Source organism: Anopheles funestus, chromosome 2RL (genome assembly GCF_943734845.2).
Source record: "Anopheles funestus chromosome 2RL, idAnoFuneDA-416_04, whole genome shotgun sequence".
NCBI lineage: Eukaryota > Metazoa > Arthropoda > Insecta > Diptera > Culicidae > Anopheles > Anopheles funestus.
Genome location: NC_064598.1, coordinates 20,837,241 through 20,970,742, shown reverse-complemented (window position 1 = coordinate 20,970,742; position 133,502 = coordinate 20,837,241). Strand labels below are relative to the sequence as shown.

At 41.3% G+C, this 133,502-nt stretch overlaps 6 protein-coding genes across 21 annotated transcripts; 4 read left to right on the top strand and 2 right to left on the bottom strand.

Moving 5' to 3' along the window:
• Positions 1-40,353: 40,353 nt before the first annotated feature.
• LOC125763111 (alpha-tocopherol transfer protein-like) lies at positions 40,354-46,353 on the top strand. Its single transcript, XM_049425944.1, has 8 exons — positions 40,354-40,808; positions 44,905-45,015; positions 45,091-45,250; positions 45,319-45,400; positions 45,467-45,646; positions 45,728-45,838; positions 45,907-46,040; positions 46,111-46,353. The coding sequence occupies exons 2-8, from the start codon at positions 44,925-44,927 to the stop codon at positions 46,208-46,210; spliced, it is 858 nt and encodes a 285-aa protein (XP_049281901.1). The 5' UTR covers positions 40,354-40,808; positions 44,905-44,924; the 3' UTR covers positions 46,211-46,353.
• A 156-nt stretch (positions 46,354-46,509) lies between these two features.
• On the top strand, positions 46,510-55,101 carry LOC125763030 (endoribonuclease Dcr-1). Its single transcript, XM_049425751.1, has 9 exons — positions 46,510-47,465; positions 47,527-48,997; positions 49,070-49,381; positions 49,455-49,694; positions 49,788-51,192; positions 51,264-52,624; positions 52,696-53,895; positions 53,969-54,075; positions 54,141-55,101. The coding sequence occupies exons 1-9, from the start codon at positions 46,789-46,791 to the stop codon at positions 54,313-54,315; spliced, it is 6,948 nt and encodes a 2,315-aa protein (XP_049281708.1). The 5' UTR covers positions 46,510-46,788; the 3' UTR covers positions 54,316-55,101.
• Positions 55,102-55,460: 359 nt separating this feature from the next.
• On the top strand, positions 55,461-58,386 carry LOC125763110 (leucine-rich melanocyte differentiation-associated protein-like). Its single transcript, XM_049425943.1, has 4 exons — positions 55,461-57,174; positions 57,248-57,478; positions 57,785-57,924; positions 57,999-58,386. The coding sequence occupies exons 1-4, from the start codon at positions 57,037-57,039 to the stop codon at positions 58,363-58,365; spliced, it is 876 nt and encodes a 291-aa protein (XP_049281900.1). The 5' UTR covers positions 55,461-57,036; the 3' UTR covers positions 58,366-58,386.
• Positions 58,360-60,717, bottom strand: LOC125763067 (replication protein A 70 kDa DNA-binding subunit). The gene is made up of 3 exons (XM_049425848.1): positions 60,507-60,717; positions 58,917-60,422; positions 58,360-58,829 (listed from the first exon to the last, which is right to left on the bottom strand). Exons 1-3 carry the CDS (start codon positions 60,540-60,542, stop codon positions 58,521-58,523), a joined length of 1,851 nt encoding a protein of 616 aa, XP_049281805.1. The 5' UTR covers positions 60,543-60,717; the 3' UTR covers positions 58,360-58,520.
• A 368-nt stretch (positions 60,718-61,085) lies between these two features.
• LOC125763114 (phosphoglycerate mutase 2-like) lies at positions 61,086-62,349 on the top strand. Its single transcript, XM_049425950.1, has 2 exons — positions 61,086-61,304; positions 61,389-62,349. The coding sequence occupies exons 1-2, from the start codon at positions 61,202-61,204 to the stop codon at positions 62,051-62,053; spliced, it is 768 nt and encodes a 255-aa protein (XP_049281907.1). The 5' UTR covers positions 61,086-61,201; the 3' UTR covers positions 62,054-62,349.
• A 122-nt stretch (positions 62,350-62,471) lies between these two features.
• On the bottom strand, positions 62,472-118,359 carry LOC125763070 (heterogeneous nuclear ribonucleoprotein R). 16 transcript variants are annotated; one of them, XM_049425856.1, is made up of 15 exons: positions 118,149-118,359; positions 115,483-116,137; positions 114,672-114,926; positions 94,891-95,012; positions 94,604-94,797; positions 94,389-94,516; positions 94,056-94,297; positions 87,531-87,666; positions 83,701-83,834; positions 83,487-83,615; positions 83,265-83,405; positions 83,061-83,167; positions 82,822-82,964; positions 76,532-76,733; positions 71,942-72,080 (listed from the first exon to the last, which is right to left on the bottom strand). In XM_049425856.1, exons 4-15 carry the CDS (start codon positions 95,008-95,010, stop codon positions 72,071-72,073), a joined length of 1,686 nt encoding a protein of 561 aa, XP_049281813.1. In that variant the 5' UTR covers positions 95,011-95,012; positions 114,672-114,926; positions 115,483-116,137; positions 118,149-118,359; the 3' UTR covers positions 71,942-72,070. The 16 variants fall into 16 exon arrangements, with proteins under 16 accessions (XP_049281812.1, XP_049281813.1, XP_049281815.1 ...); XM_049425858.1 differs by having other exon boundaries at positions 115,547-116,137; XM_049425860.1 differs by having other exon boundaries at positions 115,948-116,137.
• Between the last annotated feature and the right edge of the window lie 15,143 nt (positions 118,360-133,502).

Here is a 133,502-nt window from a genome sequence, read left to right as displayed (position 1 = left end):
AAACGGAATGTCCCGTAGGTGTCTGTACGGTATGGTTGAAGGGTGAACGGGATGGAACAATTGATTGCCAACCGATGTAATTACTACCACTTGATGTTGGTGCTGGAGTTCTGGTCGAGTCAGGGCTAGTGATCCAGAAATGGTTAGTGTTGTACATGTCTGGCTACCCAAGTGGATGGTCTTGGAGTCTTGGAACAACATTAAGGGAAAGATTTATATCCTTCATGTTAATGTTTGTTATAAAGAATTGCAAAAAGTTTAATGGTTGTTGATCCAAGATATTCATTATTTTGAAAATCAAAACCAGACAGGAAAATAAAAAAAATAATTTTATTAATGCATAAATCTCGTTTTTTCTTTTCAGTCCTCCTATTCTTTTTTTATTTTGAAACCAATAAAAAATCTACCCGCATGTAATGTTTGGAACGTTTAAGGAAGTTATTTAAAAAAAACCGTTTGTTCATTACATTCCTGTCGAGTATTCTGCTGCCCATGAAATTCCAAAACAATATTAAACTGAAATTTGTTTTGCTTCAATAACTCATCCACAAATTAAGCAATTAACCGACAGGGATGCGAACACATTAACCGACACAAGGGAGGACCATACTCACCCGCTGTGTCGAACCGATCTCAGCAACGCTTCAATCTATTGTCCTGCCTAAGGCCCAGACCCGATAAACTGAGTGGGCTCGTTATCGTTATCAATATAAATTTTCATAAAAGCCTATGTTGAGCGCTTAGATTGCATACGTACGTTCAACCAGAGCGCAAGTGCTTCCATTTCTCCTTTGAACTTGAACGCACACCCATAAATTTCACAGGCCGGTACAGACTTTCGCTACGGCGCTTTCCACGTCCCAGTACTATTGCCTGTGGCATCTCAAAGCCGTTGCGGCTTCTTCCACGTCCACGTTTATGTGGTTTACAAACGCCAACCAGAACGTTCCCTCTCCCCCCAAAACGAGAAACACAAGTATTTAACACAATTTTCATCTAATTTATGATTAATTAGAAGGTATAGACTTCACATTAAATCAGGATCGCTAGTCGTGGCCATGTTTTACCGCAGCCTGCCTTCGGCGTTGTGCAAGTCTGGGAAATGTTTCACATTATCTTTATTACTCAAACACGCACACAGACAGAAATAGGGCAAAGCTTGAACAAGCTGCGTAATGCTGAAGCAAAATCGTCTTAAACTTAAAATACATTGTTTACCTCGCGCCGTAATCCGACTGAGCCGTCCGATTTTATGCTTCCCGGAAAATGGGCGCATGAATATTCGCCGTCTGACGAAAAAATAATTATATTACAATTTCGAATGGTCATCCAATTCTCATTCGTACTGTCGGTTCTGGTTTGGTGTCCGCATCCCCCAAAAAAAAATAAAAATGCTGCCCTGTTTGTCGTTTTCTGATTATGTAATTTGCTTCCCTCTTTCATACACCTTCATTATCAGTACTCAAAACACTCGTGGCATTCCCCGTTTCCCCCCACCGTACCCACACGGCCAGTGCAATTTTGTGGACAATTTTGCCATACCACCGGTAAAACGATTATGAAATGCTGAAAAACGGTAAAAATTCAGCGGTTGATAAAAATAGACTTACGCAAAAGGGCCTTTCACGGCCGTTACGTACACACCGGTCCGAGTTTTGGCTCTCCGCTTCGGAAAGGATACTATGAATTTCTCGCTTCTCTATTCTTTGCTGTCCAAAAAAGAAAAAAGAAAACTTTTTCTTCCATGTTCTTCCGTACCATTCACGGGGTGGGCTTTACCGAAACGGTTAGGTTTCGGTTAGGAGAATAATTTCTGTAATTTATTCATCCCCTGCTATCGATGCTTTCTCTATCCGACAAAAGTCAATCCGGTGGCCAGCGGCGTACGATGAAAGTGACAGGATGCTGAGTTCAAGGATACACTCTCAACGGGCAACCGGAAGTTCCTTTTTTATTTGTCTTTTGTGAGGTGGGGGTTTTTTTGTTGTTGGTTGCTGTTGTTTTGTTTTGGTTTTTCTTCTTCTACTGCTCCGTCCACCAGCTAAGGTACCCGTGGGGAGGGAGTGTAAAAAAAACATTAATGCAAAACCCAGCCAAAGATTGTGGTGTGGAAGGTAGTAAGGAAAGGCCTCCACCAACCCTGAAGGCACTGCCTTAAAATATTTCTATTTACTTCCGATGGGAACGAAAGGTGTACATTATTAATGTCCCGAATGTGATGAACGGGCTCGTGGGGTACGAGAGACCAGGCCTCGTACCGGCCGTGGTGCTTGCTACAGCAGCCGGTGGTTTCTTCTGCCGAAAGCCCCGGGTTTCCAGTGCCCCGGTCACCGGCCGCATATTTTCGCTAGATTCTGATGCTAAAATATTTAAAACATCATATGGGTTACGGTCGATTCTTCGCCGGGTGCTTTCAGTACGCCAAATGGAAGCCAGGGAGGGTGAGTGGGGCCCAGTGAGTGGAGTGTTTCTGTGTTGTGTTGAAATCTAGACATCACTTTACGAAACAGATTTTGTCGGCAGGATTTGGCGTAAACAAAATGTAAATTTAAGTACTAAATGTGATCTTAAGCGCACCGACGGTTTTGCACATCGGTATACTAATGAATATTTGCTAAACTCCTGACAGGCGTATACAATACGCACACAAGCACACGTGACTGTCTCCCATCTAGGTCATCTTGCAGCATTTTACCATTCCGCTTGGCAGACCCGAAAAAGCAAACGCAAAGGTGACGGAAATTAAAGCGAATGCTTAGAGAATAATTTGCCAACAATTAACTTAAGTAATATATCTTTTTCGGGCTAGTTTCATCACCCCCTGCACCCGCCGAAAAACTTCGGGTGGTAATGAAGTTTCGTTCCATTACGACCACATCCCCAATCTCCATATCAACACGGTGTGCGAGCAAGTTTTGACCGCTGCTAACGAACGAATGGACGGTACAAGGTTTTTCGAACCAGTTGGTCCAATTTTTGGTACGCAGTGAGCAATTTATTCAAATTTATTCCATAATTAAAGCGAGAGAGATGACTTCGTTCGGACTGTTTTGTGGGATTCGTGCTGACCGTTTCTGGGCGCGTGGGATGCGATCGCGAATCTCCGATCCGGTGATGGAATTGTACCGGTGTACGCAAGCAACGCTTTTTTGGGGCAACGCAAAATTATTCAAATGCTGCACAGCAATCGATGTAACTTGTTGAGCAACTTAAAATCCGGATAATCTTTTCATCGGCATGCACCTGGGAGACGCCGCCGTGCAAAGAGATGGCAAGAAACAAGGATTTTGTGCGAGGTTTAGTAAATGGTAAGCAAGGAATTAATGAGTCCGGAATTAAGCGATAACTGTAATGCATGTACGAGGTGATAACTGAGTTGGAGATTGATTGTCAGATTACTGTTGTTTGGTTTATTATGTCTATTTGGTGGAAGGGGATTTCCTCTCTAAGGTTTAGCTTACTGATGTTGGAAGCTCGTGTTTGATGATCTTGACATGGTACAAGAGTCCTATGAACTACCCACGGCTCCTGTGCCATTGAGTTTTTCTTTCTTTTTACTGGACGCTTCTTAAATTTGTCCATTTCTCTGTTCTTCTTCAGCCTACATAGACCTTTGATCGTTAAAGGATGGGTCGTCCAGTGCTCCTCGTATGGCGTACAAATACCGGTTAGGACTTGCTAATCTGATTCCCCGTAGAATAGTTTGGTCGTCGTAAAGACCCCAACATACATACTTTTTGTACGTTGAATCCATAATGTGCAAGAATTTAATGTAGAATCAGGTTAAAGTACTTCAAATCCAAGAATACAGTGGTTGTACTATACATCCCGAACATATCCTTTGGCCTGAACGATTTTTTTTATAAACTTCAGCTCTTACTTCCTTATTCGGTCTTGGTCTGTTGCAGATGTCCTCTAAACTGCACACGGTCAAGCGTCATCGTCATCCATTTCATTTTCTCGGCCTTTCCGTCAATGTGGACGACCTAAAAGAACTTTACGGAAATGAGTCGTACGGTGTCATTTTAACGACATGATCAACCCACCGAAGCCTGGAGAGTCTAATTGGCTTTTAGATAGTGAATTCGTCCTACAACTCATGGATCTCTATAGTTCTTCAACATTATTGAAGAGCATTTTCCTACCGGCTGCGTCTTTGAGCAGTTTTTGAGAAAAGCTCATATACCTATCTATTTTTTGTTTTACTTCTTACGTCATACACATTGCCATACAATTTATTTGAGATTTTGCATTGCACCAAATTGTAAAGGTTATAACTTTGTTTCTAGTCATCATTCATGTTGCTTTCATGTAAAATATTTAATAATGAATTTAATCAATGTCATTTATTTATTGATAATATTTTCAGTATGGCGGCATCTGTCGTATTGTTTGCCTCGATTCAGTTGAATTTACTACTATGCGTACGAACATTTTTCTACATGTATTTCGCCTTATCGCGGGCTTGCTCGGATTTAATCAATTGGTATTCAGTTATACAAAAAAAAAATAGTTTCTATTTGTTTTACTTTTTCAAATATATTGTGCTTTTTCATATCAATAACCGCCTACCAGTGTAAACCATACATTTTGAATGGGATTTTGCATTTTACCGAAGTGTAAATATTAAATTTTAGTTTTTCTGCTCATTGAAATCATGCGAAAATTTCAGTCATCATGGTTTCGAAGAAAAAAAACTATTTCTAAAAACTTCTAGTTTTGTACCAAATAGCATAAAACAAATTTGTTTAGGCATTTTATGAATTTCAAGCCCGTACGATTTACAAAGCTGAAATAATTTCGGAATGAACGTATAAAACATATCCATGTGGGCGTGTGTTGACAACTAGGTTAAAACCATTTTTGAAGTTTAAAAAATCTGGATTATTTGTGCCGTAGTTTTAGTTTAAAAAATGTAATTTAGATGAACAGTTTGCTTTCAGTTCTGGGAAATAGTTTGACACACTCCAATTAGTTCTTCCATGAATTTGCAACATAATTCCGTAGAATTAAGGAGAAAATTCACTAGAGATTCTGTAGTTGGTTAATGAGCACATCGCTGTTCATATTTAGAAACAGATCGCCTTAGGCATGGCATGCGGTTACATGCGCTATACATTTTTCATTTGAGTCACAACATCACATCGTCAAATATTTAGTGAAACGGAGTATAAAAATCTATTCCTAAATATAGTTATTTTACAGAATTCATAATACCTTTTATATTGTTCTTAGTCCGCAAAATTTCATTCAATTTCATTATTGGCTAGATAGCACATAGCACAAAGCTCGATGAAAAAAAACCACCCCACATGCTCATTTAAACCACGATCACGTTTCATAATGTTGCGGCCGATTGCAATAATTGTAATCGACCTGCACGAGATAGACATCTAAAATACATTTTTATATTTATACCAAGCGACGTACATGTACCAATTTCGATCACAAGCTGTGCATATTAATTGCTTCAATAAATATTGTACACGTGAGCGAGCTACTCGTTTATCAATCGGCAACATGCTGTACGTGTTTTACCATGCGCTATGAGGGTGTTTTATTTCCGTAGGATTATAAAGCATTTATTTAATTTAAATTTTTTTGTCATCAAGAAGAAAACAATTACAAACTGTATCTTGTGCGTTCTTAAAACTTTACCCCATTTTGAAGCAACTAAAACAAAACTCGGGTTTTTCGGTGGAAGCAACCGGAACGAGCTACCGACTATCATACCACGTGCACCTTTGTTACGCTACGGTGCATTTCAAAAGGCGGTATTATTCAATGAAACACATTTCCCTCTCAACGTCGGGCAGGTTTAGGTTCGCATGAAAACCGAATTTTCCACAAACGTGTGACGGACAAACAGCGTAAGGGCAGCGATAAGTTTGCTTTGATCTTTCGACCCCTTTTTTTGTTTGGAGGAAGAAACTAATTGAAGAACAACACACGGGCACAGTATCAGTACCGACGATTGCTGAAGGAGTGGTTTTGTTGTTTTGCGCACAAGTGAGTGTTATGGAAAGTGTAATAATTAATCATATAAAAGAAACAAATCAAATAGTTTTAAATTGCTTTTAAACATAAGGAGTAGTTCAGGTGTAATTTTGCAACAATAAAAAAAACAAATTGTTATTTTTAAGATTCTAAACTGCTGAAAACGAAATCTCAATAATACCTTTTAATAAACGTTCTTCAAATTGATATGCATATTTTTTTGTTTAAAGTTTCATAAGGCTTATGTTATTTTATAACCGGGGGCGGCCCGGTGGTGCATGTGATAAACGGCGCCAGTCCACACGGCCGGACCGGGTTCAAATCCCATCCGGACCGTCCCCCCGTAGCAAGGACTGACTATCCGGCTACGTGGTAAAAATAAGTCTAGTAAGCCAGAAATGGCCGGCGTGACCTTGTAAGGTCGTTAAAAGCCAAGAAGAAGAAGATGTTATTTTATTAAAGTTGTAATGATGAATTTATATTACTAATTTTAAAGCAACCTTAAGATAAAACCTTTGATCAGTTGCGTCGGTCCTCTATGCGAGGAGCCAAAATAAGAAAAAATCTTTGTGTTAAAATTGATGTTAGACGAGACAAGTTCTCATCTTCTAATTGCAGCTTATCGGAGACTGTAACGTCCAAATGAGTTTGCAGGAGTTTTTATAAATTATTTCACTTGCCTTAATTTTCTTAATCAAATCCTTTTTCCTAATGACAGAACTTCACATCAAAACACCATCCTGTAATCAACTGTTCTGCTGGCAGGTATTTGTAAAGTTTACTTAAAGTTAAATTATAACACTTCAATCCTTTTTTTTTGGCAACGAAATTAACGGTATTAATTTAATTAAAGTGATCATCGTTCTGATACCGGCAAACACGATCATCTCCCACTGTTGAAGGTCTTGGTCGCGCGATGTCCTCGGGCACTTTTATTTATCCTACCGCTGCTTGTAAACAGTGTTAGTTTGCAGCAACGAACCGTAAAGATCTCGTTTGGGTGCTAAATTAAACGATTCACTGTAAAGGTAACGTACCTGTCTGCATGATACCCTTTTCCCGTCTACGGCTTCATCCCCCCTACCCGATGGACACGCGAGCAAGCTTCGCTCACAACAAACGGCAGTTGTGGAAAAAGAAAGACCAACAAAAAAAAGCAGAAAGCTGCTTGAAACTTTTTCCAACCCGGCGGCCAGCAGCGGACGGATAACAAGAGGCGGAATGGTGCCAGGGCCGGATGTTTCTTTTGAAATTAAACCATGCAACCGAGGGCCGCGAACGGCAACGATTGAGAGATGAGTTTTATACGGCGATTTCGTCGCGCGAATGAAGGAGAAACTTTTCCTAATTTAATTGACGCGAAAACTCAAAACAAGATAATCCTTGCGCACACGGCTAACGCACGGGCGGTGGGAAACCGGGATGGGGGAAAACTTTAGCCAGCTTCTTTAATTAAAGTGTGGTGTCAATGGTCGCTGGTTGGCGGTAGTACGATGGTGTTGCCTTTTTTCCATTATTTATTTGCCAGTGCAGTTTCCCACTGCATATCGTACACCATTTTGGTGCTAGTGGATGAGCCCGGTTTACCGGTCAAGCCACGGCAAGGTACGGCAAGGTGAGTTCTGTTCCATCTGCTTACCTATCGAAAGCTTGCCAGCGCTGCGCTCGAGTACTTTACCGTGCGAAGCGAAAAGCAAACGGATAATACTAGCTGCTGGATGGGAAAGTTTTCAGCAACAACGCTCCATCAAACTAGCCCAACGTGCGCGATGGTCGTGCACAAAATAATTCATCGAATGCATTGGTTCAGAAAATCAGAATCCATGTAAGGGTTTGGTTCCTGTTTTTTCCACAGAGCATCAGCTCTATCGATAGAGTAAGATACGGTCACTGTTTCCTCTTTCCCCTTCACACGATCGCAATTTGATGCAATCTAATTTTAAGATTTGTGCAAAAGTTTTTACGCCCTCCCTTTTTTGCCTAACACTCAATTTAGCTAGCATTGCGTGTGATCTGAAACGAAAATGAGCATCACCCGTTTTGTTGTACGTGGTTTCGGAAAGCCGGCTTGGTGCCTTCTCGCGCTGGTTGGCGAACATTGAAAAGAAACCGCAACACTACACCAAAACTACCACTAGTCACGTACGGCCATACTTCCGTGGCAGGGAAACCATGTTTGAAACACTTCTGCCTAGGCGAGAACATTTCGCCGAACGCAAATGTGTGCGAATAGACGGTAGCTAGAGCAACAGAAAGCTTACAGCTGATCGCGACAATCTCCTTGCCGATGCTGATGTAGAATATAACATTTTTTTCAACAAACTTATTTTTACCCCTTCTTGGGGTTTTGATCACACGTTTACATCCTTGTGCTAGTATGGAAAGTGCTAAATTTTACACCATCGGAACGGTACTGACAGGGCAATCGTAATGCATCACGCTGGGGCCGTGATCAGCATAACGCTTTATGCTGTTTCCCCACTTTCGTATGTTTTCGTGGAAAATTTGGACTAAATCTAGCATTTAAATTGCACCCGATAACGATTTGTCTACAAGCGTGAACAAACGGGGTGAACATGATTGAAGAGGGAACTTTTAGCTGTTTTTTCCCCGTACCGTAGGATATAATGTTCAAATAAAAAAAGTAAATGTAATAAAATTAATCAATTGCTATATGCCGGCAAACTTTGAAACGTGACAAAAGGAAGGAATATTTCGTATGCAGCAGCTATTGAAGTTGAGTTTTAATAGAAAATAGAAATAGAGAAATTATTATATCTTTTTTTGATAGTAATATACTAATACTGATCGATTACTTTGCAGTAGAAAAATAATTAAAATATTTAAAATTAATATAAAATATCTTTTTAAACTAATCGAGATAAGACGAAAATGTAGGAAAAGAAAACAGTCAGTTAGAAGAGAAAAATAAATTTAGAGTGTACAGCATACATCAATCAAAGACATACAAAACTATCCTGGATGCCTCTCATTTCTAATTTAAATTTTATTTTCCGTCTCATATTTTATCAGTCCTTCGCTTGACATGAATCTGACTGGCATCTTGCAAACATCTTGAATTAGGACGACTCTTAAGCTGTGATATTGTATTTACTGTGATCTGCAAATAAATGTCTGTCTGTTTATATGACCAAAATAGCTATAAAAAGCCGTATTTACTAACAAACATTTTTATATGAAAAATATTACAAGAAATTATACACAATGAACAAATGTTTGGTTTTCTAATTTTGTTTCGTTTTTTTGTCTTTAGAATTGTTTGATGAAATAGACTAGAAATCATGCATCATCTTGAAATGGGCATTATCCCTCGACAATAGTATCCTTTGCTTGACTTTGTTCCTTCCTAAAGAGAAAAAACAGCTTTCCGCACTGTTTTATAAGTCTGATCAGTTCCAGACCTGCTTGCTTACCATTCTCGCATGATACTATTTTATGGTAAATCTCATTAAATATTACACTGCTTCCGTATCATGACGACCTCTACCAGCGAGAGAGAGCAGCCTTCCGGTAAAGCAAAACCCATTACTAATCCGACTTTGTTTAGTGCCCGTTTGTTGTACCTCCAAATCACTCACCATTGTTTGCCACCTTAGGCCACCATCGCTCGGAGAAGCTTTTGAAGTGATTACAAACTTCATCTAAAATGGTACACCAAGAAACAGGCAGAAGAAAGCAAGCTTCCGTACCTACCATCGTCACATGAAACGTGCCGTGCCTTTGATGATAAATTCGAGAACTTTACCAAACAAACAAATGTTAGTGTTCGCTTGGTGAGAGAGACAAAAGCTTCACACTCGCTTAATCTCGAGTGCAGTGCGCCCGGTAACACAAAGGTTGACCGTTTTCAAACAATTATCTGATCGCAACTAATCTCCTGTATCAACACCATGCAAAAACTTCCAGTGCGTCCAAGGACCACCACCGAAAAACCGTGTTATTTTGCAACCGTCCATTCGTCCTTTTTTTGTTTTGTTTTGTGTAGATTATCAAAGTTTTGCCTGTTGTTTGCTTGTAACGAAGCATTCTCTAGTGGGCGAATAGTTGGAATTTGATCGTGCTAAAACTAGCACGGAAATGTAAATAAAATCATTACCAACGGTTCAATGAATTGCACTTGCAGCCCGGCTCGGGAGAGTTCCCTCCGAGGTAGTTGTTCTTTCTTATTTACAGAAAGCTAAAGAGAGAATTCATACCATTGCAAAGTTGCTGTGGATACACTTTGAAACTTTACAAAACCACACAAACGCGCACACAGATTAGCGTGAAAACTGTATGTGTGCTGCCTAGCAAATTCTGCAACTCTTCGTCTGACTCCAAAGTCTACGGCCAGATGTCTCAAACGTCTCGAATTGAAACATCAACCTTCTAGCCCAAGTTTGCAGGGATGCAATTGTTAGGCAGGTGCCATCATACCTAACGCCATGTTAACGTGTGTCGAACAACTTCGGAGCCGCACTGACATCGTTTCCCCCATCGTCCCCATGCAGCCGGAAGCCAAACTGCCAATGTGTGAATATCTTCGTGTAGCAATAGTTTGAGCGCCTTTAACCGGGAAGTTCAGTCAATAAATTTTGCGTTCAAAGTTTAGCCTGTTTGGTACGGAGGGGTGCGAAGAGGGAAACACTGTTAGTTGGAATGGTGGCGTACATAATTTTTCGATCTGACGTCATGTAATCGTTGCACATTGCCTGTAGGTGCTGCGGCACTAGCGCTGGTGCATCGATTTGATAATTTTCTTCCCGTTGACGATCTGTCGAACAGATAGGATAAGCTGCATAATGATGCATACATTAAACTTGATGTTTTCGAGCGTAAAATATTGTTAGTGGTTCGAGGTTTGGTGAGAACTATTTTACTGTAGTCCATACTTTGAGAACGTTTGATTAACAGAAGATATAATTCATACAATTCTATGATACGGATTATGTTAATTTTACTTGTCGCAGTTGTTCTATCCCATGGAATATTACCTTGGCGGTTAGGTTTAAGATACAGTGAAACATATTCATAATGAACACTCCTATTAACAAGACTTTCGCATAATGAGAGCATCTAAATACTAGAGCAAAAATCTCCATTCAACGTTCAAGATCTCATATAAAGGGTTTGAGAGTATTTTTTTATTTTTTAGATAGGTAAATGATAATTTTTTTTAATACAAATTGTAAATCGCGTGAAAGATTAAAATGTATTGAAAATCATTATTTTTTTCATCATCATCATTTTAAATCTAATCTTCTTTTCAAGCTCAAAACATATAGTTCCATATTTTATCAGCATGAAACTATTGTATGTACACATCAATAAATTGCTCTGGATTAATGGAATAAAAATTATCCCTACGTGCATCGGTGTTTTATATGATTGGCAGCAGGGCAAAGCTGGAGCATAAATTCTCACCACCTTCAGCATCGTGCACATTTCTGCATGCGGCAAACCCTTTATTCTTTTGCTGTGTTAATTCATGCGCTCGCATTCATAACGCTTGCATTACGCCTGCATAGTTCCCATATATGTATATGCACGGATGCGTGAAAGAAAATGGGGGGAGAGAATTGAAAGCATCCTCCGTCGTCGGTTTTTGTATCGTTTGCCAGCATCAGCTAGGACGTGTGCCCGTCCTACCTCCTATTAGCTAATTCCTTTGTTCTGATACCTTGGTTATTGAAACTTATCATCACGAGCAGGTACGATGTGTGAATGTGTGTGGGAAGATCGAGAATGGGGAAAAAACTTCCATTACCCCCTTTTTTGCCACATACAGCGAGCTCACAAATCCCACGATTGGCACTGGTGGAGAGAAGGGCAAGGTAACCGAAAGCCCGGGGACGGATAGTTTTCGAAACATAATTCCGATGATACATGCCGGGCCGAGCAAATGGCATAACCCTGGGCCCAATGCAACCCGATGCGATGTGTCACTGTACGGTGTGCGGCATGTTCGGTTTGTGTCGTTATTATTTTCCTACGACATTTTGCAGATCGTACAGGAAGGGTTTTGCTTTTGTATTTTTTTTTTTGTTCATTTGTTTTTATGAGCTGCACGGTACAATAGCCACACATTAATGTGTGTTATTCGGTGTTTTCAAACGATAAATAGGGGGGGGGGGGGGGGGGCTGTTGATGGGGGAAGGGGGGAGGGTTTGGTTTGGTGTGTTGACAACGATGCCAGATGATGTTGACATTTTTACCGAACAAAAATTCAGTTTTAAATATTTAAATCGACTGAACCGAATCATGTTTTCGGGGGTGGGGATGAAAAATTAAATTTAAAACAGCAATTCGAAGCTAATAAATCAATCACAAATGGTGCTATATTGTACACTACACTTAATTGAATAAACAGCATATGGATATAATTTAAGACCTTGTTTATGAAGTAATTGTGTTTTAATTTTTAATCATCGAATTTATTTTTAATACATGGATCGTTAAATGTATACTTTGATACATAAAATCATAAAAAAGAACTTTTTCCGTTTTAAATATTGTCTTAAGAAAAACTAAACGAAATTTTATATGCAAAATATTGTTTTTAAAATATTTGTTTTCACCTAACTATTCAAAAAGTGCATCATACCAATATTACCTGCACCAGTACGATTCAAATCTGGTAAAGTTAGACACAGGGAAAGTCACTCCCGAACCCAAACGATACAGAACCAATTCGGCACCTGGCACCGATAGACCTTAGTATTGATTGCTTGAAGGGATACTTAATTTGCGCATTACCCATACATGATGAGGCGAATTTTCACTTGTTTCACGTTGCCACTTTTACCGTCCCGTATTGTTGCAAAACACATTGTTGCACGGATAAATTTGTCCGTGCGGTTCTTCGATTGAATAATTGCACGGCTAGGCAGTTTGTTTAACCTGACCCGAACCCGAAAGTGCAACGGTTCAAAGTTTCCATTCCACACTCAAATTGACTGGCTTTAGATCCGATCACGGAAAAATATGCAACTCAAAAGCACACACTGATGCAGCAACGGTGAACAAAACGGCGATACTATAAGCTATCAACAAATGCAACGTCCACACTTTCAACCGTCCTGTGCCCTCCTGGTACGGTGAGAAATGGATTATCGCACCCGCACACTAACCCACTTATGCAGCGCTTTCATCTGTGTGCGCAACTTCAGATTTGCTGAGCGCCCGGACACACACATATGTGTGCATGGTCGACAAGAAGCCATACTTCATCATTTATGGAAACCAGAACGAGAAACCCGGCCTCAGTCAAACAAGGTACCGAAATGGGAAACGGACCCATCCGGGACAAACTTCAGATCGAGAGTCGTTTTACGCCGGAACCGCTCTAGACAATCCTGGCCCCCGGATGCTACCGACCGAGTACGTATTGAATCTGGGCGGTAAATGCAATTTGCATAGGGGTGGATGCTTCGCTATTATCGTGCATACTTCATATACGGGATGTGCTGTGTTGTGTGGAACTCTTTGAGGTTCCGGGGTTAAGTTTATCATATCGTGTCTCGTGCAATTTGTGGCGTAACGTACGTGTTTCGCGTACAAATACAGCAAGCGATAATGTTGTACCACATTGTGCTGGATCATTTTTAGCTAGCTTGTAATTGTGTGGGTGCGTTTGCTTTTATTTTACTAAATTTAAAACTAAAAAATATAACTATTTATTGGCTTGGTTATCTTTGGTTAAGTTCATATTTTATATAAAATGTTAGACATGTTATAACGGCCAATTTGAAATTATTTAGAAATATTTTCAATTTTAATTAAATTACAATATAAATTAAAATGTACAGTAAAAAATCTATTTCTTTCAAATTGTTTTGTCTTCTCATTGGTCATATTTTATCACATATTTTTGATAGTGATAAATTCCAAACAAAATTATACTTCTTCTTCTCCTTCCTCTTGATACCAACATAAAGATGCTAATAAAAATACTAATATTTTATATCAATATCCAAACATGATGTTGAATAGAAACTTCTTTCATTTTTTCAGTTGTTTTTATTGGAAAAACCTCTTGCAATTAAATAGGTTACAAATTTTTAATTTTAAAAAGTATCATTTTATTTTTTCATATTTTTTTATTTGCTTTTTATTTTATTTTTTGCTCGGTTAGAACGGCCTAGCCTTATCAAGACTTACTTTACCACGTAGCAGGATGGTCAGTCCATGCTGCGGGGGGACGGTCCGGATGGGATTTGAACCCAGTCCTGCCGTGTGGACGGGCGCCGTTTATCACATGCACCACCTTTTTGCTTTTTATTTGTTTTTTTTTTAAATTTTTGGTTACTCGTTTCTATTTTTTAAGCTTAAAAATTTAAATAAATTTCTCATTATTTCGGTTGAAAATTAAATAATATTTTTTAAAAGTTTGTTCAAATGTAAGATTCTGACTAGTGGACAAGAACGAAACAAACAAGACCGAAAACATAGGCAATAAGTACTCTGTTGTTTAGCTTGACAAATAACAAATGACAACCATGACTTAACGATAAACCGCACATAGCATATCTACTGCTTCAAAAGGCTAGATGATTAGAAAACCACAACAAAACGTGCCGCTTAAGGATATCGAATTACATCCGATCCTCTAAGCAATCATGAAGGATTACCAACCATCGGATGACATTACAAAGCAAGGCTGCAAACATACTTGAAGCATTTCTAACCCGTGCCAGAAATAATCGGCATGAATTTGTAATGGATACGAAAAGCAACCATCATTCCATTCGTGTCCATCCTGTGTATCTGCTCGTTCAACGGTTTTGGGACTGCATCGAGACAAAGGAACTGAGTAGTTTGCAATGGCCCACTAACACTGTTCAATGGCCCACTTGGAGGAAAGTTCATTACCACTCAACGACACCTCGAGCGAGTGTTTGCGGGTGCACGAGCGCGGGTGGTACAGGGAGCTTGCCTATTTGGGTGGAAAATGGAAAACTGGAGAAAACATCTCGCTATCAGCACAACAGCAACAGCGCGATTCGTTGTTCGAGAGTGTATTAGTAGCTCGACAGAAGGGAAGCCTGTTGTTCCAAATCGGTTTCCCCAGCCGGAAAAGCATCGTCTGCCGTGTCTGCCAATAATGCTACGGTGCTACGTTTCGCATCGTTCCGTCCACATCGCTAACCGACGCTTTTGCTCTGATGCACCGCCACGTTGCAACATCGCCATTCTGACGTTCTGGGAATGCAACACCAGCTGTCTGAGCAGGCAAATTGAAATAGTTTTACAAACAAGATCCGAACCCCTTTTTCTTCCCACCTTCCCACCAGTACCGCTTCAAGATGAACGTACATAGGTCCAAAGAAGAAAGGAAAATGGTCCCAGTTTTCTCTGCGGAAGGGAAGGATCTTATGCGATGGAAATGCACTCAGGAACATCTTAGGAGTAGCGAAACATACGATTGCTTTCACTATCACACCTAGAAATCGATCTACCGGATACGACCTTTCTCATACAGGTAGCCGCCCGTTAATGTCCTTACTACCCTCATCGTCTAGGGAAGCCGATACGTAAACCACGTATCACAGATGTCGTCGTGGATAGTTTTGAATAATAAGACGCTTAATGGTGCGCTATTGTTATGCTGTTAGGTAGCGTATCGTCAACAATCGTACGGGCGCTGTGGTTGTGTTCAGAGCACTGAAGTAATTGGAAACTAACGGCTTACTGTCGTGGTAAGAGTTTAGTGGTTAGGTAGAAGACTGTCACCGTTCAATTTATTCCACCGCAACACCGTTGGACGTTGATAAAGCAAGCTATTATTGAGTATTCACCAAAACTTACATTAGAAATTGATTGAAACTTAAGTCACGAGACAGAGGCAATAATTTATCGTTATTTTAAGTAACGTTACTAAAACCAAGTCTCTTAATGGTATTTGCAGAAGTGTGAAACGCACACAAACCGCATTGAGGAGTTCTTCTTCTAATATTTTTTTTTATTCTTGAAGAACGACCAAGGCGTATTCCCTATAACTATTAAAGAGTCACTGAGACGAACCATTACCCTGATAGAATTCAAAAATCGCTTTAAGATAAGCCATATCTAAACCTCACAGCAGATCGCGAATCAGAGTTCTCAGAGTTTCTCCCTATACCTCAAACTGCTTCCAATAAGAGAGCTCGTGCAGGCGGCTATTCCACGCAGAACAATAGACACCCCAGCTACATACCTTGGAGCGAACGTGTCCTATAAGATCGCCAGAGATACCAGAGACCCAAGACTTCAAAAATATTTGAGGAGTCCTCTTGAGGAGTCTTTGAGGAGCTCAAGCAACATGCTTTGCCAAATGTTTTAATATTTTACATCCTAATCGAATTATAGCAATTATTTTATAGCAAATTATGTTATACAATTTTCAAATAATAATGCGGAAAGATAAACAAAAATTCTAAACTTTCTGCCCAGAAAAAATGTTGTTTAAAATAGAATAGGACCATTAATAAAAATGTTTCTTGCAGCATCAACACTTTTAGTAATAAAGCTATATTATATGAGCTACACAGCTTTATTGCTATCTCAACTCGCTCTTTAGACTCAAAGGATTACTGATTGAAGGATTTCCTAGGGTTCCATCCATTCACATTTCCACACAAAAATACCGTCAAGTATGTGTGTGTGTGTTAATTACAGACCAAATCAATGGCTAGCTTACCCGCACAGGAAGCACACAAAGGAAATAATCACGTTCTATTTTTAGCAGATCAGTTTTCATTAACACACCTTACATCACCCATTTCACTAAGCTTCGCTTTCACAGCACGCCAGTAACCATGATCATCTAATTAAGTGCCCTCTGTGCGAACAATAATGGGAACCAGTGTGCGATGGTAGCTTTACAGGGCCGGCTTCACGTTGCTCTTTGAACGAGATAGATGTACCATTTTACCGATTTAATACCCTTTAGCACGGTTTAAATCCTTCACAATTTTTAAACGGGGAAATGAGAGAAAGAGAAGGAAAGAGAGAGAAAGGACTGCGATAGATAGATAGCTCAGGATACATGTGGGAAATATTGTTTTACAACGCTGCATACCATCGAGCAGGATAATCCGCCCGACATGCAAGTCAACTCCCCAGGTTCTCGTTTTGCATCCACATTAAGCACTATCGTTTTAATTGTGTCGTGCTGTGAGGGTAATCATCACTATCAGTGCAATGAAGGGGTTTTTGTTTTTGTTTTGTGTCATGAAAAGAAATCTATACCTAATGGGATGCACTGACGCCTTTTTGTACATGTTTTCGCACGATACGAAACTAACGTGGGAACACATGATACAATAGCAAATGCGTAGGAGTTAACACTTACACCACTCAACATGGTTTATCTTCACGAGTGAATAAAACAAGTTTCCATGCTGGTGGAACGACATGCAACCTGTTCAATATTTCACCAACAAAACCTACCGCAAATCCGCTAAAGTAAACAACAATCCGGAATGAATTCCAATTCCATGTGCCGGATTTAATTTGCACTGCAAAGCGCTCATCTATTTGCGACCTAATAAAGCTAAGGCAGGGAGAGAGAGAGAAAAAAACAGCAACTTGTTGCCAACGCCTGCCAGCTACCAGCAGAACAAAGCACTTTCAAACATTGCGCTTGTTTGTCCGCACAGGACCTATATACATTCCATCATAGATAAAAGTACCGCAACATTCGGTCAACTCTGCAGAATCACATCCTGCAGAATCCCTCCCCTGGATTTTAGTGTTTCGCGATAGCATCTCTCCGATCAATACGGCATTTGTTTGCGTAGCAGGGGTACATTAAATTATTGCGAATGAATGAAAGGACGCCGGTTTTTGCATTTATCTAATTTATCGATCGACCGGACAACCGGTCGTAACAACGGATTCATCCCTTCATCCCTTTCCGTTACGGCGTTACGGTAACGGTCGCTAATATCGGGAAGCTACGATATCGGGCAGTTGCTTCCGAAACAGTCAATCCATTTTCTCTCGAAATCAAATTCTACTGCTGGTATAGATGAATCTACCGTTCCCGGAGAGTGCTCAAAAACCCGGACGGACCATTGTAACCCTCCTCGGCCAGAGGGACGGTGGGAAGAGTTACGAGACGATGTTCGGGTACAATCAATGCAAATGATTGCCATCAATCTCGCTTCGAAGGCGAAATCTTCGAATTCGATATTTGAAGTTCCATGGTGCCACAAGTTCAAAACCCAGATTCTTCCGATTTGCTTCCGGTCTTCGATTGAGACCATAAATTCAACTGACACGGGCTATATATAATGCCGGTTTCGCGCATACACCAACTACAAGCGCCTAACCGTTACCGTGCGCGGAGCTTTACAACAAACAGCACTCGGAAGAACGAGGCCACTCGGATTGCTCTTCCAAACGAGTGCTAATCTCGGCCATGCGAACAAATTATGTGGAACAAAACAAAACAAAAAACGGTCAAAGGTAATGAGAAGAGATTTGAGCAAAAAAATAACAGTTGCCGTGTGCAACCCGTCACCCACGTGCTCGAGATTGAAAAACGTGGCCAGCAATGATAGTAATCTAACAGGATTACGCCGTCGGGATGAATGCAAATTGATGTACCGGTCAAGAAGGAAGAGCTTTTACATATTTTACCTCACCCATAGCGAAATGTATGGGCAGGGTAAAAGTATGGGAAGTAAAGGGAAGTACAACTTAATTGTATTATTTTTATCTGTTTTCTTCGAACAAACCGTCATGTCAGCGATCATCTTTTGCCGCATTAACGAACCGTTCTTTATCGCACGTTTTCCATCTGCTTCGAGGCAATTTGTTGTTTCAAATGCGATTAACAATTCATGGAAATAGATTTAGCCCCAGCTTCTTATCTTCTGTGTACGCTGCATTGCATTTTTTTAAAGAATATTTCTATTGAGTACAAGAATGTTTCCTATTTTTTTATACTTCCTTTTCAAAGAATTAAATATATTTAACACTAAATAACGTATTTATTGTTTAAATGGATTAAGCTTATTTCAAATTTGAAACATTAATACGAAAACACCTTATAGTTCCTTCATCAAAGGTTGGTTATCTGGCGCAGGTCCTGGCCTGCTGCAAGAGTCCTTTAAACCGCTCACAATCGAGGGCCTTTGTCTTTCAACCCATTATCCGATCGCTCTGTCTCCGTTTGGACTTGCCACGTCTCCTCTGTCCATGTGGATGACTTCACAGGACTTTACTGGCTAGGTCGTCCGCTGTCATTCGAATACGATAGTGATACAATAGTGAGTTAATCGCACGACGCATATATAGTAGTTATAGATAGTAGTAGTTATATAGTAGTTCGTCAACTTACTGATTATCCAACACCTTACTGATTATCACCATTTATTCATACTACTGTTTACCTCATGATCGTTCTATCGTTTTAAACGATAAACAAACAAACATCAAGTATATCCTCGCTTTATGCATTTCAAATCATATCAAAACTTTATGTTTAAATCCACTTATTCGCATTATAACAAAACAATTATTATCATTCAGGTGTAAAGCTGACAAGAACTCTATCGTAACAGAATTGCAAACCATAACGTACGCACGAATTGTTCTGTACAAAGAGCAATGAACAGCTTCTCTTTATGCCATCGTAGTGCAATAGTTTAGGTTCTTTCTACATCTACTGACCTCCAACCCTTTGGTACGTGAATAGCCATGCGTAGAAAATGACCAAAGGCTATAAACATCGTTTTGCATGACTGGCTTTGTAATTGCACTAGTATGTTCCAGCAATTTCCCCTGGCAATTTGGATACAGTTTTGAAATAAGTTAAATGTGCTTTTAACATTCGTTTCTACGAATGGGCAGCTGGTTGTAAATTGCCCTGCAGCCATATCATAGTCCTTTTGCAAACTTATGGTTTGTTGATAAAGAACTCCACTAGTGTGTATTAATGATGTCTCCACTGCCTTCAGTGGATTGCGATAAGCAAAATCTTCATTTGATCCCTTTCCCGATTGGTGGTCTACGTCGTGTACTCATTTTGTTTGTTTTGAATAGAAAAAAATATGTCCCCGTATGTACAATGAAGTTCGCCAATTAGCAAGCCAATTTTCAGGACGAAGGACATCTTTCCCACCTGTCCAAGATTAATCACCCGATTATCGGATATGGCTGCGGGCAGCGTAGCACTGACTTACAAACAGGTACAGGGTACCAGTTTGCATGCTGGCTTGCCGCCCATCAATTACCCACATGGAACTCTCGCCACCGCAATGAAACCACCTCCCCCCCCCCCCCCCCCATAAACCCCGGCGCTTGGTTGGATCCCTGCCAATCACGAAATGTATTCCACCCTACCCTACCCGTTCAACAACACGAACGAAAACCCTGGCTTCCCTTGCAGCCATTAGGAAAGCGACAGACGTTCAAATAAATCCTGTGTGCATCGGCTAAGATTCATACGCACGGCAAAAGCTGGCAGCAAATCCGGTGAACCAGGGCGAACCGAAGCATCCGTCTTCCGGTAACGAACGTGGGCTATCGGGTCAGCCGCATGCAGCTTGTTGAATATTTAATCAAACAGATCATTTTTCTCTGTCTCAGTGCTGGTGCTCTAAGGGGACCACAAGCATATGCGAGACGGAAGATGGGTAAGGGGGTGGGTGGCTGGTTCCCCTTCACGCTTGGTACTGGGAGAGTAATTGTAATTCAACATGCTGATGGAAAGTGGAAAGCACTTTGTGAGATATTTTCCCGACAGACAAAAGCTTCCTGGCGAAACTGGCTGTATCGAGACCAGGAGCGGTACGAAATGGATGAGCTTTGGTGAAAGACCAGACGGATGCTAACCTTAAAAGGCGTGTATATGGATGTAAATTATTATTGCGTTATTTCACTTACTTCAGAAAAGCAACACCTTTCCTAATGAGTAAAACGAGTGTCCCCGCAGGCAAAAGAACTAACAGTGCATTAGCCAATAATGCACCCAACCCATGCCTCTGAACGTGTTTTATAAGCGAAACACAACATAGCGGAAGTTGTTTCGTGCTTTGTTGTTTGTTGGTGTGCCTTTTGTTTTGCAAAATGGACAAACATATGAACGGAACAATCGGTATAGGTTGATTTTTAATTGAAAATTTGTTTTTCAAAACCTGCCCGAAAACCATACCCACCCACTGGGAATACCTTTAGCTACCGACGGGGCCCAAAAATAAAACAGGGAACATGAGTCGACCGATGGAGAAGCGAACGAACAGAAGAAAAAACGATGTTTGTCGGCTTATTACAATCTGCACCGTGTGCTACCATTGCTCAGGGGCAGATGGAACTTTTGGTCGGTTGGAATGAGAATTCTGTTAATTAATTTGGGGATTTTCATTTTGCTCCCGTAGTCCCCGGGTGCTGATCGGGCAGGCAATTGCAACTTTCGGAACTTCAAAACCCGAACACGCCATACAGCGTTATGATATCACGAATTGACCGGTTTCGCTTACACTGTACCATGATTGACCAATACAAAAAGTTATGCACAATGATCGTAACCATAAACCAAGCGATATAATATTGATGCCGCATCTTCACCTTCAACAGCAGCCCCCGAAAAAAGGCACCGTGGTCGTGGTATACATTTTTACGGTGTTGTTTATTAATTACTGCCCAGCAGGCGAGCTGATTGATACTGGTCGATTTATGTGTGATTTATGTACGCAGCTTCACAACCAATATTGCTCGCATTGTTTTCGAGCAGTTTGCGAGCTATCGCGTGAATCCTGGTGCTGCTCTCCATACTCTCTCACCACACAATTTATTCTCACGTGTTCAACAATTTGCTCATGCTCATCGTTCATTTTCCACACCATGGCATGATGATACTGGAAGGCTCTCGGCGTGCATTTTCCAAACTCTCTGTTTTCCTTTACTCAGCACATCAGCATCTCCTCCATTCGGAAACCACCACAGGGCACCAGAGTGGAATGGAGGACTTTAGCACAACAAATGGCTGGTTGGATGAGACACTGTTCGGCAACCCTTAACCGATGCTTCCCTTCAGCCCGTCCTCCATCGTTCTCTTGTGCAAACCGAGCATTATGGCGTTTTGCAGCGAAAAGGCTTTCGCGCTTTGTTTTTCTTGAGCATTCGAGCATCGGGCGATTGTTATGATAGGCGAACAGCGCGTTCCCTTTCCCGTTCACATCACATCCCAAGAAGGATCGTTCGTGGGACGATAGTTTGGGTACTGAGGGAGGTTTTTTTTTCTTCTCTCGCTTCTCTGCATATGTCTCGAATCGATTGTTGGGCGGGAAAATGGTAGCATTTTGCTTTGTATGTAAATATGTGCTGTGGTTATCGTAAAATTAAACTCAAATGCAACAACAATTAAACTATAAAGTGGTAATATTTTGGCCGTATTCGTGGTATCATTGAAATTGGTTGTAAGAAAAAAATATTCAACTATAATTAGAATCGTAATTATAACTAATAGAGTAGAATGTGCTACAAGGTTCGACATAGTCATTTGCATTGTATGGAAATATATGGAAAAGGCATTCGTGCTTTAGAGCACCAATTCATCAATTAAAAGATCTTTTTTGAAGAATGTTATCACAATAGTTAGCACTAGAGGTGCTTCGGTTAACATGAGTGTAAGAGTAAAATGATGTATTGCATAAGATTGAAGTCTCTTTCGGCATGTATTCCTACATGCCATTGTAATGGAAAAACTAGCATAATATTGAAGTCGTATAAATATTTAGCGTTAAAAGGTGTTGCGTTTTTCCCTTTCGGTGAACTGTAACTGGTGGACTCATCCAATTGTTGTGCCACATCTCATTCGTCACTCGGCAACAGGTAGGATTCGCAATCCATCATTTAGGAAAGACAAATCGTATCCCAATAGTTTTAAGGCTGATGTAACGTGGTTTGTGCAAGTATCGAAACAAACAGGGTGTCTGATGTATGTAGTATAAGGTTTTTTAAGGTACAGAAAATAAGGTGAATTATTTATTATTAAATGATGAAAGACTGCTGATAGAGCTTATAAATAAATAAATAAATAAATAAATAAATAAATAAATAAATAAATAAATAAATAAATAAATAAATAAATAAATAAATGAATAAATAAAAAATAAATAAATAAATAAATAAATAAATAAATAAATAAATAAATAAATAAATAAATAAATAAATAAATAAATAAATATATAAATAAAGCATCATCTCGCAATGCTCTATAGCACAAATTTGAAAATAAAACATTAACCACCCTGTATGGGCTGCAAAGAGACACTTTTCAACCGTAAGCAAAGGGTTTGTGTGCACAAAAAAGACCATTGGTAATTCAATATTGGAAATGCAACATTGAAAGCTAAAATTGTATACCTTTTGCACGGCGTATGGCATGAGTTTGATGAGTTCCGCCAAAACACGACTAATGAAATCTTATCAATGCTATTGAAATGGTATTTGCTTTTAAACAACGATGCGGGTCCATTACCGGGAAACCACTCACGCAAAATAAATGCATGATCCATTCTCTCGGGTAATACAATTTTCCAAATAACTCTTTGCCGGAGCACTAAACCACGTATCAGCGTAACGCTTTCCCCTATCCCTTAACATGAAATTACCAGTAGAAAAACTGCATTCTTACAAATGGTAATATATTAAGTAAAATTTCGTTTGCTACTAAATAACTTCCCCAAAACAATACACTACCTTTGCGAGTGTTTCGAAACAAACTTCCTAACATTCTTAATAGAGATTCTATCAACGTTCTCATTGTCAATTTAATTTCTCCCAATCGCTTGTCTTCATACAGCGCGCGATCGGTTTGGCAGTAATTATCTTTATGTTACGGAAAATTACCCACCGCCAAAGCGGACAGATAAGAGATTGGTATCGTTGCAATTACGTCGTTATGATAAATACCAGCGATAGGCATAGGGAGCTTCAAAACAACGCCTCGGCGCCAAAGCTTCGGTGCCTCCGGAACGAAAAATAAAACCCCAACCGTCAGATGGTTTTGGAGTTAATTGGAAAAGCTAGCAGCTTTGTGGCGGTCATAGCTTAAAGATGCTTTAAGCAACACTGACTTTGAAAGACCGTTGTACACATTAAAGGAAATGGTACGTAAAACACATAACCTTTAAACCAAGTACCCACACCAAGCCGAATGGTGGCGGGTCTTTGGTGGCGATAATCCTGGCAATTGTGGTGTCGTAATCTTTTCATCCTGCCTCGCGTACGCCATACCTGTGAAGATCAATAAAGGTAAAAAAACGGTACACTCACGGAAAACTCCTTCCTGTGTCGCCCGCTCGGTACTCACACACACGCAAGGTTGGATCCCCGCCTTACAACCATACAAAACGGGCCAACTCTCACGTGGTTAGCCTACCTGTTCACAAATGCATGATGAGGTCGTATTGCTCTGTCCTGCAAAACGTTCCACCGACACTGCATGGTGGATTTGAAAAGTTTTAAAACACTTTAGCACCATCCATCTTTCATGACGCTTCTTGTGCTAGTGATCCGCCATGCAGGATGCAGTTCTAATTTCCACGCTCCCCGAGGCCTGCCGAGTCCACGGCATGAAGCCACGTGCCAGACGAACCGTATAAGCGAAAATAAATCCAATAAAATATTCAAAATTGTTCACCATGATGAAGCTCGGGCTTTGGTTTTCCGACTCCGGTTTTTGGGGTTGGTTTTTCTTTTTTTTCTCTCCACCGGCGCAAAACCAACCAAACCCCCATGATCCTTCACCCCCCCCCATACGGCAGCCGAGGAATAAATTTCTCCGTCCAGTATAACTAACACAGGGAAAAATAAAACAAAAAACGGTCACAAACACTCACACTACATGGCAGTGCAACAGTGCGCACGGGGACCTTTGTTTCGGTGCACTCGGTTTTGAGGGGGGCGCGTGGAAATGGTTTTCCATTTTTTTTTGTTTTGGTTTTTTGTTGTTGCTAGATCCGTTGCATTTTCGTGGGGAATTCGTGTGTTTATTTGCGAATGCATTTCCCATTTCGGGGTGGTCAAGCGTGGCGTGGTGGTTGGTTTCAGTTTTTCCTGAACCTCCCGTTCCACATGCATTCCTTCCATTTCGCAAACCCCACGGGTAACCCCATCGTTGATCTCATTTTCACGCTCCGGCTACTCGCCATTGGGTGACATTTTTACTTTTATTTATTTTTGATTTTTTTCCCCCCACTTTTGTTGTCGTTGTTTTCTTCATTTGCCAGCTGGTCGGTGCCGGTGCGTCTGTACAATTCCAACTGTACGGCATTCGTACACCACCGTACCAACCGACCATGTTTGACCGAAAGGCCAAATATTGTTTTCAAATGAAAGTAACTTTCAATGCACAATGTTTTTGGAGTGTTTGTGTGTGTGTGTTTTTTTATTTGTTTGTTTGTTTCTTCTTTTGTGCCATCATTTGTCGCTCCATATTGCGTTCCGGAGAAGTTGCGTTATGTTTAATCATATTCATAACACACTGCACCGGTTTGCATTCCATGCACACAGGAGGAAGAGTAAGAGAGTAAGAGAGAGAGAGAGAGAGAGAGAGAGAGAGAGAGAGACCAGCTTGGGGACAAAAAAGAGAGCCGTTAAACAAAGCAGATAGGTAAATATAAAATAAAATAAAAATAAACAAATACCTATTTGCATCAAAAAGGTATGGTATGAAAGGTTAGTTGCAACCGCCTGCGATGGGATGAGTTTGTTGCAGCAAATACTTTGAGAGAAAAAAAAAGCGCTTTTCATCCTCACCACCAACCGATATTTGCCGTGTGCCGGGTTTTTACGATCCGTCCAACATTCGATTGTTTCGATGCAGCTGGAGCGCTTCATTAAAATGATGCCACCGGAGCACTAAATGTGGCACTCGCCTATCACTGTCCGCCGGATCGATCGAGTGTGATTGAAGATACGGTTCGTAATTGAATCGCAGTGAATCAATCTTGATTGCAGCAACATATTGATCTGCTTCATTCTGGTGAAACTTTTTTGCCGTGATGCGTTTTTATTTTCTGCTGGATAGTTAAATTATCACCTTCCAAAACGGCACGAGTGAGGCTTTGAAAAATGAAATCTGAAAAGGTATTGTTTGTTGAAAATTTAGTACAAAAATTTACAGTGTAGCCATCAAGCAAATTATTATTCTGCCTTTGTGAAATAATATTCTAAGTCTGTCAAAGTATTACCTGACATTACTCTCTTGGCATTTTAATGTAAAACTTTATTTCCTTGTACAAAAATATAATTACTAAAACACAAAATCTTCAATCGATGCTATAAATAAACTTAACGCACTTTACAGCTATGGAACCTTACAAAGGTGTTTTGATAAAGTTCCCACACCCTGTGACCGCGTCACTATATGCTTAGCAATTGTCGCGTTTGCGACACCGTATCATCAATACTCAGGTAATCATAACTACGATTCCGACATAGCTTCCGAAACAGATCAAACACCTGTATGTAGTGGGCTATATTTATCTAACACGATGGCTAAACGCGTTATTTATACCGATATTATTGAAGCAAGTTAATATATATACATACATATATATAAAATTCTCGTGTCGCGGTGTTAGTGTGCAAACTCCCCTTAAACGGCTGAACCGATTTGTATGAAATTTTCGCTGACCGTTCGTTAGATATGAGAATAGGTTTACCGCTACTTTTCGTTTCACTAGGTGTCCTCTGGCCAATATTATGGGTTCTTTTCTGTTTTTCCTACGGGGGTTATCAAGTAGGCATAGCCATTTTTTCAACACGAATAATGTTGAACACTACTGAAACAAACAAGCTCTAACGAATAAATCAATCAAAGTAGGTACACATGACGATTTATTTGTGTAATTTCATTCAATAAAATGTAAAGTGAGTGATACATAAGTAAGTAAAAAGCAAGAAAAGGAATAATTTAAAAAATGTTGTGTAGTGATGGTCCTGCGCATCATGAACATGGTGCAATAAGTCCTTCGTTTTGCTGCCTACAAGAATCTCAAACGGCTCAGGAGTTGCTCGCAGTTTTAATTACGATACAGTTGCTCATGTAAACTTTTTTCTTTCAAAGGTATATTCGGCGATACATGAACTAGCCCAGAAAGCTTTTGGCGATTGTATAAAAATAGGTCACATGTCGGATCAACAATTGATGCTTCTTTTCAGCGAATGCATGCGTCGGTCATCGTGGGAAGGGTCCTGAACATGGTGCAATAAGTCCTTCGTTTTGCTGCCTACAACAATCTCAAACGGCTCAGCAGTTGCTCGCAGTTTTAATTACTACTCACAAGCTAATATCATTTTTTTCCTCAAAGGTGTATTCGGCGATACATGAACTAGCCCAGAAAGCTTTTGGCGATTGTATAAAAATAGGTCACATGTCGGATCAACAATTGATGCTTCTTTTCAGCGAATGCATGCGTCGGTCATCGTGGGAAGGGTCCTGAACATGGTGCAATAAGTCCTTCGTTTTGCTGCCTACAACAATCTCAAACGGCTCAGCAGTTGCTCGCAGTTTTAATTACTACTCACAAGCTAATATCATTTTTTTCCTCAAAGGTGTATTCGGCGATACATGAACTAGCCCAGAAAGGTTTTGGCGATTGTATAAAAATAGATCACACGTCGGATCAACAATTGCTGCTTCTTTTCAGCGAATGCATGCGCCGGTCATCGTGGGAAGGGCCCAGAGCATGGTGCAATATGTCCTTCGTTTTGATACGTACAAGAAGCCAAGTGACTCAGGAGTTGCTCGCAGTTTTTATTACTACTCACTATCTCATATTATTTTTTTTTAGTGATTTGCGGCTCGGTGGTAATTCTGGAATCGGCGCCTTACACGGAAGGACTTGGTATTAAATCCCAATCGTCAAGGAAAGCCATAAATGCCTCCAGAAGTAGCAGAAAAGAAGAAGAAGAGCCACAAAAAGTGAAGAAAATTTGCTTTGATTGGGAATATCATTTGCATTAAGACTGGCAATAATTTAAGAATTTTCAATTATTCAACGATATGCTCTAATTGCCACTCTAATAATAACAAACGAATCAAGATTGAACACTCAAAATGTTTGCTTTAATTACAAAACGCATGTTTAATGGCAAAGCTAGGTCTGCTGGGTAAGCTAGTCAATTTATAAATTTTGCTAAATTTCCCAAAAAAAAAGCTAAGGCTATAGCTATAGGAAATTTTCAAATTTTTAGAATTTTTTTACTTTTGTATTTTTTTTTTTAATTATTTTTTTATCTAAAGCATTATTTGAATGAAAAGAAACTTATTTCAACAAATTCACAATAAGATACATAAAATTATAAATGTTGACAAATTTCCCAAAAAAACCTAAGGCTATAGCCTAAGGAAATTTTCAAATCACACTTTCGAAAAACATGTTTAAGACTAAAAAGTTTGTAAGATGTTTCTACCATTGAAACAGAAAAAATGGCATGCGATTTTTAATTAAACCCTCGACATATAGATAAAGATGCATAAAGATTACCCCAAGATGCAATATGTCAACCGCATTTCCTGCTAAAGCGGTTTTAATTATTAAACGTTATCGCATTGTGTGTGGAAATGCAACAGAGTAGCAAATGTTTTGGTTTAAACGAATCTAAGTGCCGAAATTTGACCGAATTCTTCCGTTACATAACATTTTGCAAAACCGAAAAATCAAAATTGCCAAAAAACCAAGCGTACGAGGTGCCTGCTCGCTTTCTACAATGTGCCGCAAGCTTCAGATGAACCGTTCAGCTTTATTCTCATGCACAGTGATGAGTACCGGCACCAAGTAGATACGGAACGGAGATATAAATATAAGTTTCAACTGCATACCGCAAAACTCCATGCGGCACCAGGCGTCTCCATCGTGTGCGCGCCGGTGAAGATCATCGTTCTTGTCGATTCTTATGGAAGCTTTCGATTTTCTCACTCCAATAATTTCAAACACTTCTCAAACATTTCCCGTTTGTGCACCCGAAATTGCTCATTTCGCACCCATATACCCTTACGTACACACACACACACGGGCATACGTACAGCACCAAATTTGAATTCGACTCCGGGGCGAAGCAGTTCAAATGGAAAACGCAAAATGGCAAATGAATTTGTTGAATTTCCATGCATTAATTCATATTTATGGCGAAAAGTTTAATAGGATTTCCTTGGAGCCTATAGCTTGCTGTAGCGTACGTACCGCTAGCCCTACCGGTACTACCACTAAACCGAACCTAAGGTGGCGAATGAATTATGGACTGTTTTGCTCAAATTGCACGACAGACACGGCCACAATGCACCCAAAAAGTGCTTCACTGTTTTTTGGCTGCAGTGTTGAAAACTGGGTTTGTCGGTTTTAGTGTGAAGTGTGAAGTTGTAATACGGTGGGCTGCAAAGTGTTTATTTTCTCTCCTACAGCAGCTCAACTTATTAACAACGATTTATGCAAGCGTGATGAAAGAAACCAAATAGACAAAAAAAAACAAAACTATTTCATACTATAATCTGTTTTCAAAATGTAGCTTTGATGTGCAGGATGAAATATTTCTCAAACTGTAAGTATGCTTGCTTGCAACATTTTTTTTCCGCCACAGAAACGCAACAGAACGATGTAAAATAGCTCTCAACGGTAATGGTAACAAAAACACTTTGAAAAAAAAAGGGAGAAAAAATACAACAACAAAAAAATCCACTTCCCAAGTGGGCTACTGGTGGATGCACTTCCCACACTGCGAGAGGATTTGGCAAAGCTGTTGGGAATTACTCGTCCGGTTTTTTTTCTGCCCGCGTGCAGCTGCTACTTGCTTTGCGTAATAAAGCGATTATTAACAACCATCAAGCAGTCCCAGCAGTAGCCGACAACAACCGTAAATTACACCGAGCTTTAGCCCCATTCACCATTTCCACTAATTGAATCGATTCGTGATGGTGTCTGACTGTTGCTGCTGCAACCTTCAGTTTCCCGGTTTTGCATTTGTGTATGCGTCCGTGTGTGTGTATGGCGAATAGTTTTTGTGTGCGTGTAGCTGTTTGGGTTCCTGATTTTCCCTGCGGTGTAGTGAGCAGTGAAAATTTAATGTAATTAAATGAACGATCAGTTCACTGAATTATGTAAAAAGCGCTCATGATGAACTATTCAGTTGGGGGTTTTCTGCTGTTTGGTCGCTTCGGTCCCACCGGCTGACTGATAAACGATGAATGCACCGAGATATGGTTGACGTTAACTGATAAGTTAAATGACTTCTTTTTTAATTGGTGACATTAACTGTTTTGATTGAAAAAGGGACAAACGCATGTGGCCTGTTCGTACGCGATTGTTTTAATTGTTTGATTTTTTTACGTTATTTTATGCGCATTTCTATTGCACATTGAAATGTGTTTAATAAATTAAATTTCATCTTTTAATCTTTAATTTAATTTTTTTATTTCACAAAAAGAAAGTCAGTTGATTCCAGTCAGTTGGGAGTGTCAGTTGATTCCAGTGAGCAGTAGACAATTGTCAGAAGAAGCGACTGAAGATTTTTGTGAAATAGTCCTTTACGATTGATTAACGATAACTATTTACCATTGATCGCCAAACATCCCAAAACATTTTAAGGAAAGGAAAAGTATCTGTGATACTTAGAATGACCTAGTAATAATTGGTTCCAACTACGACTGTCTGAGTTAGCCGGCGACGGTCTTACACGACAGGACCGAATATCAAATCCTATTCCCGTTCAAAGAATTAAATATCCGGTTGCGAATTAGTAAAGTTAAGCAAAGCAAGAAATGGCAGACCAAGAACTCTTGACGTTGTAATGCTTCAAGGATCGAAGGAAAGCTACAAAAACAATTCCATACAAAGTTAAAAAAATAATAAAGATGAACAATATAACGATGGAATTGCGGCCTATTTTTATAGACTTCCGAGAAATAATTAAAATAAATTCCTTAAATTCTTACACGCCTCACCGTGCAAATAAAATATCTTGATAACGTCAGCTACCTGTATCTAGGTGGATTGGGAACAAAAGAAAAAGAAAAAAAAAGTCAAACTACCTTTTTAATCCTTTCCATCCACTTAACCCTTAGGTTATGCCGAAAATGAAACCGTTTCACCTTCTTCGATCGGGAAAGGATTTGTAAGATAAACAATAAAACTTTCCCTCTCAGCGAGTCACCGGAGAGCACTCAAGCGGGCACCGTTTGGAAGGGGTACCAGAACGCCCCCAAGTATATCTAGGAACGGTGGCTAAGGGTACAAATGTAAATAAAAACGTAATCTTCTATATTCTGATACACTTTTTCGGTACCGGTACGGGGCACTTGAAGCCCTTTAAGCTATGTATCGACGAAATCGAGGTTTCTTCCTGCTACCGTCCAACGGTCATCGGCATTCCGATGCGATGAAGGCCGCGAAAGCTACCTCACTTCAGATCGTCGTGCTCGAAAATTTTCCGTTCGACTATTTGCATTTCTCGAAAAAGAAAGTTTCCGCACCGCGGGAGAGTGGTGGGATAAGAAATATCGACGCCCACTTTCATTCCACTTCGAGGGAAATCAATATTCCGGTTCTGAATAGGGTTAAGGAGAAGAAGAAAAAACCAACCACCATCCCCCAAAAACAAAAAAAAACTTTCCCCAACAAAACGGTTCAGAACCGTTTAGCTTACCAACAAGCTGCTTTCCCACCACACCTTGGCACATGCTTCGGCCTGTTCTCAAGGATATCCAATGAACAAACTTATGCAGCAGCAGATTTGCTTCAAATGGACCGGTTTTATCGATGCTAATTATTGACTAATGACTTTTCCCCTTTTTCCTATGTTGACCCGTGCTTTGATGATGGCGGCTGTGGAGGAGGAGAGCTAGCGAAAGGAAGGTAGAAGCTATATCGATATCGCTCTCTTCACCACTAGCTCAATCTGTTTAGTGCTCGCGATTTTCCTATGAATAATGAATTTGGACGCGATGCTCCGGTTTTCGACACTGTGAGTGAATTCTAATTCGGTCAAATTGCCTTGATGCCTTTATACTACCATCGATAGTATACTGTTAAAAGAGCAAGCGATAGGAAGAAGGACAATCAAGAAGTGTGCTGTTCATTGAACTTTGCACCGGTAAAGGCTGTTAAGAAGTTTGAGAAGAGGCGAAACTCGTTTTGATCTTTACCTAAATCGGCTGTTTGATCATCTGGAGAATTATTTTTAGCCTTCGGTAACCATTGAAAGCCCTTCCCAACGCTAATACGTGTTGATGGAAAGGTTGTTGGTGGTTTTTCGAAAAGCCCACCAATCAGCTAGCACCTCACTCTAGGGCTAATCTTGACCCTGTTTAAGTGCACTTTGAGGTTATAAATGAAAAGTGCCCTTCCCCGGTCTGGGGAGTGTTTATTGGCAATCGGTTTTTGGTACAGTAATTAATCCACAAATGTTCATTACGGTTTTGGTTTATTGCATAGATATTGCATCGGGAATATGAAGAGCTGCAAGTAAATATTTTCTTTAATGTTGTTTTTTTTTGTTGTTTTAGGATCGGTAAGGCCATATTTTTATCACACAGCCGGATGAGACCGTTGCCGCTAACGCATAGACCACCGGGCTAACCCGAATCTTCGTGATTCTTGGAGAACTCATGAATCTTTGTAGAAGAATTCATTATTCAAAATAAGATTCCCCCAACAGAAACACAATTTAATTACTACAATTTTGGTCATATTTTGCCATATTTTGCAATTGTATCAGTGGGTTTTTATGTGAATTTTCCCATCAAAAAATTCGAAGAAACAATTGTAGATCAAATAACAACCCAACACCTACCATGTTATTCAAATGTTATAAAACAAACGAGGTGAGTTTTAGGAGAGACGAACCCATTATAGATAATTACGAAATACTCAAATAAACTCACAACTACTACAAACAAACCTTAAATACAATACACCAAATAATCGATAAATAGGTGTTCCACTATGTAGCAAAAGCGTACCTACGAGTATAAAGCGATTCCCTAATTACTGTTTGTGTGCGTGAGAAATGTGCCCGAAGCTATCCTTGAAATCGAACACTGCTCAGCGAATGACCCCCTACAAACGTAAGTCACACCAACAGCACACACACACAAACGATCGAGCAACCGATGTTAATCCGATCGATGGCGATCTCATCAAATGCTCATTATTGGCACTATCGACCGCAAGCGTTTAATTGCCTATTCTTACCCATTACTGTCCTGACAGATAATTACTATTGCCATAAATTAGCTTACCGTTTCGACCCATGTTCGTGTATGTTCACACGTAAGCTCTTCGAAACGGAACGCCACAAATGCCACGGCATACGTGCACGCATCGGAAAAGCCGAATGCTTTAATCCTCCCCCGGTGGCCAGTTTCAAGCAGAATGCCCCACACATATCATCGTATTTTCGGATGGCACATCACACGTGGCACACGTGGCTCCCGGGGCAGAATACGCGGTCTTGCGGTGTGCAAATTAGCAGTGTCTAATACACCTATACGAGGCTGGGTTCGAATTCACCCCTAGCGGGAAAGCGTCAATGTCGGTAGTATCCAATCCCTAACCACCTCCGGTACGAAAGTCGTTAATTGAAACAGTTAATTTACAAAACAGACAGACTCGACTGCATTTTAGGCTTCCGGGATCCGGTGTTTGTAATGCCACACGCCAGACACCTGTCAGACCCGGTATCCGAAAAACAAAAACAACTCCGGCACGAAAAAATCCACTAAACTCTGTGTCCGTTAATGCGTTCTTTTGTTTCACTTTTTTGCGAGGATTTTGTTGCTTTATCCAGCCAGACAGACAGCAGAATGGGGTAGAGAGAAAGAGAGAAAGAGAGAGAGAGAGATTGCGTTTTTACGACTTTAACCATCGCAAAATACGCCAAATCACAGATGCTAAATAATGTTGCCGAGCGGACACACGAAGGTGAAACATATAAATTACTCTAGCGTAATCTGTATCACTGCGCCATCGCATTTACCGGTGTGTGCCGGCGGTTTCGACTTCTTTTCACACTCCTGTCTCGAGATACGTGTACGCTTTGGCTGTGTTTTAAGAAATGTTTTACATTTCTTTTTTGTTTTCGGTTTTTGGTCCTCTTTGTACCGGAACATGCTGGAAGCAGGCGAGCTTCGGTCGGTTAAGTGTGGTCCACTGTGGTCCGAAACGAATGGATTCCTGGCTGAAGTAGGTAGCATAATTTATGGTTTGCTTCTCATCCTTGGCACGAACGTGTGCCACTCCACAGGACACTAGTTGGGCATTGTGTTGGCTTCCCGGTGGACTCGGCAGCCACGAGAGAGAGAGACAGAGGGAAAAAAAGGAAAGTACACGCGAGGAGTTGCAGGTGTGGGAAAAGTTTGTTTTTTATTTTTTTGTTTTATATAGCGAAATACTTTTCTTCTACTTTAGCGAAGAGCTCTGCACTCGGAAGCCGGAACCGGACTAGTATGCAGGTGTAAGTAGGGGCTTCCGGAATGATTTTTTTTCGCTGTTTTGTGTTTCACTGCACAGCAGTCTCGCCAATTGTGCATTACCTTTTGATGGAAATTTATTCCGTTTGTTTTACATTTCCACGCACATCACACTATGGGACGGACGTAATGAAAATACAGGAACAAAATCCATTGTTTTTTATTGTTAGGATCTATAAGTAATATAATATCAATAAGAGATATATAAAACAGATATAACCGTGTACCTTTATTTATTGTTTGTGTAGTGTTTCTCTAGTGAACAAAAATTAAAAATTATAAAAAAAAAATTTACTGAAGGCTAAACAACCCTCCGTTTTTAAAGAAGTAATTCAAATTTTAGACAATAAGTTTTCTCCAATTTGAAAACTTTCATGCCTTTCAAATGAAAAGGCAAATAAAAGTGAATCTTTAATATCTTGAGCAAGTGAGCTTTCGTCAAACTTATAAACTCCATAATTCCAACGTACATGTGGAGGCGCCCAGTACTTCAATAAATTGAGTAATATCTCAGCAAAGGACTACAGATAGTTGGTTTTGTATGTGTTTGGGTTTATAAATTAAAGTGCTTGTTGAAGTTACATTTCATTTAAAATTCAAGAGACAGAAAATGAGTCCAGGCAAGTTTTTTTTAATAAAATATTTTGAAAATTAATTACCAAATGTTGTTCTATGCATAGCTTAAAGAGAGTTTGTTTCCTTCGGGAGTCTTTTGCTCCGAAATATAGTGAACACCTTTTTTTAGTTTTTTTTCTGAGACTTTATTAATTAAATATGCTGTAAAGAATGCAAATAAAAGAGAATGGCTCTAACCTCATTCAATTCCAACTTTGATACTTGAAGCATTGAGCGAGCATTAAACGTCTTATAGATAAGTCAGAATAAATTTACCTAGTATTTACGATGCATGTAAATTAAAATAGTTGAAATCTCATCACCATTAATTAATTTTCGAAATTTATAAAGCATTTTTTTTGCACACAATTCGCTTCAGCGCATCCCATAGTGCATCAAACTTATGGTGTGTTGTATTTCCCATTCCGTTTTGTTCTCTTTTTCAATGTGTTTTCTTTTTTTTGTAGTTTACATTTAACTAGTGTTTTCAGCAAATTTTGTAGAATTAAATATTAAATGTTCAAAAGTCTTCTTCAAGCTGCTTAATGTTATTCATTCTGCCTACTTTTAAAAGTCTAAGAAAGGAAAATGAAATCCAAAAATCACAAAACACTAAGCTGTTCATTTGAAATTTGAAATTCCTATTTATACATTGCGGATCTTATCTTAGAAAATAAGAATACTCATTTTTAAAAAGACATGATTTACTACACAAAGTATAATCTCCGTTAATAACATCGCCAGCAGAGCACAGCGGTGGCAACTCAATAAGCTTAAAAAACTGTCCCGCATCAATGGGAACCTGCGGGACTGAAAACGCTCCCAATGCCAAAGTAAAACCGTCCGCTCAACCCATCCGGAGAACGTGAACGAATGATTTTGGCCCTGTGAATCACTCACCCAAACGATGGCAAGAAATGTTCTCCGTTCGCAGTCCAGTGTTCTAGTGCTCGGTGCCAAATGGCAGAGCATAAAATGGAATAAACTACTGACCACCGACCACCGACAGATGTGTTCTACTTCATTTGCAGACCGTTTCGCTTCTTGTTCCAACTATTGCAATGCTGTATCACTCCAGCAGTGCCGATCCTGCTTTTGTTCGGTGCTGTGCACTTTTAGCTTAGGAGTTTAGCACCAAACAAATTTCGCTATTACCGGAGAACTAGAAATGCGCTTCCGTACGAAGCAGGACGGGGGGCAAAATGAGCATCGAAAGTAAACTTCACCAGAGAGAGAGAGACAGGAGCGCTTTTGAACGATGCAATTTCCTTAACAGTGGCCACTATCCTGCTATGGTCTTTTGGGTTGAACCAACTTAACGATCTAGTTTGTTTGCTTTTATTGCATATCGTACGTTATTTGTGCCAATCCTGTTGCCGCTAATTTATCCTTAGTACGTAAATGTTTCCACTTCAACAGACAGATCATTGCATGCAACGTCTATTATCGGTTGTGTACATTAAATTAGTACTCGATAGTGAGCAACATTGTGAGCCTGACTAAACTATCTCCATTCATATTTTGTCAGCGCTTTTAAAAGCACAATCATTTCGATCCATCTCCACAATATCACAGCTCACGGATCGGATCACGATAGCATTACCCGGTTGTTTCCTAGGTTGGAATCTTGTCGGCAGCTTTCGCCCCACACTGTCCTAATTAAGTTTATCATGCATAACCAAATAAATGTGCATAATCAATGACTTAGAATTGTGGTTTGATTACGGTGCTTTGACTCATTTCGATCGATATCGCTTTCGCACGTACCAGAAACAATGGCCACAACTTGTTCTGTTGTGCTGCACACCTTTCCCACCCCAGGGCACTGCTTCCCCCCTCATCGGAAGAATCAACTTAAAGATCTTTAGTTCGATTGGTCGCTACCAGAAGTGGCACGGCGGTGCAATAAATCGTGCGATTGTAGAGCAAATTTAGAGCAATCGATAAACTCCATCAATCATGGTTAGGTAAATTGCTTCGATGTTTGGTATGGGCAAACACGATGCGAATTGCTTTGTTCCATGGACAAATATGAATTCCGTGGCGTTCCGGTGTTTGCACGCTGGTTTAGGCAAGGATCCTGGCGTGCGAATCATCTTGAGATAATCGAGGCCTCTTACCTACCGAGGGCGTGTAACGCTTTGCTCGCTGTCTTACTCTTTGGTGCCGGTGCATTCGAGCAACATCAATCATTTGCGCTCGGCATAACCGATAAGCATCGCGGGATACAATTGTTCCGAACCGATAAAGCGCAGGAATGTACGGGAATGGTTTTAGCTGGACGACTTACCAAGTATGTTGCATGTGGTTGAAATTGATATTGATATTGATCGATAGACTGGTTCATGTGTGTTCCTTTTTTTTTGGGAGTTGTAATTGAATACCAGATAATGCAAAACATTATAACAACAATCAACGTATCGACGTTATTGTATGATAAGATTTGCTAAAATATGTAAGGCGGTAAAACTTGGAGATTGTTTTAGCATGTATGCGCTTTAAATTTTATACGATGAAAGAAAATTAACGAGAAATAAAGATTAATTATTAAAACAATTAAAATGTTATGAAAAGATATGATTCAAACTTCAGCTCAATTTTAAAACGATATTTTTTTTACATTAGTACCTTGTGATACATGTGCCCTGACATAAAACTATTTTAAGATACAAAGCGCATAGATGGAATTGTGTAAATAAATAAATATTATCCATTTTTTTGAATACAAAATAGAATTAATAATTCTAACGAACGAAATAATGCATATAACCGTTGTTTCTGGTTTATAATAATTGAATTTTTTTTCGTTTTATGTATCTTTATCGAAATATCAATGTATCAATTAACTTATTAACTTCTTTTCCCATTTCATTGAAAACCTTGGAAACTGTACTGTTTATTGGTATTAGAAAGAATGTAAGCTAGAATTTTATTTTACTAAACATTTCCTTAAAAAGAAATTATTAACAACTGGATTTAAATATATGGCCGAAATATGTGTCCATTGTAGCACTGTGATGCTAGACCTACGGAGACCGCTGAGCGTACCACTGTGTCTGCGCACAGTAGTTCAAACGATGGTTTTGTGGACATATCGTTCACCTTGATAATGGTGGTTCACATGGTTTTTTTAATTAAATTGAAAATTTTATTATGATCACAATTTGTACCAATTGTATAATTGTTTTGTTGTTCTAAAACGTTTTATTGTTTTGAATGACGCTTAATTTATCTTTTGTCTTTGGGCATTTGTCGTGAAAAATCACATGCAAGAGGTAGAGAATTTGTATGCTAATTTACAAATAATGTTATATAAGTATGCATGGATTATTGAAATCAAATTATTGAGTTACTATTTAATTATTATATAATTATTATTAAATTTTTGTAATTTATATTTTATTATTTAAAAGTAGCAAAAAGTAATTTAAACTGAAATAGAATAACCTTCAAAGTATCAAGGCAAAGATTAAAATACTAAAACCGGTTACTTTTAACAATGAAAGTTTAACTTCAGATACCAAAACAACATTCACTTTGAATTACAGAAAAAGAAACAATCAATTTGAAACTTATTATTTGTTTCATTTTTATGTTCAAGATTCATTCTTTGAGTTTCGTTGCACATACAGCAAGAAGCTATCGAGATACGATGACACAAACGCTACGCAATGCACGTGTTGTCGATAAAATGCGCTTCCTTCACCTTGGCATACGTGAAATGACCCACAAAGGGCATTCGATTGTCTAGCTGCCTTCTTCACACGCAAGAGAAGGCTTGCGAAAAGGAAGCTTACTTAATGGTTTGCTAGATCGACCATTTCAACTCTCGTCGATCGGCACTTGCTAGCTGTTGCAGCAGCTACAGGATGCAGTTACGAATCATTTCTTGTCGGTTTTAAAGACATAAGATATTGTGTCGCCGCAAAACCTGCACACACGTTGCTGGAGGTGTTTATTTTACAATCAAAATTTGAAAGCGTAACCTGAACAACGTGAACGGGGGAAAATGTAGGCCAAACATTGCCAATCTTACAATCGATCGACATCTTTAATGAATAAATAATTTACTATAACGAGAAAGTGATTTTATCTCATTTAATTCTTCTTCCAATGATGACATAATTATTTAGAGCAAAAGGGGAAAAAAGTTTTTATTTAAAAAACAACTTTAAATTAAAAATTTAAATTTAAATTAATAAACAACAGCTTTAAAAAAAGTATAACATTAAAAAAAAACAAAAAAAAAATATTAAATAAACCCGGAAACAATCATTGTTTATTTAAATGATCCACATTTGATCTTCGAGCAAAGCTCGGAAACACTAACATCATCAAATACTACCGGTTTCAGTAATGAGATGGAATTAGTTAAATAATTGCATTCAAATTCATTGTCGATCAAACCCCTTTTCCATGCTATAAGCGAGAACGTGAGACGTGGAATGATTCACTGATTCCGATTGACGGTTTATTTCTTCTAATAAATATGTACACACTGCCGCCTTACTTCACCGTTCAAGTTCACTGGCAGTATGCAATGACACGGCCAAAAGGTGAACGTGCTGGGGGGATTTTTTTGCTTGGCAGATCCGTTACAAAACATCACATCCTATTCAACTCTAAGCACGATAAGGTATTTCCCACGTGCTTTTTTTTTGTTCCCTTTTTATTCACTTATTTTTCTACCGTATAAAATGCATTGAAAATCTTTTGTACGTAAGCTCTTGTCCTCCCTTTACATGACAACATGCCGTGTGAAACAACGCGTGTAAAGATCATGGTTCACAAATAAATTAAAACTCCTCGTAAACGTCACACGGAGAGCATCGAGCACCCTTAATCGCGCTACCGAAGGACAAGGTCGTTCGTATTGTTGGAAAGCTTCTGAAGAAAGCTCATCACTTGAAGTAAAGTACAGCCACTCGTAGCACAATGCTGTGGTTGCTTGGTGGATGTTTAAAAACCTGCCAGCCACAGTGGAGTAAACGATTCAACACAAACCTCTAGTCACACACCAGCGGGCTTTGAAGGTCACGTTTCGGCTACTTGTTTGTACCCGACGAGAAAGGAATGACTTTTACAGAGAGTGTATTTATCTTTTTACCGCAAACGTCAACTAGTTGCATAATAAAAACACATCAAATGTGACTAGTTTTCGTCCAATGTACACATGACCAACACCCACAAAAGTAGGTGATATGTTTATCTCAAACCCACCCCGGCAACGGTTGGCAACAATTCGCCCAACAGCAGCTAGGGGTGTTACACCCTTTAACCTCACTTTGCCTACAAAATGCCATCGTGCTGACCTTCCACCGTTAAACCAACCTTTGACGATGCTCGTTAATGCATTTTTTTTTCATGCAACCTCCAGTAAAAGCTTTGCTCTTATCACCGAAAACATAACACTCACGCAAGAGTAAGAGAGAGAGCGCGAGAGAGTGTGACATGGAGAGCGAAAGTAAGCGCGAAAAGCTCGCCCAACCAAAACGGATGAAGGCGGTGATCTCTTCTGGCAACAAGCGAGTAAACAGTGTCACCTGGACTAGGGTGATCACACAACCCGTTCAGACGCGATCGGCTGCAGACACGTTTTTTTACCGCGAGACGTTTGATCGCGTGCTTTCGCGTGGTTGTTTCTGGTTTGTTTAAACTATTTGTTTTTCTACGTTACGTTTGGTGTGTGATTTTTTTTATTTTATTTTTACATTTACCGTAAAAGTAGTGCAGTGTAAGTAAAGCATAATGACAAAACTGTAATGAAAATACGTGACCGAAACTAGAAAATTTAACCCAAAAATCAAAGATCTTGTCACACGATTGTGCACCTTAAAGTGGGTGGCCTGTTGTCACTATCTATGGTCAACCGGAAGTGTGGCGTGCAATTTATAATTAGAGCAAAGTGTAACGATCACTTTTGTAACAAGATCGGTTTGAGACCTCGGACGCCTTCGTTCGATCGTTCGGCAAGCTAAAGTGCATAAGGAAACAGTCCACCCGACCGTTTGGGAGTTGTTTTGATTTCATGCAATGCAAAAGCAGGAAGTGCCATTAAAACATATCTGTCCCAGGGCTGCATATAACCTGTTTTTTTTTGTTGTTTTTTGTTGCCACCCATTCGCTACGAAACATGTTGTAAGCCGTGGTGCAAATCCGTTTCGATGCATGTTCGTATTTCTTCCCTTTCGCTGAGCATGTTTTTTTTTCTCTCTGGAGCAACACCGTTGCTGCATCGTTGCATCTACGAACTGCATCCACCAAACGAAACGGATGGAGATAGTTTTGCTTTTCAACACGATGCACACAAAGCAAAAGCTTCGGCTATAGCTTGCCACCTTACAGACAATGGAAGTTTGTTTCGTCTCTAGTCAAAAGAGGCAAGAAAAATGAAGTACAAAAAAAAACACAAAAACTCCAGCTTAAAACAACCCGGGTTGGATAGATTTCTCTTAAGCCATCCGGTGTTAACCATTCGCGCTATTGGGGAGTGAAGCTAACTAGCTGACCGAACGACTTGATGCAAACATTCATAAGCGACGAACCCTTTCCCGCGTTGCCGTGCCACGGTGTACCCGGTCTTTTGCGTTTTTTTTTAATGCCTACGACTAGTCTCTACCACTTTTGTACCGCCAGATATGTGTGTGTGTGTGTGTTTGTATTATAACACTGCAAATATGTGGGAAAATAGAGAAAAATGGAAAAACGGAGGATGGTTTAGGAAAGAAAGTGTGCACAACGAACCGCTCTTGATTGTGCCGCGGTTGGCCAGTTTTTAGCGAAACACTTTTGAGCCGTAAATTTTTTTGGACATTTTTTTTATATTTTTCACACAAAACGAGAGCAAGTGTGAAATAGCGCACAATCGGTTTCCAGGTGATAATGAATTCGTTCTACAATCGTTTACTCTTCACACGGTTTGTAGATCAGCATGGGCGTTACTTCATATGCAGTGGCTACGAAAGTTTGTTTTACGTTAAACAAAAAAGAAGAAAAGAGGAAAAATCCACCTCTCAAAAGCTATCTGGTGCATCGTGGAATGGACATTTTACCATTCCCTGTAAGATATATTTCGTCGTAACGTTTTTAAAGCTTTCTTCACATGCGCGTTTGCCGTTACCTAATGTGTCGTTGGCTTATCCACACAGCGCCCAGTATTATTGTAGGTGTTGGGAAAAGGGAAACAAACTAAAAGAAGAAAAAAAAATACACAAAAATCCGCAATGTCTAACAAAAAAAAGAACAAAACTTTATATCATTTCTCGATGCGTAATCCTTAATGATCGCTAGACAGTAATGTGTCTACCCCGCACGGTACGCCTGTCTGCGAGCGTTTCATTAGCTGGAAGATGCCAAACGTCTTTATATCGTGTTAGCATTCATTTGGAACAACGGTATGAAAACATAAGCCCATTAACTATGCGCTCATCTCTTCTATTATTTTTAATTACTAAACGAGCGGCATTAAGCTGCATGTTGCATCAGCATCACTCTTACTCTCTTGCGGGAAAATAAAGCTTTTATATTTATTTTTTAGAAAAATAAATTATGTTTGCCATAGAAATTCACTCCATTGGGGTGTAAAATGCTCCCCCCCAAGTACACACTAATTAAGGGTGTCAAATTCAGGCGGTTTTAACTATCCAAAACGGTTACAGCTAACCTGTTTATGGGTGCCGAACATGATCATGTGCAAACGAAAACCGACTGGCTGTAAGCGGCAAGCTTGAGCTACAACTAAGCTGCAGTGATTAAATTTTCAAATGGCATAGCCGTGCCCGGATTGACCTCCAAGGTCGAGGTGATAGTAAGGGTTCGACTCTCGTTAGTTAGACACCACCGTCGGCGACCGAGGTTTGTATTAGCTTGCAGCGCTTAGCCGATTTGTATCAAGCGCCCTCTTAGTCGATGCCTTTCCCCATTTCGAAGCTGTCGTAATCAGCTTCGATCGTCACTGACTGATCGAATAGATTGAATTTTCTACGCGGCTCGGTTCGATTAGCCCACACAAACTTCAACATTCAGCTGTCTCGTGTGTTTCTTCTCACTTCTTTCACAAATATTGTACCATCGAACTATTTTCGTGTTTACTATATTTTTGGCATTCTTTTTTTATTTTGGTTTGTATTTTCTTCTTCGTCTCCTTCGCTCGATAACGGTTCGATCGAACCGTGACGAATGTTCGAAATGGTGAAATGCCGTTTACACAATTTATCATTTGCTTGGGTTCCGATTAGTGCTCTTTCTAGTGTGTATGTGTGTGTTTCGATATTGCGTGCCATGATTTAGATTGGGGTTTTTTTTTTTGGTTCCAATAAATCTATGAAACACTCACAGTCTTATGGGAACATTGGTTTACGAAGATCACGACAAAATAACTTTGTCGTGGGTGATCTTAAGGTAGCATTTTGAGTGGGGGTTTGAACATGGGACAGAAAAATGGGAGAAAAAAAACCTACCCATCCAGCACCAGACACGATCACCCCCTACTGATCTTATGCCAATAGACGCAAACAGTTTGCAACCCGTAAATGACTGTTTAAACGGTTCTTCTGCTTCACCCAGGTCACCATCAGAGCACGATCGTCAGCGTCATGTCAACATAGCGTGCCGAATGATCTGAAGAATATGGCAGGTTTCTTCTTCTCCCTTTTTGTGGTTTTCTCTCTTCTCTTTCTTGGCCAAAAAAAACCCCCCGGTTTTGTCGCCGTCTCAGTCAAAAGTGATTGACAATGGACAGTATTCGATACGTACACAGCAAAGGCCACCGAGTTACTAAACAGTGCTGAAGGTTAAAGATGATATTAGTTTTCTGAACCCTTTGTCATCTGTCTGGGCTTGGGAATATATTTCATTGCGTTCAGTTCCCATCCTGAAAGTTCCCATTCATCTTAAACAATATTTAAGTTTTTTTTAATGTTTAGATATCACTACAAGTTGCAAGATCTAAAAGTTACACAAATTTCTGTTGAATAAATTCAAATTTCTGTTGAATATATTCCAAGGTAAAACTAAACCATCTCACACTTCGTAGTTTACTACCAAGCAACAAAAGAACGAGATCGATTCATATCAAATATTAGCATGTTAGAGTTGACCAAACACTAAGAATCTTCCTCACCGTCAAACCCGTTTGAAATCTCTCGCCATTCCACCTTCGTCCATCTTTATACCGCTTTAGCAAGAAGTAAACACGTTAAAGAAAACGAACCCATGGAAGCCAGTACTATTTGATATAGCTTTTAATGTGTTTTAGACAGAGTTAACGAAACCGATACGCTTGTTCGCGATTATGCAGAGTCGCATTCGTATGCGAAGTTTTAAAGTCTGGCGTGATAGAATAGTTTGTTTTTTAGTTTCACTCTCCAGAACACGCTACTCGCAGTGGCCGAACTAAACCGGCCGGAGACACAATGGAGTGAAGAAAAGGAATTCATAAAAAAACCGGTACAAAATTCGCATCCGATCGAGCGCATGCAAAACAGGTCCACCGGACCATTAACCTTGGCCGCGCCAGTGATTTATCTGACAGTGAGAAGCGCCGATTTCATTGGCTCGAAGTGAATATAAGAGCGCGTGCGTTGTTGTTTTTTTTGTCTCGGTTTCACCTCATTTTGTCTGGAAAATGCCCAAATTGTGGTTTAGTACAGCAAGGTGTATTTTGCAATCGAAACCTTGGATAATATGTTTGCCATTGTTATGGAATAGTTGGTTTGTCTATTTGTTGAGGAATCCTATTCACTCGTGATCGGGATATTAAAATTTGATAACCAATTTTTACCATTTCCTAAACACGCTTACCGTAATAGGCTATTTCTCTCGAATTCCAGAGCAGCCCAAATTCTGAAGAATGGGCATCGAAAAGGAGTTTAATCTGGAAGAAGGTGCGGAACGGTTGAAGGACTGGATCGCCACCCAGCCTCATCTGCCACAAAATATACGTAAGTTACGATCGCTGCATGACGTAAAGCTGCTTATTGTTATATTTATATTTTTTTTCTTTAAAATTCCTTAAGATCCAACACTACTGCAAAGATACATCCACTCGACCCGTGGCGATCTGGAGTATGCGAAGAAGATATTCGTTCTCGGCTACACGATCCGGCAGAACAATCCGGCCATTTTCGATAACCGTGATCCTCACAGCACAAATGTGATGAGCATTTTACGATCGATGTAAGATATTTTTCTCTAAATGGGCATTTAGATGCTTGAAAAATCTAATTGATTATATTCTTTTGTAGCGATATGGTACCATTACCGTCGGTGGAAGGTTGTGAAGATAAGTTTATTTACTATCGTTTGGTAAATTGTGATCCGGATAAGGTACGCTAGAGAGTAAAAATCACGAAAGATCTTATATTTCTAACACATTCACACATTGTATTTTAGTTTGATTTTAACGATGTCATTAAGACGTTTTTCGTCATTGCCGATCTTCGCATGATCCAACCGGATGTCCCAATGAACGATGGTGGAGATGTGCCTATTTTCGACATGAACGGATTCACGCTTCGCCACATGACCAAGGTCGTACTGTCGACATTGCGCGTATACATGCGATACACTCAGGTAAATGTCGCTGAATGGCAACAAATTAAAGCAAGTATTTTAACCAAAAAAAAAATTGGAAAAAAAATCTCCCTTTCACAGGAAGCACACCCCGTGCGTCTGAAGGCCATTCATGTGATCAACTGTACGCCGTTTCTGGATCGGGTCATGTGCTTGGTGAAACCGTTCATGAAGAAACGTGTGGCCGATATGGTACGCTGAATTGTTCTGTCTTTCTTATCTTCATGAGGCACCATTTACCATTTTTTATCCATTTCCAGTTACATTTTCATCTGCCCAACTCGGAAACAATCTATGCCCATCTTCCAAAAGCTGCCCTGCCCGACGAGTACGGTGGCGAACAGTCGATTATTAAGCACAAGGAAGACTGGTTCAACAGGATTAAAATGCAGCGGTAAGTTGGTAAAAGCTTTTGCTAGAATGTTTATAATTGTTTTTGGTTTTGTTCGTTTCGCTCCCCGTAGTGATTACATTACCGATGGAAGCCGATGGAAGATTGACGAATCTCGGCGAAATAATGGCAATGATCTCAGCGGTACACTGCGAAAGTTGGAAATTGATTAACGGCAATTGCTGCACTGCGATTGTAAATTCTGTATGCTCGTGTACATTATTGTATTGTTATTCTAGAACCTTTTATATGGGGTTATATTATCAAACGGGGAATTAGGGGACAGTTATGAAATAAAAACAAGATTTTTTCCTAACATTTGTTCGTACATCTTTTTAACGATATTTTGAATTAGAAAAGAAATGGTTTCCTTAACACATTCACATTACAATATTTAATGTATTAAAATTTTTCATACATTTACATGAAACAATAGAAAATCTAACGGAAAATGTTCATAAAAGTTTAAAAGATATCCGTCATGAGCTGTCACTCTGCATGACCGTTGGGCTACCAACTGTGCCCGGCTTAATGCAACAAATCATAGCAAAACATTAGCAAAAAAATGCTACTTGTATACATCATGCCAAGTGTCGTACGTTTCGGGCATGTTTACTTTTCCTAATGTGCCGAATATTTGCATAATTCGGCATACAGCCGTACATTATGCGTACGTGAAGCTGCACACCGGATCGATTTTCACACATTCCACAGTAAGCATAGTGTAGTAGTGCAAATAAGCATCGCCACAATGTCGTTATTTCACTGGACGGATGGTAACATCCACACAACAGCTCTTACGCCACGAGATTATCAAACCGAACTGTTGGCGATGGCTCGGGAGGAAAATCTCATCGTGTGTCTGGCTCACAATTCCGCCAAAGAATTCCTTGCCGTGAAGCTTATCCAATCGATGCGGTCCGAACGGTGGGAACATCCGGAGACGACCGCACGGAAAACGGTTTATCTGACACCGCGTGTTGATCGAACGTTACTATCGTCGATGGTATCGAATCTGACCGACCTGAAAGTTGCTAATGTAGGCTTGGAGGCGTTCAGTGAAGATTTGCACGAGCTGGACACATCCGGACAGTCGGCAGTATCGACGGATGTAGCTTCGGCAGATGTGCTATTCTTCGGCAGCGACTCAACGCTGCTGGAGTACATCGAACAAGGAAAGGTTCAGACTGAAGACGTCAGCTTACTGATTGTGGAAGAATGCCATAAAAGCTATGGTCATCAGGAATTATGGGAGATATGTTCCCGACTCGTCTGCAAGATGAATCAAAGGACGAGAATATTGGGTCTCGCGGGTCCTTTACACGGTGCGGGTTGTACGCCGGAACGATTATGCTGGGAATTGCACTACCTCGAACGGTGCCTCCGAGCACGTATCGAAACGGCAAGCGACATTACGAGCGTTCTTAGGTGAGTATGTTTTACTTTTCGGCTGTTATCGATGCATATAATGTTGTTTTATTGCTTTTAGATTTAGCACTAAGCCCACCGAACTTATTCTGGAATGTGTTCCAGCACATCCGTCAAAACTTAGTCAGAATCTTCGGAAGTTAATACAAGGCCACATAACTTATCTGCAGAATCATCGGTACGATCCACTAGCGCTGTATGATCTCGATAGTAACGAAAGCGCTAGCGATAAAGTCGGTGCCGATGGGAAATCGGATCGCGATGAGGAAGAGGACGATCTGCGCCGCGAGTTGCGTTCGATTCCCGATCCAACGGTAGCACCCTTAAGCTACCTTCAGCAGTATCTTGATCTGTTGGCCGAATTCGGACCGTGGGGTGCTGATCGTGGTGCACTGGAACTGTTAACGACGATTGAGAAGGAAAAGATTCGAACACCTTACGAGCGACACTTTCTGTTGCTTCAGCTAGTGTCGACTGCGCTGGTATCGACACGGGCCATTGTTGCATCCGTTTTCGCTCAATACACTACGGAGCTGGAACGCATCAAGCGTTTCTCAACGCCAAAAGTTGGCCGTCTGCTCGAGGTACTGGCATGGTTCGGTGAGCAACGAAACCGTCCAAAGGAACGGTGCCCGCAGGCCACCCTTCACCATCAGCATGTGCATCATCAGGCAAAAATTCTGTACTGTTTCTGTCGTAATGGTGAGTGTAACGATTTGGAAAAACGCTACCACTCGTTCGAAGCACAAATTGCGCACGTTGACGAAAGGATCAAGCGGTTGGAAGATTTGCTGGGTGCCACACGCAAGCAAGCCGAACGGTTGTGCCAAAAACACAAAGCTAGCGAACTGTTGTCCACCGACGGTATTAATGGAATGCAGTCACCACGCCACGACGGACGGGTGAACAATTTCCGTAGGAAACGTTTCCCCGGCGGTATGGGAGGTGGCCATTCGCATCATAAATCGAACGATACGACCGATGCGTTGTGTGGTTTAATATTTTGCAACAACCGCTCGATGGCACGCATACTTTACGTGCTGCTGTACGAAATATCACGTTCGCAACGTGAGTTTGACTTTATCAGCCCGCAGTACACGGTCGACAAGGTGGCCAATCCGCAAACGGACGCTCAGCAGGCTGCCCTGGAGCATCGCAAGCAGGAGGAAGTGTTAAAACGCTTCCGGATGCATGAATGTAATCTGCTCATTGGTACGTCCGTGCTGGAGGAAGGCATTGAGCTGCCAAAGTGCAATCTGGTTATCCGTTGGAACAGTCCCTCGAACTATCGATCGTATGCACAGTGTAAGGGTCGTGCGAAAGCACCGGGCGCTTACCATATTTTGTTCGTTACACCAGAACAATTGGTCGCCTCGTCGGCGGAACAAGCGGAACCGGTGGACGAACCGCTTAGGAACGATTCACAAGCGAACGAATGTGAGGCAGAGAAGGATGAACCGAATCTAGAACTGATCAAACGATCTACCGATGCGATGATCGAACGGGTTGCAATTTATCGGGAAGTTGAAAAGGTTTGTCTTGGGAAGGGTTTTCTTTGTCCCTTGTCTAATGATATGATCGAATTTTGTTTCTGCCAATTACAGCTACTGCTTGCCAAATGTCGCAATGGTGAACCTGTCGAATGGGAACTGAAACATGCCGAATGCTTCAATCACTGTCTCGAGGTGTACCGTCCTGGCATCGATAATCCATCGATTGTCGGACCGCCGTGTGCCTCGCTGTGGCTGGGAAATGCCGTCCAAACGCTGAACAAATACTGTGCCAAGCTACCGAGCGATACATTCACCAAGCTAACGCCTATCTGGCGCTGTGCAACAACCGTGCGGAAAGGTAGAACGCTGTACCAGTACACGATCCGGTTGCCAATAAACTCACCCTGGAAGGAAGATATATTGGTAAGCATTTTGGCAAAATAGACAACCTTATTAATTTTATTCGTTAAACTATTTTTGTGTTTCCAATCTTAAGGGTTTACCGATGCCCACGGAAACGCTGGCCCGTCGGATGGCCGCTTATATGTCCTGCCGGATGTTGCACGCCGCTGGAGAGCTTGACCATTCTTTTCAACCTTACGGCAAGGAAGCGTTTCGTGCATTTGAATCCGATTGGGAAAACTTCGAACTTGAGGAAACGGACGCCAAGATACTGTCGGAAAATAGTGACCCACGTCCGGGGACCACGAAGAGACGGCAATACTACTATAAGAGGGTATTTAGTGTTTTATATGACCCTATTTTTCGCCATCGTATCACAAGAGTGATAATGTTTGTTTTTTTTTTAATTATCAATTTTTAATATCAGATCGCTTCAGTATTTAATGACTGCCGACCGGACGTAGGTACGGTGGCCTATCTTTACCACATACGCATGGAGCTAATCTGTCCGATACCGGAGGAGCAAAATACGCGTGGCCGTAAAATATATGCACCGGAAGAATCTCCGCAAGGATTTGGCATTTTGACAACGAAACTAATACCAAAGATAAGTTCCTTTCCAATATTTACCCGTTCCGGTGAGGTGAAAGTTTCGCTCGATCTGTGTCCGCAACGAGTGCATCTTTCGGCGCAGCAACTGGAAATGGTCAATTGCTTCGTAAAGTACACCTTCACCAAGGTGTTGCGCTTGCAAAAGAGCCTCATGCTGTACGATTCGAATGCGGTTGAGAATTGTTTCTTCATCGTACCAACCATAAGGCGATCGGGTGTGCCGAACGGTAGCGACGGCCAACCGGACAATGTAATGGTTGATTGGGAGTTTGTGGAGAAAATTGCTACCAACGTGTATCGCAGTGGGCCAACGTTTATACCGGACGAAGCGCGCCAAGGATACGCGTTCGATGTGGGCAAGTTTCGGGACGCAGTTGTAATGCCCTGGTATCGCAACCGGGACCAACCGCAATACTTCTATGTGGCGGAAATATGTAACCATCTGTCGCCGAAGAGCGCCTTCCCCGGGTCAAACTATGCCACGTTCGAGGAATATTATCACCGCAAGTATAGCATACACATTCAAAACCAACGCCAACCGCTGCTGGATGTTGACCATACGAGCGCTAGACTTAACTTCCTAACGCCGCGGTACGTGAATCGCAAGGGTGTAGCGCTACCGACCAGCTCGGAAGAAACGAAACGTGCCAAGCGTGAAAACTTGGAGCAGAAACAAATTCTTGTGCCCGAGCTGTGTACGATACATCCGTTTCCTGCTTCGCTGTGGCGTGCAGCGGTCTGTCTGCCGTGTGTACTCTATCGCATCAATGCACTGCTGCTGGCCGATGAGATACGGCGTCAGGTTGCGCGTGATCTGCGCCTAGGTTGGGAAAATGTCGATGAGCTACGGGCAGGGCACTTCCAATGGCCAATGTTAAGCTTCGGCTGGAATCTGGCTGATGTGTTGCGCAAAACAAAGGAACAGAAAATAGCACAATCGGTTGGTGCAGAAAACGAACCGCTTGCAGATTGTGCTGTTGCCGATGAAAAGGAACGGGCGAATGGAGAAGAGGCTATTGTAGAGGTCGATGAAGAAGATGGTTTAAAAAAGGAAAAAGGTACGCTCGATGGCGATGATGATGACAACGCTAGCGCGGATAAGGAAAAAGAAGGAAAGGAAACGGATGCCGACGGATCGTTACTTGAAATCGGTACATGGTCTAATGAAATGGCGGCCGGAGTAGCAACCGGTGATGATAACGATGATATGGAAGATGGAGGTAAATCTCAGCAGATCAAACATCAAACGTTTATTTCGCACTAATGTTTTCTTTCCTTTTTGTTCCAACAGTCAGAAGAGGTCCATCGTCGCCTTCATTTCTTCGGTACGATTCCGATTGTAGTAGCAATAGTAGTGCAAATTTTTACTGTTCCGATTCCGACTATTATGAAGAGGAAGATCACTATCTGTTTGACGACACGGACAGACCAATAAATGGTTTACCAGCCATCGAAGGTCCAGAAGCGGTTACGAATGCGGCAAACGAATCAAACAGCAAGGGATGTAAAAAGCTAGCCGCAAACCAGCAAGAAACAACGGTAAACCTAGGCGGACGGTTGAAGATCGAGTTCAAAACGGAAAACGATGCTGAAGCGATCGATTCCGAGTGTGATTTGCAGCGCCGCCGCACACAGCAAAGCATCATCCAACGGTTACGCCAAAACGATATGCTTTATCAAAGCTCAAAGAACGCGGTGGATGGATTCTGTTATTCGCCGAGCGATCGCTTGTGTGCCGAGGAACGTCAAACGGCGGAACAAAGCTTTGAGGAGCAGAAAAATCACACCAAAGATACGATCCGACAGCAGGGGACGCTTGTGCGATGGAACGAACAGCTGTCCGTACGTCACTGGCGTTCGAAGCTGGAGGAGGAAGAATTGGCTACTCTTAGCGCCCTAATGGACGATCTGGGTGGGTTACCGTTCCGGGAGTTCGTACCGTACGTTGAGGCGGAACAATTGTTCGAACTGTTGGTACGGAACGGAAGCAACGGTGAACGATGGCTCCGGTTGGACGATCTGTACGTTCTGAATGAACCATACTTTCCCGAGCGTTACACGGTGCTTCGTGGCGGTTCGCAGTTCGATAACTTTCTGGACGAAACCCACGAGCATTCGGATCCATCGCAAGGGAAAGTGATCGAGCTTACCATTCGCGATCCATTTCCTGCAATAGCCGCCGGACAGACGGCGTGCAACTACAAACCGAAACATTCCATGCGCAGTGGGGCAACGGGAAACAGCGGTACCGACAGCAGCCCGTGCGTTCTTAGCGATGGCGAAAGGTTCAGTTTCGACTATCAGCCAGATTTGAATCAACATCCCGGGCCGAGTCCGGCGATCATTTTGCAAGCGTTAACCATGTCGAACGCGAACGATGGTATCAATCTGGAACGGCTCGAAACGATTGGTGATTCCTTTCTAAAGTACGCCATCACGACCTATCTGTACTGTCGGTACGACAACGTGCACGAGGGCAAGCTGAGCCATCTGCGATCGAAACAGGTGTCGAATTTGAACCTTTACCGGTTGGGGCGAAGGAAACGGTTGGGTGATTGTATGATCGCGGCCAAATTTGAACCACACGACAATTGGTTACCGCCATGCTACTACGTCCCAAAGAACCTTGAACAAAAGTTGATGGATGCAAAGGTAAACTAAAAAAGGTGTTGGTTTGTATACAGATTAATGTGTAATTGTTTTTTTGTTTTTTTTTTTTGTAGATTCCTGCCTGCCATTGGAATCTGGCCGATCTACCCGATATCAAGCGCCTGTCGTGTGACGAAATATGTGAAATAATCAAAGAACGATCGCGTGCAAAACGAAAGGAAGATCTCGAGCAAATCGAACTGCCAGCAACGGACGCCTGCAACGGCGACAAGGACAGTGAAGATGATGACGATGATGAAGAAGATACGATCAACGGTGAAGAAATCGATGATGAGATGGATTACAACTCCTGCTTCATTCCCTACAATCTGGTAACGCAACACAGCATCCCGGACAAATCGGTAGCGGACTGCGTGGAAGCACTGATCGGTGCATACCTGATCGAATGTGGCCCCCGGGGAGCTTTACTCTTTATGGCATGGCTCGGTATACGGGTGCTTCCGATCCGGGAACCACCGCAGCAAATGCGCGATCAATCAAACCCACCGACTGCACTTTCACGCTACGAAGAGATCGAGCGGGATGCGTTGCAAACCACTGCCACGATTACCGAGTACGGCCATTGGGTCGCACCACCTTCGCCCATGGTGCGGGCCAACATAACGTTCGGTGGTATCGATATAGGGGCCACTGCGACAGCTCGTGAGCTTGCGAGACTTTTGCAAGGATTCGCCGTGTTTGAGGAGGTACTCGGCTACCAGTTCCAGGACCGCTCGTATCTGCTGCAAGCCATGACACATGCGTCATACAGCCCGAACCGTCTGACGGACTGTTACCAACGGTTAGAATTTCTCGGCGATGCTATCCTTGACTACCTAATCACGCGCCATCTGTACGAGGATCGAAGGCAACATTCACCGGGCGCCCTAACCGATTTACGGTCCGCGCTCGTGAATAATACGATCTTTGCATCACTGGCCGTACGCCACGGGTTCCACAAGTACTTCCTGCATTTGTCGCCTGGTTTGCAGGAGGTCATTGACCGATTTGTGCGCATCCAGCAAGAGAATGGACACCGCATTACGGAGGAAGAATACTATCTGCAGGACGAAGATGACGAACTGGGAGAGTTTGGTATGGCAGTGCAGGTTGGTGTGGGTGGTATCGGTGAGGAGGGCGGTGGTATTGCCGATGGCAGAGGTATCGGTGAGGCGGAAGACGTCGAAGTACCAAAAGCGTTGGGCGATGTGTTCGAATCGATCGCCGGTGCCATATTCTTAGATTCCGATATGTCGCTCGACACCGTGTGGAAGGTATGAATGATTAGCAGCACAACGTTTCTGGACACTCGTAATAGTAAAATCTCTCTCTTTCGCATTAAAACAGGTTTACCGCAAAATGATGGGCCCGGAAATAGAGAAATTTAGCAGCTCGGTACCGAAATCACCAATACGTGAGCTGCTGGAAATGGAACCGGAAACGGCCAAATTTGGGTATTACGTTCTACTGGCGTTCGAACGTGCTTGTTTGATTTAAAATCTGTTATTTCTTGTTACAGCAAACCGGAGAAATTGGCCGATGGTCGACGCGTTCGGGTTACGGTGGAAGTATTTGGCAAAGGTAAATTCCGTGGCATCGGCAGGAACTATCGCATCGCCAAATGTACGGCAGCAAAGTGTGCCCTTCGGCAGCTAAAAAAGCTAAGTAATGCAAATCACCACAAACGTCGATAAAAACAAAAGTGCAATAGACGCACAATGTACTAGTTTTGCCCTTTCTGTCAACCCATATTTATACGTAGTACATGTTTGTGCGAAGTAAGACGTGTGAAATTATAATTAGTACAATATAAGGTAACAACGTAACAGTCGAATATGTGGAAAAAGAATAAATAATGTATCCCAAACTTAAATCAAGCCATTGTGAGTGTGATTGTTGTAATTGGTTGAATGGTATCATTATAAAGACTTTCAGCCAAGAGCCATGGTTTGTTTTAACTTGATACGTGGTTGGTACTTTATAACACGTATTTAATTAGTAAAGAGCAATGTTACTTCATCTTCAGAAACAACTGATCAACGCAACTGTCCTCAATGTGCATTTGAGGTAACATTTTTTTAGCTTTTTGACGACTATGGTGACTTATGGAAATCTTCCAGTTGCGTCACATGCTGCCTATTAATGAAATGCATTTATCGTAAGATGCTGGACCACGTGTACAACGTAACACATCGAAAGCGAAAGCGTCCACAGCATTTAAATACGAAAGCATAACGAAAACAAGAAGTTCATTGGAGTTCTTCGTTGCAATGAGTCGCAAGTCGTGACGATTCGCATGGTCAAGATGATAATAGACCATCTATTTCTTATCCCAAAACTCTTCAAGCCTGGAACCTAACTCCAATAGCAATGGAGTCCTCAAGTTTGCCGATCGTATCAAACCGAATGGCGTCCCCAATGAAGCAGTCAAGCAGAACACTTGCGTCAGACCAGTTCCCGTCGGCATGGCAACAAGTCAGATAAGCTCCAAGGCAAACATGGTCCTTGGAGAAAACGGTTCAATTACTGTAGCAACCGTGTCCAGGGTTGACCCAATATTGACCATGCTCCAGAAGAATGAAGTGTGATCGTCAGAAAAAGAGATCGACGATGATCGACGTGATAAAAACAATTCGGCCAAGCGAAATCATCCCAAATGGTAACTGCGCGTGAAGATAGAGGAGATCGAGATACTGAGCAACAACGTTCTATGAATTTATTCTGCTATTAAAAGCCACAAGAAAATTGGAAAGACGTGAATACTAATACACCTACACCGTATCGAATTTGTTGGACAGAAGCTTTGGTATCATCATCGACTATCGACTTAACCTGAAGATCCCGCAAGATCATCAGTGGCAAAAGAGACTCTGAGAGAAAATTCTGAAATAACCACATTGTGGACATTCCACTAAATACAACCAACAGTCTAGACAGCAGGAGTAGGCAAACTTTTCCATCGAATTAGTGAATTTATTTTCCCAGATATCTGTAACGAAACTTTCATTTCCTTGTGTCTTTTGTAATGTAAATTTATAAAATAAATATTGATTTACTATTTGTGATTAGATAAACAATATAAAAAAATTTTAACGTACAATCGCTGAGAGTGATAGTGCGGTCCGGATGATATTAGAACCATGGACTATTGGCGTAATAACCCCTAAAACTTTGCCGACCACTGGTGTAAAGTAACACGGCCAGGAACCGGTAGTCATTTGTGAACGGCCATCTCAAATTGGAAGGAAGGAGCAAAAACATCCATGTAAATGCCAAGAATCACTACAAGTGACGAATGAAGCGAAACGGTCGCGGCCGGTTCGAACGTTCCAGGGGTTTCCTGTCGGGTGTAATATGATGCATTCGTTCATCACACGCGTACGTACGATTAACGCAGTACAAGGCCCAAAGCGCTAGACATACAGCGGCTGCCGGTTTGCTGTACGAAGAAGATCAAGCCTGTGCGCTACAAACAAATTGTTTAAAACAATAAAAACAAGCGTTCCCACACAACTGATAAGCCCACTAGCGAGGTACGGATTGCCGGTACTAGGAACACACACAGACAGGTGACGAAATCGTGCCGAAATTGCGAATGAATACGGGCAACAGTCAGGGGATCATCAACTGTAAAACCCATCCAATAGACAATGTTGCGACGATGGTTTAGCGGCGTATCGCATCGGTGCAGGTAAGGCGGCAGCGTGTGTGTCTGTGTGTTGATGTAATGTGCGGTGTGGACCCTTTTGCTTTTACAAAACGATCAATCCCAACCGAGCGAAGAAATCTCAAGAAGCTACCATCGTTAGGGAGACCGTAGTGCTTGGTAGCCCATTTTGCTGATAAGCGGACATCGCCGTTGGTCGTAATAATCGTGCATTAAGCGTGTGGGCAAATATGTGCTTGGCCATCACAGCGAAGAAACACCGAGCGATCGTGTGCGTACAGCCGGGAGGACAGACAGTGTAATCGACTGCGAGTACCGTAACGCACCGCTCATCCCGATCATCGCCATCAAACGATCAGTGTTTAGCGATGCAACAACCGTACTGCAAATAATAGCCCGTACTCGATCTTCAGTGATGCCATTACAGTACGAACCGGGCAAGAAAGGATAGTACGCTGGGAGAGCTTCTTGGAAAAAGAGATCCTTCAGTGAAATCGTTTCCTAACCCAGCATCCAGCGTCATCGATCGATTTGAACACTGCCCGTGTAGACCGTGAACTTCACTAATCGGTCGATCGCACTATTGTTTCTAGTTTATTTCAATTGTTTGTTGTACGGAAGAAGTGCGTGCATTATCTGTCTCACCATTTCCCGGGTGCAGTTTGTCAACGTCCCCTGGTGGAAATCTTGTGTGTGGCTTGTGTGCGTGTTTGTTGTGTGCTCTCGTGGGGCCAGCTTTGTAGTGCCAATGTTACTAACGCAGCTAGAGATTGCAGTCGGAAATCCAACGCTAAAGCGGAAGTATAGTGGCGACTACGGTGCGCTGAAGAAAAAAATGGAAGCCATCAACTGGAACAAAATTATGTACATCGCTCAGGAGGAAAAGGTACGTGCGAGCCGATCCCTGATTGAAATGGTGGTAAATATTGTTCCCCCCTTTTTCCCATTTCGATCAAAAGCTTCTTTACTTTGATCAAAAAACGTATCGACTGCCGGAAGCAATCGTGACGATGTACGCGGACCGGGTGCAACATCTCGACCTTAGCCACAACAAACTGTCGTCCTTCGATGCGCTGGAACGGTTCCCATTTCTGGTGGAGCTCGTGCTGGACAATAACTACCTAACGGATGAGATTATCTTTCCCGCTCAGCTGAACAATGTGAAGCTGCTCTCACTGAACAATAACAAGGTAAAGAGTGGGGAGGGTCTTTTTTGTGTTAATTTTCTACTACACCTCAAGCTCTCTATCCCGGGATGGCCACAGCGCAGAAAAACCCGATATGATAAGACAGCTTCGAACACCGAATCCAATCATACACACACACCCAGCTCAAAGGCTATCGGACGCGCATAGTCTCTCGCAAGGTCCTTCCCGATAGCGGAATCGCACCCGTGGACAGTTGCAATTTCGCGCTTGCAACGAGACTCTTTCTTTAACGGTGCAGTGTACATGCTGAAATCAGTCCCATTCACATCGATTTCATTCTGTTTGCAGTTTAAAAATTTGGATCTTCTGCTTACGAAGCTTTCGCTTTGCTTTCCGGAACTGGAATATCTGAGCCTGCTGGGTAATCCCGCCTGTCCCTGCCATCTACTGAACCTGAAGTACACGGAATACGACTATCAGAAATATAGGTACGTTGAGATGTTGCTTCATATGCACGGGACGATCGCTGATGGAAAGGGATCTTTCTCATTTTTTTTTGCAGACTGTACATTATTCGACACCTTCCGAAGCTTCGCATACTGGACGGCCAGAGGGTGAAGAAGATGGAACGAGATTTCGTACGCTGCCAGCTGGAGAACTACGGAGAAACACTAGACCAGGATCCAAATGCCGTTTCAGGTACGGTTAAGCAGGCACAAACGATCCGGAAAAGCAATACACTGAAGCATCTGTACACGACCGTAAGCAGCGGGTTGGGACTGCGCCGAAAAACCGTGCCCGTTTACAGCCCGCTGCCGGAAACGTTGCGCGAGGTCGGTGATCATCGGGGAGCTTACGGGCGGTGCCGTTACCGGTACGTTGGCGCACAGTCCGAGGGAAACCGGTTCATACTCAACAATGACTTATGAGTAACGCAATGAGCATTTTTATTCTTTGTATGCGTATGTGTATGTGGTTGGGATTTTAAATTAGGTTTTTTTTTAAAAAAGAGAAAACATATCATAAATGGAAAGAAAAGATGGAATCATACGTTTTACGAGCCGAACATAAATTGTGCAAATTGTTAGTTCTTTCCCACGCCGGTCAGCTCCTGGATGCTCTTGATCAGCAACGCATTGTATTCCTTGTGGTTCACCGGCGCCACACTGACGGCCGACGTTTTGTTACGCGGCTGCTCACCAAAATATTCCACCTTGGTGCGCAGCTTAAACACGAACGATTTGAAGCTGATCGAGGCGAACAGTTTTTCCGCTTCCTCCTTCTGATACTCGAGGCTACTACCGATCTCCTGTGACGATTTGCCCAGCATCTCTTCGGCCAGCTCGGTAAAAACTGTTACCCACCGATTTGAGGTCCAATCGCCGATAAGCATCTAGAAAATGGAATGAAACAGAGAGTAATTTTTTTTTTGTATGGCGTAAAGGCTCACCGATCGTGCGGCGCCGTGTAATGGACTTACGTTCACCAGCAGCCGGTACTTGAAGTTCGGGAATTCGGCATTACATTTCTCGCACCGGAACTGTCCATTCTCCTGATCGATCACCTTTTTGTTGCAGTCCGCCTGCGGGCATGCCTTGTATACAGCGTTGGAAGATTTGATCGTGTGTATCATAGCCTTCACCTGGAAGTAGTCGGGCTTATCACCGGCACCAAGGTTTCGATCCTTTGCCTCCTGGAACGATAACCACTCGGTGGTAAGCCCAGCAGCGCCACCGCCCGTACGTGCCGACACACTGCTGACCGATACGTCACGGCCACCATTTTCGTACCAACCGCGCACCTTGTGCGCCATCTCTATGTCCGGGTTCAGCTTCATCACGGTACCGCCAATCATTCCGAGCGATTTACCACCGCCAAACTCGGACACCCGAGCACCCTTGAGCATTACGACCGGGTTCGACGATGTAGGAAAATTCTGCGCATCATCACCCCACAGTGTCAGCTGTACGGAGGCGTTACTCGAATCTACCATCGTTATTTCCCGCTTCCGCAACTCTCGTCCGGATGTTTTCGCGGTAAACTGTACAACTTCGCTCACGTCTTTACACATGCCGACCACGTCCACTGTCGCATTCGGTTCCATGTTGGCGATCTGCGAAATCGGCACAAAGTTGTACTGAATCTCCGGCATCGAGCCGTCTACATCTTTGCATTCCTGCACGATCGTATCGTTTGTCATCGTCATCTCGTAATCGTTCTTCAGGTTCGAGTACTGCTTGTTGGCCGGTTTCAGCTGACACTTGGAGATGAAGTACACCTTATCGACCTCGATCATGTCGTAGTACCGGTCGCACTGATCCTTGAACGCGGTGACCCGAATCTCACCCGACTCATCCATTATGTCCATGCTGAACAGCTTACCCTCGCCCTTTGCATTGCTCCACGTGCGGATGCCCGATTTTGACATTACACGTGCCTTTATGACCCACTTGTTTTGGTACGGGCTGAGCGACGAAATGGGATGTGTAAGCGAGTCCCCAATCGAAGCATTCGAAGCAGAGCTCGTAGACATGGAGCGGTTCGCGCCACCGTATGAAGATCCGTTACTAATGCTACCGCTACCGATTGTGTCCATTGGGCGGGACGCCGGCAGAGACGTACCACTGTTGGCCGACTGTGTCGGAGTGTCCGTTATTGGTTGTGGATCACCAATCTTTTCGCCCACCAAACTGCCCTCCTTCAGCACGGTCAGTTCGACGATGATCAACACTCGTTTTTCTCCCTTTTCATTCCGGTTCACAACCGATGTGGTGTAGCGATCGATCCGGATAATGGTGTACTGTGGTAGTTTGTCCTGCTTTTGCAGATCGTTCAGCTGCGTGGCAAGCATAGCGAAGCTGTACAGCGACTTTCCGTCCGATATGAGCAAGCGGAAGCGTTCAGACTGTTCGCCACTACCGGCAATACGCTTCGAGCCAAGGATCTGCACCACGGGATTGGGTAACTCATTCCCCTGCATGATTTCCTATCGTAAAACAAACACGCTATATAACAATTGATACTAAAGGATGGCAAACTGTGTATCCACCATTGCGTCAAGCATACTTACCGCAAGAAATCCTACGGTCAGCCCGTGGGAACTCATTGTGCTAAAGTATGCGGTTTTTGTATCAACTATCCTTGGAATATGCGAATGTGCAGCGTGCAAAATACAATCACAACTGTTATGTCCACTTTACACACGCAATATGAAACCGTTCGAAACACACCGAAAACTATTGAACGCCACAAAAGCAAAATGCGACACAGCAAGCCCGCTTTCGTCCACCGCACAATATCTACCGAGAAACAATGAAGAAGGCGCCAAAAAATTTCAAACCTGTCATTGACATGACGCGCCATGAAAATACATGGAAAAACACCACAAAAGCGCAGCTGCGTAGGAAGAGAAAATAAAGTAAAATTTTCTTAAAATCCATTTTCTTTTTATATTATTCAACAAATGTGTTTTTTCTTTCATACAAACAAACTCTTCCTTTTCGAGAGGAATGCAATCAAATGGAAAAAAATAAATTATTCGTTTGTCTTCCACGCGACCAATGTTTGTAGCGCCAAGCGCCCAGCAAAACAAAAGTCAGCAACTGACAGTGGTGCGCTAATCTGGTGACCTTCATCCGAAGCAAAAGGTCGTCGTTTCGGATTCAAGTTTGCTCCTGTGCTCCTACAGCATTTACCGTGCCAGTCGTATCCTGACGGGTTTCTTCTGCCACCGACAAGTTAAAAAAAATCTCGCTACTAAAAAGAATGGCCGGAAAGTACCGTATTGTGATGGTTCGCCACGGTGAATCGGAGTGGAACCAGAAGAATCTATTCTGCGGCTGGTTCGATGCGAACCTAAGCGACAAGGGTATGTACGGAATGATATGGTTTCCTGTTTGTTGTGATGTAACTATGTGGTAATGTTGCTCAACGCCCGTCCACGCTCTTGCAGGCAAGGAGGAAGCATTGGCCGCCGGCAAGGCAGTAAAGGAGGCCGGTTTGAAGTTCGACATCGCACACACGTCGCTGCTAACCCGTGCCCAGGTTACGCTCGATTCGATCCTGAAGGAATCGGGCCAAACGGCCATTCCAATCCAGAAGACCTGGCGCCTAAACGAGCGCCACTACGGTGGGTTGACCGGATTGAACAAGTCCGAAACGGCGGCCAAGTACGGTGAGGAACAGGTGCTGATCTGGCGTCGTAGTTTCGATGTACCGCCGCCAAACATGGAACCGGACCATGCCTACTACAATGCGATCGTTAAGGACGACCGGTACAAGGATGACCCGAAGCCGAACGAATTCCCGATGGCCGAATCGCTCAAGTTGACCATCGCACGTACGCTGCCGTACTGGAACGACATAATCATTCCGCAGCTGAAGGAGGGCAAGAACATTATTATCGCGGCACATGGCAACAGCCTGCGCGGTATTGTTAAGCATCTGGACCAGATGACGGACGAGGCTATCATGGGCCTGAACCTTCCCACCGGTATTCCGTTCGTGTACGAGCTGGACGAAAATCTGAAACCGGTCGTATCGATGAAGTTCCTGGGCGATGAGGAGACGGTACGCAAAGCGATCGAATCCGTCGCCAACCAGGGCAAGGCAAAGTAAAACAATAGCGCGGATCCTGCTTTCGAATATTCTCTTTATGTTTATTTCCGTTATTTTTGTGATGCGTCCCATCGTTAAAGTCGTGTTGTTGAGGGTATAGCAGTCAGTCAGTCTGCCAAGTCAGTCAAGTAATAATTTATTTATAGCGTAGTCGTGCACCACTCTAGTAGACGTGCATCTACGATGTGTTCGATAACCGTATCACGCCAGACCAGATTCCACGAATCGTAATCTTAAATAATGTATTGTTGAGCATAAACCACGGAATAAAACTTCGTTTGTTGACTGTCTGTAAATGGTAATCTTTCATTCACGCGATCACCAAAAAGCGACATCCAACAAGAAGGTGATTAATTCTCTCAAAAGTGCAACGGTTAAACAGATTCGGAGGGTGAGAGAAAGCAAAGAAAAACGCTGCTTGATTATTATAACATTTATTTTTTATTTTTAGTTTTCTTTCGTATATAGAGCAGTTACAAAGGTGGTTGATCTTTTCCTTTTATTTCTGTCCTTCCCTAACTATCCTACTACGGTGCTCTTTCTTGCTAGTCCTGCGCCTGGCCTACCCACCGTTCCCTATTACTGCCCTTACCTAAAACGCATCCTTTCTGGCTCCCTACAACTGCTGCCTGCGACTCATCGTCTGTCGGTTGTATATATGTGTGTGTATTTATGTGTGTTTTGTTTGCTGTTTTGTCTCCATTCATCGTGGTGAGTAATTGCTTTCGGCAATCGTATCGAATTGTTATCTCACAGATCCTCCCGATTGTGAATTCTGTTTCGGTAGCCATGTTTTGTTTCTTCTAGAAAGACTTTTCGTACTTTGTTGACCGGAACGCTTTTTCTCTTACTTCGTGGGGTCACACAATATCGTGCCATTCATTTCTTCACACGCTGCAAAATGATCTGTGTTTTGACTGGTTTTGTTTCCTGTTATAAAATTATTTCAATTCCCCACACTGCCGTTTCCAGTTTTCTGGTTCGATCTCTGGTTTTTTTTTATCCGGGTTGTGTGTCTGTGTGTTGTTTGGTTTCCTCGCAGGCTTCCGTTCTTTTTTTTTTACAAAAAAACAAAAAATCAACTCATAACGTTTGTTTACCATTGTACAACACCCTTACTGCATAGTTTCATTACCTTCATATAGCTTTCCTTCTCAAAATATCGCCGTGCTTTTGTGATGAATTGGAATTGATTTTGGAAATTATTTCCCCCAAATTAATGTACTTTGAAAGTTCCACGAAAGTTCAACAAAGACACGTGTTCTACCGTGCCTCCAAAATCATCTCACATGTCTCAACTGATCTGCGATCTTCTGTTTTACTCTTCCTCCTTACCATCAGTTGCACCCTTTGCGTGAGTTCACGATTTTCGATTACTTACAAAACAGTACAGTCAGTTTACACATTACAAGCTTACCAAGGCAGTATCAGCCATTTATGCGGAAATTGAAATGGCAAATGAGATGTTTCCTAAGCGACAAAAGTTTGTCGATTTTACAAAATGAAATTACATTACGATGAAAACGGTATCAAAATGGCGCAGTGTCCTGTGGCGGGATAAAGACATCCGTACTGAACAACAGTTCTTCCTGCCTGAGACTGACCAAGTTCTAAGTGGGTCCTATTTGGTTGGTTGGTTGGCGCTACAGGTTAGTTTAATCAAGGGGGCGGCACGGGATCTGTCGCTTCGCGCATCTGTATCTGCTCACTGCATCTGGTCTGGGTTTTTCTTATATTAATGTTTCCATACGCTTCGATGATGATCTTGTCAGACGAAAAGGGGCAAGACTAAAGGATACAAAGGAACCACCACCACTCTTCAGATCTGGGCGGTGCTGGATTTTTGAGAACAAACGGAAATTACGAACCATATCGCTAATTGCGTCTTTGCTGTGATCTTAATGTTGGCGATTCTATGTATGTATGTGGCATGTATTTAACGCTATGTGTTTTAGAGCTGAATTCGGAATCATGTTTGATACCATTTGGCAAACCATTTGGTTGTCCATCAGCCGAACGTTGTTTGGCGCTTGTTTTACTATTGTTTTGTTTTTTTACTTATCTCTGGCTTGAATATCGGACTGTAAACGTTTCACACAATGGGAGGAAAAACTTAAGATAAAAGCTTACTGGCAAAGTAAGTAAACCAATGCTTGGAAAAGCGCTGTGTTGTATTCCCTTTTCTGATTAAATATATGATGTGAATGGACCAAAAACCAACATGCTCTGGTATGATTTTTATAACTTTCGGTAACGGAACACATCTTCCTTTTTGTGTATGTGAATGTATTACTTCTTTTGTTTGTTGTGTGTGTGTCAAGTTTTGTTAGATTTTCCATTTTTATTTACGCACAAAAAAAAAACAATTCTTAATAGTAAGCTTGCTATTTATGTTACGCTTTCTTGCTGCTATTTCCATTTGCTTTTGCTGTTTCGTATATAAGTATAGATTTATTTTTTCTTCTTCTTCTAACTAAGGGGTATTTTCTCTTTATAGCGTCGAGCATGCGCGCATTTCTTCTATCACTATTTCCTTCGCTTGCCACACCGTAGGCAGCTGCTGCTGAGCTTGTATATTCTTATATGAAAGTGATTTAAAAACAAAGAAGAACAAAATCAACGAGTAATATGTATATAATATGCAAAGGGCGTAATTTTTTATCTAAACAAAAATAATAATCGCGACAACCGGTAACACAGTATCGCGCAAGGTGGAAAAAGTAATGTTATGAATTACAGAGAAAAAAATATTTATTTATATGAAATAGCGTACGCATAAACGTGTGTGTGTGTTTTTGTTTTTTCTTTACTGCAAAATAGTTCTTAACTCAAGCGTTATTTGTTATTTCCATTCCAAATTGTATGTAACTTTATGAAGTGTTCTCGCAACGTGGGTAAGCATGTCGCAATGAAATGGGATTAAGTTGTATTCTAACCATAATTCACCGTAAGTTTTTTGTTTGATATTAGATTTAATCCTTTCAGTAGTGGAAACTTTCGCTTTTGTTACTGTTGGCTTTCAATTATAATTCAATAATAGGCTTAGAAATGTGTAACACGCAATAATATTATATTCTATCGGATTATACAGCAATGAACGATTTTAACGATTTTAACACACAAACGATTGAACAATGTTTGATCGCACGTGCAGTTTCGTGACCCCAGCTATTGTTGGAAGTTAGTAAATGGCTGTACCTAATTATATTCCGAACAGAGGACTGTTTACTTATTTTGCTTAAACAAAAAAACAAACAAAAAAATGAAGGAAGAGAAATTTTCTGTCCCAAAAAAAAACATTTTATTGAAAGCACTTTTCTTTCGTGCAAAAAAAAACAACAAATACACTTCTCTATCATGTCGGATAAATGGAACAATCAAATGAGAAGTATTAAAAGAACAGAAAAACAAAAGCACGAAATGATACCAAATAAGGGATAAGTAAATTCTGAAAAACGAGTTTAAAAAAGTGTAACAACATCACACATAAAATCACACCTTACGTGCGTTCATGATGTGAACTGTAAAATAAAAGAAACAATAAAGAATAAAAGATAAACAACAGGAAAAAAAAACCATTTAGAATAGCAATATCAACGCACTCTTCAGTTGTGCTTCAGTTTTGGATACGGTAGCCTGCGAGAATGTAAAGGAATCTGAGCAAAAAAACCCAAAACGAAACCTCCGTACGAAAATTTCCCTTCCTATACAGAAACATAATAAACAAAATTAAAAACGTTACTGGAAAATACCAACATATTTCACTTTATCCCAAATACTAAACAAAAAAATGTATACTAAAAAAAAAAAATAGAAAAAATGCCCTCGCAAAGACGCAAAAACTAAACAAAGCACAATTCTTGGTTTGTTTTACTTTCTTATGACGTGGTTGTATGTGTGTGTGTTGTATACAGAAGGATGTGTGCAGGTGTATTAATTCACTGGCATCGACATGATCGTGTGATCGAGATGAGATTTTCACAGGAAAGCACAGGAAAGCTGTGTGTTTGCGCGGGAGTGAAAGAATTGCATTAAATTAGCTTAAGATGACTAATTCCTTCTTAGCATGTTCGAACTTCTCCTCTCCAATGCAAGTATAGTTTGCTTTACTACAGATCCGCTTAATCGCCCTAACCGTCCGTTGAAATTTTGCGTTAAGATTACAATAATAATAATGATAACATAAAATATAAACTTCAAATATTGCATAATTTATCATCGTTCCTTATCGATTTGCTTCTTCCATTCTTACGTATCATCCAACTCTACAGAATTATGCTTTACGATGAATATGGCGGATAGTTGGAGAGTGGCAAATAATCGTCAAAGAGAAATTGTGATCTTGGGGTCATTTGAATTCGAAATGGATGTTTATGTTATTTATTATATTATATCAACTGTTTGTGTATTTGTTAAAAAAGGGTCCTGCACTACCATAAGCTCTCGGAAAATCGGAAAAGTTTGATCATTTTGGTTTTTCATTCAAATAGTTTTAAAGATCGCATTAAAGTTGTGTGTTTATTTTCGATTTTTGTTTCTTTCCTATATGTTGGATATAATGTACGGTTAACTTTTTTTTTCGTTTGTTTGTTGTTTTTGCTCCTAAAACCTACACATCGGTCTAGACACGTCCCGATACCTACAGATGCCAAAGGTTGTCAAATAGTTGGTTCTATAAGAATTTTTGACCCATTAGTGTCTATTTTGTTTCCCTCCCCATTCTACGTAAGCTCTTATTGAACGATGTTTAGCACTAAAACGAACGGTTTGTTTTTTTTTTTACGTCCTAAACGAACTTATTTTTCACACCCTCACTCAAATGATCCCTTCCCTTCTTACTTTCCCCCTCGCCTAGCACTACATCACACACTGTAACTGCAAAAAAAAAAATGGTGAAGTGAGTTTCCTTACTTACACTTCGCTGGAAGCATCGTTTGCTTCGAGCCCTTCATTCGGTTTTTGTTTTATATTTCAATCAGTCTTTTCTCCCGCTTTGCTTGTATAAGGCAGCTCGCAATTATTGGGCACCATTATTAGAACTTCGTCCACTGCGTTCGAATCTGTGTGTGTGTGTCTGTTTTTTCCCCACATTCATTTGATATCGTGACAAACTAGCGACTAAGTTTAGCAAATCGACAAAAAAAAAAACAACACATCACACGTTCCCGCCCGTCCGCCTGTCCGCCCCGCTTAACCACTCAGGCAACGGCAAATGGCGTACTGTGTAACGTCCGTTACTTCCCGGGAAGGGGTTCGTCTTCTGCTTTCTTGCTTCTAACGCAATATATCACTTTACAGACGCCTTATTGCTAAATAACAGTATGCTTTATTCGAATTTTATCCCTACAGTTACGGGGGTTTTCATACGTGTTGTTTGCCCGGTTATCAAAAGTTCAAAGTTTAGTTGTTTTGTTTTGTTGTGTTTGCGTTGAAATTGTGTGTGTGTGTTGCTTTTATAAATCTGATAATTCAAACTTTATTAATTAGGTTTTATTTTATTATAAGTGTAAGTGTAATCGTTTGCTTATCGTAACATATTTTCATTTATCCTGCTAGAGTTTTGCCTTATTAAATATAAAAACACAAAGAAAAAATAAAACGGGTAAATATCTTTCCATTGAAACACGGAATAGAATTGATACACAAAAAAAAATCAGTTGACTGTGAAAAAGTAAAACAATGTTTTGCAAAACGGGAACAAATCGGAAAGAGAAGCAGTAACAGATCGAAACAAAACACAAACATTAGCTGCTGTGAATGTCACTTTTGGAGAAACGTATGGAAAATGGCAAAAACAAAATTGAAAACAAAAAAAAACATTTGTTTAAGGAACTTTAACACGTTAAAATGGCGAATATTACAGAAGTAAATGATTGAAAAAAAGCAGATAATGTATTATAATATCCTTATCAAACATGCGCGTGCTAAAAATGGATAAGTGTAGGTGTGTCTTTCCTATTTCACTTTATATGTTTACTGTTGCTTTTTACTATTAATGATTGGTTTACTTGAAGGAGTTTTAATTATTTGTTAGTGTTGTTTTTTTCTGGTTGTTGTTTATTTTTCATTTGGTGTTACTATTGAAAGTGTTTTGTTTTTTTTTATGTTTGTTTTAATCAATCCATAAATGGGATTTGTATTTTTAAAAACTACTTGTGAAAAAAGTACAGTGCTAATTGTCGATAAGGTTCGGTAGTTTGCTTTCCGTTTGTTATTGTAATCCATTTTTCTTCCCTGTTCTCGAAAGCCCACGCCCGGTTCGATCTTATTAGTTTCTTCAGCAAAAATTCGGCGATACTATTTTATCTGCGGGTGCAAACTAATCGATGCGGTCGGTTGGTTGGTTGGTTGGTTTCGTTTTAACAATGTAAAGAAATAAAATAAAACAAATGAATAATTCTCACTGTTGAGACACAGTGTTGTTTGCGTAAAACTAACAGCAGTTTTTAGCCTTTTTATGTTGCAGCAGCAGCAGCAGCATTCCCGACGCTATGGGACACTTTTTTCTCTCATGATGTGGGGTTGTTTTTTTTTATCTATCATCCTCTATTCAAAACACTCATTGCCATCTCACGTGTGCTTTACATATTTCGTTATACCATTCCGTGTTGTTTGCCTTAGTTGCGTGTATATATAATAATAATAATTTTAAATGTTCGTTTCACTTTGCGTTATTCACTGCGTATTGCAAACTTTATACCTTGCCTCTGCGTACCTAACAAAACAAAACAAAACAAAAATAAAACATAATCAAAGTTGTTCTCGACTCTTTGACATCTTCTTCACATTTTCGGCTTATCGATTGTTATGTTTTGTTTTTATGTGTTCTTTTTTTACGATGTGCTTCTTCGCTTTTTTCCCTTGTTCAAATTACACCACTTTGTTTTGTTTTAATATATTGTCTTCATGTATAGTGTTTCGTTTTTTCTTTCATACCTTTTTTCTTATGTTCTTTTCCATAGTTTGCACGTTTTGCACTCGTTCTGCACTCGTTTAAGGAAGAGTATTCTTTATCAACGCTTATCACTTTTCCAATTTTGCTTTTGCTCAGGAATTTTGATCATCTACCCAAACTGTTCTATGTATGTGTGTGTATGTGTGTGTGTGCTTTGCCGAAAAATTACAACAAAAAAGAAAAAACGTGGTTTAGCATACAATTTCGCTTCCTAATGAATCCTTCTAATGAACACGAGGGAATTAATTTTTCCATGATTTTGTTTTCTTTTTTAATATATTTTTGTGTATATCGCGTAGTGGTCACAGTATCAGGAAGAAAATGTAACGAAAGTAATACATACATTTTTGTTTTTTTTTTGGTGGCCATATCGGCATTAAATTTTGTTGGCCTATTCACGCCCGGTATAGAATAACGTTTTCCTTTTTTTTCTTTTATTTGTTGTTGTCCCGAATAATACTTGCCTTCCTGTAATGAAAGCATTTCTACAAATTGAATCACTTTTTAATCGTTTCAGATTCTTCCTTAATAAATTTGAACACTATTTGCTGAACTTTTTTTCCTTATCATTTCCTGTTTGCTTGTCTAGTACACTGCGCGGTTTTTTTTTGTTATCCTCTCTATACTCATTTCTTTTACATTTTAAACTTATACAACCAAAAAATAAGCCTAGAATCAACTTTATACCCTCTATTATGGGTTTTAGCATATTAATTTACACTTTTTTACCGTGACTGGTTTTGCTGTTTGCTTTTTTCACTTCTTCCTTTTTTTTACTTCCCTACTGCTTTCTTTTCCTGCTTGCCACTAAATTTCTTCATTTTTCGTGTTTTCTCCACCGAATATATCACACCACAGATTTAAGTGTTCAGTTTCACTTTACTTGTTTTTTTTTGTTTACCGATTGGCCTGAAATGTACACACACATAAATATTCCTTTCAAAAGAACCAAAACAAAACGATTTATAAAAACAAAATCCTTTTCCAGGTGTTGTTATGTTTATCGTCAACGATTTCGCACACCGTACAAGGTTTTGTTCATCAATCGGATAACCTTTCTCGCGCTCTGTTTGAATCGTTTTTTTTTTATTTTCGCATTCGCTTCCCTATATACACTTGTTCAATATACGCACAAAAAAAACAATGTTTTGCGCCTTTGTTTTGTCTCAAAATTAAATTGAAGGAACAAGAACAATACAAAACAAATCCAACATAACTCAAAAATAAACTTTGTTTTCTCTTTTCACGATTTTTACTAAACGAAACATAAAAAAAAACTCACGAATCGAATGCTCGACTTTCACTTACTATCACGATAAGAGTTTTGCGGTTTTGCATTAAATTTTTCCTCTCCATTTTTCTTGTACGTGCCTTTTTTTGACTTTACTTTTCCAATATGGTTGTTTATTTTGTTGCTGTTTGTTAGCTTTATACTTGCTTCCTTTTTGCAGCTGCTATCTAAATTTCCCCCCTCAAAAAAAACAGTATGCCGAAAATTAAACATTTGAAATAAATCGAGCAAAAATAATCTTAATCACGCTTACTTAACATCCTTTACACTGGCTACACTGTGGTGCGGCCATTTGCTACACACCTGGCCGTGGCTGCGGCCTCACCCCTATACGTTTCTGCATTCCCACTTACACACAAGCAATTAGAAATTATTGGTAATTATGCCCTACGGGGGCCGCATGTTCACTTTGTTTTCGATGCGCGTCTACATATATCTATTCCCTTTTTTGCGATTATTGATTTTGTAAAACGGTGGAGATCTCGATTTCAAGGTTTTCTTTTTGTTTGAATTATCATACTTTTCAATTGCTACTCGTTTCAGCGCACTCAAAAATCTATGACGTGTCGTGTTAGGGTGGTTTCTCTACCACTCAGCGCGGAGCAAAATACAGTAAACATGGTTGCATATACCTTAGAAAAAAACCATTTCATTCATCTACGTATGGTGCGATTTTGTTTGTAAATCAAATTCAAATAAACCTAACCAACCAGATTGTGAATTTTCCATTCCTTGCAACGGCTCGAAAAAGAAATTTTCTCTCTCACTTTTCTCCTTTCTTGCACAACGTATTTTCCCTGTCTTCGTTTCTACGTTAAGTTTTGTTTTTTTCTTTTTAAATTTTTTAGCACTGATTTATTTTTCACGTTGATACTTCGTTCTTTTCTCGTCGAGAAAAATGGCTCTCATTGCGCTTGCTTTTTAACCCCTATCGACACACTAAACTGTTGACGTTTGACGAACGCGCGGTACCACCTAGCCTAATGTACGATTTTCAAATAGCGTTTACAGAATTTCCTTTGTTTTGAGAGAAATTGTCTTTAGAATAATGCGACAAATAAAATCAGTCAGTTTGTTTTTGTGTTTCTTCTTCTTAATTTTTGTAATGTTTTCTGCCTTTTCTATCTGACCCATCACTTTTGTCCATCCCTTCACACACATACTAATCTTTCGCTAAAATTGTGTTTTGTCGCACCGGGTTTCGCTCTGTTTTCCTCCTGTTTTGCCTTAACGTATGTGTATACTCATGTGTCGCGAGACACTTATCTTTTCCCTCTCATCATCATCTTGCTCTGTTTAACAAAATTTTGAATAATATGCGCTTGTTGTATCATCAATCAATACAGTATACAGGGTTAAAAGAGTAGAATTTGGTGTCGAGCACATAATTAACACTAAACGCGCTTACCGTTGATGCGTGCGACACGCCGAACGTAGCACATCACAAAATTCACGCCGATACCGTATCGTTTATTGCTGAGCGTGTAGCGTAGCCGTTATTACCGGTACCGTAGATTATGTTGGTGGGGAAGGTTGTGTAAATGAGTGTTTGACGAAGTTGATTTGTTGGAGAATTATTTTTTTTTGTGAGGATCTAGTGTATGTTTAGCTCCACGCCGAGTAGGTATCGGTATACCATTGTTCTCCACCGTTTGCCCCTAGTGGCTGCTGGGGCAATGGTTGACTGCCCCAGTTATTACCAAAATTTGCTAATGCTCCATAGCGTCGCTTTATGTCCCCTTGATTGTGAGGACCTCCTTCGAACTTGCGCTTACCGATTGCTATTGTGATGCACCACAAAAGTCGATGATGGTGAAAGGGAGGAAAAACGGGGAAGAGATAAAAGATAGTGAGCATTAGTATAGCATATAGAATATAAATGTGTTCCAAAAATGTTGTCTATGTTAATGGTTAACGCGATATTATGCGAAAATATACAATATCTAGCTCTGATCACTGTCCAGTTGATCGTTCTGTATACGTTCTTGCATGTGTTCAAACCGTGGTACAGAGTGACCCACCAGGCGCCTCCATCGGAGAGTTAATGTTTTACGCCTAAAGTTAGATAATATTATCTTTGCTACCATTGTTTTTTGTTTCGCCACATTCTAAAACACACAATTTCTTCAGTTTATAACAACTTCCATTGTTACATTGTTTTTGTTTCTATTTCACTGATTAGTTTCGAGATTCTTTCGTTGATCGTTACAATTAATTACCATTTTGTTGTTCCTGACCTAAGGGTGTACACCCTTCTAACATCTTCTCTCTTCGTGAATGTGAAATTCGTACCGTTGTGAGTTAATTTGATTTTTATTTCAGTTAATATTTTGCAACAACAACTGAAGGATAATTGAAATAATAGGTTAAAACAAAACAAACATAGCAATCGATCTTCCGATCCGTAAATGTTCAGTTTTCAGCCATTATTCGAAGAACGCCAGAATGCTGACACCTTCCATGGAAAGTAATCGATAGCAAGAAATAAAAATGGTTGCCGGTCAACTTCTTATTCGGCCATCTTCGTACGCTGTCTTCCGCATTGTTTTGCCTTCAATTTAGTGTACAAATGTTAGTAAATCGGAGAAGGGTATGCATAGGGATTTCGAGCGCTCAGGTAAACCCCAACATCTGCCATAATTTTCAGGTGACAGTTTTCCAGAAAAGATGAGAATGTTTCGTATTTTAATGCCATAAAACGAAACAGAAAAAATAACATATTAAACATTAGATCCTTTATGTTACCGGAAGACAAACTATTTGTAAACATAATTACAGCAACGGATACAGTATCTACAGTGTGGTAAAAGTGATTTCATACATAAAAAAGTAGAACATTATTACGTAATCAAATACGCACTGCAAAAAAAAAAATAAAAATACTATCCTTCTTTTCCTACTTACCTTGGGATAAAAAGAAATAGAAAATAAATGAAAAAGTTTTCAAAATGGCGTATCACCGCCCAAAACGATAAGCCACTTTTCCAGTGGAAAAATAAAAAAACGATATTACAAAATAATAAAATACCTAAGATACTGTATCCGATCTCAAGTAAAGAACGTTTTTATACAAAAAAAAAATTAAACATTCGACTCAGCTTTAATAACTTTGCTGGCTCCATGCTGTTATTTTTTAGTTGCATTTGTCTCGCTTAATGCCATATAGGTTTGTATTTTTTATCGTTTTTGTTTGTTGTAATATATGACTTTTTTTTGTTCCTCTACAATTCGGTTCAACTCTCTTCGGCATTTGATTTGTAACTAACCAAGTGGTGACGTAAAGAAAGCAGGTCTATTTTCTTGTCACTTTATTGTTATCGATATTTCCATTGTACATAATACATATTTGCATTGCTACTAAAGGTACAAATTTTTGTTGTGCTTACGTTTAAACCTGTCCTATACATCTTAGTTAACATGCGCAAAGAATCTTAGTGTGCAAAAAAAAAACAAAGAAAACAACGATAAAAACATTAAATATGTCCGCTAGCACTGAATGCTCTGATGCTTGTCTCGTGATTTATGCTAATTGTATCGCTCTAATCCTTTTATTATAGCTATCGAATCGATTAGTATTAATAGTGCCGCATCCCATTCATGAGCAGCCTGCTGGTAAATGGTCTTGCAGCTGTTGTCTTTTTTTCCAATTGACAGAACTATTGAACTATAACTAACCGTTTGTAAACTATTGTTGTTTATTATTTCTTTATGCTATTAAAAATGAGAAGTGTTACTCGTTTTGGCAAAGTTCGTACGCTATAATTATGCTGGTTTTGCGCTACTTTTATTTCGCTTTCGCCTGTTCGCTACAATTAGCGCACGCAGTGTCACATCGCCTAGCCTTGTGACAGGTGCCGGTGAATAATGTCCGGTTATAGGGACGATGATTTTTTTAATGAAAGCAGTGGAGTGTTACCCATTCCACAGGGGAAATGATTGATTAATATGAGAAACAAAAAAGCAACTGTGTCATGTGCAGCATATAAAAAAATGGCGCGGGAAAAAGGATGAAGGAAAAGCATTAAAAGTACGCACAAATATCAGTTAGAGTTGTTACGAGAAACGTTAGTCCTGGTCCATTTGTGGCAAGAGATTTTCGAACTAGTTCAAATATGCTGCGGCAGTGAGTGAGTGAATTAAACGGCAGAAAACGATTTCCATGAGCAGTCAACGATCGTTTAATACCACCGGGGGTTAATTGGAAAATTGAACGAAAATCATAATAGAAACAAAATCAATGTTTAGAAGAAGCAACGTAAAGGTACAAAACGGAAATAGAACATACACTAAGAAGAATCTAGTTTTTAGTAGTTTTGCGCATGATGCCAAGATTCGGAACAGAACAGACTGTCCGTTCTAACTGCTTCCGGAGGAAGTATGTTGGATGATGTTGCTGTTGTTGCTCACAATAATGCTTAGCATAGACATTAGAGGTTTTTTTATGGATGAAAGAACGAAACAGTCACATTCATTCCTTGGAACAGGCAGAATGGCCAATGACGGGTGTATTCAATCCAAAGCAAATTTGATCTTTTTCCCCTGAATGGAGGGTTTGTGGAAATCTTTCTTCCTTAAATCAATGCTATACGTTACACCCTGTTGAAATTGGTCGGATATTTGGCAGTGGACAAATCATCATTATTTCGCTTCGCGTTTGCATGTTGTAAGTGTATCAGAGACCTATGAATACTAATCGATTCTATTGCTGATCTCACGCTTAATAATTCTATTTCTTCTCTTGATAATACATATGTCGGACCCTTTTTGTCTGCTTAAGATAGGTTTCATTAGGACAATCGTATCTTATCTCTTATTCGGTTTTGTTTTTTCAACAACGTAACAATACATATTTCTGTTGCACTAAATAACTTCACGTTTACGTATCTGCTGGTGTTTACTTTATATGAAACGACGGTATAAACTATATTATTTCCTATTTAATTACTTCATTGTTTTCCATTCAGTGCGCTTCACTGTTACGTACTAGCTTTTAGAAAAAAAATCTCCAATAAATTGCCGAAGAGAGAGAGAGAGAGATATGTTTATAGTTGACCTTCAGTCAGCGTGCTTATTAAAAGCGGCATTGAGGCGCTAGACGAGCTATCTCTTATTTTCCAATATTTTTCTAACACTTCGGTAAAGGGGGGTAATATTTTTCTTTTCATTCACTAAACCACACATTTCTATAGGGTTGTGCTGTCACGTGATGCTATCAAATAGATAAAGGAACGCAAAGTTCAAACATGTGCGCGCGGTGACATTCCAAAACAATAGATATGTGTTCGTGTTCATACACGGATCGAGTAAAAACAAAAAACAATTTCAAATTCTTATAAAAATATAGTAATGCAAATACAACAGACTTAATTAGCTAACGCGAACTAATCAGAATGAAATAGAAACAAAACAATCGTAATATAACGCGTTCACAAACAATTCGTTTAACAGAAGAAAGAAAATTAAATTAGGTAATTTAAAAAGAAGAGAAAAAACAAATTTAATCAAACGATGCAAAAATTAAAAAGAAAAACCAAACAAAAAGAAAAGATTGGAGTGGGTGAGGGAGAACAATTGAAATAATCGTATACTGTAGACAAGACAATAAGGAGGTAGGGTGTGGGAGAGGGAATAGGGAAAGGTGTCGGAAAATGTCCGATCGCACCGATGCTAGCGGTGGATACAGGATACATATATTCATGTATTGTTTTTTTTGCATCGTTCCCCTATATTCGCGGCAAAACATAATCGTTCGCACTAAATACAATATAAAAATCTATCTATGTTTGCCACTGTGTCAAGATACACGCAGCACAAACGTTAAACACGCTGCCGCCCTTAAGGATCGAATAGGAATTGGCGAAGTAGAACATTACACTGAATTGGCAGTAATCCTTACGAGCAATTGTTAATACAAAAAAATAGGACTAATTCTGAATGCTACACACACACATACGGATTTTGTTCGAGTAGTAGTAGTTGTTGTTGTTGGGTTGTTGCGCTGTACGCATGTATTAGCGGCACGCGTCGATAGAGTCGCGCCACTGACGGGCCCGTTGTCGTCTCTGTTCCGTGCTGCGCCACAGTATTTTGTCGTTTCAATTTTACTAACAACTGCGCGTGTGTGTTGCGTTTAATGTAAGCTTTATTTTACCGTAATATGTGTGTGTTTGTATGTGTGTAAGAGGGGGTGGGGAGGGTGTCGTTTTGCTTAAGCCTGGGGGGCCGTCCTCACCTGGTATATTTGGTTTGACGCGCAGGGTGCCATGCACGCTGGGACGAGTTTGACCCAGCCCAAGGGCCACCTCCCCCGCGATTTGTTCCAGAACCCCCACGGTGCCCACTAGCTGACCCGGTGGGGCCGCCTGGTGGCTGTTGTTGCCAGGGTGCCCAGCGATTCGGCCATGTGCCATGGTTCCACGTCCATGACCAACCTCCTGTAGAGGAATTGCGTTCGACGAATGGCGCGATTGTTGTTGTTGTTGATGTTTTTTTAAAACAGTATTTTTGTTCAGTTTGTAAATTATGAGGTATCGCATGGTTTCATTGCAACGAGGAATAACGTCGATCGGTGTGTGCGGATGCACCACAACATAATACACGCGCACATCACAAAATTGGGTCAAAGGGTTTTGTACAGCAATCATTAGTATGTTTCCGTATTGGTTGATTGTTTGCGCATCGCACGTTAAAAGGGCGGGTTTGATTTGTTTTTTCGTTTGTTATATTTGTACCGATTTGTGTGTTTGTGCATCATTGCATTACACATTGCCGTTGGCGTATATTCGCGCGATCATACACGATGTTTGTTATTTGTTTTAGCGTTTGTTTGCGTTTGTGTTTGTTTTTTGGTCCAGATGACGATGAAGACGTTGATACGTCGATTATCGAAGGATGTGTGGACAGAGAGCGAGAGAGTGTGAGAAAGGATGTGTGTTGTTAACGCGTGAGTGTGTTGCACCGGTATTTTCATACAAATCGTAGCCAGTAGCCCGGGGTTGATGTTGGGGTCGCGGAAGTGAAAATTGTCAACCGACATTGTTCGCATATATGCGTTTATATGAAACGCAAACCACACACCACACAACGGGTGTTTCCGGGCGCAATCGGTTGCAATACAGTAACAATCAATTGTTTTTGTTTTGTTTTGGGTTTATACATGGGTCGCGCGTTACAACATGGCATTTGATTTCGTATCGTTGCAACAGTAATTAGGGAGCATTTAACATAAAAATGAAAAGAGAACGAAAAAGAAAAAGAAGCAAAAACGCGTTAGAAATATAAAACAATAAAAAAAAATCAACGAAAATGGAAATCAATTCATCACACTTAAACAATTGCCTGTACGGTCCTATGCTTTGAACGGATTCGGAAAATAAATTAACGAAAATGTTCACAAACATTTTTTTTCTTCCTGCCCTACCACTTCTTGTAGTATTTTGTAAAATAATAAAAAACACACGAGTAAAACGGTGTCTTTTCCTAACGTTTTTGATTTGTAGTTTTGTTCTAAAAATTTTGCGTTTTGTGTTTTCATCACGAACTAAAATTAGCCTATTTTATTTATAATGCCAAAAAACATTTTATGTTCTTTTGTTTTCGAAATTGTGTAATAATTTTGCACAAAAAGTTGTTAGCAATTGGTTAGCTGGATTAAAACGGAATGCCAAAATGTATGAGTTGAATGATTTGTTTTTTTTTTTGCTTCTTCAAATGAGCAAAAAAAGAAAGTTTCAAAAAAAGCTAAGAGAAAGTACGATAGTTCTATTAAATATTAATATAGAAAAATAGTAAATAAACAACAAATATTAGGTAATGTAAATGAAGCGCAATATGTTAAATATGTAGTAGTTTACGAACTAAAACAAAAAAAAGCCAGTTAATAACTAAAAGCGATAATAAAGCAGCAAACTGTCAGCAAGGACACCATAACTAAAAAGCGTTCGAAACAAAAAAATGGAAATTAATACTCCAGCATCTACTGTAAAACAGCATCATGTAACGAGCCTGCGCTCTTCTCTGTTTGTTGCTTCTACGCAACGTGCCATCAAAACGGTGCATCTGAATCTGTGTATTGCATGAATGATTGTTTTCTGTCCTAGACGATGACCCGGTTAGATCGTCGGGAGAACCGGTGTCCTCCCTTTAGTTAAATCGGGTGACTTCATTTTTTACATCCCATCGCACAAAGGAGGGGCGGGCGCGCGCGTACGGCTCTATAAGGCAAGTATCGGCAAGTGGTAATTGTATTTGATTTGGTGTGTTTGAATGTGATGGCAACAGCGTACCGAACTATACCGTCCTGCAGCGAGTGGCTAAAGACCGTGGCAAGACTCGTTGCAGTACCATGTCATGTTCCACCGATGCGGCACAACTGGGCGCTGACCAGCTGACTAGAACAGTTTCAGCCGGCGCCCGAGCACCGTACTGCTGTTGCGTGCTCCCGCGGCGGCAATGGCTGCAGCGGCAGCGGCACTATGGTGATGATGGTGATGATGATAGTTGTGATGGCTGTGATGATGCGAAGGTGCATGATGATGATGATGATGGTGCCCGGTACCGGTGGAAAATGTGGCGGCGGCGGCGGCGGCAGCAGCGGCTGCAGCAGCTGCGGCCGCCGCCGTTGCACTCGAAGCATAGTCAAGGTAGTACTCGCCGCCATCACCGTAACATCCACCGCCGCCTCCACGGTAGTAATCGTCGTAGTACGACGATGCCTCATAATACCCGGCAGATCCGATGCTCCGGTGGGTATAATCCGCATACCCGTACGAATCGTAGTCGTGTTCTGCCGGTCGGATCCCAAGACATCGTAATGTTGGTCCCGCAAAAGCCAGGTCGCGAATTGGGTCACACAACGGAATAGGTACGAGTGTAATTGTGTTTTGATTTTTGTGTATGTTGTCCGTCGGTTTTCCGCCCATTGATGGTAAGATGAAGACACGCGAGTAGCCGTTGATTGGTCAGCATGAATGTGTATGTGTGTGATTTTTTTAAGGTGCATTTAAAACGCAAGTCGCCACAAGATCGGATCCCCCAAAACAACACACCCGGATTATAACGTAGGCCAACGTGACGTTTGACACGGTTGGACGGTGTGGAAGAGAAGTTAGCAGAGCAGTAGCAGTAGTACCACCATGTAGCATGTTTTAAAAGACGACGAGCAGTCAACAGTGCGGGAAGATAGAAACAGAATAGAAAGATAGAAACCAACATATGCACTCCTCGCTCAACATTGGTCTGTGTGTACTCAGCATCGTAAAGGCATGAACGTAACGATGGCAAGTGGTCCGATTGGTGCCGATTGTCACGCATTCGCAACAGCACTGTGCGATCGTGTCTTGGTTTTTGGTCGTGTTTTAGATGCGGTTGCTGCCGAGCTGCCCTCAGCGTTACGTCCATTAGCGACAATACGCGTGCAAAATGCGGCCTGTACTTTTCATAGCGAGTTTGGAAATTTTGCCCACGGTATGGTCCTAAAATGCAAAAATTTAGAATGCATAGTTTCGGTTGCGTAAACGGTTAGAAATTTTGACTATAATGGGGAAAATTTTGAAACTTCATTGTAGAAAGAAACCCGAAACTATTGGTTTTTTGTTTTAAAGTCAACCGAGCTACATAACTTTTGTCAGAATTTAGAGGGGGTTTTGGGACGTGTTGTTCTCCTCTCCCATCATTCATTTATGATCTCTAATGTTCGTAATGTAACGTATTTACCAATCGCAAAAAAAACTAAGTGATACGACCTCCAGAAACGAAATAATACTAACGAAATCGAAAAAACACAAACAAAGAACTTAAATGCACTCATAAGAGAGGAACCCCTAAGAATGGCTCTCCGATGGAAAGCTCTCTAATCAACTATTTTCTTGTCTACGCAAAACGTACGGAATGGTGTGTATGTATGTTCATTCTGTCTGTACAAGAAAATTTACTTACCCAATAAAATACTTGGTTTGCAAATTTCTTGTAACCTACGCAGGGGTAACTACACGTTTTTGGGGTTTGTACTAGATTTTCTGTTTTAACATTGTACCTTTGTGCGTTTAATGATGGTACGCACAACAGTTTTTTGTTTTTGATAAATACAACTGATCGATACGGAGGAGTTTTCCAGGAGCGTAATTACTTAAAATGTAACAAACGGTAAGAAAAAATCTACTCATGCAATACACACAATACAGCTACAGTCTCGATTATGAAAGCACTACCAGTGGTAGTCTCACTTGCTGGATAAATGGAGATGGTTTAATGAAAACGGTGAAATGTAGTTTGGCAAAAATATTTAAAGAAACTAAAGTGAGCTAGAGTGAGAGAGCAGTGCTAAGTACTTCTCCCACAGGTTCTTCAGGGTGTTTCCGTGTGTTTGATAGATTTTGCACTTAGCCATCGCTACCTTAAATTTAATTTTATTTTTGCCCTCGCTTGAGCATTTTAGCCACCTTGCCATAATACTGTTTAATTGGTTAAAAGTTTAATTTTTGCTTTTTTTTGGAACGCGCAGCTGTTCCGTGTTCACTCCGGAAGGGTTCGAAAAGAGAAGTTAAGTCTTTTTAAAGTTGAAATGTTTGACAAAGTTGACATCACTGCACTGTTTCATTAGACATACGGTTTACTCCAGCATTAATGGTCTATATAATAAGTTGCTTTCCTACCTAAGGAGATGGCTAATTTACTGCGCTACAGCATTAAAGGGGTAGGTGAGAGCTTGAACTATATTTACAAAGTTTTGTTTATTTTTACTATCTTGGCACATCATACCTACGCAACAACTACTTTCGATACGTTTGATTGCTCGTTTTGTTTTTTTTTTAAATTGTAGAAATTACGCTTCTCATTGCAAAAAGGTATAATAATAAACAACAACAGTTTCCTTGTTTTTTAGATACTAGTTTTTAGGGTGTGAACGGATTGTACGTCAATTGTGATCGTCAATTGAAAAAAAAGTTCATGCAGTATAGGCAATTTATTTTCCTAAACAAAAGGGATTTATTGTTATAGGCCAGAACCGACGTGGATTTTGGAACATGGAAGATTCACAGTCTACTGGACTATTATGATTTTGGGACTTTTGGCTCTTCAGCGCCCAGAAATTCAATTCAACACCATTGCTGTCATAATTATTTAGTGTCTCCAGTCATCAAATACACACACACACACACGTACACACACTCACACAAACGTGGAAGAATAGAATTTTTGAAACACTTAATGTTTTTGTTGTGTGTGTATGTGCATGTGTGTTTGTGCACAGGACATTAGCATCAAAAACGAAATGGTTTAATGCGAAAAAAAATATTTGACGGGAGTTTGCCTGGTGTGAATGCTATCCAGTGTTTAGTTAGGTACATGCACTCGGAGTAGAACCTTTTTTTTTACAGAGGAGTAATGTTGAAATTAAAGAAGTAAAAAAAAACACAATGCGAATTTCATATCCAAAACTTCATTACTCCTTGTACAACTGCAACATTGTTCGCATAACTGTACAGTTCTCTCAATTGGGACGTTCACGAGTACAAGATTAAACACAACTTTTAACACATAAAAGGAAGAAAAATGCATAAAAAGAAAAGATGGAAACTTAACAATTAAATTAAACAAAAAGAAATGAAAAATAACGGATCGATACAGAAACACAATGTTTTGTTTGTTTTTTTTAGCTGTCCAATGAGTTTCTAAATAATTTAACCTGTAACTAATATTTGTTATTTCCATTTCTCTCTGTCTGTGTGTGGGTTTGCTTTTGCTTTCAAACGTTTAATTTGTGGACCAATTTTTAATATTTTATATGTTTTTTTTTATTTTTGTAACGGTAGCATATATGGGCAGTAGAGAGAGAGAGAGAGAGCGAGCGAGAGAAGATACAAGAAATTTTGGAATTCATTCCGTCCTAATTATGGTTGGTTGTATTGTTATCTCTGGCGCTACTAAAACATTTCTTATTTGCACAGTAACTGTTTCTTTCTCGATTTTTGTATGTTCAGTCAATCAAGGGTGAGGGGGCTATGTCGATCAGATTGATTTTTGTTCTTGCTGTTTTCTGTTGCTGATCTACTGTAATCGTTCCTATTTTTCTTATAGGACAGCAAACTAAACACACATACACTCTGACGTGGGCCCGTGTATGTGTGCATATATGTTTAACAATTGATTCATGATATAATTCCTAATTTCGTTTGACCAGCGCCAAACGAATGGTTCGGTACTATATTCACATTTGATTAGACTTTCGTTTACGTTCAACATATAAAATTAGTACAACATTTTGCAAACATTCTAGGGTTTCCAATGTACAATAATTGATTTCGATGATTACGTTATTATGCATATCACACTACGATAAGGGGTTTTTTTTTCTTTTTGTTTTTGTTTTAGGATATACTTTGTAGTTGTATACAATACTGCCAATTGTACGGCACAAAAAAGTACAGATACAGTTGTGTGGGTTGGGTTTTCGGTGTAGTTTTGCAAAACAGAACATGAAGAAAAACAACACGAGAAATTGTGAAAGTTTGCGTCACTTACCGTACTCGCCCCGGCCGCCCATTGGGCCGCCCCGCATCGGAGCACGCGGACCTCCCGGTCCGCTAGGCACTCGCATCGGTGGCATCGCACCGGGCATCATGCCGGCATGCTGCGGTGACATACTGGGAAACGATGGAACCGTACTGTGTAGACGATGGAAGAATGGAAAAGAAAGTAACATCCGTTGTATAATCCATTAATGAGTTGTGTTGCACATTTGCGATGGTTGCGATACTTACTTCACCAAACCTATTCTCGTTTGCAGAAACTGAGTCATGCGCCTTTCACGTGCTCGTAGTATTTCTTCCTTCTTCTTTTTGTCGGACGGGGGTTTAGCTAGCGATACCTGGGAAGTGTACATACATTAGGCGCCATTAGTATTCGCAATGGAAAATGGAAAATCCCGAGTAAAGTTCAAGCTCTTCTTTGGAGTGACTTATTACCTCTATATTGGATCCACCGATCTCTTTGCCATCCAGATCCTTCATTGCTTTCACAGCATTGTCGCGATCCTCGAAGTGAACAAATGCGTAGTCTTTAATCTTCTTCACTCGCTCAACACGGCCGAACTGTTCGAAACTTTCCTGTAATGAGCAAATGGAATTGCAATGTGTCGTCAATTCTTATTTCTAATGCGAATTTTTCCATCCTTTTTTATCGCTTACCTTCAGCTTTTCTTCGCTCGTGTCTTGCGTTAGGTTTCGTACGTATAATACTTTGACCTTGCTCATCGTTTGTTCGTCCGGTTCCTCCTGTGGGTCGGCCCAGTCTACTATTATATCACAATTCCATACCTGACGACAAGAATGAGGGTTTTAGTATATGAACTTCAAGAAAAAAAAAACTCTACATAACCTCATACTATCCGGATATCCATACCTTTATCCGTCCGGTGCCTAGTCGCCGCTTCGCCAAAGAGGCTGCCTTGTGTGATTCGTACTCGAGGAAGCAAAAGCCTCGGTTCTTTTTCTTGTCGTCTGGTGAGCTATAAATAATTACCTCCACAAGTCCCGCTGTAATAGTTTTAGATAGCATGTTTTGGTTTTTCGAATTGTGTGTATTTTTTTACAGTCGGTAGCGACACATCAATTCACCAGATCAATGTTTTCGGGTGGGTTTTTTTTAAACATAATGATCACGCGAGAATGGAGGGAAAACAAATAAAGAAAAGAAACCATATTAGTATCGGTGCTATGTACTTAGCATAGCTAAGGTATGTCTTAATGCATACAAGGCGAGAAGATTAAGACAGTTAAGACTAGAAGGTAAGAGTTTGAAATTCTTCGTTTCCTAATGTTTTTCTTTTTTTGTTGTTGATAGTCTACCATTGTGTAAACTGGACTGAGATTAAATTTCAACCAAAATTTTTTTTCCACTGCTTACTTCATCGAAGATCAGTGTGTTTTTTGAGTTTTGTTTGGTTTTTTAAATCGATTTTTGTTTAGTTTCAGTTGAGCATCATTATCATGGATTGTTTTAAAAAAAAAAACTAATCGAGGTACCAATCGTTTTAATGCCTGATTACGGACGAAAACACACTGATTCACCCTACTAGTGCTGGTGCACATTCCCTCAGTTCCGATATTGCTTCACTAAAACTGTTTCCATAAATAAACGTTTTAAATTTTAGTTTTTGCCATAAATAGCCAAATTCATTTGCCAAAATATGTTCACTGATCATCACAGCCGTTCGAGGCTGTCGCGTCCAATACGCAATTTTTCACTTATCGTACAGTTGGATAACCGGGGGGGATTTTCACTTAAAAAACATATTTTACGCATTATATCAACATACAACTTGTGTAGGGAATTCTGGCAAATGGGAAACAATAAAATTGGACAGAGAAAGAGCGAGAGAGAGAGAAAGAGAACAAAAACGGAATGTACAACATCTGTGTGATGGTGGTGTAGTTTTGTATTTTGGTTTGGAAATAGGGAAAACAAATGTACTGGATATGGAGAGAGCTGATAGAAAAAGGAACATACAGTTACAAAAGACTTTTGTTTTTTTTTTTAGTTGATTTGCCAAGTAGTAAAAATATGTTGCGTTTTCATACGCTTCATCTTTTAACGTTCGATCATGGATGGTGTACACATGGATAAAGACACTTTAAGATAAGTAGAGAGAAAGATAGTAAGAGAAAGTAGAAGGGGTGGACGGGGAGCACAAATGGGTGGCACTAACGGAAAGAAAGAAAAAAAAACAGAAAAAACAGACAAAATGTATCATCCTGTACACAACGAACAGTTATGCTAGACGGGCAAAATAGTACGGGGGGCAAAGCATGTAACAACACACACCGACTGGTAAAGGTATAAAACAAAAAGGAAAGAACCGAATATCATATTGTCCAAACTACGGCTTCAAAGCAAACTGTCTCCATCTATAACACAACAACTGGTGCGATGGTGGTGTTTTGCTGCGAATTATTTATATATATAGATGCTGTATTTGTAAGCTGTACGGTCTCCAGTCATTACGTGTTACGCGTGGGAAGAGGAAGATACATCAAAATGAATATCCAGATGGTCTGTACAGTACTGTACTTGATAAAGCTAGGCGCAATCGTACCGAATTGGTGTGCAAACCGAATTTCATCCATATCTGTGGGGTACAGGGGAAGGGCTGAACGTTATTTACGTGCTGATACATTCAAGATGGCGCCAAACCCGGTTACCGTTTAGCGCTGTAGCCGAAATGGGGAAGTTGGTTCTGGTGGTCTTTGGGCACTTTGGGTTGCAGTATATTTAACGTTGTTGGAGCCAGATTTTTAAACGGTGTATTAACAACATCGATGATAGTTACAACCTGATGTGAGGGACTACTATCTCTCCGAGTAGGCAACAGCATAATAGTGAGGAGCAAGGGATGGACCAGATATTCGGAGGGATTTGAGAACTTTTTTTTCTAACTTCTTTCGATTACTAATGTTTTGGTACTGTAGCCAGACAATTCTATGATTGCCAAAAAGGTTGACCAATTGAAAGCGTCTCAATCGAACATAATTGTAGCACAGTAATGTCCAATTATTTAACTCGATTTCAGATTGTCCAACACTTCCACACTACGAATAGGCTTCGCCGAGCAAAGCGTAAAGCTCTAATCCAGCTTTCATGATTTTTGGCAAATGAATTTGAGTGTACATTATATTTTTCCTTTGTTTTATTTTTGGTTTTTGTTTTACTTTTTAAATTCCGTTTTCGCTTTTGTTCACAAAAGCCGCAAATTGTGAAGCTACAGAACTGAGGGGATGGAAATTTTGAACGGTTTTTTTTTGTTTACGTTTAATTTTTCACTTTCCATTCCACTGCCGTCGTTGCCGAAACATTTTTTTAATATTATTTGGTTGTTATTGCCCTACTGTCACTTCGTTTCCTTCGTAGTAGTATGTTTTTGGTAGTGCAATCGAATTTTTTTTTGTATCTGTATTGTTACTAACGTTTTTGTACGCAAATGTTACAGCATGCCCGAGGACGATACGGTTTGATGTACCACGATCGTCACACAGAGGCACACGTAACGCTTTACGCACTCATCGGTTAGTACAGGCTTTTATTGTTGGACCGTTGCAATTTACAGTTTTGACAAGAAATTTCAAATTTTGCATACAAATTTTGAGAACACACACACACACGCACGCACTATAATCACGCAAACAGACGAATGGTGAACGACGAAAAACCAAGGCAACTTTATAAAGATATCACTCACCCAGGCGGGTGGGAGCGAATTAGCATTATGGTATAAAGGGATGATATGTATTGCAGAGCAAGCTTATAAAACAAAAGGCCAACAAGTATGAACGCAACTTCACTCAAAATCTCAGGCATTTCAAACAAATTTCTACTCAAAATCACGCCAAAATAGGGAGAAAAAATTCCAATGCTTACAGAGATCTAAGCGCACGCATACAACACACAATACACAGGTTCGAGCTGGTTTTTCGTTTTTCATTTATCGTCTTGATGCTGGTTTTTGTTTTGCATCTGTTACATTATGCTATTTGTGGTAGTAAAAACCAATATTTAAAATAAAACTTCAATCAAACCAATTGAAACGCATTCTTCCAACATAAAAATCATGAATAAAACGATAACACATGAACAAAGTGTAATAAAATAGGGAATGCAATGAAACAAGAAAACAACAATCAAAATCCAATGCCAATCCGGATCGCCAATGGGTGTTTGTTGGGAAGCTCGACTCAAAAGATGGTTTTGTTTTGTTGGTTTGTTTGTTTTTTTAGCAATCAGCATAGCTATGTAGATAAGAAATACAGTATCCTGCAAGAATATAAATTGTTGATTTGCTGTGATGGTTGTTGTTTTCTCGAACAGTAGATTTTGATTTTTTGTTTTTTTTTTAATAGTATCCAATTTACTAAGAGCATTTTGGGAAAGAGGTGTACAAAGTCGTGCTTCCGTAAATCTATGCCAATTCCAAAAAGTCTACCACACGCATCCCACAAATATTCCAATTGGGCAACAGAAACGGCAACAATCTCTTTTCGTACAATGTTTTTGTTGTTGTTGTTGGGGGATGATGAATTATCCTCTACGCATATGCTACTGTGTAAGGTCACGTTAAGTATTAGGTGTTCTCAATATCAACTGCTGTCGTCCAAAAAAAGTGAACTAACTTTAATAGCGGAAAACTGGGGGAGGTTTTTCCCCTACCCCCAAAATTCCGACGAACGTTTGAAACTTACGTGCATGTTTCGCAAATTCCTCTAACAACTCATCGCGATCTCTATTCTTAGGAATATTGCCGACAAAGAGTCGGTGATTGTTAAACGATATCGTTACACCAATCTTTTTGCCATTCCGAATTTCATAATCATTCAGCTGGAAGCGGATATCGCGGTGAAGTTGATTTGGGGAGATTTTTTTTATTTGGAAGAAAGAGAGAGAGAGACATTTCATTCACTCCTGTTGATGTGACATAATTATTGTAAATGTTGCTTTCTGGTAAGTTTGTTGGATTTTTTTATTTTATTTTTTCGTGTGTAAAGATTATATTTATTTATATATGTATATTGAGAATGGGGAAAAGGAAAAGTTAAAAAAAATTATCTAGCAGTGTCAAATTATGTGGTACATATGAAAGCAGAAATTAAAAAAATGGCTGCATTTTGGGTGAAATGTTGCAAATAAAAAAGAACATTTAAAAGGAAAAACCGTGAACAAATGAGGTATGATAAAAAAGCGCCAATGGAGGATGCCTTAATCGTTTCTGCCAAATTAAAAACGGAATAAATTGAAATGGATGAAAATGGTCAAAAAACTATAAGCTGATGGTATGAAAAAAAACGTTTCGTGGGGCAAAACTTAACACAAAAAAGAGAAAAAAAAAATGTAATGGCTGGAATGGAAAGGAAAACTTTTAGATGATGGTACACTATAGCTGTTCGATAATGGATAGCGATGAGAGATGATAAGTGTAGCATGTAACGCAAGAGAAATAAAAAAAAGAAACATCAAGCACGTATACGTATTTTGCAACAATATTGTACTCCTTGAATTTTGTAGATATACAAGCGCAAATTTTGTTTATAAGGTTAATTTCTTTTTTCATGTATGTTTTTTGTATTCTATATAATGACTGGAGATTCTTTGTTTAACGACAGAAAACATAAGTCATTTATAACGTTATTATCCAAACACCAAAAATGGACGTGTGGAAGCAAACGAGCAACGATGCGTTTGCTCCTGGCCCGATGAGATAAACAACGCAAACCCGTCGTTAGGAACAAGTAATTGTTATTCACAAAAGTGCAACGAAACAGAAACGACACAACCAAAAACAATCGCACAGCTGTATTAAGAAACCGATGCACAGATAATATATGTTTAAAGTACATGTAGAAATAATTCCATCACGCATTGTAGCGAGAAACCAAAAAAAAAGTACACACTGATGATGATCGTTTAACATAAAATTACGCTAGTGGTGGATGGTCGGTGTAAGTGTGAAACGAGCATTTATGAGGTGATTCAGGTACATTGGATGAAGATTGATTGATACGTATTGGGTACGTGTGTGAGCTAGTAAGAAATAAAGGGCGAATGAAGACAAGTAACACAAGTAACACTGCACTTAACTACCCACTCTGTGTTTGTGTGTCAGTACTAAGTGAAACCATTGGGCACTGGAGATGGAAATTTTTTGTCTGAGAAGAAGACATCCTTGACCGGTTGAGCCGGACACGATACCGAGGAGGTTCACTTTAACCATTGTGAGTGTGAAAGTTCTCTTTCTGCTAAGCAGCTGATCGGTGAAAGAAAATTATGTTTTCATAGTGAAAAATTACAGAGACAACAGTTGTTGTCCTAACGCTTACAGAGTTACTCAAAAAGAGCTTCAACAACTGTTGCATTATAAGCACAAATCCTTTCCAAAAAAATATGACGGAATAGAAATGAGGAATTTGCAATCAAATGGTTGCTGCAGATACACGACTATGATGACTTGGTAAATGTAAAAGCTTAATTAAAATTGAAATATTGGTTTAAGTTAGTTGAAGTAAATGGTTCCTTAATAAACTAATAATGCAGAAGCTTGCAATAACCTAGCAAAGCACGTTGCTGACTGCATATGCCCTGTCGATGGGAAAAGCTTTTTCCGAAAGTAATGTAGGCACTTTTCGCTAGTCCTCTCCATCATAAGGTGTAATGTTCGAGAGAACGATCACTTTATTTTGTGTAAACGTTTAAGCCAGCGATTCAAATTTACAGCTCAAAAATGGCTCCGTAATGAGGGTCGCGATGTAATGAAGAAACTTCTTATATTCTTGTTTTTATTGCGTGATCAGGTTGTTCTCAAATTGATGTGTGTTTGAAAGTTCAATACCTATGACCCTAACGGCCGGTTCTATCTAAGGTATTGCCATAAACTGTAACAATTCCTATCCACACCGTTGCCTTTACAGGGAAGGCCAGAAACGTACAGATAGATCGCTAATATAGCGGTTCACTATGAACGGGCTTTGTCCGATTGCATAGGATACGCAGGAAAAAAACACAATAACTCATAACTTAAAACCAAAAACCAAAGGTACGCAAAACGTAATGAAACTCAACAGTAAAACGGAGGAAACGAAGAAAGGGTAAACAAAACGATGTGTTGTTGTTTTTAGTACAATAGTAAAGAATAATAGAAATAAAACTATAAAAGAAAAAATAAAAAAAACAAAAGAAATAAGAAAATTTTGATTCATGATTTACCTGTTAGTTTACCAAATTCATCTAAAATCTCTTCTTTTCCTTTAGATTTAGGTATGTTGCCTACAAAGAGGCGCAGATTCGGCACGCTTACATTTATTTTCAAACAATTGCCGGGCTTTATTTCATAATTATTGAGCTGTGGGGTAACAGATATGAAAAAAAAAATAATGTGATGAACAAAAGAGATGTAACAATTTTGACCGAATTTGTTGAGCCGGTGGTACGCCAACAGCAAAGCACCAGTTTCGTGACTTGGTCTGGGCCTTGGTTGGTTCCGGCTTGGAAAAGACGAGGAAGACACTTGCGGTTGTCGGTATTTGGGTTTTGGGGAACGGGTAAAATATTCAGATTGCATGTGGGAGAGCAAGAGGAGAACGGGATGGAGAGGGGGTAATTTTGAACTGATTCAATAAACAGTGGATGGAAGGAAAAATGATAAAGTAAATAATACTAATACTTTGTAGTGAACAAGAACAGAGATAACAAGAATATTGAAGAAATGTGTCTAAGAACTATTCCTAAAGCATAATTGTATCGTGAGTTTTAAAATTGCGTCCGACGAATGTTCGTAGTACAAGTAGTAGAAAAGACACGAAAGACCCACTAGTAAGGCTAATAAAAGAACATTTGTCTAGTTGAGCAGTAAATGCATTAAGAGAAGTTTTGGAAATATCTTAAAGTCATGCATGTGAGAAAAACAAAGACATACACCCACTCTAAACCCCGTTACATTAATGTACTACGACGCTTTTTTACGAGTGAACCGATCTAATATTATACTGCTTGCTACTGCTAAGCTGACAGACGCAAAATATAGGTGGTCCAGCAGGAGAAATAATCATATGGAAGAGAGTTCCTGAATTCCGAGAGTCCTTTAAGGAGAATCCTTAAAAGACATTCGAGGAATTGCAGTAGATTGTGGAGGTAAACCCAAACTCATTCAAATTTGTCATAAGAACTAGATGTATCACAAGTAAGTGTAAATCGATAATTGAGTATTATTGAAAAACAAATAGTTGAAAGTTATTCTGAAATAAAACGAACAACTTGTACTTATACATCTGGTGCAAACAAGCAAATGAACACACGCTGAAGGGTACTTGCGATTGCGTAAATTATGACAACTCAACGGCTTGTGTTTGAATATTTACACGTTTTGCTGCTGCTTGTGCCTCGATAGTGATCGCTCCATTACACACACCTTTCGCATCCGGTAGAACCGAATGCAAATGGAACGGAACCAACCATCAACAAAAAAAGGATAATTCAGCTGAAAGCGGTAATCAACTGCACCCGGCTGCAGATGCAGCTGTATCATCACAAATAAAGCATTTAGATTGAAGTTGAAAAAAAAACACACACACACACAAAATGAAACGGTACCAAAAAAACCGTTCTTCTCAATAAAAAAAATATAAATTCAAAAGAAAAAAAACGGATGAACATTCATTAGCAATTCTTGATGGTACACGGGGCACACACCATGCTGTGCCGAACCGTAAAAGCAACTGCAACTAAATGGCAGCCGGTGGTAAAATGGTGACCCTCCCCACCAGAGCAGCAGCTGGTCAACGAGACAAAAGATGGGAGAAAGTTCGCATTAAACAAAAACAACAATTTTGCAACCTTTCTCCACAGTTCAGAGAACTGCAACCGGAACCGATTACTAGCGTATGGCGGACATACACACGTGCGCACGCGATAGCTCCGTTAGCTTTGTCTTGATCGGAAGTGCATCAGATCGATGAAGGGGTGAGGTGGAAAGGAGGGTAGGAAGGGGGGACTGCATTTTCCTGTGCCGTGAGCCTTGAAATACAAAAGTGTTTGTTTTGTTTTCGGCAGGGATGGACGAATTTGGTACCGTTATTTCATCAGCACCGGGCACAGGACGACCGGATCGATGCGGAAATCGCATTTTGCGCAATCGAAAATGGACAACGGACAACGGAAGAAGAAGTAAAACACCACTTAATAGGGTCGATACGGGTGTGTGTGTGTGTGTACGTGTGATCGATATCTTCCGGTCGATGCCTGGATTGCCGCCTAAAGCGATCGACAGAAAAAGGAAACAAGAAAAAAAGTCCCGGCGGTGTGCGAATGGATTAATCATATTTTGTAGAATTCTCTTTCATCTACCCTATTTATCGAATGCGTTTCCCATTTTTCTTTTTTGGGGCAAGGCACGTGCATCTCTCTCGATGAAAGTGTGCAATAAGGCGCGCCATCGTCATCCACATAATATGTTCTTCTTAAACAACAAAAAAAAAAAAGATAGAAACGTGACAAACGAGCCAAGCGCCATGTGCAAACGATGCAACCGGACACAGATGGTGAGGTCCTGTGCCGGTGGTTTTGTCCGCGTGGAACAAAAGTCATCTTTCTTGTTTTGTTTTTTTTTGTCAGTATTCCGGCACTATGTAGCGGAGAAAGCAATCCGCTTGTTTTCCGTTTGGGTTACTTTTTTTCGTTTGTTGTTGCATTCTCGCGGCGATGCACCTCGGGAAGGTGTGCGCAAAAAAAACAACCCCCGGTCGAAGGGTGGTTGAAACAGTCAGCTAACGGTACATCACGATGATTGAGACGGGGGACTAACAGCCAAAATGGCGTGTCAATAGCGTGTGGATAACACCATCTATCAAGAGCTAACAGTGAAACAAAGAAATATCATCGCATGATGCAAAGATCGCATCTCTCTATTAAAACAATGAATTAAAAAAGATTTTGTTTTTCCTATTCCAGTTTGAGAACTTTTCTATCTTCCACTAAATCACAGTTAATCACCTCCAGAGTTCGGTAATAAGTTGGTGTTGTAAGTACATTTCTTTGTTGATTGTTCCAATTGTAAAATCAGCAGTGCCAAATGTTGAGGGGAAAATACGCTTTTTTTCTCGAACGGGGGTTTCTTTACATGTGAAGCGGTACGAAAGAAAAACGACAACAAGAGGAGCCCACTAATGTTTCCTAACCGTATAAACAACGACATACATTTATAGTTAAATATATTTATATGTTATAAGTTACCAATCACCTCTACTCAACACCATCATTGTAAAACAGTAATGTCCACCATTTGCATAATGTTATAGGGGGATAAGTTTTTGCTTTTGCTTGATTTTGGATTTTATTTTTGTTGTTGCTATTGTTGTTTTTGGGGAATTTTAGCATTATCAACCAGAACGGAAAACGGAGTAAATTTTGCAGTTTTTTTTTTACCAAAAAATATGTTTTGCCAAAAAAAGTATTCTTTTAGCTCGTTGATTTTGGTGGTTATGTAGTAAGAATGTAATTAAACTACATACTGTTGAAGTTCCAATAGATATTAGTAGGGAACGGGCTTTGTTTTCATTTGTGTGTGCAAACGTATATTATATTTAAAAAAAAGGCAACTACAGTGGGAAAGGGTTGGACTCATACTAAGATAGTTGTTGTTGGGAATTAGGATAGAAAAAAAGGAATTCGAAAAACGATAACTATTAAATAGGATATGGTGTTGGGATAGGGCAATAGTTTACCAGGGCATATCCCTGTTTACTTGGAAGTTTGTGGGGTTATTACTATAAAAAGGACGTTACTAGTTATGTGCTTACTTTAAACATTAAAACTAAAAATTAAAAAAAAAGATATACTACAAAACATTTAAAAATAAACTAAAAAGAGATTTCCTTTTCTCATACGAAACGAACGGGATCATACACGGGATTCGTGGAAATGTCGAAACGGGTGACAAGGTTTGTAAGACAAACGTATAGACGTTGGACAACGGAAGCGAAGGACAGAATTGGGAGAAGGCGTGGGAGGGGTTGGATTAGAGGGAAGGAACGGGGTAGCAATTATACATGTAAACATTTAAACACGCTGTTGCCTCCTTCTATCCGGGGTGGGTTGGGGGGTATGGTGGAGGATGAGGGAAGAGCCGAGGTTTGTAGCTGGTCCCGGGTGAAGAAGACGAGAACAAACACAAACAAAAACGAAAAAGAAAAACAAAACAATCGCAAACCAAAACAACTTACCTCCCGCACGGCGTTCGAGGCCGCGTCCCGTGAGGTGAAGGTAACGAAGGCGTAACCCCGGTTGGTGCCGGTCATCGGGTCCATCATTAGCCGAAGGTCCCAAATTTTGCCGCACTTTTCGAACAGCGGGATCAGCTCGTCCTCGTACATATCTTTTGGTATTTTGCCACAGAACACTTCGCAACCGTTCCCGGGCGTGTTGCCCGTCCAGTTCGGTGGTGGGCCACCATATTTGCGTTGTCCTGTTAAACGCAATATTTCAGAGAGAGAGAGATGCGTCAGATATTAGATTTTTGAAGAAGAAAGAAGCGCTTGCGCTTAGTTCCAACATACCTGTGGTGACGTCCAATGTGTATCCTGTTCGCTCTAGAATTGCTTTTATTTTTTCCTCATCGGGCCCTTTCGCTTGTACTGTGACTGCAGGTGCCGGTTGTCCTTGTTGCGTGGCCCGAACTTTTTGTCTGTGTAAGGGAGGAAAAAAACCCCAATATACCGTTAGACATTCTCGTAATGAGGAGCCGAATTGCCGAGAGTTCCTGTCAGCTTACCTGTACGTTTTCATAACACCGCAGAGGAATGCCGATTTGTTCGACACATGTTCGAGGTTCGAGTCTAGGAACTGGTCCAGTACATCCAAGGCACCTTCTACATGGAATTCCTTCAGCGCATCTAGCGCCCTCTCGTCTAGTTCCGAATGGGCTAGTTTGCCCGTTTTGTAGATGGCATCCAACCGACCGGCAACCTGTTTTATTTTTTTTTTTTTACCGGGAAGATGATGAATATGTTTGGAGTGTTTTATTCATAGTCGGCATGATTTTTTTCGGCAATAACTCACCATGACGTGTAATCCATATTCCAGCAGCTTTGAGTAGTCCTGCGTTCGTTCGCCGTCGCCACCCTCGCCTGATTTTTGATTTGCCATCTCTTCTACAACCTCACCATTACCTTCGGCCATTTCTGTGGAACAAATAAAAAAATAATTGTAATAATGTTTGATTGTTTGTGATCAAAGTGTACAAAATGGGGTAATTTAAAACAATATCTTATTTAATCAAAAGTAATTCTTATTTTTATCCAGAAAGTATTGTGCGATAATACTGAAGCATTTGAAATTGATCTGCATCTTTCTATGATCTTGGTTCCCTAAAGCGCCAAACAACGGAAATTCTGCAGCCGCATGCAAACCAAGAGAAGAAACAAAATGAGCACAAATCCACAAACCACGCGGCGCTACGCACCACGCATATGCGCGACCGGCATTCTCTCGCAAAACATAGCTATAGTGGTGCGGAACGTCAGCTTCGCTTCTCTCACTTTTCTCTTCTCACGCATGGCCACGCACAAATTCGCCATTGCGCTATGCGTTGCGATGTGGATCTTTTTTGCAAACTCCGTTTCGCGACGCACCCGCGCTCCACTACTCGCCTTGCCATTACCCCACCACCCTCGCACCCTCTTCCAATCCACCCTTGTGCAACCGTACGCACTTTAAACGACGGTGTGTGTGTGCGTTTAAAAATCGCGATACCTTCTTCTCATACCTCTTCAACTCTCGCTCTCTTTCTCTCTAGCGCTCTCTTGTTCTACGCACAGCGCGCACTGATGCTGTTCGCTTTATCGCCGTTGCGTAGCGCACAATCGTTGATGTTAGTCACCGCGAGAGAGTGCGTGTGGAGTGGTAGGGGCAGGTGGAGGAAGAGAGTAGTGAATGAAAGGAGCGACGCGTTTTGCGAACGCGCGGTGCCATGCCGGTGCGTAGGCAAAAATTCGCGCGTCTGCTCGCGTAAAGTAGGTCACGCTGACGGGGTACCGCGTGCGCAACCGGCACACGGTTCGCTCGTAGTGGTAGTGGTACACTGGCAGTGCGTATAGATTATCAAGCACTGGCCGGTGGCCTAGATCAAAGGCAAAGGAGATGTGCAAAACCCGTCGCTTGATGGTTAGGTGTGTGTTTTGTTATGCGTTTTTTTTTGGGAGGGTTTTTTTGCGCATGCCATTTTAACGATTGTGTGTGTGTGTTTGCCGATTTTTTTTTCGGTCTTTCGCGGATGTTTAGATCCACCGGTGACGAACTCTAATATAAGGGGGGAGCGTTTTTTCTTTTCTTTCTCTAGTTTGTGTGAAACAGAAACGCATCAAATGGGGAAAGGGTGCGTACGCGATTCGCACACGCATGTTCCTATCTGCTGGTGAACGTGACGCTAGTGTGTGTGATTGCGTGCGCAAATAATCATATTTCGGCAACAAAACGATCCAAAAACCAGGCCAAGGTCTCTGGGGTGGGTCAAATAAAAGTGGTATTTGAGCGCAGTTTTTTTTTTGCGCTGTTGTTGTCTCTGTCGGGGGAGAGACACACATAATCTAGTCGCGCACCAGAATCGCACAAAACAGACGGCAACACACGGTGGTGGTTGTTTGCGTTTGTGTGGTTTTGGTGTTTTTGGCAAACTTGCTACAAAAAGCCACGCACAAATGCGGCGCTGACCTTCAGCCTCTACTTTTGCATTGTCGTTTTCTTGTTTTTGGGGATGATGTGAAGTTTAAAGCAGAGTGCGAAACGTGAACCGAAAGTGAAAACAGCAACGGTGGCCACCGATCTCAGTGTCTTACGCAGTGTGGAACGGTTTGGTTTGGAGCATTCGGGCTGGCTGTTAAGCGTAACATATTCGCTAAATAAATGTAAATATTCCTGTAATGTATTATATTACAAGAAATATATAATATAAGGTGTTGGGTGTGATAAAAAACACGCTTTCTGTCCATCCACCAATCAACTAATTTAGTTATGAAAATGTGATCTCAGCAAAAATGTGAATACACGCGGCCTCGGTGCATTGCTTTTGTGCAAAACAGTGTGAATAAAAAACGATCAGTGAATATTCATTAAAAATAAAAAAATACGATAAATTTGGTTTATAGAATCTTTAAAATTGTGACGCAAATTTATAAAAACCATTATCTCAGTTAGTACATGGTAATTGTACTGTAAAAAAACATTTGAAGCAAGGTTAGATTTTGCTTCCCTGACGCGACAACACGGAACCCGTACCAGCAGCTACGCGCGTGAGTGTCCCCATTTTGCAATTTGGCCAAATACGTTGTGTGAGTGCGCAAAACAGTATGAGTGAGTGGCTGGGGATGCGATGGGCGTTTGATTCTTTTTTGCACACACCACCCGACAGAATCAAAACTGCCCCATCTTCTGACCGAGTGTGTTCGTTTGCGAAAAAAAAACTTGCGCAACGGGCTACTTTCAATTCCCGCAACCCCCGAGAGCGGGGGTTCAACATCCTTCAATTCCACCCCTGTCCCAGCAACCCCATACGGTGCATGAAGGTGTGTGCGTGAGTGTATCAGAATGTGGCCCAAGGAGATACAAGCGACGTGACTTGAGGCGCTCAGTTGGTTAAGAAAAATTCTGCAATTTTCACAAGTTTTGTTTTTTTACTTTTACACTGAAATTGTGTGTTTTTTGGAATAGAAAACATTGTATAACTTGCAGTGACTCCCTCGTGAGTGTCAGTTGGTTGATTTTGAGCTGTGCCACCTTCCAAAAACTAAAATGGTTCAATGGTGAAATCCACTCACACACACACACGCATAAGAACTCTTTCTAACACACTAAACCAAATACACCCCTACCCCGTTAAGGGTGGAATGTATCACTGTTTAAAAGACTAAAGAAATATTAATTTGTTGGGAAAATTTTAAATGAATTTCTGGACACATACACTTGTTCACTACACGTGCCGCGATCCTTTAAGCCCTGTACGGGGGTTGACTGCAAAAAGGGATGGAGTTACGCAGATACAAAAATTGCGAACATTGCGCATCTCGAATCAAACACTTGCGCTGCTCTTAGGGATCAATTGAACACTACTACCACTACACACCAACGTTCACTAACACCACCACAATGGTACAAAAGTGGTAACGAGATGGTGGTAACAGAAGAAAAAAAAATACACAGGAAAAAGCATAGCACACCACGGGGCAAAACGTACATATATCATCAAACATTGGGAGTACAGATTATGCCAACCCCCTGGTATATGTACAGATACACGAACGGACACACACGCACGGATGAAACGAGAGGTCAAAAAACTTAAGTCTAATGACCTTCAGATACGCTGTTTTCTTTGATTATTTCTCATCGATGGATGGATAGTTTTTTTTTGTTGGCAATTTACTTATTCCTGCCAAAAGAATCCTTCTTCAATGGAAGCTGACCTTTACGGGATAGAACAAATACATGAGATGTGTAATAATGGTAGCAATAGCGAAAGAATCACCACGAACTTGTTGGTTGTTTAAACACTACTTTGTACCACAATTGTGCACTGAACACTGTGAGCCACAAATTCAGGGAAATTGTTGTCATTTTGTACAAAAGCTCTCTAGCTTCATAAAATTCGCACACTACCACTAAAAACAGGAACGATCTGTTTTTTTTTCTTGGAAAGGGGTGGAATCTGCCCTTACCGATCACACATTGAATGTTTGTGAATGATCGAATGTATTGTTCCTGTCGGTTATTGATCCTTTTTGTTCACCACCAGCGGATGTTCCCGGAGCACACATCAAGCCGTATGATTCTGGCCAAAAGAAACCACGCGCGCACCAGTGGAGAGCATTCTATCGTCACTAAACACATACGCGCAACAGAGAGCGGTGGCGATCTTCTGTCTTCCTGATATACGCGTGTGTACGGACACTATCTTCACCGTGCCACCCAACATAAACTGATCCACACACACGCAACCCCCTCTCGATTGGCTTAGCCCCGCACACGAGTGAATGAAAACGGTCAAATCCTCACCCGGGTTTCGTTCCTTTATTGTCCAAAGGGCTGTATCGTCGCCGTGTCCATACACTACATACCACACACATCAGGTATCAACCCAAAATACACATTCAAACCGATTGAGTTAGTTGTTCCTTATGTTATTTTCTACACACCTCGTAGCATTGCCAAACAATTGTAAGGAAAAAGGGAGATTGTACCAAGCATTGGCTCTGTTGCCACTAGGTTTCAAGAAAGTGTCACCACCCACGCACAAATTCGCAACAAACGAGTATATAGTTGTGTATGTGTGGTAAACGAGGAGATCAATACTGATTGCATTTTATCAGATAACCAAAAAAAAAGGTTGATAAAACGTGTGTAGTTCCAAGGTGGAGTCGTGGAAATTTGCCAACGATACTCCCCAAAAAAAATCCCCAAACGGGTGAGGTAATCGCAGCAACTAGCCAGAGAAGAAAATAGGTGTAGCAGAGAAAAGCAATGCTTCTAAATATGCTAGCAACAAGACGCGATTTTCTATCGCAGTAAGCGAATTTCTTTATGATCGCCATCAAAGTACCAATCAATTGTGTGTATGTGTCCTCGTCCCTTCACATATTTCGTCTTTACCGGTTTGCTAAATCTAACAGGCATCTGTGCAAGCGGATGCCTGAATCTGTTCTTTCGCTCCCTGGCCTACTACCACTGTGATATCGCGCGGGCGCGTTACACGACCTACTGAAGCACGGCAACCAGCCGCACACTGCTAAGCACAAAAGCAAGAAATTCGCGCATCGCGAGGGCACGTTCGCACCAAAAAAAAACTGATCCACCCTTCCTTTCTTACGTTCTCACCCCCACACAAACTCATCCCTTACTTACTAACCCCTCTGTTGGACAACGGCACTCTTCTCACGGGCTTTTGGTGTCGCAAAAGAAAGAAAGAGCGAGAGAGATTCGCAAAAATTTTCGCAAACTAATTATCTTTTCGCGAACGACGCGCGTGGCCAAACACCCGTTGATTGATTGTGTGCGTGTGCGTGGGGATGATGGTGTTTTTTTGTGTGTTTTGTATGCTGCTCTTATTTTCACGTTTCGTTTGTATTTGTTACGGCACGGGAAAGTGTGTTTTAAGCTACATTAGATTATTGGCATCCCATTCCTGCACGCAACTTCAGCTAGCTTTTACAGATATGCTTTGGCTTGTTGTAGTAATGGGAGGAGGAAGTAGCGCAGTTTCATACAACGCCCGCCATGGTACACCGGGGTGGGAAGGGTTAGGGGCAAAAAACGCGAAAAAAAGATCCTCAATTCTAACGCACACAACGCAGCACCAAACATTGAACGTGTGCGCGTGTGTTTTGAAGGTTATTCACCTTCTGGACGCCCGATTCTGTGACGCAACACGCGCAACGATGGACCATTTTTTTTCAGATCGCGCTTTCCCACTCGCAAACGCAGATCCTCCTCTATCTCGCTTTATAGTTTCATTCTTTCTTTTTGGCAAACTTTTTTTTAATGAATTTAGGGTTCCGCCACATCGTGGTGGCAAGAAAGAATTGAGTTGGACCACAACAAAATAAGGAAAAGAATTTTCTATCCAAGTACCCGTTTGCTAACCTTCAATTTTAACCTTTTTTTAGTTGCTTCCAATCGTTGGAATGAATAAAATAAAATTTCATTTTTTAAGTAACCTTTACCGGTGATAATAGCCGGGTGTTAATGAAACAATTCTAAAAAAACGGACAAGTCCTAGTTCTATCACGACCAAAGATTTCCCGGAAAAGCGTCTGCAGAAAAGTATTCCACCGCATGTGCAACCCTGCAAAACCCATCCCTCCCTGGTTCACACCTTTCTTACTAATTCTGCGCAGCCTAGTCAATCGGTTTTTCATGGTCAAGGAATGGTTCCAGATTTCGTTTCCTTTTCGCCTTCTTATTCTTCCACCCTGACACGTTGCTTTTTCCCGGGTTGTTTCAATAGGAAGCTTTCGAGAGTACACTCTCTTGCAAGTACAAAACCGTTCGTTGTTTTTAATTCGTTTTTCTCTGTTTTTTTCCTTTCTTCAAAACCTGCGCTTTCGGAATTTAAGCTGTTTTTAACGCGAAGATGACACACACACGTTACACGCTGTAATTTTTCTTCATTTAATCATCAACCAACACACCAGACGCCGGATATTGGGGTAAGCGACAATTCCGGCTGATGTTTCACCGTACCAGTTGCTTTACAAACTGACATTTACGTGATTCTACTATACCGTAAGTCTATGCTTGCTGTGATACCATCTCCATTGCAGGAGCGCCCCTCTGCTGGTTGCCATGGAAGTCCTAAAAGGAGCTGTCAACGAGCATAGCGTAAGTTGTTTGTGCGTGTGTGGTGTGTGTGTGCAAAATTCTAACCACCTTCTAGAAAACTAATTTTAAACAAGTTCCGGTTCTTTTCGGAAATTTTTAATTACAAATAGCTTCTTTTTTGCTTCTTCTTTTAGGTTGGCAAAAGGAGGTGGAAAAGTCCAGACAATCATTCCTTCCTCCGTATTTTGTTCTTCATCGCTACCCCGCCACCCGGAAAGGGAACTGGGTGCAGTAAACCTCCCACTAATACGTGAAAACAACTTAACATGAACGATATCATCCGATGAAGGAAAAGTTTCATCCACCTCCACACAACCGGCCGGCCCCGTTACCGACGGTGCGAAACGTCCGGGAGGAAGGAAAAACTTCGTCAGCTGTATATAAATCGATTTTCTCCGCAAAGTACCCGGAATGCAAGAAAAACCCGGAAGCAACCCGCTTGCGGGATGCGCCTTCTCTCTGCCGGGACGATGATGTCGGGAAAATTCGTCCGTGGTTGGTGGTGATGGTGGTGGTGGTCGCTATGTACCAAAAGCCATCGCTGCAATACTCCCGGTAAATTTCTCACCTACACAAAGAAACGAGCGCACACACACACACAGACGTGAGATCCTGGATAAAGCCAAGTTGGAAAAGTGTGAGCGGTGTGACGTCGATTTTCCTCCGTCAGAGACACTGCCATACCCACTTCACCACACCAGACGGTTCCACGAGCAAGCAGAGACGTCCCGGATACAACAACAACAAAAAAAAACCAGTCAACCAACCGACGAGAACATGTGGGAAATGTGGGTGCCCTTACCCAACCGGGTAAATGCGCACCACGGTCGGGAATTTTCCGACGCAACCACACCAACACACACAACACGTACTCCAGTCAGCAGTTGCGTAGGACATGAACGGGTAAGAAACGGTTATATACAGCATAAGGAAAAGGACAACCGTACCAAGCACACACACATGCGCAACCATTGGCTTTGCGTTAGTAGTGACCTGCTACACACTAAACCGTACGCAAGTCTTTCGTTCTTCCGTGTACGACGACTACTACTAAGCGAAACGGACTGCTTGTGTGTTACGTGTTGTATCCTTCGCTTCCTTTTACACCCACACGCCCACCCAAAAAACACACACTAATTTTCTTTATCGTCTATTTCAGTCTCGCCCACTGCATCTATGACACGCGTCCTGCAACGTGCGAAGGCTATGACCAACCCCAACGGCTAGACGGCATTGAGCCCACTCGGCATTCGAGTTTGGGGGTTGGGGGGGGACTATGCCGACGCAGCCATAGCCCGATCGGGGGCTATGTTGTTGTTGTGCCCCACCCACCCAGGCTGCACGGGAGCAGAGGAAGTTTCCTCGTGTGTTACTTTTTTTTGCTAACAGTGGTGGGCTCCCTTTCCGTAGCATTTAAAAAGCACAGACAAAATCGATATTTTTAGCCGGTGAGACGACATACCGGTGTGTGTTGGATGGGACCAGAAGAAATAGCAGAATGAGTATGGCTGTGAATGGGTGCGTGTGTGTGTGTGTGTGTGTGTGTGTGTGTGTGTGTGTGTGTGTGTGTGTGTATGTATGCGTATATATGGAGTTCCGACTCCAACACACACTGGGGCGTACTGTGGGCAGCCTGCCAAAGCAAAAACCTGTGCCAAAATGGGGGAAAAAAAGATTGTGCAGGTTGGCGTTGCAGCACAACACAACAACCACAATCAAACATGAAGCATAAAAATTGCAACTACCTGGGTTTTTTTTTGTACTTTGCCAACGATTTTCCAAAAAGGATACACTACCAAACATCCAGGAAATCTTGCAAGAAACCAGACGAAACTGGAGAAATTCATATCCCAAGTCTGGTGTACACCCTTCGCTGTTCTTCCGTTTTCCGGTTAAAAGGATTTATGATGTTTTTCTGTACTCGCTAACGCCATTCTCACACCAATCTCCACTCTGCCAATGGGGCCGATTGTGCTGGTGGCAAGTCAGGTAGTGCTCCGTGCGCTGGCAGGCTGGAGCCATTTTCGCACCACCGAACGATAAATTCGATTTATGTCTCTGGCCGATAAATAATCGTTACCGGGTGTGCGCGAGGTGTTTCTAATGAGCGCAGCACAATGCCGCATTGCTCTTTGTGTAGCAAACTAAATCTTTTACGTAAAACGCTTGCACATTGGCAATGAAAATGTGCTTTTAATTCGTTATGAAACACACCCCTAATGGGAAGGAGCAGAACTTTAAAATGCGGAACAACAGGATAGGATCAGCGTGATTTTATTCGACAAGCGATAAAACAGATTAATAAGTGTTTCGGGGGAAAAACAGCAGGAATTAAATTTTATTGCAGATAGGGATTTCTATATCCTTGGAGCTTTTGCAATTCCATGAATTCATTGTCACACTCAGTATATCTTAATAAGAGTCCCCCTCCAAACAAAAGAGGTGTGGATATTGAAAATTTGGAACAGGAAGTATAACAAGAATTCATTTTCCAAGGATCTTCTTCCTTATTGAATTTAAGATTCTTTGAGCTGAAGCGATATTCGTCGTCCGTAAGGTACATCATGAAATAGACAAAGACTATGGACGTATGCATAGACTTGTCGAGGAGTTTTGATTCTCATACTAAGAACTTTATCCTATTCTAAATATTGTTAACATTTGAAGACCTTATTTGGTAAGTAAACAAACATTTTAACATTATAAAATCTATCGCCACTACTTATGCTAAACTTTTTTTTTGCTGTTTCCAGTAACACCTTCCTACAATCTCACCTTTCGAGTGCTTTCGGTGAGCAATACACGCACGCACCGTATTTAAAAGCTATAACCAACACTCACTTTGAAGGATGTAAACGCTTCAATGATCTAATCACACTAATTGCCTGAATTTCTGCACTACACTCACGGACAGAGAAAACCTGTCAAAGCACTAAGATCACTTGGGAGCGAAACTACACGTGCTCTCGGCTGCTCACGGTCTACATACACACGGACTTCTAGCGTGTTCGGTAGAACTTCCCGCAGTGCACTTTTCCTGGGTGTCAAGCAAAAAAGCAAAAACTATTCAACGGGAACAAGAATATAAAATTATAATCGCCTATTAAAATTTTCCCAACTAACCGCACCACACCGTGACGGGACACGAACTACACGCGGTTTATTGCAAGCCGCCTGGCACTGGCTTCACGGAACAGGGCTCCGGAATATTACGGACATAGACGGCACTTTTGGCGAGGCGTACGTACACGCACCAACCGCGGCCCAACGATGTGACGATCGTGAACCACTACTACCACACACCACCGGATGGAAACAGCGAACCGCGAACTGGAGTGATTCCGTTTTCGCGCTAACCGCTAACGTGCTGGTGTGTTGCGCTTAACGCACACTGCTCGAAACGAACTGCTCGAAAAAAAACTATGATCGACGGTGTGAGAAAAAGATGGACGATAATCTCGGACCACACACACACACACACACTCGAGTACATTCGCGCGCCACGAGAACACAACACTCCCTTTGGATGATGGGGCACGGTGCTCGAAAAAAGGGGTCGACAAATTTTACCCACCCTGGTGGTTATTCTACCCGAATGATCGGAAACGGGGGGTTTGGTGGGGAGGGGAGGGATTTTGCCGTACTGACCGTATCCGTAGCTCAAGTCACCGTGTATGCACATGCAGCTGCAAGGGCGCAGAAAACCGTACTGCTCGGTGCGAACCGTGCCCGAAGATGACGAACACTGATGTACGAAGACGACCGTGTACGGGAACGAACGGTCGCCGGCTGAGTGTGCTACACACGGCCGTTCGGTGTACACGCGCGCAGCAATTGCAATTGTATGTGCATGTGATGCACTTTCTGCATATACGAGCTCTGCACTCGTATGTGCGCTCTCGTATGTACATACGGCGGGGATTGCAAACGCACACAGCGTACGTTGAGCGCGTTATGCCGGCAATGCTGCCCGGCTGCAAAAACTCAACCCCCGTTCACCCCTAGCTGTGTGTGCGAGAGAGCGGGACAGTAAGTGCGAGCGACCGCTGGTATTCGTACTAGGGTTCGCACACCATCTCACAGACACGACAGCGTAGTGTTCGCCATTCGGCGGTGGAATGTGGTAGAGCCCGTGCAAAAATCCGTACAGAAAATGGATCTGTTCGTTCTCCCTTCTCCGTTCCGTTCCGGCAAAGGGCCAACACTGCTATATAAGAGGGAATAGTTTTATGTTCGCCTACGACTTCCGGGTCTTGGTAAAATGTGGGAAACTACACCATCAAACCGAACTGCAGCAGTCGGGAACTCAACGAACACGAGAAGAGTTTAAGGGGGTTTTGGGGGAAGGGGACGAGAGGGGATGATATAAACCGGAAAGAGCAAAACGAAACCACTACCGTTTTGCTTTTTAGAATCTTCAGAAAGCATTCATCACCATCCGTGATGTTAGCTTTTAAAGCAACATCCCGTTTGGATCCCAACAACCCACCCGCCCTGGGGTTGCTGCCGGTCCAATTAAGTGTGCGTGAACTCACCGCCAGAAGGCATTCCGGTCTTCAACAGTGCAACAGCAAAAAAAAAGGGGAGACTCCCGGCAAACTGCCGGCGAGGAGAAAATGAAGCGATATCAAAAAATGAAGCGAGAGAAAATGCATTGACCCGATAGAGATAGCACGTGCGGGTACCGTGTGCAAAGCGCAACCAGAAACAAAAAATAAAAAAGCAAGGTGACGATTATGACCAACGGAGCCGGACCGGAGTTGTCCCCAGGTTTTAATGGCAGGCAGACAAACCAAACAAAAAAAAACGGGAAAGGAACCGAAGTAGGAAGCAGAAACAAACGCGCCACCAGCAAGAAGCGAAGAAAGCTCGAAAACGCGTTGCATGAAACCCGAGCAAATATCAATACACCAGCATGCGAAAAAACAAAATGGCGGCGCGCATGTGAGCCACATAAAGCGTGCAAGATGTGTGCCGCCGTTCGGCGTTATGCTCATCATCGTTTAATCACTATTTTGTCCTTTTTCTTACGTGTACGATCGCGTGTACGAGCGCGTTCGTAAGCGGATGCAGATGGTTCGTTATTTTTCTCCTTACTTTAATCACAATTTTAACACGATCGTTTGCAATGGAAAGCCGAACAAATGTCACCAAAGAGTACTGGCTCCAACGCAGCAGCTCCCTGGTGCCGAACCTAATTGCTAACCCTAAAGTTTCTACCCCTCTTCTAATTTCGAGCAGCACGATTCGAGCAGTTAGTAAACGCTCGCCGTGTTGCGTCGGTATATGAAATGTCAAAACGGAAACCAAAAGAAGACAAAAATGAAGAAACTGTAACAAAGACATCGCTGATCGTGAAGGATCTTCATATCGGTTTTCCTTCTTTTCTCTCGCTTAATGCGATTTTTCTTTTATTTAATGAGAGACTACAAATTTGACGGCATGATCTTAGCAATTTCTCTCAAGAAATTCTTCCATTTCTGGCAGCACTGTGGTTTGTCTTCATGCAGACGACACTTACCGACCGAGTAGAGCCTCCGAAATTCGTCGGCTTTCCTTTGCTTCTTTCCGATTTGACACGACTGCTGATCCCGCGTTTATCGTAATTTTTCTTTCGCTTAATCTCACTATCAGCACAATTTCGCACAAACGCAGGAACAATTCGCGAAACGGGCGATGAACACACCCACCCCGCTTCACAGGCACGCGCACACTAACCTAAACGCACACATACAATTCGATAGATACATCACATCTCACTCCACTCCACCGAACCGGGTTGGTGGCCGTGATTGAATGGCGCTGGAATTTGAGAGGAGATATTTGATGTTAGCCTAACTTTTGTCACAAGTTCACAATGCCCAGTGGAACGTCTCCAAACAATAATGCTGCTTATATCCTTAAGGTTGCTCAAACAAAGAGCTTAAATTTAGCTGCAATACTTTTGACGGACGCACACGCTACACGTCGTCCACGCACGTCGGAAATGAGCAAAATCGCACACACGCGCACGCACACACTTCTCTCCGTCGGTAAGTCACGCACAACATGCGCAACAGTGAGCTTCCTGGCGAAAAACTCGAGCACTTTCCGTAGCAAACAAAAAAAAATGGTACGAAATCATCAAGCGAAAGAGAGAGAGAAAGGGAAAAAAGATTATAATAATGTCCTAACCGATCACCGATCCCCCCTTTTCTTCATAGAAGACACTTTTCCCCATTTTTTCACACCCACAAATTACTGCTGTCGATCGATGATGATCAAGGGGCACAACCAATATGGAGGCTGGCCTGAACGCTATTCGAGCTGTTTCGAGCAAAACGATCCCCGCACACATTCGGTGTAACTTTCCTCTTTTCTGCTGCCAAGTTTGTGAACTTTCACCAAATCACTTTTCTCTTTCACGCAAAAAACCCACTTATTTACCGCCTTCATCCCTTTCCTGCCCGCCTTTTGTAGTCGGATGTTGCGGCCTGCCAGTTCTTCTTTACTTAGATGATCTTCTCCTTATACGTGGTGCTGGCCGTTACAAGTAGAACAAAAGTTAGTTCACCAATTGTTGGTGTTAATCAAATGGTTTAGCTGCACCTACTGTCCCCTCGCCTCACGGAGTTGCGTTATATGTATACTGGCTTTTGCTCTCTTGCTCTAGCTACAAGTAAGTGATTGTGAACGGCGAGAAGAGATCACAGCCTTCAACGATCGTTATACACTGGAGCATGAAAAGCGTACCAGTGATTCCGCATGATATTCAACATGAACGAGAAGATCCTTTTAAATCACAAAAAAAAACATTCACCAGCTTCTGAAATGTCCTTTTATTTTTTTTGCAGGCCAAACCACTATGAGATTAGATCGGAATATGCTTGGACAGCCGAATAGATGATTGTTCGCTAATATTACCGACACCAATACGTACACACACCTACACTAGAAAATGATGCGAATGACGATTTGCTTCACAATCACGAAACATCTAGTAGGCAGCAAACACAACTAGGTCACGCTAAGCACTCTGCTGTCAAACTGGGAATGTATTGTGCCGTTAAATTTTGATGCTCAGTACAGCATCACCGTGAAAGGACGCAAAAGTCCACGCGTTTCCTTATCCGAAAATTCACAAATTGCTTCACACCCCCCTAAACGATCAACCTGCCGGGTCGGGTGGACCTTTGAGGGTCAAGAAAATGCATTGAACCCATCACGGTGCTGACGGGGTAAGCAAATCCTTCTCGTCCAAACACACAAACACACTAACACAGAAGCTTTTCACGCACAATAACGTTTACCGTTGTATTACAGCGGTATTCCCCCCACTATGGGAGGAAAGTGGGAAAATGAAAACCCAACAAAAAAACTACCACCCAACCCCCCTCGGCCGTAAGAGTGTGCGGAAACACCGGTAAGCGTGGTCTCACATACACACACGCGCGTATTGGTGCAGTTTTTCATCATTTCACGCGACGTCCGAGAGTGGGTTTAGTTGTAGGGCTATTACAAACAAACAGAAAAAAAACCCGACGGCGAGACACACACGGCGAGATTCCTTCGATCCCGACGAATGCGCGTAATGTCGCGACAAGTCATCCGACCAGGGCTGAGAAGCGCCGAAAACTAACCGTACCACCATCGAGCTAGGGAGCTGCCGGCTGGTGGTTCACGTTCGCACACACAACGAAGGGAAAAAAATCAACAATGTGACCCCGTAGGAGCACGGTACGCAACATGCGGAGCGCAACATACATCCGTCCGTCTGATGTTGAATGGGCAAAGATTTTTTTTCCTGCCTTTTTAGTTTGTCGCGAAAAATCGTACCAACGACGACGGACAAACAAAAAACCTCCAACAGCAAACGAAAAAGAGAGGAAACAATTCACACACATACACACACACACACATTTGCCTTTCGAAAGAAAAAGGGTTTATTATATACGGGAATGTACCGGGAATGCACACAGATTAGGGGAGAAGAAGCATGGAGGCACGGAAGGGGCGAGGATAAATCTTAGCCTTTTTATCACTCGCACACAAAAAAAAAACCCGGTGCGATTTTAATTTCTATCTCGCTTTTCTTTCTCTTTCAAACAGACTCAGCACACGCACATATACACATGGACACAGTCACATGGTAAGTCCCTTTTCATGTTTGGACACCAGTCTCCGATTCTTCCGTTTTTCTTTTCCAGTTTTCGACACATTCGTATGCTTTTTCCTCTAGTAGTTGCTTTTATGTTGGTATGGTGGTTCACGTTCCAAAAGGGACGTTCAACGTCATCATACAACGGAACCAAAGCAGTCGCCGCACACACTTAAAGAAACATACACACACACATACACTGGTAAAATGATGTACAACGTTTTGATTTTGCGAATGCGAAAGGTACCGGGTTTTGCAAGTACCAACCGAACCCGAAGGTAAGTGTAGAATTGAGATCGGTTTGCCTTTAGATTATAGGGAATGAAAGAAAAAACAAATCGCGCGATTGCTAAGAAAACGAGTTGCTGGTGGCAGCCGTAGACTGCAGGGGAAAACCCTGCAAAAGAGGGTTTTGGGGGGGGGGGGGGGATGAAGGGCGGCTTTGAAGGGAAGGTGCAAACCATGGACACCCAATATATCGTGCTATCTCTTTTCCACTATGCTCCTATGTGTAGAATAGCCGGCGGGTATAAAGTGTACGCACTGTTTAATTGTATTGGCAATGGAAACAGCATGGAAACAAGTTTGCTAGTGAGACGAAATATGCTCGCCAAAAAACCTACCAAACATAACTGTTTGATTGGACGAGAAGCAATCCACCACCAACACATTGGTACGCGTCAAACTCTTTTGTTTTCACCATAGCGGTGGAGTTGGAGGTGTAATCGAATCGGGTTAGTGTCAGTGCGATTCTGTCAAAATACCGTCAAAAAACTGTTCAAACTGTGTTTAGAAATTGTTCTGTAAGGAACAGCACAACGAGTTAACGGAGGCCTTTCTCAGTCACTAACGAACCGCCGACAAGTAGTTCGTCCGCTTGTATTGGTGATCTAATATCAGACCAGTTCACTCACCCCTTCCCCCGCCACCCCACCGTTCCCATCTTCCACATAAACCCCAATCGGTGAAAGGTGGATCCTATGCTCGAGACGCACACTAGATTGAAGAAAAATCATGTTCGGCTGTGGAAAACAAAGCTGTCACTTGTAGCGTTCCTCACTTCAATTCGTTGGGGGTAGCTATTTTTTTTAGGGGTAGGTATTTTGCAAGGTAACTTCCGAAGAAAAAAAATCACACACTTTTAAAGGGCAGTGGTTGTGCGTGAAAAAAAACACAGCTTTCCTGTACGACTCACAATATCACAAACAAACCGGGAACCAGGAGCATAAACAAAGGACATCACAACGAACCAGTTCTTTCTTAAACGGTAAACGTGTAATTTTATATGCTGTATGTACCACTGAAAACAGCAACAACAATAACCAAAAATCACTGCTTAAAATTCCGGCTTTTACTACACCCGAAAGAGAGTATGGAACAAAAACCGTCACAACATCGGGCCACAAAACCCCACACGAACGGGTGCGCTGTGTAAGTGCGTTTGCCCTAACACACCACAATTCGCCGGACAAAAAGTGCCGGCTACACACCCAGCACAGCCAAAGGTTTGAATGTGAAGGAACGTTTGCCTACGTTTTTTTGGACCCCACAACCACATCGGTAACGTACGTTAGGCGACACGCATACTGTAATAAAGAATTCGCGAATGCGAAAGAACCAAACGTCGGGTTGGAGGGGAAAGAAAGACGCCATCGAAAATCGGGGGGTGTCGTCCGCTGCACAGGGTGACACAGCGATGCTGTGCAACGGTGGTCGTGAGTCTAGTTTTATGCATTTTATCATCATACGTCTATTTAACAAAGAAAAGCGTTAGTTTGAAAAAAACCCTTAGCAAAATAAATAAAGTAACGCATTTTCCAACGCATAACGCGTTATTCAGGGGCAAGGAGTTTTTGGAACATGGCCGTAGAACGTGCCGGGGTCGGAGAGTTGGGGAGAGGCTCGATGGTTCGCGAATTTTATACGCTGAGTGCCGCACTCAGCGAGTGGCGAATGTGCGAATGTGTGCGAAATTTCGATGCTGTGAGCGCGTGCGTTCCCGATGTGGTGAGTGACGGTACGCAGCGATGTATCCGCGATACAGATTGAAAGTCGCGCCAGCATGATGCAGCATGTGCGGGCTTGTAGCAAATGTTGGTGGAATGTGGTTTGTGTGTTACGGAACTTTGGTGCGAAATGTTTGATTTTTTAAAGCAATTTTTAAACATTTTTGTTTTTGTAATCGCTTTACGGGAACAATTGAAAACTACTAGGCGCCTCCATCGGGCATTGATGTCTTTTGTTTAATATTTTTAAATAATTTATTTTAGGAATACTTTATTGGTGGAAATATTTTAATTTATTATTTTAAATAATAAATTTACTGTATTTAAAATAAGTACATAAATTGGGAAAGCTAGTAAAGTTATTTGTTGTATGAAAAAAAAAGATTGTAAAAAATGATTTACCTAGACTTACAACAATCTCACATGCATATTTTGTCAACTGACTGTCAACTTAGAACGTCAAATCAACCCCCTTCCTCCCTCTTTACAAAACTCATACTTATCAAACGTCAAATCTAAATTTTTGCAGTCCAGTGTGCTTCTGTCACGATCACGATCGCTAGCGAGTTGTACCATTTTAACACACAAAAAAGTTATCTACAATCTTTATCCCCTAGCAAAAGATGCATTCCCTTACAGCATCGAACCGGAACTTGCATGCATTGTGCGTTTCAATTACGCCAGCTTACGGGCGTATGTGTGAGAGTTACGCAAATCGTACCGCACATACCGGTGAGCGGTACTCGCGCACACAAGCGCATTCTAATCTTGCCCAGAGTTTGTGTTGGTGCGTAGTGTTTTTTTGTGTCAGCGCTCTGGTATATCTGTACTGAGTAAAGGCAACTTGTCAGGATCGGACAAAACCACGAAGGGTGAGGCTAAACATCGCTGAGGGTAGCGGTTCGGCTGATGCGTGCAATGGAAAAATTGCATTAACACCACACACACGCACACACACACATTACGCGCCGACAGAATCAGTGACCATGCGCAAGTGAATAATGTGTGTGTGCAAATAGGGTTTTTTTGTGCAAAATTTATAATAACTACGCGCTCTTAGGGAATGTACGCTAGCCGCAAGTCTGAGCCGATGGAATGCGAAAGGGAAGTCCTTGATAAAACGCACACACACATGTACACGTGTATGAAAAAGTGTTGAATGGCGCATGTAAAGAGCCTTAAAGGATAAAACCATGGTATGCAAATTTTCATCCCCGTACACACTGGTGGCTTCCGATTTCGTGCAAAAATAGGGGTTTACCCGAAGTTTTTTTTTCTCAATATTATTTATATTTTCTTACCGATACGGGTTCGTTATAATTTTCGTTTTACCTCGAAACACATTCCATTCCACATGATTCGTGATGTTATTCTTTTGTTGGTTTTTTTTCTCTCTCCACAACTTACAACCGCCTGCAAACTCTGCCGCTACCACTGTTCGTGTAGCAGTTAAGGGGTCGTTTTTTCTTCCCTGCGGTACTATCAACCTCTCTATAACTAGATTTATATTTCAAGCGATTTCATGCTTCTGGGTAAAAATGCGATGGTGTCACATGTCGTCAGCATGAAGCCCTACAAAAGGGTGGCGCTGGGTGGCGTGTATGTATGCGCTAGCGCGTATGGATGGTGCACGTGTGTGTCATCATAGACGAAGCGGAAGGCCTTGACACTTTTTGTTTTGCCACTCGGTTACATAAAGTGCATATAAGAGTTGCATTTGAAGATACACTTTTGCGGCACACCATTGCACACCGAGCTGTTTGCAGTCGGGTGGGCGGGGGGGTGGGGGGGATTGTGGTGATGTACGGGAACTGCATTCCAGCTATCCGAATGGGTGATGTCATCCATTTAGCAACAGATGATGATGTAGAAGCAGAGCTCTTTGCCAAAAAATGGCAAAAAAGATAAGCTGTTACCACACAAACACTCATCAGTTATCATTGCATTGTGGTAACGTTCATCGTTTCACACATTCGCCGCTTGTTGGTGCTAACCTAGCGTTAAGCTTCTACGGTTACGATTTTCTTAACGCTAAAATAAACGTCTCAAACATTCGTTGAGGTTATGTACATACAACCACACACACATAAACTGCAGTTGAGAAAGCTAAACAAAAGCTGTGCAAATATGTATTGGCCATCGTGCGGCTGCTATCAGCTCCATGTCAGATAATGAATAACCTAGTTGATATGGTTGTGCAAAAGTGCAGCAACTGAAATTAGCACCCCATGGAACATTGCCGGCCATTACTGTTGAGCATTGAGGGCATGATAAAATTTGCAATATCTTCTTAAACGTCGGTTCCGAAGTTTCTTTAACCCGACAGGCCTAAAAGGAACCTTTTACATATGACAGCTGTTAGCGTGCAACTGTTAGGTAGGTTAGGTAAATTATTTAAGGAGAATTTTTTAGCTTTGTGGTATAAATTTTGTTTGAATTTTCCATTTCCAGCTAAACTGTCCCCATTACCAGCCGGTCTTTACCAGTACCGCTCAAGGCCAACAACAGTGTACACAGTTTTGCCAAGACCCCAGACCTGTCCGATTGGTCATGGCGTGCATAAATGCATTTGCGATGCACGGTTGCTGCAATTGCTGCACCGATCGGCAGCTGCGTGCAGCATGGTGCAGCTTACCTCGACCAATTAACAGTTTGCTGGTTGCAGCTAATTTTTCTTTCTCCTCTTTATTGGTCTTGTAGACCGATCATAAATACACAGACATACAGACACAGAGAGAGAAGTATGAAAAATGAGTACAATTTCGCAACACGATTCACAAGTTTGCCACCTAATCCATACCGTTTTAAAAATGATAATTAATAGCCACATGAATGTACGTTGCAACATTGCATCATGCGTGGTTTGATTGCGTTTGTAGAATATTTTTTTATTTTATTAAATACTCAAACTATAATAACAATATTAAGTGTGCAAGTAAATTTATAACGTTTTTCCAATCTAATTTCTATCATAAATTAAATCGTTTTCTCAATTTTGTGGCAAAGTGTAAATTATGTTGAGCTAGAGAAAAGATCAAGCGGTTCTTTTGACTGAAAAGCTATCGTTTTTCAATAAGTACGCTCTTAACTGGAAAAGTAACATGAGAGCAAGTAATTTTTTATGAAGGAAAATTGCTGACTTCTTCAATTTTTTCTTCAAACGTGCTCCACTGACATTTTGAAAATTTTAAAAAGACAGTAACGCTTTTTTCAGCTTAATACTTATCATGATTTTATTCGAAAATAAGATAAGTGCCTTTAGATAAGTGCCGACAACCCCCTAAGCAACTTAAATAATTTAAAAATAGTAACACAACCGATGTACTCACCTCAAAAGCAAATGTTTTGCAAAGATATGTCTGGAAGTGAGGAACTCGACCGTATAAAAAACTAGCCTAGACGTTGGTTTGATGTGCTTGCCTTTGGGCACTATTTTGTTCACATACACACACGAGCGCGTTTCACTTTTTTTCCTGCTGATAATTTGTTTTAAGTGTTTTTCCGAACGGATTGTATTGCTTTAGATTGATGTAACGTTTCACTACTGCTGCTGCTTAGTGTGCGTGGCCAGGATTTGTCGTTTGCTTCAAGGCAAAATTTTAGAATTCGATTAGCATTTGTGTTGCGTTTTCTCCGATTGGCAAATGCAACAAAAAAGCTGCAGCTGCCGTTTTGTGTTGGGCGATGGTGTGGATTTGTGAATGATGAATGAATTTATGACGATGCTTATGACGGATGGTGCGCTGTATCGGGTTATGCTGTTAATTAGCCGGGGTTTTTGTTAATTCTGTCCGTAAAGGAAACCGCTCACAAATCGCTTCGGTGTAAACGTCGGGTGCTGTTCTTATGCACCGGAGTTATAGCTGGCTGATAAATACTATGTTTCCAAGGTGTGCAAGCCAATGCAAAAAAAAAGCAAGCGTCCCGGTTTATCTGGGGACCTAGTGCTTTTAGGGGTGGTAGTATTTCGAGTATGTATGGGTGTGAGTGTGTTTTTTTTTGTTGAGTTTTGTGTTTTGCTGCGAGGAAAATACAAAGGAAGCTCCGATACGATGGATGCTTTTGTCCGTTTTGTGAGGGGGTTTATTTAATCTTTCGGTGAGACTTTTGAGTTTTTAAACCAATGCCAATCTTCCTTACGATGCACGTCAAGCGGCTGCACCCGGACATGGAATACATTGAAGATAGAGGAGGATGCACACACCGTTCGCTTACACACACACGCGCGCACACACGAAGCCGATACTGTGGTCCACGATCACGTGGCGCTTGGCTGACCCGCTCGCAACTGTAGCGGATGGTGATGATGAAGATGGCCCGGTTTTGCCGTTTTCCCGCTGCACACTAGATGGCGCTACGGTCGTGTCGTTTCTATCGCTGGTACGTTCTCATCCGCTTGCTCATGTCCTTTTGTCTTGTGTTTGTTTTCTCTATTTTCCACTATTTTCTTCGTTTTATTTCTGTTTTATTTGTTTTTTACTTTCTTACATTTCCTTTCAATGTGTCATCTTCCATTACATATGTTTTATATACTTTTTTTTTGCACGCACACACACACAAAGGTTTCACTGTTTCGCAAGGCCAGTTTGCATACTTTTTGCTTACTTTAGTACACTTTATACACGCACACGCACTAACACTTGATCGTGCAATAGGGCTGTATTATTACACACAACAAAACCCTCAAATCGGCCAATCGTTGATCTTCCGCTCCGTATAATAATGATAATCACACTAGTAAAGGGCCTTCCTGTCACGCGTCACACCAAAAAAAAACGGAGGAGGAAGAACGGAACTGTGCACGAACGAGCAGCAATTAATGCACCAGCCGAAGTAACAAACCCGGGTATCATAAACAAAACAAACGTCTAAACGTCTTAAGCTACTACTCTAGGCACAAGCTCTAACCGATAAACTGCACCAAAAACACACGACGGCGAGCAGTTTTATGAGGTTTGGAAGTTTGTTCTTCTTCTGTTACACTAAGTGGATCCGAAGTGGCCGTTCCCGGAGATGCCCGAAGATACAGTGGCGCCTCTAGTGGCGAGGGCCTCTCTTGAAATACCGTGCATACTCTACTCGATCCGCATCTCACTGTCTCTTTCACACGGACGGACGTTTCGAATGGGAGAATTGGGTTAAGGGAATGAGGGAATGGGTTTTGTGCCGGTTAACTTAGACACCGAACGCTGCACCGTTTGTTTGGTGCAACAACACCGGCCAATGCATCCTTCCTGCTAGTACTACTGCTAGCACTAGGGTACGCAGGATGGTCTCGACCGTGCAATGGTGATGATTGGTCGTGCTTTATTGCTGTCGGTGATGACGTTGCGGCGTACGATGCTGTTGGTGCTGATGATGATGATGATACGATCGACAAATCCGAAACACATTTTTGAGTATCAATATGGAAAAGCGTTACTATTGCATATTGGGTAAACTTCCCCCAACAAACACTATCACTGCCGGCAAACGTGTGGGTAGTTTTGGGTGGGAACGGGAACGGGGGAGAACAATGGTTGGCTTTTGTTTGGCGGGTTTGTGCCGTTCGGTTACTAAGGCAGTTATGTTAGTAGATTAGTGTGGGCTGGTGGTAGCTGGTGGTGTTGGTGATAGGCCGAAACGTAATTTTCTCTTGCCCTAACTATTGCATCGCACTGGTTATGGAGCGGTAATGAATGAAGAAAGATAGAGAAAGAAAGATTAGTAATTTTGCCAGCACGGGGTGAGTGTGGGGGTGGGTTTAGGTTAGTATGGGGTGGTTTTTTTTATTGTGTTTGTTTGTTTGGCAAAAGTGAGCGCATGAATTTTCCAGAACGATTTTTTGTTTTACTGTGTGATCACGCAAGAAATGGTGTTGTCCAAGGGGGAATAATTGGAAAGGAGAAAGAAGCATTCACGGCTAGTTTAAACAGTTTTTATCACATTTACAAATAGTCCTTTATATGTGAAAGTGTACTTGAGTGTGTAAGTGTTTCTGAGTTTACGAGTTTTTTTTTTGGTAAAGAATTTTTGTCTTTTAGTGATTGTGCAACGGTTGCACTATGCACATTATGCACTGCTAAACACACACACACACACACTCCTCCCCACAAAGGCACTAGGGAGCGCAATAAAAGCACACTCTCAAATCTCACTCTCACTAGGCAATGTCACAGCCAACGTAAGAAAAGCCGTCGGCAGTAGTGACCGTACTCGTTTGCTTAAATTTTCAAACTAACTGCACGCACATCTTAACACACACTTGAAAGTCGAACAAGTATTATCATAAATCACATTGATCACTGTTTTTTTTTTGTTTTAAAATCTTTTTTTCTCTTCAATTACTAATTAATATAAGAAATGCATAATTTCAGCTGTCGTTTCACTTCGAGCGTTTAAAGCACTTTTGTCACAAAACTGGACTTTACCAAAAAAAAATCTATCCATTTCTTACAAGGAAGTAGTCAACAAACTCACACAAAGTTCACTGCTTCACTTGTTTTAATACATTCCGATCGGTCACTCTTGGTCGAAGAAAAAATCCGCCTCATCGTCAGTGCTTTTGTTAGCGCACTTTAAATATTCAACTTTGATTTTTAAACTTTCAAACTGACCGGTTTTATAAATCCTTTGTGTTTCTTGAATAAAGCCTTTTTTTTCTAAACACACGACTTAGCTACACTGAGCGAGGGGAGTAGAAAATTCGCACCGTCTCAGAAGAATGTTTCTTCCGGAAAATTTAAAACACCCCTTTTTCGTTTGCTAACCAAAAAAACACACACTAAAACGTATAAAAAACCAAGAAATAAAAAAACCTCTCGTACCAAAAAAAAACACTGTCTCCGGTTTACACTGTCGTTTTGTTGGTTCGCGCGCGCTGATTACCAAACAAGGGTTTTTTTTGTTGTTGTTGTCTAGCCAGGATGTATGGGGATTAGAATGCAACGCGACGGCGACGACGACCACGACACGATTTCTCGACGTTCTTGATCGTCCGCGTTTCACTTCACTAGTGCACCGGTGTATGCGAATGCGCTTCGTCAAGACCCGCGGTCGCGTAAGGGTATTTTTTTTCTCTCCTTGTTCTGTTGTTTTTCAGTTCAGTTATTCTTGTTGCCGCGTGCCTCGTATGTGTGTGCAATTTCCTTCCCTGTCTGTCGGTGTCTCGCTCACACACCATCTCACTATCTCGGTTTCGCATTCGAATTGCCTCTTTTCCCCCCTTCTCTTGGGTATGGTTTGCTTGCGCATAAATCGCAACAAGGGAATGAAAAGGGGTTCGGGAGTGGGGCCCGATTGTTGCCGTTTCTTTCCTGCGTGTGCAAAATGTGTGTGTGTGTGTATGTGTTTTTCTTTTATTTTCTTCTGCCGCCTTATGCTCCCAATCCTTCGCCTTCGGTGTTGGTTACGGTTCGCACATACACACCGATACAAAAGGGGCTTTCGGCCCTTAAAAACTTCTTTCGCAAAAGGAAAATGTTTCGCTCATCGGGAAGGGAATAGGGAAAACAGTATCACAGTGTTCTCTTTTTCTTGCATTTGATGTTAATACTGGCTTGTTTCTGGTTTGTTTCGTATGCAGTATGCAATTTTCATCCAAAGCACCAACACACACACGCGCGCCCGCGAGATAGCCGTCTTGTTGGCGCATTCGATGCAGCTGCGTTAGTGTTGGGAGCTTCGAAATCATCTCCATTTTATGATCTGGCGGTACGCAACGTGCAGGCGAGCACCGGTATGGCAAGCGGCGAGATAGATGCATTCACAAACACACCGCCACAATACTGAACCGGCACACGATCACATCTTCCCGGTACGTACGTACGATACAGACGAGTGCATACAGAACTGCATTCGTTCGCATTGGCCGCATGACGGGGTAATGGGTTCAATTAAGGGCCGGAATGGGTATGAGACGCTGGACGAGTGATAAGCGGAGAGTCTATCAAAAACTTCGTCCCGCTTTCACTGTTGCTTTTTTTTTGTTCTTTTGTATGCTGAAACTAGACAATGAAATGAGAGCAATCGCGATCGAGCAATGGAGGCGCATCATCTTTCACGTTATCGGTCACGATCTAATGCAATTCTAATCTGATTTTTACCTTTAAAAACCATTATAAAAGGCCTATCCACATCGATCAGGTTTTAAAAAAAAAGTTCTCCAACGAGGATTCTATCCCACACTAAGTATGGTAAAATTTCTAACCTGACCCTTCCAGCTTTACCCTCTAAAATGAAGTATAGATGTTTAGTTTGCTAAAAAGGGGAATAAATTTAGAAGCAGCAAAAAATAGTGCAAAAACACATATTTAACTACGTTGTACGGACAGCGTCAACGAAATAAAAAAAAAAAAACCGTGGCCTAATTGAAGGGTTGATGGCAATGGGCAATTGCGCAAATTTTGTTTCCCCTTTTTTTTTGGAACACATGTGTGTGGTGGTATGTATTTTTTTTCTGGGTTTTGGTTTTGTTTTTAGTTCCACTGCACACATATGCAACCAACCGTGTTCGAAGGTGGTTAACCAGAAGCCTCGGGTGGCCTCGGGGAGAGGCGAGGATCCCCTCTTCGCTAACCACAAGTCCACCCTAAACACACCGGGCTGGCATGGCCACCCCTAGATTCTGGGTGGTTTACCCTGAAAAAAGGACGTGAGCTAAACAGAGCCCCTTGGTTGGACATATGCTGACAGTATGCCAGGAGTCTCAATAGTACTGGGTTCCTGGGAGAATAGGAACACGGATTGGAAGGGTTAATTTTTTTTTTGTTATTCGGTTTTATTATTCGGTTGGAATAGGTGCAGATAATGATGATGTTTTGAACTTTTCTGGGGTCAAAAATGTGTAGATGCAGGGATGAACTAGGGAACCAGGATGACAAGTGTACGATACGTGCTCTAATTTGTTTCATCTTCCAATTCTAACTCTATCATTGTGGTACAACATTATTTTCATGGAAGCATTCGAATAGTATTCCTTTACCAAGAAGATCCAGCACCATGATTTACCCACACCAAACGGTTCCAACACACCAACACACGATCCTCGATTCGCATTTGCGCACGCAATTGAAGCATCACAATTGCAACACAGATCGGTTTGCGCTGCGTCCGATGCTGCTGGCCATCGTTGTGTTGGTTAGTGGCGTTGCGCACTGCTACCACAAAATGCCCTTTGCTTTGCATTAGAGCTGCGCGCGCGTCCGCACACATGACGCACAACGATCGGCGAACAACGAAACCGCGCCTGGATGCGTCTGGCGAGCCTTTTCGCCGTCGTCATCGTCGTCGCAATAAAGTAAATCAAAACTGTCTTCCCTTTCGGTTGCTTTCGGTACGTGAAGGTTTATATTGCGCCAAGGTATTGAGCCGCTTGGTCCACATTCTGCCAACATACCGCTGTGCGTTTTTCCTCCAGCCCAGGCAAACCAGGAACCAGTTTCCGGGAGATGATGCCTGGTTTTGCTGTGAAATGTCTTACTTTCCAGGACGTGCGGACGTGCTGTTGGATTGGCCAGCGTCCAACCACCAGCGGAAATATATGTTCCGGCGAAGATCGGAGCAAATCGTGACAGATGGAAGTGTCGGAACAGTGGCAAACCGATACACACACGGAAGCAAAGAGCGGCATAAATGTGTGTATGTGTATACCTATATGTTTTCAAGTACGTCCAAGCACGTTGAGAAAACAGATTTTCTTTGGAGCATTAATGTGGACAAACTTAAGATGGTCGATTTTTGGACGGAACCAATACATGCACTTTTACATGCATACGCACACACACACAGGAGCACTTGTGTGTACAAAAGGTTTCGTACATACGCATAAAGTAGCCGCATGAAAGGAGGATTGAACCTGTAAGATAATCTGCCAGCATCTTGCAAACCGAGCGAGCATTTTTGCCGAGAATCCATTAAAGGTCGCCGGGAGTGTATTAAAGTTTGGAAGAACACTCGATTAAAAGGTGAAGAAAAATGAGACGAGGATGGATGGTGAAATGAATGAAAATCTTGCAACAGGGTGTGCACATTAGGTGGATGTAAAGATCCTTTAGAAATATTTTTCCTTTTTCTTGGTATAGAGAATTAATTAGGTAAGAAAATTTAAAGTACAAGAAAGAATTTAGAACTATAAGGAAAATTTACCAAATATCGACCCTAATCACCCTGTTTTCCACGATGTCCCATTATGTCCAGCATTATGTCCTTTTTGCTAAACGTGTAACGAGAGCCAAGTGTGAGCCAACTTTCAAGGTGGCTTCCTTCCAACTGTCGACCCGAATGACACACGGTTCATGATTTTCTGCATCCGGTTGCCATGATCCTCGAGAACGATGCTTACCGTAAGATCGGAGGGCACGAACAAAAAAAATAATAACGCAGTGAATAAGAGTCTCACTGGATCACAAGCATACCATGAGTGCCGTGAAGTGTCATGAACTTTATTTAGAACTAAGCGTACAACAAACAAACAAAAAAAAACCATCTCATTGAGGGGACAGAAACGCTTGTAATAAATTTCCAAAGCAAGCAAAAAAAATCATCCAACTCACTTCTGAAGAGTAAGTAAGACCTGCATGCTTTGGGCAGTTTTTTCAGCATAAAAACCAAGCGTAATATTTATACTGTAAGAACCATTTATTAAAATATTTCTTCAACTCTTGTGGCTATTTCGGATGGAAGTTTCATCATACAGTGCAATAGTAAGAAACTTTTGTTGGAGATTGGAAGAAAAAAAACGAGTTGGTGTCGTCTATCGCCAATCGTTTTTGTCAACGGAAGAGACCCGAACCAACCAAAGGCACACCGGGCAGAGACACTGGGATGAGCCGGTTGAAGATGGCTGGTAAGGTAAATAAGGTGTGTAAGCAATAGTGCGGTGTGTGGACGAGATGCAGCAACCAGATCCTGACCATTACGGGCAGAAAGGAAGCGCACACATTTATTAAATCCATGCGGAACTGGTCAAGGGAGTTAGATGGAGCGGTCACGCGGTCACGCGAGTGGATGAAGAAGGATGGGCAATGGGAGAAACATGGGTTGAAGCAGCAAACGCAATTCCTGTTTTTATTCCCACAGATTCACACAGGAATAATGGGATGACATCGGAGCGAGTTCCTGCCAGCAGCAGCAGCAGCAGCAGGATCGCCACCATCGTCCTCGTCGCCGTCTTCGTTGTCCTGTGATCCTTTTTTTACTTTGCGCGACGCAAACGAAGACGCGTGATGACAACGGCGTGTGGACGGTTGTGTGCGTGCGCAAATGGATTGCAGAACCTTCGCCTTGCCCTTTTCTGTCCGCCACCCCTTTCCTACCCCTTTCGACCGTATGCGATCTGTAGCACTTTGGCGATCAGCAAACCGAGAAGTACCGAGCTTTTGTTGCGTGAATCGTTAAGGAAATGAAAGAGAGCGCAAGATCACTGGCCAGCAGGACATACACACACACACATACACATGTTTGCCGAAGAATGGAACGGATCATCATAATCATCCTGTACGTGAGCGTATAATGTTGCACATATGTTTATTATTCCGATTACACCACCTTTCCGTTTTGTGCTCATCTTGCGCCTGTGTACGCACAAACTGACCATCCTTCGATGGTTGTCCATCCGTTTTGCAAAGTAATGCTGTGTTTTTTTGGTTTTATTCCTCCTCTCCCCCTCTTCCCCGTCCCCACCGGGTGGCGAATAGGAAAACGGGTTCAAGATTCGGGGTGCATCTCTCCCCTCTTCGTCTTGCATCTTCCGAAAAGCCCTTCTACCGGTGAAGGGCTAGCTGCTGGGCTGGAAACAGAAAAATGGGGAAAAAAGCGAAAACCTTTGGCAAGACTTTTCACTTTCGGTCTTGCGCCTTTCGGTAAATAAATAATGCGAATTTGCCCGGGCGCCCAGCTCGCAGTTCGACCCCGGGGTGTATGATTAATCGATTTGCGCTTCCCATCTGCGCGATCTGTCGAGGCCGTTCTTTTTCTTCGCACTCGGGTTCCTAGAGTTTTGGTTTCTGGTTGGTTTTTTCCCCATTTTTTCCGGCCACGGTGTCGTCTTTCGCCCGTACCCGTGGTTAATGCGAGGTGTGCGAGAAGAAAGTTTCGCGCAGTATCCTTGCGCTAACGGTCATTTTTGCGCACAAAACTTTACACGCCAGGCCAGTTGTGAAGCGGGCCGGTTCAGAGTCCGGCCAGAAAACCGGCAGCACTTCCGCTTGTAATACGAGCGCATGGAGAGCAGCCACCACTGATCGGATAGCATTGGACGAGTGCCGGAGTTAAACGGAGATCTTGAGCGTGCAGTTGGCAACCGGAATGATCTTACCCAAAAACCCATCGATTCTCATAGCAACTGGACAATGGTTCACTTTTCCCAGGGCATACGCATACGATCCTTAACTGCGTTTGAAGAGATGGTTTGGAGAAGAAAAAACAAAAAATAGATGAACAAACAAATGACGATCCTTGAAAATCGTAATCAAAGTGATGTGAAAACAAGCAAAACATCCCAACAAAAAAAACCCTTTCAGAAAGGATTTTCAGTTTTCCCACTTGCTGTCCGGTCTGTCCAATGAGAGATGACAAACAATGGAACATACCATCCCGACAAGTACTCGGCAAGATCGAACAGTAGATCTGCCTTCCCCTACTGATGTCCTGCCGTAACATTGCATGACCATTGACCAACATTGCGAATGTGTCCTTCTGCATACATCTCTTCAGCAAGAAAAAAAACTGGATCTCTCGTCGGGAGGATGTCCCGAGCTGGATAAAAGAAGTCTACCATCGTCTGGCCATTGGCTATTGTCTCGACGAACAATACGCCTATCGACCCTGACACTGGTTGTACATGGATAGGGAACGTTTAACCGGAACGGGTTGCTGCTGAAATCCTTTCATGATCTTCTGCAATTCTGCGCTGGGGATTTGTCTTACTCGAGTTTTTTTTAATGTCTGTTGGGTCTAACAGCATATTACAGAGAGAGAATTTATGTGAGACCCTAGGGTTGATATCGTTTTGAGACCGTGCGTCGCGATCGTATGTTTTTATGTTCCTTCGTTGTTGCTTCTACCAAACAGGTAATTCACATTCCGTACAATATTCTAAACGTATCGGGCAGGTTCTGGAAGCAAAAACATCCCGAGTTCTTACCCCTGACCCTGTAGAAAAGTTGTGTGTGACCCTCACACAATTAGTCTGGGTCAGATCAATCGTCACCATAGAAGATTTCTAAACGATAATCAAGCTTAGGTGACTTTTGTGAAATCGTAACACACTGGTAGCAAGTTGATGGCACGTGCCGGATAAACGAGGACCGTCCTGCTGGCGATCAACCAGAACAACCTGAGCCTTTTATGGGTCATGGTGAACAGGGCATCAGCGTCGGGGACTTTAAGGTGTTAGCTAATTTGGATAAATTAGGGTTTCGTATGACCCTTAGGAAGAAATGTTGTTAGGGGTAGTTTAACGAGGTGGATGAACCAGGATGGGATTTTTTTTTATTTAATTCGTGTGAATTACGTATGTTTATGGTTGGGGTCAAAGCGATGACTTTTTTATGTTTGAAAAGGTCCCTTTGTTGGTATTTATTTACATTTTTTTTAATTCTTTCATGAAGCAATCCTGTTACTGACATTTAATAGGAATTTTGGTTTAAAATTCGCCACTTTGTGTTCTTTGAATGTCAGCTGTTAGACACGTTTGACTCTATGCCTGTTTTGACAAGGAGATCTTCTATACGGGTAGTATATCTTCTATGTAAAATAACTCAGCTACCTCAATGAAATGTCACATCGCTACTAAGCAAAGTTTATATACAGTCGATACGCAAAAGTATCGGATCAATACTTTGAGGTTCTCTACAGCATAATCTAAGACTAATGGTTGGAAACAAAATATGAGCATATTAATTTGCGGCATATTCTACACGTCGTGTCTCGGTCCTCGAGAGTGTAGAATCCTCTGCAAATTGAAGTTTAGTTCTTTCTGCCTTTTTGGTTAATATTCCATTTGGCTCAAGTCAACGTCAATATGCGCCGGAATCTAGTTTAACGCCCTGACCCATAACCAAGCAAAAGCAACGACAATTTTAGAGTAGATTACACTACAAAAGAAAATATTCAGTGTCTAATAAAGACCTTTGTACTACAGTAAGCAAGAAGAGGAATTTGAAACGAGAATAAGTATTCCTATTATCAAATATTCCACCGGGTCACCCACTTAGGTTATTTTATCTGCGCAAGAATAACAATTTTAATTAAGCCAATCACGTAAAAATGTGTAAAGTCATAATTCCTTAGTGATTCACGAATCTATGAAGATCCTTCTTCATTCCCTTCATAAATCGACTCATGGTTTGAATGACTCTTCACTGAAGATTCATATGAATAAATCTTTCCGTGAGTTTCATTAACAACAGCACTAGTAAATTCTGTTCAACTGTCTAACTAAATCTTATGCAAGATATGTTGGAGAATGATAAGTACTCTACAAAAATTTAAAGTATAGGTGACATGGTTGATTAAACTTATTGATTAAAAGGTTTATAGCAACGTTAAATGCAATTAATTGTCATGAATTCTGAAATTTTCTTCTGCCATAACTAAAAACTTCCGTCAGTTCATGACGGATGCATTCTCTAAAAAAGTAGAGTTATTCGTTAGATTTCTGTAGCGTCCTTTGTCCGATGTTTGGATATTGGTTCTGATTAAAAGTTTTGAAGATTTTGGAATCTTTATACCTTAATATTTTCAATACCCGCTTACATAAATAAAGTTATAAAAACATACGAAATGTAAAGAAAATTAACAACTATTAACCATCCAAAGCGCACGGTTTCACGGCACATTAAAAATTAATCACCATCAGTAAAATCTAAAACAAGCAACACAAATCAAGACAAGGCAAGTAAAGCAAAAAGGAAAGAAAAAAAAAGTTGTAAAACTCGCTTTACATTGCAGCTTCAACCATTCATTGAAGGCGAATCCTTTCAAAATCGTACCATTTCCCTTTTACCCAACAGTTTGGGGCACTGTTTCAGGGGCCTGCGTTGGGCCGTATGTCCAGCCCGTGGGATTCATAACCGCACGCCAAGCACTGCACACCAGCGTGCGCTGTAATGTTCGCCATGGACTCTTTTTCTTTCCTTTAGCTGTTGCTCCTTCTTCATTTGCCCCGGTCGTTCGTCTGGTGCAAAACTGCATCTGCTGTGATTATGCACTTTGTTCTTTGCTTTACCGAGTTTTTGGTTGATTTGATCGTTTGAACGTTCGGTTTTTTGGTGTGCTGTTGTTGGCTTTCCTGTTCCTCCGCATGGTTTCTGCCAAACCGGGCGTTTTTGCTTTTATCGTGCTCGTATGTTAGATGTTGTTGTTTTATTTAAGTTTTGCTGGTTTTTGTTTTTCTTTACTCTCCGCACAATTTTTTGGGTATAATTTTTCCATACGTTTTGGTACAATTTTTCGCAATTCTTGCCCCGGCCAACGCCACCGGACTGGGCGAACTTACCCCGATGGGAAAAGAAAGCATTTGTGCAAGATTTTCGTACCGCGCACGGGTGTCCCCTGGCACCGGCTGTCGCGACCATCGTGGACCGTGTACCGAGCAGAAACGCTCGATTCTCGATGTTCCTTTACGGTAAAGGAAGGACGACAGGAACGTCGTCCCGGGAATGGGAACCTAAGTCCTGCTTCCTGTTTCACCCGAACCATTGCCGATCTTGTCGGACGATCGTGTGTGTGTTTTTGTGCCGTGCCTGTGTTTGTGCTCATCCTGTGGTTGGTTTTATTTATGCGTACGTTAAGATATTTCACCCTTTCTACTGGGGAGGGTTTGAATGGTGGAGTTGCACAAACCAAACGGAACAAAAAGGAGCCCTTGCGCAAACTAATGCACAGGATGCGCCCCTGTGGGGAGAGTGTGTACGATTACAAAAGAGGGTGAAAATTAAGGCTGCAACGCAGAATTCCACCGATTGCCGAATGCCGTTTTCAATTGCACTGAATCTTTTCTATCGCATCCCTGCATTTGCTTGCTACCTCCTTTAGGTTCGCGTTCCTTCGTGCAGCGTTTCAGCGGACAGCGGTTCAAAACAGGAAGTCATCAGTCGCGCAAAACAGGCCGTCGATTGGTTGTCGGCCGGTAGTTGCAATTGCAATTGCATTTGAATGATAAACATCTTACCCTGGTCCTGGGTCGTTGTTTATTGCATCAGGATGTACAGCCATTGTACATCGCTGTTTCGTATGTGTTTGTGTTTTTTTCTGGTCGTATGTACAAATGATAAATTTCTAAGAATCCTGTGAGAAGTGCGGGAAAAAGAAGAACGAATAAATCCAAAACCGGACACCACGACCGTTAAGTTTAGCTTGACAAGGTAGTTTCCTGGTGCCGTGTCCTGTTTTGTACGTCCTCTTGTTTTCTTCATCTTTTCCATCTGGCCCGGGATATGTATCGGGGGGACCATTTTCTAACACCTCGCAAAGATGCAGCTGCACTTTTATGCAAATCATAAATGCTACGCACCATCATCGTTGATGGGGAAAAATAAATTTTCCCTTTTCCCTGTCATCGTCGGGTGGGCGAATGAAAGGGCAGCAACGAGGCGGAAGGCGGTTGAAGTTCTTTGTTCGATGGGAAAAGAACGTTTGGGTTTCGCGGATGGCAAACTGGCAAACCTGGCAACTGTGCAGCATCCAACTGGCAATAAACGTAATCGAGTGCGTTACGCACACATTGTGTTATTGGCCGGGAGCAATGCACTTTGAAGTGATGTGATGCTTCGGTTGCGGCGTTTCGTAAGTTGTTTCGAAGCAGTTGTGTAATAGAATGTGCCAAACAGGGGGATGAAAATTGATTTGGCATAAGTAAATTTATTAATTTTAATAATTGGTTTGATACGTTTTTCGATTTATATTTAAGGTTAGTTTTTTTTAATTTCACTTCTATTGAAGTATTGTTTCGACTCATATTTTTATTACATTTCATGATTTTTTTTGGGCTAATACGATTACTACTTAAATTATTATTTCCATATTTCATCCTCATTAAGCTAAACGCGCCACAGCGAAGAAATTTTACATCCCGAGGCACACCATTCTTGCATTTATAAATTCTACTAACTTCTAAACAAATGGCAGAGCCCCTAGTTCTAGTCTCCAGACAGCAAACATAACGTTAAAGTGTAGCAGAAGCTAGAGTTGAAGATCGAGGGCATAGTGACCTCATGATTCATCTACAGATAACGGACAAATGTTCAAAAATAATTTGAACAAAGTCGTACCTGAGTTACTTGTGAAAAAAAAAGAAAGAATTACTTGGCTGACGATGGCATCGACAGATGTCAGGGAAGACGTACTTTACATTATGCAACAAGGAGATATACTTTGATCAACCTCACAGTATATTTCCAACCTAAACGATACTTTAATCGACGATCAGCAAAAAAAGAAATGTTCGTTCCTTTAAGATTCACAGAAATTTGAGATAAGACTTTAAATTGTCTTCCTCAAGATGCTGTCAACATATTGAAAATCCTTATGCATTTTATGACAAAATTGTAATTTATTTAAGTTAAATTTATGCTGCTAATCGATACATTAACAACGCGGTTTTTGATTGAGAATTTATTAAAACTTTCGTATAAACTAAAAACGAATAAATTGAAGTAAATAATGAAAAAATATTAAAAATATCAGGTAAATCGCTGTCAAGATTTTAACGATATCAAAAAAATGTTGTTGGGGATGGAGATGAATTTACAGCTTTAGCTGCTAGTTTGTTATATGTCAGTAAATTTAACTTGCTTGTAATATTCTTAATTTTGTAATGTATTGCAAAAATATCGGAGTTTTCTCCTCTATATAAAATTAATAGTAAATAAAACTTCTACCATTTCATAACCCCGCTGGACAAAATACAATTAAGCTAACGGTATCCGCACTGCATCTGTTCCTCGAATGCATCCGTCCGGGTAGCAGCATAATACTTCAATCATTGACACATACAGACACGCAAACAATCGATAGAAGTATAATGCATCCACCATTACCCCCCAACAGCAGGGTGTTTTGCATTGCCTTGGCGTCCTTATTGCTTGAAAAATCCATCGCATTACGCACTTTTTCGCCAGCCGGTTGGTTTTCCTTTTTTTTGTCATATGAACCTCGGAAGAAAGAAACGTGCAAAGAAAAAAGGCGATTGCTGAGAACCAGCAACAACAACAGCAGCAAAAAAAACGGAAACGCATACGCAAACGCACGCTTACAAAACACCTCTCACATGCTCCATTCTGCGGCTCAAGAAGGGATTCGCGATTCGCGAGTAAAGTTCAACGAACTCCAGGGCAAGAGTTCGCATTTTGCATGGAACATGTTTTTTTTGTTTCTTCTGTGGTGCGTGTGAAGTTTTTTTTTTGGTTTTTCTACCGCTGCGAGCTACTTGTGGTGTGTCCTTGCTGTGATCGTACGCAAGACAGTTTGGCTTTAGCCATTTTATGCGCCTACTCCAAAGTAATCCATCTCGCCACACATTCAATCGCAAATAATCGAATGGATGCATCCAACGTATAAGGAAGTTAATTAACATTCTGCTCGCATGTGGAACGCATTACGATCGCTTGATAGTCGGGGGTTGTAATCGGATGTTTTGCCGAGTCGAGTTTAAGGCGGCATAAACGGCAAGTACAAAAATCGTACAGTCAAGTACATGGCAGCACAGCGCTAATGAGAAAGAGAAAGAAAGTGCATCAGAGCAAAATGGTTGGGTAAAAGCAATATCAAACTACGGCAAATACATCAATAACGACGCAGCAAAATGCGCGCCAAAAGTGAGGCGTCTTCAAAATGTCGTCGTCCACTGCAACGATGCAATTGGCCGTTCCGTTGCACTTTCGCAATACGATAGGGCATGAAAGTGAACGGTTAGAATGACTGGCTAAAAGAAGAGGGTAAAAGTGGAGAAGAAAAAGAGAAAAGCCGGCCAAGCACTTGTTTCGGATGCGTGATCTTGATGCAACGCGGCAAACCACGTGGCGTGGGTTTGATTAATGTCGACGTAATGGTGGGGAGAGAAAGGAACAAACTTAAATGCAATATTACAATAAAATGTACATTAATAATGTTTATATTTAAAAGCATTATTTGTAGAAAAGAAAACATTTAAACAAAAATTATCAATTTTTTTTACTAATATTTAACATTTCTTTGCTCGTTTTTTGCCTCCCCTGAATAAGCTTAATTACTAGTGTGTTATAAAATAGATTCAAAATCATTAATCAGGAAAGATTCTTTATGACCAAAGGAATGATTCAGGATCTATATTATTATAATTCATGAATTGTTGAAGATTGCAGCGGAATCTCTTAAGATCCGTGAAACATTAAAGATTCAGTTGAAATTTTCTTGTTTGAATCAATGATTAGAATAAGTTAAACTAGTACAGCTGTTAAAAAAGAAAGCTAACCAATCACGGAAATAGCTTCATCCCATCCGGACCGTCCCCCCGTAGCAAGGACTGACTATCCGGCTACGTGGTAAAATAAGTCTAGTAAGCCAGAAATGGCCGGCGTGACCTGTAAGGTCGTTAAGCCAAGAAGAAGCTTCATAAAATCGTCAGCTAGAGAGTTGAGAGTCGACTCATGATTCGAATGACTCTTCACAAAAGATTTAAATGAATGACTCTGCCCAAAAGATTCATTAATCCAAAACGCTACAAATTACATCACAATAACAGCAGCATGCGTGCAGTGTCGATTAGAAGTTGCCATTGTTTTTTTTTGTCTTTTACATCCCTCACATAAATTACGCATCGGATAAATTTCACGGACACGGCCATATTATACAATCGCTTCTAATTCCGTCGACCCGTGGGGTTTATAGTTAGCGGGAGCATGCTGGTCACTTCTACTGCTGCTTTTGCCAATGTTTTTGTTTGAATTATAATACTGTCCCCACACACACACACACACGCGTTGTAGCTGCATCGTTATGCCTGCACCACGCCACACAAATGTGCAAAGTTTAATGACTTCTTTATTGCCAAATTTTGCGAGCAAAAGCAACGCAGCAGTTTAGCAAATGAACCAAAAAAAAAAGACGAAATGAAACATTAGGAACCGGTAAGCGAACATGCTGAGAGAAGAGGCAACCAAACCAAACAAATTCCTAACGCTTTTAGATGCACATTGGCCGGAAAAGGGTGGGGGGGGGGAGGTGAGAGGGACATGATGATGCGTTGTGCGAGTGATACTGCGCCCATCCCGGGGAGCTGCATTAGAGCTAAAGGAACGAACTAACAGAAACAAAACCAACGAAAAGAAGCTACAGAGAAAACAAAAACAACGATAAAATAAAAGATACAAGCGTGGAGAGAAGATTTTAAATGCAAACACCAGCTTGCAAACAGATTCGGCAATGACGAAGATGCATCGCCAATTTTTGTACCTTTTTTTTCCATGTCGACTTTACCCCCACCTCCCGTACGATCATCGCCACCATCTTTCTCCTTCGCCCACAATGCAGTCGAGATCGTCTTCGATCGCAATTCGTTAAAATGGCAAACGCACGTAAATGTGGAGGATAAGTTAGAAGGTGAAGAGAATGTGCAAACGGTAAGTACAGTGGTTCCCTTTCGCGAATGAAACCAAAACAACAGCAACAAAAAAAAAAGACACCAACAAAAAGTAACAGACCGACCGATCGGTCGGTCATTGGCACAAGCGGCCGGTGCACTCACCCGGCTGCACACAAATTGCATCGAACTGCACAAAACATTGCATACATACGAACGGTTCATGTGTGTGTCTGTGTGTGGGTTGGGCATCGTGGTCACCCTTGGCAAGAAGTTGGTCGAAGGACCCCCAAAATAAGGGGGCGAGGGAAGGGAGAAGGGAGGGTGGCCGAAAAGTAAAATTGCGTCACCAACACCAGGCTTATACGACTGCAGTGTGCGTGTGCATGGTGCTCTGTTGCAGAAAGTGCAGAATAGAAATTGATTCGAATTTTTACTTTATACTTCCACATTTTCGGCACACCATGAAGCACGATTAGAAATACCAACACCAATTGCGATCGCGCCCGCTTTACAGTGCAGCGCGCGATAATAACGACGCTCAGTTTACAGTGCAGTGTGATAATGTGCGCGATCAAGACATCAGGCTGCATTTGAGCAAGTTGATAATCTTTCCCCTTCCTACCGCCTTTTTTTTTGGTACACCTTTCCATCCTATATTTCATATACGTTTGACAGTTGGAAGGTTGGTAAAAATGGACGTCAGACGAAAGCAATAAAGAGGGTCATGTGGGAGGGGGGGATAAAGAAAAATGCAACTTTGCGCCACAGTAAACTGTACAAATGCACCAATTTCGTAATGAAAAGTACGCAACAATATCAAGAACAAAAAAAACCATACCTTAATTGCCAGAAAAACTTCAAAAGTCCAAAGACCTCTCTCGCTCTCTTGATAAACGGTGTGTGTGGCTGTGTGGTGCAAGTGCAAGTGCATAAAGTTAACATTTGGTCTGCTTGTGTGTGCAAGGTTTTCGTTTTTTTTGTCTTTGTTGTTGTGTTGTTTCAAATGCTGCGTTTCGGTGGTTTTTGCGGTTTTCGTACACCGTGGGGAATATTTTTAAAAATTTTCCTTTTAGTCACCAAAACAAAAAAAAAGACCAACAAGATGCTGTTGTTTCTCTTTTTGTCGTACTTTCTCGCTTTCTACTACTTTCGTACTTACCGTACCCCATACACAATGCACTCCGTGCCATGATGCATTCACCCATAATGGAGGGACCACACGGTATAATTTTATAACTGCCCTTGTGTGTGTGTGTGTATTTGTAATGATGTTGCAATTTTAGGCGATTGGAACATTTTCGGTTTTTGGGAGCGATAATGAAACGAATTTACAGCTGGGAAACCCATTTCTAACCTCAAGCGACTAATTATTTACAAACTCACTTACATCGTTCAAATGCTTTTGTGCGCAAAAAACTATCAAAATGAAGGAAGGGTAAAGGGGTTTGGCTGGGAGGAAAGAGAGAGAGAGGTTTGAGGGGGTAGTGAAACGAAAAGCTGCAAAAAAGAAGAAATGCTGCACCCAACATGCTGGGTGGTTGGTGTTTTTTGGCTAAATTTATCACATCAAACTCAAGCCATAGTCTTGGCTGGCCGAGGGTTGCGTTTGCGGGCGTGA

Bases quoted from the DNA above. Each gene is read 5' to 3' on its own strand.
- LOC125763111 (XM_049425944.1), top strand. From the start codon at position 44,925: ATGGGCATCGAAAAGGAGTTTAATCTGGAAGAAGGTGCGGAACGGTTG. The intron at 45,401-45,466 runs GTACGCTAGAGA...ATTGTATTTTAG, and splicing joins TAAATTGTGATCCGGATAAG to TTTGATTTTAACGATGTCAT. The intron at 45,647-45,727 runs GTAAATGTCGCT...TCCCTTTCACAG, and splicing joins TATACATGCGATACACTCAG to GAAGCACACCCCGTGCGTCT.
- LOC125763030 (XM_049425751.1), top strand. From the start codon at position 46,789: ATGTCGTTATTTCACTGGACGGATGGTAACATCCACACAACAGCTCTT. The intron at 48,998-49,069 runs GTTTGTCTTGGG...TGCCAATTACAG, and splicing joins TTTATCGGGAAGTTGAAAAG to CTACTGCTTGCCAAATGTCG. The intron at 52,625-52,695 runs GTAAACTAAAAA...TTTTTTTTGTAG, and splicing joins AAAAGTTGATGGATGCAAAG to ATTCCTGCCTGCCATTGGAA.
- LOC125763110 (XM_049425943.1), top strand. From the start codon at position 57,037: ATGTTACTAACGCAGCTAGAGATTGCAGTCGGAAATCCAACGCTAAAG. The intron at 57,175-57,247 runs GTACGTGCGAGC...TTCGATCAAAAG, and splicing joins ACATCGCTCAGGAGGAAAAG to CTTCTTTACTTTGATCAAAA. The intron at 57,925-57,998 runs GTACGTTGAGAT...TTTTTTTTGCAG, and splicing joins TACGACTATCAGAAATATAG to ACTGTACATTATTCGACACC.
- LOC125763067 (XM_049425848.1), bottom strand. From the start codon at position 60,542: ATGAGTTCCCACGGGCTGACCGTAGGATTTCTTGCG. The intron at 60,423-60,506 runs GTAAGTATGCTT...GTTTTACGATAG, and splicing joins TGACCGTAGGATTTCTTGCG to GAAATCATGCAGGGGAATGA. The intron at 58,830-58,916 runs GTAAGTCCATTA...TCCATTTTCTAG, and splicing joins AGTACCGGCTGCTGGTGAAC to ATGCTTATCGGCGATTGGAC.
- LOC125763114 (XM_049425950.1), top strand. From the start codon at position 61,202: ATGGCCGGAAAGTACCGTATTGTGATGGTTCGCCACGGTGAATCGGAG. The intron at 61,305-61,388 runs GTATGTACGGAA...ACGCTCTTGCAG, and splicing joins TGCGAACCTAAGCGACAAGG to GCAAGGAGGAAGCATTGGCC.
- LOC125763070 (XM_049425868.1), bottom strand. From the start codon at position 100,736: ATGAAAAACCGATTGACTAGGCTGCGCAGAATTAGTAAGAAAG. The intron at 94,517-94,603 runs GTAAGCTGACAG...TCCCTTACACAG, and splicing joins GGTGTTATGAAAACGTACAG to ACAAAAAGTTCGGGCCACGC. The intron at 83,168-83,264 runs GTAATAAGTCAC...TACACTTCCCAG, and splicing joins TCGGTGGATCCAATATAGAG to GTATCGCTAGCTAAACCCCC.